The 144,179-nt window shown below is 43.7% G+C and overlaps 1 protein-coding gene across 1 annotated transcript; it reads left to right on the top strand.

Annotated features, from left to right (window-relative positions):
- Nucleotides 1–26,316: 26,316 nt before the first annotated feature.
- LOC124615512 (cytochrome P450 6k1-like) lies at nt 26,317–129,707 on the top strand. Its single transcript, XM_047143471.1, has 8 exons — nt 26,317–26,425; nt 57,253–57,482; nt 72,778–73,016; nt 81,642–81,904; nt 101,991–102,181; nt 117,955–118,176; nt 126,141–126,392; nt 129,392–129,707. The coding sequence occupies exons 2-8, from the start codon at nt 57,263–57,265 to the stop codon at nt 129,562–129,564; spliced, it is 1,560 nt and encodes a 519-aa protein (XP_046999427.1). The 5' UTR covers nt 26,317–26,425; nt 57,253–57,262; the 3' UTR covers nt 129,565–129,707.
- Nucleotides 129,708–144,179: the final 14,472 nt, after the last annotated feature.

Raw genomic sequence — 144,179 nt, 5'->3', positions numbered from 1 at the left:
TCACTAACGCCGTGTATGACACACCACACTTGATTGCCGGTGGAGGATTCGATTGACTAGTCGCCTTGTCATCAAACGTTTGCATTTCCCATTCGAAAACCACCTCCTTTCTGCTGCTAATAGAATAGTTGTGCAAAGTTAACTTTCGTTATAGGTCCCTTGCTTACACCTCTTTGTTGCAAACGAACGTTACACCATGACACAGATACAAATTTGAATACAGTGAAAAAAAAAAGTTTGGCGTAAGGGAGGTTCGAACATGTTTCGCCTTCTTAGCACTCCAACACCGTGCCCCTTAACCAAATAGCCGCTGCTCTTATATACTCCTCGGTATTGTATTACACTTCTTCTTCTGGGATCTTTCACTGTTTTTTTTATCCACAGTTCAGTACAACTTCTTCCTGTTTTGTGCTTGATCTGTGTTCAGCTTTTGATTGGCTCTCCACTGGGCCATTGCACAAATAAAGCTGAAGGGAGTGCGGTGGGGAATTTCCCTTCTCGGAAAAAAATCTGAGGAGATGCCGGGCATTGAACCCATGTCCTTCCGCACCGAAGGCTGTAATAATAATCAAAATTTTCTTCTTTCATTCTGTCTATTTCTTCGTCGATTTTCTTCAGCAATTTTGAGGCGAGTGACAGACGGCATTTTTCGAATTCCATCGATTAAAACTTCACTCCGTATTTTTTATTCCAGATGGTGACTAGTTTCTGAATGTCCGCCCCTGGTAGCTGAATGGTCAGCGTGACGGATTGTCAACCCTCTGGGTCCGAGTTCGATTCCCAGCTGGCTGAGGGAATTTTCTACTCCCAGGGACTGGCTGTTGTGCTGTCCTCATCATCATCCTATCATCCTCATCGACTGCAGGTCGCCGAAATGGCGTCAGATTGAAAGACCGTCACCCGGCGAACAGTCTGCCCGACGGGGGGCATTAGCCATACTATTATTTTTTTTTAAAGTTTCTGAATTAACACGCCAAGCTACCGTATTATTCGACTATGGACTTGATCTGTATGCAAAATGTGGTTTAGTAAAATATAATTACGCTGAATGTATGCTTCAAGCGTTCCAAAATACACACAATTTTATGTCAATCTCCTATTATTTCCAGTATTTCAGAAATACTGCGCAATCATGCACATATAATCCTAAACAGTGCTATTCTCTTCAATTAAAAGCTGCTAACACTTAATTTTTCTCCCCAAATAAATTGGGATGTGGCTTGGGGCCTACAGCAACAGCGCGCCGTACCATGTGCTACACGAGCGGTGTAAATATACCACGTCTACTAAGCGTGAAGACACAGTACCGATTAACCTCATTTGGTTACTAACATTCACACTCGCTACTGGCACACTTAGACTAGATTTAAAAAACACGTACTGCTTAATAAAGTCTGGTGACGGGTGAACTTCGTATTTAGTGCACAACTGCTGTCTGTACCATTTCGCTTGATGGATTGTTTGTTTACAATTTCATTGTTTCATCAACAGTTGTTGCACTGAAAGCGGTGTACAAATAACACTTCAACATTTTTTCAGTTCTATTGTAACAATACTCTTTTGAAAGAGGAAGGTGGTAAACGTTTGTTGCGACAAACCGGGCAAGCAAAGTGGAACCCATTAGGCCAGGGGCGGCCAAGGTTTCACCTCACGAGCCATCCCCTGGCTCACATCCCGTAGCACTTCGTCTGGTTGCACAGTTCCCCCATCTTGACGCCGTGGAGGGGGGTGAGAGGGGAACCGCGAATTTTCCGCATTTAGATGGCAGTGAAGTCGCTTTGCTTGTGACTTGGTTTCATATTTAATATTTCTCAACAACATAGATCACAAATGTAACAAATTTTCAGTATTATTTCATTATTTCTTACGCAATGAAGATACGAGGGTTGTCCAGAAAGTAAGTTCCGATCGGTATCGAAATGGACACCACAGTGAAAACCGGATGAAGCTTTGCACAGATGTGTTGGGTGGTGTCTCTAGTATGACTGCCGAACGCATCAAGACACTCTTTTCTATTGTGAGCGCACTGTGAGCGAGTAAAGGTGCCTAGAACAACGATGTCTCCCAGCAAGTAGCAGGGCCCGCTAAGAGGCTTCGCCTTAATGAATGCAGCACACCTAACACAACTGCCACACACTTCCTTCTTCATGGGAATTCTCAGCCGCGCTCTACAGGGGCAATCAAGACGCTCCTGCAGCCTTTTCGAGGGGGAGTGTTTGATTACCCACAACACAGCCCTAATTGACTCGTCCTGAGTATCATCTGTGTTCACATGAAACGCTTGATATGATGACTACACTTGGGCGCCGGCTACGCGCTATAGACCAGCTTAGAGAATTATCGGAAAGCACAGGCGGCTGCCTTCTATGACGACAGTGTTGGAAATTTGGTACAACGCTCCTGCAAATGTTTAATTCGGAGTGGCGATTATGTAGAGCAGTATCTAGATAGTGTAGCTAACTCTTGCAAATAAAATGTTTCTGATTTTCCCTGTGGTTTCCATTTAGCAACCGACTGGGACTTACTTTATGGACAACCCACGTATAACACACTTTTTATTTGGTGCAAACCGTCGTCTTACAAATAAACAGACACAATTTCATAGATTTTCGCACTTAGGTAGCCATGTAAATTTGACTTATTTAGTTGCATATTTGAGAAAAGAAGGTTCACATACTTTGATCGAAATATTGTAGTACTCTAGAAACCTCATTATGGAGACATGGAAGCTCTACCTGAGGAAAAAGTGGAGATATCCTGGACAATTTTAACTTAAAGGGATTTGTCTTCAAAATGGGATTTAGATTGCAGATCAATGAGTTAACATCTGCGTATGCATAGAGGAACATTCAACTGAAAAGGTAAACAATCTCGAAAACTGCTCAACAACAAATGTAAAATTGGCAGTACTTACGTGCTTTGAGCTAATACAAGAAATTTTCGTACTCCTAGTTTATTTCTGTCGAAACCTGTTGCAGCTGACAGTGGAACAATACGTGCGACTCCATAAATTTAACTGTTTGTATCACCAATTACTTCAAGTGCTCCACGCCTACAAATCCTACACAAAGTGCTTCTCGATGTGCAGAACTATGAACCAAGTCTGCCGAGTATTGTAATTTTTGCTCTTTCATTGTCAACTAAATCTTTAAATTCTTTCTGCATGGCACTGTAATGTCATTTCACAGCAGAAGGCCAGAGTCCATGCAGAGTGATGTGACCGGTGGATGTGCAGTTGGCAGAGCATGCATGGGGAGAGCGGTAGTGGTGGGGGTCATGGGCAGGTGCTGCAGGGAAAATGCCAAGCACTGGAAGGGAAGTGACATTCTAAACTGAAAGCTGGGCTCAATTTTTTTGTTTTTGTTTTCGTAAATATTTAGTGGAGAGCTCCACGCCAACACTTGAACAGTGACCATTCAAAATGATCTGTCACCATCCCTTTGGTTAGTATCTAAAAACAATTCCACTGAAAACACAACAAACACACCAATTTATATTCGCTTGGTTTTTTGACTATTAGTAACTTTCAGAGAAGGATCATGAGTGGCGAACCTACAAAAAAAGGGGACACCACAGATGTCAATAACTACTGGCCAGTATCCTTGCTAACAGCAATTTCAAAAATCGTCGAGAAAGTAATGTACTTAAGAGTGGCTAGCCATCTCAACAGTAATGGGATACTTAGTAAATCACAGTTTGGATTTCAGAAATGCTGTCCTACTGAAACATCAATATACAATTTCACTCCTCACATAATAGAGCTTTTAAGTAGTCTTTCACCAATAGGAATTTTCTGTGACTTATCCAAAGCATTTGATTATTTGAACCATGGCATTATGTTACAGAAATTACAATTCTACAGTATAAATGGAACAGCGTATGAGTGGTCTAAGTCATATCTACAGTACAGAAAGTAGAAATTTTATTTATATGGTTTAAGTGATTTAAGGAAGTTTCCCACTTCATCTAACAGGGGTGAAATTAAGTGTTCCACAGGGTTCAATCATGGGTCCCCTTCTGTTCTTGGTATATGTGAATGACCTCCCTTCTTATCTGAAACAAGAAGCTAAACTGACACTGTTTGCTGATGATACAAGCATCCTTATTAATCTAGAAAACGAAACTCCAGTAGAAAATTATAAAAATAATGTCCTTGGAAAAGTTATTGATTGGTTTTCTGCGAATGGGCTTGCTCCGAACTTCGAAAAAACAAAGTACATCCAATTTTCTACTGCAAGGAATAGAGTTCTTTCAATAAATATAACACATTAACAGAAGTCAGTAGCCAGGGTAGAGCATATTAAGTTTTTGGTTGTACATATAGATGAGAATCTTAATTGCAAAATTCATATTTTGAATTTTCTAAAGTGATTAGGTTCAGGAATTTTTGCAATCATAATAATCAATAATTTTGAGGATATAGAAATTAGCAAGATAACATACTTCGCATACTTCCACTCTCTGATGCCAAAAGGAATAATATTTCGGGGTAACTCAAAACTTAGGCAAAAAATATTCAATGCTCAAAAGAAAGTGGTTAGAAAATGTGTGTTGCTTGTAGTCGCACATCTTGTAAGCACCTGTTTAAAAGTTACGAATTCTTACAACAGCCTCACAGTACATTTAATCAGTAATGACATTTGTTCTTGACAACATGGACCACATTAAAAACAACAGTGACGTTCGTGATTATATTACCAGAAGAAAAAGAGACTTACACTATCCTCTTCTTAACCAATCTTTGGCACAGAAAGGGGTAAAATATGCTGCTGTAAAACTTTTCATTAAATTATCAGACGAAATAAAGTGTCTGACTGACAGCAGTAATAATTTCAAAAGTATAGTGAAATCATATCTCCTTGACAACTCCTTCTCTAACATAGATGAATTCTTGAACAGGAATAAATTTATCTATAGTTATAATAAATGCATTTTGCGTCATTTATGGGAATGGGGTAGGTAACAGAAATGTTGAGCTTAAAAAAAAAGAACCTCCATTCATGTGTGCATTTCTTATGCAGTTGACACATTCCATATCGCAACGGTTACTGTGTGACTGATCAATGGAACACATAAGTAAGTAACTTTCTCTTGTTGCCATGTTAAAATTTGCCAAAACACAACCGTTTTTACACACTTGCACCTCAATAACATGTTGTGCAGATACAACTGCAAGAGAATTCTGAAACAGTGGTTTATGAAGTTTATTGAGTGAGGAACTAAGGAAAAGTAAAGTAGTAGCTTATAAGAGAAGCACACCCGTAGTACAAAAATAAACGTATAATATCTTCACTTCTGTTGTTCCAAAAGTCATAATATTTCTCTTTTCATCAGCTATCGGTGGTTCTTAACAATTACATTCTTTCATCGAAAAACTCTGTAGTTAGTGGAATAACACGGTAGATAATGAAGCACTGCATACTAACCATATGGAAAAATACTCTCCTCCTTTTGTGTTATCAGTCGCGAAAACCTCATTTGGATATCTCGAACCGGTATGAACTATTAGGAATGTTGTGGATATTTCACTTTCGCCTTAGCGCTGGCACGCGCGACCGCAAATGAGTGTGGTACAGGGCGACAATTTTACTGAAATATATGAAAAAAAGGTAAATTAGTTAAAAACTACAGCGTGCACACATTTTATTCAACATGTACACATCACTACAGATATTCGGATTTACGTTATGACATGTTCAATATGCGATGATGTGAGCAGACGAATAGCGAAATTCTGCATGACTCGCTGAAGTGTCAGAACATCGATGTTGTCGATGACCTCCTGAATGGCTATTTTCAGCTCGTCAGTGGTTTTATGGTTATTGCTTTTACATCTTGTCTCTAATAGGGCCCGCCAAAAAGGAGTCGCATGTGTTCAGATCCAGAGAATATGGTGACCAATCAAGGGCCATGCCAGAGCCCTCTGGGTACCCCAGAGCCAGAATACGCTCCCCAAAGTACCCCTCCAGGACATCATTCTTCTGCTTCGATGGGGTCGAGCTCCGTCTTGTATGAACCACATTTTGTCGAAATCAGGTTCACTTTGGAACAAGGTGATGAAATCATATTCTAAAGCCTTCACATACCGTTCAGGAGTCACCGTGCCATCAAGGAATGTCGCACCAATTATTCCGTGATTGGACACTGCAGACCACACAATCACCCGTTGAGGGTCCAGAGACTATTCGATCGCGAAATGCGGATTCTCAGTCCCTCAAATGCGCCAATTTTGCTCATTGACGAACCCATCCAAATGAACGTGGGCTTCGTCGCTAAACCAAACCATACAGCGCATACTAACTCCCATCGTGCCCCGCAGCCAACCGTGCAGTTGGAACGCCCTAACGGAAACCGTTTGAAGTTATGACGATTTTAGTTCATACAGTTCAATAACTGTCGCCCTGTACATTAGGGCAATATTCTGGGGACTGATGACAGACAGCTCCAACCAAGTCTGAAGAAAAATTCAATACGTTAGCTAAATTTCATTTGCAGCAACATATTATGTACCATATGTTGTGGATCGGCAAGAGGGCCAACCCATTAATGTAAGAGGAAGCCGAAAGGCACGCGTTTTAGCTCACGCAGGCTGGCGTGAGGTCTGGAACAGGACAAGGAAGTTAGACTAGGAAAAAAGGATGTAGCTGATGGAATACTTAACTTTAATCCATTAATGTTGAACGTAGCTCTTGTCTGTACATTATTTACAATATCAATAGCAACTGATAATGGCGCCTTGCTAGGTCGTAGCAAATGACGTAGCTGAAGGCTATGCTAACTATGGTCTCGGCAAATGAGAACGTATTTTGTCAGTGAACCATCGCTAGCAAAGTCGGTTGTACAACTGGGCGAGTGCTAGGAAATCTGCCGGTGACACCACACCATACACAAAACGCAAAATCACAGTGACCCCTATTTTACATTCGAAACATTTTCGAATTTCGCGCAGTGTCTTACTTCCATGCAAATGTTACAATAACTATGAGCATTAACGAAATGACGGGCACATTATCATGAAGTTGATATAAAAAGCCATAAGTATCATAATAATGAAATTTTTTACCGAACAGCTTCTGTAAAATCGTTTGAAAAAGGTTGCAAAGTGTGCACCGAGATTCTGTCATCGCCACCCGGCCGAAAGAGGGCAAACACTGTCGGTTTCCCCTTGCGAAGAAACGAATGAACTGGCCCAGCGCGTCGGACGATAACTGGTCACTGCATATGCCACCATATCTTGTGCGGACGCTCAACAGCGCTGAGATCACGATTCTTCTGGAGTGATGAGAGTTGTTCAGACCGAAAGATGCCACACTGCAATAGTAAATGAAATGTCACGCTGTTCAGAATACTTCCGAAAAGAGCAAGGACGAGACTGGTTGATCATCGGCCTGCACATCTGGTATGCGTGCAGTTCGACGCACCCTGGCTGGCTCTGCATCACTTAATTTACTAGGTGTGTCATTATGGCTTGAATATTTTAGATTGTCAGATGTTTTGCTTACGCCTTTGGGCAGTACTGACGTTCTGTTGCAGTTAGCTTCTGTTAGTTGAGTGAAGGTGTTTCCCACAGATGACCAGATGCTTGTTTCATAAATAATTCTTACTGTAGACGTTCCACAGCTCAGTAGCTGACGTCACTACCGAACGTCGGTAGAGCGGTACTCGACACTGAATTAACCGACTCGGATGTCGGTGGAGAAGAAGCTTTCCCATCTTTAACATTTGGCTGACAAGATGGCCTACAGCAACTGATCACCAGACTTTTGAGAATATTCCAACTCTAAATGTGTCCGCAGTAGCTCATTGAAAGGGGCATGTGGCACTGTCGTGATTATTCTTCCATAGGATGTAAACTTTTCTCCTAATTATTGAAGAGTAGCAGCCTTTCTTTCGGCGCAGGGCTCATTCTCTGCGTCTTTCCTCATTAGCAACACATCCACTTGGCTACACTCCACCTGATCTTATTGGTCACCGATGTCCAACATGTGCACATACAATACAAGACCCACACATTGCAAGGAAATAGAGAGAAAACCTTTCCAGTTAGGCGTCCAAAACTACCCACAAAGCCTCCCAGCCAACATGCCACATGACTAGCGAGAGCTGTTCAATGTAAAATTTGTCAGTGAGGTAAATGTATCATTGACTTCTTACTCACACACACACACACACACACACACACACACACACACACACACATACATACACATACACACACACACAAACACACACACACACACACACACACACACACACTGTTGTCCACATGTATCGGTTTCTTTCTGTCTCTCTATCCCCTCTCCCTCCCCCCCCCCCCTCTCTCTCTCTCTCTCTCTTTCACTGAGGGTGGTCCTGTGTCGTTGGCACCACGCACTTGTTTCTTGTTGCTAGTGTTACGTAATAACTACCTCTGTTACATAGTATAGTCCATAGACTAAGCTAGGGTAATGTATGTAGTGTGGTAACAGCAGGATTGTGCTGTGTTGTAGCTAGAGGGAGAGAGGCTATACTATTTGAGTGTTTGCGGCAAATGTTGAGTTATTAACTACAGAAGAACGTTAAAGAGCACTGTTGTACTCCTCTGTATAAAGCCTCTACAAAAGAATGAATGAAGACGAGTTGAACCAAAGGAAAACAATCAAGACGACAAGTGGCTAAAAATGTGAGAAGCAACAATAAAACACATTTCTGTCAATAAAGAGTTTCATCCATTGTACCAGCAGCTCTTTCAGCTTCACATCCTGGTAGGTAACTGACAAAGTTTAACCGTTTTCTGAGCTCTTCTCACCACTTTGGAAATAAAAGTTTCTAATGTGCTTCTACAGCTATACATGTTTTACCAAACTCATTGTACTGATATTGCATTCTGTTTCCCGATCACGTGAAGTTGTTCTCAAGAGCTCCAAGAACGCAACATCCTAACCGTAGTTAACCCATGCAGTAGCTCACTAATGTTCTATGGTTCGCTCTACCAGCGTTCGAGAAACTTCGGACGCACCATTGGTTATCACGATTATGTCAGTTGATTCGACAGCCACGGAGAACAAAATAAATTTGTCGGACAGAAATAAAATACACCTGTGAACATTTAAACACTAACAAGGTTACACGTGACTGTATGCTACTTATTAGGCACGCGGCAGTATACAAATAAACAAAATTACACAACTCTACATGGGGTATAACTTTGAGAACTTAGCCTACACATAATACAATCATATTCTTCAAGGCTCAAAGCACAGAGTCAAAAAAGGCCTGGATTTGTTTTTGGGGAATGTCCGCCAACACGGTTTACGTGTGAGTCTACGGAGCATCGCGCAGGATGTGACGTGAAACTTGTGAACAAGCCATATTCCAATTATGTACGATGGGCAGACCGGAGGGCAGTGGTACTCGTAGGTAGCGTGACAATTCTCAGTATTCAGCGGCGTGCACATCGGAAACCTTGACCCCAGTTCAAGTTAATTTGAGTCACATGGAAATGGAGGCCCTGGTCATTGTTTCCACCGTCATTAATCTCAGATGTAGCTTCATGTACGTCATTCCAGAAGAATGCATGCATTCACGGAGATGAGCTTCTTTTTCTCAGCAATATACAGGGGACAAACTTCAGGAGGCAATTCCTTACAGGAAAATGTACAACGAAGGTCATATTCACTTATGTCCCGAAGTGGAAGGTGAGTCTGCAGTAAACCAGTTCGTACTGGCGGATTACATTAGACACATGTTATAAGATGGTGAAAATTTTAGAATGATGATAATGATGATGATAATGTATGTTTCGCCGTACTGTCTTCGACAATATCTTTATAAATCTCTGTTCATTGTTGCACTGCTTCGATTCTATTGTACTGAGAGGGTTTTCAAGTAATCCTTGCTACTGATCTCAACATTCATACAGCGTCGCTACCACCACAAGTTCATCAGTCGATACCATTAACCACAGGTAAACAAAACAATTTTGTTATTGCACTGTCTCGGGCCCTTCTCATTGACAATTCCAGTATGGACATACACACTCAAAGCTCATACCACACAACAAAACATGAATGTACATAGAATAATGAATTACAATAATAATAACAAATTGAGTAACTGGTGGAGTATACATTAAATTGATGATCAATGTCTGTATCTACGTCAAAATTAAATTAAGGAACATTAAAGACTTCTGTCTCACACTCAGTGTGTGTGTGTGTGTGACCTATATGTCATCGAAGAATAATGATCAGTTCCACGAATTTAAATGAATGCTATATTGTCTGAAGTCCGACTGCAAAAGACCTTACATTGGCTGTGTGTAAACCAACAGTTAGGCTGCCTACCGCAACCTTGAACCTATTTTCAAAAGTATTTGTAGATGAACTGCACTTTGCTAAGACTCTCCCACTAACACGAAGTCGAGCATTCACTTTCCTGTTACAGTCTTTACGATGACGAAGATTGTGTAATTCTATGTCAATGCGAATATTTTTGTTATTGTTTTGGGTGGCTTCAGAGATGTTGTGAGGGGTCCACTTACACGTGGAGCCCGATTTTGTAATATAATTCAAGAAAAAATGACCTGAAACGATTGTCAGATGTAACAGAGATTATATTTTTGACACCACTGTACCAAAGATATTGCCTGAGTGGCAGAATCGATTCTAAATAGGGCCGCACGGAGCGCAGCAGCAGTTGCCATTGCACTCTGATGTAGGTAGTACGAGGTGCATTCAAGTTCTAAGGCCTCTGATTTTTTTTCTCCAGACTGGAAAGAGATAGAAACATGTGCATTGTTTTAAAATGAGGCCGCGTTCATTGTCAATACGTCCCAGAGATGGCAGCACCGCACGGCAGATGGAATTTTACCGCCAGCGGCGAGAATGAGAACTGTTTTAAATACTTAAAATGGCGACGTTTTCCTTACTTGAACAGCGTGCAATCATTCGTTTTCTGAATTTGCGTGGTGTGAAACCAATTGAAATTAATCGACAGTTGAAGGCGACATGTGGTGATGGAGTTATGGATGTGTCGAAAGTGCGTTCGTGGGTGCGACAGTTTAATGAAGGCAGAACATCGTGTGACAACAAACCGAAACAACCTCGGGCTTGCACAAGCCGGTCTGACGACATGATCGAGAAAGTGGAGAGAATTGCTTTGGGGGATTGCCGAATGACAGTTGAACAGATCGCCTCCAGAGTTGGCATTTCTGTGGGTTCTGTGCACACAATCCTGCATGACGACCTGAAAATGCGAAAAGTGTCATTCAGGTGGGTGCGACGAATGCTGACGGATGACCACATGGCTGCCCGTGTGGCATGTTGCCAAGCAATGTTGACGCGCAACGACAGCATGAATGGGACTTTCTTTTCGTCGGTTGTGACAATGGATGAGACATGGATGCCATTTTTCAATCCAGAAACAAAGCACCAGTCAGCTCAATGGAAGCACACAGATTCACAGCCACCAAAAATATTTCGGGTAACCGCCAGTGCTGAAAAAATGATAGTGTCCATGTTCTGGGACAGCGAGGGCGTAATCCTTACCCATTGCGTTCCAAAGGGCACTATGGTAACAGGTGCATCCTACGAAAATGTTTTGAGGAACAAATTCCTTCCTGCACTGCAACAAAAACGTCCGGGAAGGGTTGTGCGTGTGCTGTTTCACCAAGACAATGCACCCGCACATCGAGCTAACGTTACGCAACAGTTTCTTCGTGATAACAACTTTGAAGTGATTCCTCATGCTCCCTACTCACCTGACCTGGCTCCTAGTGAATTTTGGCTTTTTCCAACAATGAAAGACACTCTCCGTGGCCGCACATTCACCAGCCGTGCTGCTATTGCCTCAGCGATTTTCCAGTGGTCAAAACAGACTCCTAAAGAAGCCTTCGCCGCTGCCATGGAATCATGGCGTCAGCGTTGTGAAAAATGTGTACGTCTGCAGGGCGATTACGTCGAGAAGTAACGCCAGTTTCATCGATTTTGGGTGAGTAGTTATTTAGAAAAAAAAATCGGAGGCCTTAGAACTTGAATGCACCTCGTATGCAAAGCTTAAAGCTAGTGGCTAGCTGTGAGAATTTAGTTGTTGGTCTATGGACGCAGCATAATACAGTTTTTATAAAATGAAGTGATGAATGGTATTGTTTGTGCTCACACAGAGCCCGTAAATGTTAGGTCGCGGTTATTTTTATAAAAGTGTAAAGTGTGTATCATAATTTGTAAGGCTACAAGATTATCAAGAATTGAAGTGATACTGATCGTTAACAATATTGACTATTGTCCGTGGCAATTAGAGAAGACTAATGAATTGATACTGTAACTCGAAAGGAAAGCAACTGGAACAAATTTGTAGGGTAATGAAATTGTGGATATTTAGTTTTAAGTATGCAGCAACGCAATGTGGATTTCGCTAATTTTTACAGTGCTGACCCCTGAATGTAGGAACCAAGTATTTTCCATCAGATTTAATAGGTTGATTAGGTATAACCGATTTGTAATATTTTGTGTGTTTTGTAATTCTGATACATAGAAGTTAAATTATAGAATCTATTTTGTCAAACGATGTCAGATCTTTTGTCACGTAACAATCCAAGTGTTTTTAATTACGATGGTAAGTGAGAATTGTACAACAGTTAAGAAGTTCACTGATTTTGAAGTTAATGTAAAAAGTTTCACATCAGATTTTGTGAAGGAAAAACTTTATTTTGAATACAATTTTCAAGCTGAAGCATTTGGTCTTTGGATATCCCCTTATCAGTAACTCATCCTCTTCCATGTCGTGTTTACTTAAATACAATGAATATTTTTTAAAAGAAATGATTTTCCTATCAGAATAATATTAATGTGCTAGAATCGGAAAAGTATAAATGTTTGTAACAGCTTCAATGCGAACACTACTGCACAGGGCTGAGCCAATATCCAGTTTTTTCACTGAACATTTGCAAGGTTATTCATTTATCAAACAATCTACGGATATTTTTTTTATTAAGCTATTTTACGGCCGTCATTGCACTTCGCTGTGCCAAAACTGAATATTTTCTATGCCTACTGTGGAGAGAACAGAATACCAAAATTATATCATTTGCGACTGTAGAGCGAAGGAAAATTTATTTCATTGTTTATTTGCACAGGGAATTTTGTCAGTTAATAATACAGGGCCGTAGAAGTCAGTGCTCACGAGACTGGGTAAATTTCAGAGGGACTGAATTCATTATGAAAATTGCGTATTGGTTTTCCAGATTAAGATGTTTAATTTTTTTGGAATACAGTACAACTGACTAAGCACACCATTGGCTCAACAACACGTCACACAGTAAATTTTCGTAAGACAAACATTGTTGTTGTTTATGCAGCTCCTCATGCCACTCTATCCTGTGCAAGCTTCTTCATCTCCAAGTCACTACTGCAACATACATCCTTCTGAATCTGCTTAGTGTATTCACCTCTTGGTCTCCCTCTACGATTATTACCCTTCACGCTGCCCTCCAATACTAAATTGGTGATCCCTTGATGCCTCAGAAGATGTCCTACCAACCGATCCCTTCTTCTAGTCAAGTTGTGCCTCAAATTTCTCTTCTCCCTAATTCTATTCAATACCTCCTCATTAGTTATGTAATCCACCCATCTAATCTTCAGCATTTTTCTGTAGCACCACATTTCGAAAGCTTCCATTCTCTTCTGGTCCAAACTATTTATCGCGCATGTTTCACTTCCATACATGGCTACACTCCATACAAATACTTTCAGAAACGACTTCCTGACACTTAAATCTATACCCGATGTTAACAAATTTCTCTTCTTCAGAAACGCTTTCCTTGCCATTGCCAATCTACATTTTATATCTATTTCGACCATCATCAGCTATTTTGCTCCTCAAATAACAAAATTTTTTTACTACTTTAAGTGTCTCATTTCCTAATCTAATCCCCTCAGCATCTCCCGACTTATTTCGACTACATTCCATTATCCTTATTTTGCTTTTGTTGATGTTGATCTTATACCCTCCTTTCAAGACACTGTCCATTCCGTTCAACTGCTCTTCCAGTTCCTTTGCTGTCTCTGAAAGAATTACAATGTTATCCGCGAACCTCAAAGTTTTTATTTCTTCTCCATGGATTTTAATTCCTACTCCAAATTTTTCTTCTTTTCCTTTACTGCTTGCTCAATATACAGATTGAATAACATCGGGGATAGGCTACAACCCTGTCTCACTCCCTTCCGTACCACCGCTTCCCTTTTATGCCCTTCGAATCTTATAACTGCCATCTGGTTTCTGTACAAATTGTAAATAGCCTTTCGCTCCCTGTATTTTACCCTGCCACCTTCAGAATTTGAAAGGGAGTATTCTAGTCAACATTGTCAAAAGCTTTCTCTAAGTCTACAAATGCTAGAGACGTAGGTTTGCCTTTCCTTAATCTATCTTCTAAGGTATTGCCTCACGTGCTCCAACATTTCTACGGAATCCAAACTGATCTTTCCCGAGGTCGGCTTCTACCAGTTTTTCCATTTATGTGTAAAGAATTCGCGTTAGTATTTTGCAGCCGAGACTTATTATACTGATAGTTCGGTAATTTTCACATCTGTCAACGCTTGCTTTCTTACGCATTGCATATTCTTTGACAAAAAAAGAAATCCTTTTAAAAGAACGTTACAATGTGTTCGTTGCAATCCTGCCTGTGATTGCATACAGCTACCTAGGCACTATAATATACGGCTGGATTGCTCCGTCGGTGATTACCTAAGGCAGTGGCAACAGAGCTGCGGTTTCGCTTGTAGCTTAAATAAATCGACTAAAAATTAAAGTAATGAAGAATCAACTTCAAAACATAATTCACAGTATTTTAAGCTTATTGAATAACCCAGGGAAAAACTTCAGGGTGGATGTAGATGCAGTACCTTGTTGAAGCACGAAAAATATTGGCCACAATGAGCAGCCGCACTATTGTGTGTATTTAACTGGTAGCTATACGTTTATTTAAAACTGCCACAAGCACATACTATGCCCTCACAGGTGATTAAACAGTCCTAAATTGTCCCTCTACCACTGAACTCTAGTAATAGCCACAATTCTGACAAACAGTTAGTTCTTATGCCACAGTCTATTTGCACGACACAGTTCACGTCCACTATCCACTTTGCGGTTAAATAAAGTTTTACTTGTGAGCGCACTCGACAGTGTGTCGCTTCTTCGAACAACACACTTTCAATACGAGTTCAAAGGCGCGCGGAGTGGCTGCGCGATTTGAGGTCCATGTCACAGATTTCGCGCTCCCTCCCGCTGGAGGTTTGAGTCCTCTCTCGTGTGTATGTTGTTATTATCATAAGTTAAAGTAGTGTGTAAGTCTAGGGACCGATGATCTCAGAAGTTTGGTCGGTTAGGAATTCACACACATTTGAACACATTTGGACGAGTTCAAAGAGTTAATACCAGTCTTCAAACATATTGTATCACTCCAGTCCCACTTCTAATTGAGCCCCAATAACCAGCGAAGAAGTGTTCAAATGGTTCAGATGGCTCTGAGCACTATGGGACTCAACATCCGAGGTCATCAGTCCCATAGAACTTAGAAATACTTAAACCTAACTAACCTAAGGACATCACACACATCCATGTCCGGGGCAGGATTCTAACCTACGACCGTAGCGGTCGCGCGGTTCCGGACTGAAACGCCTAGAACCACTCGGCCACAGCGGCCGGTGAAGACGTGTCTGGAGACGCTGTGGACAGTGGGGGGGATACCAACCTAACTGTCGTCCTCCATACGGTCCGACATCCATTTGTGCCCATACTCTGCAAATCACGTTTAAGTACCTGGCAGAGGGTTCATCGAACCACCTTTACAATAATTATTATTACAACCTCGTAAAGGACGCTCAGAAAACAAACACCTATATCTTTCCTAGCGAGCTTTGATTTCCCTTATTTTATTATGATGACAGTTTTTTCCTATATAGGTCGGCGTCTAGAAAATGTTTTCGCATTCCGAGGAGAATGTTGTTGATTGAAATTTCGTGAGAAGATTCCGCCGCAACGAAAAACGCCTTTGTCTTAATGACGTCGATTCCAAATCCTGTATCATTTCGGTGACACTCTCTCCCATATTTCGCGCCATATTTCGCGATAATACAAAACGTGCTGCTCTCCATTGAACTTTCTCGCTGCGCTCCGTCATTTCCACTGGTAAGGATCCGACAAAGCGCAGGAGTATTCTGAAAAAGGACGGACTAGCATAGTGAAGGCAGTCTCTTTAGTAGATCTGTTACATTTTCTAAGTATCCTGCCAATAAAACGCAGTCTTTGGTTAACCTTCCCCACAACATTTTCTGTGTGTTCCTTCCAATTTAAGTTGTTCGTAATTGTAAAACCTTGGTATTTTATTGAATTTACGGCCTTTAGATTTGACTGATTTATCGTGTAATCGAAGTTTAACGGATTGCTTTTAGCACCAATGTGGATGCCCTCACATTTTTCATTATTTATGGTCAACTGCCAATTTTTGCACCATACAGATACATTTTCTAAATCGTTTTGCAATTTGTTTTGATCTTCTGAAGAATTTACTAGTCGATAAACGAGAGCGTCATCTGCAAACAACCTGAGACGGCTGCCCAGATAGTCTCCTAAATCGTTTATGTAGATAAGGAACAACGGAGGGCCTAGGTGATGGTACGGGGCACTATGTCAGTTCATAGTAGGACCCCTTTGGTTGTGATCCACCGCATCCTTACAGCACAGCCGTACGTCGACGATATTCTACGCCCCATTTTGTTGCTCTTTATGGCAGGTCATCCTAGGCTTACATTTCCTCAAGTTAATACCTGCCCACACAGGCAGAGAGTTTTTACTGATTGTCGTTGTTTTAGTACCTTGGTCAGCAAGGTAGCCGGACATCTCACCAACTGAGAAAATTTGGAGCATTATATGCGAAGCCGTCGAACCACCTCGGAATTTTGACGATCTAACGGGCCAATTTGAAAGAATCTGGCACGATATCCATCAGGAGGACACCCAAAAAATCTGGCAATCAACGCACAGCCCAGTAACTGCTGAAGAGGTGGACGAAACCGTCACTGACGTGCTCATTTTGTGAAGCTCGTTCGCTTGAATAAATCTTCAACATTTCTGAAATTGTAATCATTTGTTCGCCTGTACGTATACAACACAGCTTCCGATTTCCGCCCCACTCGAATAATTCCTTCGTGGTGTGTCATACGTTTTTTGTCTTAGAGTGTATAATTGGATTTTTGTAGCATATCTGATTGATTTATTACACTTACACAAGAGTAGAACAAAGGACGTTTTCATGATCTACAACTTCAACCCAGTTGTCACAAAAACTACAATTTCTAGCTTGATAATACCATGCTTCCAAGAGTTAAAAACTTTAAATAAGTGCTCATAAAACGCTAAGGTACAATCTGTAAACCGGCTGTAAGACCAGCGCTGTTTTATGGCAGTGAAGTCAGAGTATCGAAAAAGACTCTCTAGCGGAAGTAGTATAAAAGGAAATGGGCATGTTACAATGGACTGGTGGAGTAACATTGAAGGACAAAGGTGTAATGAATTCGTAAGAGGTAGTTTTAAAGTTGTTTCTGTAAACGAAGGACTCTCAGAATCCAGCCTGAGGTGGCGTAGTCAGATAACATGAAGACCTGAAGACTATATCAGGAAAACGTGCCTCTCCAGGGAGAGGAAGACCTCCAGCCAGCCATTAGACAAATACCAAAAAAATGTTCAAATGTGTGTGAAATCTTATGGGACTTAACTGCTGAGGTCATCAGTCCCTAAGCTGACACACTACTTAACCTAAATTATCCTAAGGACAAACACACACACCCATGACCGAGGGAGAACTCGAACCTCCGCCGGGACCAGCCGCACAGTCCGCGACTGCAGCACCAGAGACCGCTCGGCTGATCCTGCGCGGCTAGACAAATACCCATAGCGATAAGAAGAAGCTAAACTTTAGCGAAGATGATGCCTACCAGAGGGACTGAGGGCACCGCATGATTGGAAAAAACGACCCCAAGCAATAGGAAAAGATGAGGACAAAGGTGTGGTAGTGAAGTATGTTTCTGATTAGCTGTAGCTCTGGAACTACTAGTCGTATTAGAAAGCTCTCACTACCAATAATCCTGTCTCAACTTCATCTTTATTCTGCAATTTTTATCTAATGAATACCATTATTCCTTCGGGTAACATCATAACTATTGTGAGAAACATAAAATGCCACTATTTTTACTGTCTGTCCAAGCGCCGCCATATCTCGATGGTTGACAATCATTCGTCTTTTAGTGGCAATGATTAATAAAGCCAATAAATCAGTCAAGATGTCTAGGAGAGTAATTTCGCTGGAAAGAGCAGGTAAGCAGTTGTTAGCATCTCAGTTGTACAATGGAATGATATCATTTAGTTTTAGTACGATGGACGTAGAGTAATTACGGGAAAAGTTTCAACAGACTTTATATCGTTCTCCGAAGAAGTACGTTCCGAGTAAGTGGATTAAGGACGGAAAAGACACACCGTGGCTTAACAACAAAATTCGAAAAATGCTGCCAGAAACATCTACATCCACATCTACATATATACATGTATACTCCGCTAGGCGGAGGGCATAATTCGCGCCGAAGTCATATTTCCTCACCTCCCCCGCCTGTTCCACTAGCGGATCACGCGAGGGAAAAACGACTGTCTGAAAGCCTCAGTACGAGCTCTAATTTCCCTTATCTTTGAATGGTGATCATTGCGCGATTTGAAAGTTGATGGTAATAATACGTGCTCTACATCCTCGTCAAAGATCGGATTTCGGAATTTAGTGAGCAGCCCCTTCCGCTTAGCGCGCCGTTTATCTGCAAGTGTGTCCCACTTCAAACTTTCTATGAGATTTGTAACGCTCTCGCGGTGGCTAAATGTACCAGTCACGAATCTTTCCGCTCTTCTTTGGACCTTCTCAATCTCTTGAATCAGACCCAGCCGGTAAGGGTCCCATACAGACGAACATTACTCTAAGACTGGACGAACTAACGTATTGTAAGCTATTTCCTTTGGTGAAGGACTGCATCGCTTCAGGATCCTACCAATAAACCGCAATCTAGAGTTCGCCTTGCCCGTTACTTGTTAATCTGATCATTCCATTTGAGATCATTTCGAATAGCCACACTCAGATACTTGACGAATGTTACCGCTTCCAAAGACTGTCGAAAGTCGAGAAATACGGCATCAACCTCGGAGCCGGTATCTAGAGCCTGTTGTACATCATGTACAAAGAGGGCCAGCTGCGTCTCGCATGACCGCTGTTTCCTAAACTCGTGCTGGTTTCTGCAGATGAGCTTCTCAGAGTCTTGAAAGGTCATTATCTCTGAACACAAAATATGTTCCATGATTCTACAACAAATCGATCTCAGTGAAATTGGCCGGTAATTATGTGCATCCGATTTTCTACCCTTTTTATAGATTGCTATGACCTGGGCCTTCTTCCAGTCCCGTGGAACTTTCCGCTGTTCCAATGATCTCTGATAGAAGATGGATAAGAATGGTGCTATATTTGTAACATAGTCAACATAAAATCTTACGGGGATACCGTCTGGGCCAGATGCCTTCCTGGATCTCAACAACGGCTGTTTCAATCTAAGTTCAAAAGAGAACACTCAAATAAGACAGGCGAAACTTGATACAGTTTCGTGAGTCTGTAAAAAGGTCGATGAGCGAAGCGTAGGAGTACTAGTGCCATAGCTGAGCAAAAGGTTTTGCCAAGAACACCGGACAATTCTGGTCCTGCACGCAATCGTCAACCAGGTCGCAGGCTTCTATCCAGTCAGTCGTGGACTAGTCTGGTGTGGCAGCTGAACATAGCAAGAGGAAAGCCGAAGTTTTAAATACCACATTTAATAAATCGTTCACGCAGGAGAATCGTACAAACATATCGTCGTTTGACCATCGCACAGACTTCCGCGTGCAGGACATAGGTATACAATTAAAATCGCTCAAAAGAGGAAAGGCCGTTGGACCTCATGGGATACCATTTCGATTTTACACAGAGTACGCGAAGGAACTTGCCCCCGTTCTTGCAGCGGTGTACGGTAGGTCTGTAGAAGAGCGTAGCGTTCCAAAAGATTGGAAAAGGGCACAAGTCATCTCCGTTTCCAAGAAGGGACGTCGAACAGATGTGCAGAACTATAGACCTATATCTCTAACGTCAATCAGTTGTAGAATTTTGGAACACGTATTATGTTCGAGTATAATGACTTTTCTGGAGACTATAAATCTACTCTGTAGGAATCAGCACGGGTTTCGAAAAAGACGACCACGTGAAACCCAGCTCGCGCTATTCGTCCACGAGACTCAGAGGGCCATAGACACAGGTTCCCAGGTAGATGCCGCAAGGCGTTTGATACAGTCCCCACAGTCGTTGAATGAACAAAGTAAGAGCATGTGGACTATCAGACCAATTGTGCGATTGGGTTGAAGAGTTCCTAGATAACAGAATGCAGCATGTCATTCTCAATGGAGAGAAGTTTTCCGAAGTAAGAGTTATTTCAGGTGTGCCGCAGTATTGCTATTCACAATATAAATAAATGACCTTGTGGATAACAGCGGAAGTTCCCTGAGGCTTTTTGTGGATGATGCTGTAGTATATCGAGAGGTTGTAACAGTGGAAAATTGTACTGCAATGCAGGAGGATTTGCAATGAATTGACGCATGGTGCAGGGAATGGCAATTGAATCTCAGTGTAGACAAAAGTAATGTGCTGCGAATACATAGAAAGAAATATTCTTTATAATTTAGCTACAATATAGCAGGTCAGCAACTGGAAGCAGTTAATTCCATAAATTATCTGGGAGTAGGCATTAGGAGTGATTTAAAATGGAATGACCATATAAAATTAATCGTCGGTAAAGCAGATGCCAGACTGAGATTCATTGGAAGATTCCTAAGGATATGCAGTCCGAAAACAAAGGAAGTAGTTTACAGTACGCTTGTTCTCCCACTGCTTGAATACTGCTCACCGGTGTGCGATCCGTACCAGACAGGGTTGATAGAAGTGATAGAGAAGACCCAACGGAGAGCAGCGCGCTTCGTTACAGGATCATTTAGTAATCGCGAAAGCGTTACGGAGATGATAAACTCCAGTGGAAGACTCTGCAAGAGAGACGCTCAGTAGCTCGGTACGGGCTTTTGTTAAAGTTTCGAGAACATACCTTCACCGAGGAGTCAAGCAGTATATTGCTCACTCCTACGTATATCTCGCGAAGAGACCATGAGGATAAAATCAGAGAGATTAGAGCCCACACAGAGGCATACTGACAATCTTTCTTTCCACGAACAATACGTGACTGGAATAGAAGGGAGAACCGATAGAGGTACTCAAGGTACCCTCCGCCATACACGGTGAAGTGGCTTGCGCAGTATGGATGTAGATGTAGATAGCCAGAAACAACTTAAAGAGTTGAAAACAAATATTTCGCCAGGTCCACGTGGAATCCAAATTCGGTTTTACAGAGAGTACGGACCCATAAAACTGTTGACTAGTATCCTTAACATCGGTTTGCTGCAGAATTCTTGAACATATTCTAATTTCGAATATAATAAATTTCTTTGAGGTGGAACAGCTTCTGTCCACAAATCAGCATCGCTCGTGCGAAACACTGCTTTCCGTTTTGTTACATGATATTCTGCGAACTATGGATGAAGGGAAACAGGTATAAAACATATTCCCAGTTTTCCGGAAAACGTTTGACGAGGTGCCCCACTGCAGGCTGTTAACGAAGTTACGATCATACAGAATAGGTTCTCAGATATGTGAGGGGCTCGAAGACTTCTTGAGCAATAGAACCAGTATGTTGTCCTCGACGGCGACTGTTCATGAGAGGTAAGAGTATCGTCAGGAGTGCCCCATGGAAGTGTAATAGGACCGTTATTATTCGTGTGTATACATAAATGATCTGACGGACAGGGAGTGCAGCAATCTGCTGCTGTTTGTTGATGAGACTGTGGTGTACGAGAAGGTGTGGTCATAAGTGACTGAAGGAGGATACAAGATGACTCAAACAGAATGTTTAGCTGGCGTGATGAACGGTAGCTATCTCTAATTGTATAAAAATGTAACCTTAATGCGAAAGAGTAAGAAAAAAAAAACCATAATGTTGAATACAGCGTTAGTAGTGCGTTGCTTGACACAGTCAGATCCATTAAATATCTAATCGTAACGTTGCAGACAGGTATGAAATGGAACGACCTCTTAAGGATTGTAGTAGGGAAGGTGAATAACGACTCCGGTTTATTGGAAGAATTTTAGGGAAGTGTGATTCATCTGTAAAGGAGACCTCCTGTGGAACACTAGTCTCACCCATTCCTGAGTTCTGCTCGACTGTTGGGGAACCCCGCCAGGTTGGATTAATGGCAGACGTCGAAGCAGCTGAGAGGTGGGTTTCTAGATTTGTTACCAGTATTACAGAGATGCTACGGGAACTCAAATGGGAATCCCTGGAGAGAATGGGACATTCTTTTCAAGGAAAGATTTTGAGATAGATTAGAGAACCGGGATTTGAAGCTGACGGCAGAACAGTTCTACACCCACAGATGTACATTTTACGTAAGGACCATGATGATTAGGTAAGAAGGATTAGAACTCGAAAAGGAAAGGAAGGAATGTTGCGTTTAACGTCCCGCCGACATCGAAGTCATTAGAGACGGAGCACAAGCTTGGATTGTGTCAAGGATGGGGAAGCGAATCGGCCGTGCCCTTTCAAAGGAACCATCCTGGCGTATCAAATGTTCAAACGTGGGTAAAATCTTATGAGAATTAACTGCTGAGGTCATCAGTCCCTAAGCTTACGCACTACTTAACCTAAAGTATCCTAAGGACAAACAGACACATTCATGCCCGAGGGAGAACTCCAACCTCCGCCGGGACCAGCCGCACAGTCCATGACTCCAGCGCCCGAGACCGCTCGGCTAATCCCGCGCGGCCCTGGCATATCCCTGGAACGATTTAGGGAAAGCTCAGAAAAACTAAATCTGGATGGCTGATTACGGCTTGTACCGAGGCATATAGACATTAATTTTTTCCTCGCTCTATTTGCGAGTGAAACAGGGAAGAAAATGTCTAGTAGTGGTACAAGGTACCCTCCGTCACGCACCATACGGTGGATTACGCAGTAGGTATGTGGGTGTAGATGTAGGTTTTCCATTTCCCAGTCAATTTCAACACATCTACTGGGGGTGAGGTGAGACCCGTCTTCTCACCGCTCGTAAGCAAACGACCACGTGGCCGCTAACTGTCATTCTTCTGTCATTCTGCTCGTACATATCAACGCGTCGCGTCGTCTGACGAAGGTTTCACCTCGCTACATCACAACCACTGGTAACTACAACGACACGGCAGGAAGTCACAGGCATTCTGAGCCCCATGTTACCTTTCATAAGATAATAAAATGGTACAGTCTATTAACAGGACAAAGCTCATCTTCACGAAGTTTCTCTATGAACTGCACCGAGAGAGGTTTTCACACTGGGCTCGCATTCGAGAGGAAGACGGTTCATATCCCTGTCCGACCATCGAGATTTAGGTTTTCCGTGATTTCCTTAAATCGCTCCATGCAAATGCCGAGATGGTTCCTTTGAAGAGGGCACGGTCGATTTCCATTCCCATCCCGTCGTAATCCGAGCTTAGGCTCCGTCTCTAATTACCTCACTGTCGACGAGATGTTCAACTCTAATCTTACTTCCTTTTATGAACTGCCTCAATAATGTTACGGTACTGCCTTGGTCAGTAATATCCTCCGTTCAACCCCCACACATTAGGCAAGAAAGCAACTGTAACGTATGTACACCCCAATGTCAATACAGACGGCCAGTTACAAAAGTTGTGAGAAAACTTAACCGCAGGAGGGGAAAAATGGCTATGTGGCACTCTCCCCAACTGAAAATGGCTCTGAGCACTATGGGACTTAACTTCTGAGGTCATCAGTCCCCTAGAACTTAGAACTACTTAAACCGAACTAACCTAAGGACATCACACATATCCATGCCCGAGGCAGGATTCGAACCTGCGACTATAGCTGTCGCGCGGCTCCAGACTGCAGCGCCTAGAACCGCTCGGCCACCCCGGCCGGTTCTCCCCAAATGAATCATTGCATTCATCCAAGACCAAGAATATGTAACATCTCATCGACAAGTGACGAGCAGTGTTCTCTTACTGCCAAATTCATTGTTCATTTAAAGCGACTTCCTAATTTCTGAAATAAAACCATATAACCTCTCAACACATTACGTTTCATTTCATTCTTTCCTCTCTTTCCAGGCGCTCAACTTTTCTTTTCCCAGGGAGTATATAGCCAGCCTGAGCTTTTAAACGTGCAGTATACCATCCAGCTTCTGTATCTACATTCTCAATTCCGGAATTTATATGACTTCAGTAGTAAAATCGAAGAGAAGACCAAAGCGTTTTAGATATAGTTTTACATAAGAGTACTGAAAATAAAGTTGACTGATAAGAAATGAGCGACTTTCCACAGAATCAGTAAGAACAGTAACATATGGAAAGTGCTAACTACAATATGGCATATGATGACAGAATATGCGTTAAGACATGGTACTAGATGCATGTGTAGAGTGTAATAATTACAGGGGAAGATGGTAGTAGAATATATAGAACAAATAAACGAGCATTACATGTGCTGTTGTGAGACGGCATGCTTCATCAAACATTTCGGAAGACTGATGAACTTCCCTTCTCCAACCATCCCTGCCCCCAAAACACACACACACACACACACACTCACAAATGCACCATATTACTTGAAGAACAATATACTAAACTACTCAGACATGCTGTTCGTGTTGTTTAAATTTTTCTTCCGATGCATGTGTGTTAACTTCTCATTTTCTGGTATGAAATATACCAAGTCTGACCAACTTTTTGGTTTAGCAGTTTTTAACTTGCATACACAGGGTGACAATTATTGAACTATATGAAAAAAAACGTAAATTAGTTACACACTATGGCGTGTACACACTTTATTAAACATGTGAAAGTCACTACAGATATTAGGATTTAGGTTATGACATGTTCGATATGCGTGCCATCATTGGCAATGATGTAGCGCAGACGAATAGCGAAATTTTGCATGACCCGCGGCCCGCCGCTGTGGCCGAGCGGTTCTAGGCGCTTCAGTCCAGAACCACGCGGCTGCTACTGTCACAGGTTCGAATCCTGCCTCGGGCATGGATGTGTGTGTGATGTCCTTTGGTTAGTTAGGTTTAAGTAGTTCTAAGTCCAGGGGACTGATGACCTCAGATGTTAAGTCGCATAGTGCTTGGAGGCATTTGAACCATTTGAAGCATGACCCGTTGAAGTGTCGAAAGATCGAAGCTGCCGATGACTTCCTGAATGGCTTTTTGGGCTCAGTAATGGTTTTGGGATTATTGCTGTACACCTTCTCTTTAATACAGTCCCACAAAATGAGTCGCATGTGTTCCGCTCCGGAGAATACGGCGGCCAATCAAGGCCCTTGCCAGTGGCATATGGGTACCCCAGTGCCAGAATGCGGCGCTCAAAGTACTCCTCCAGGACATCCTCCTGCTTCGACTGGGTCGAACTCCGTCTTGCACGTACCACATCTTGTCGAAATCAGGGTCACTTCGAATAATTGGGAAGAAATCATCTTCCAGAACCTTCACATACCATTCGATAGTCACCGTACCATCAGACCAATTATTTCGTCACCCGTTGAGGGTGAAGAGACTTCTCGACAGCGAAATCCGAATTCTCAATCCCTAAAATGCGCCAGTTTTCCTTGTTGACGAACCAATCCAAATGAAAGTTGACTTCGTCACTAAACCAAATCATGCATGCGCCTACTAATTCTCATCTTGCTCGGCGGCCAACTGTGCAGTTTGAACGTCCTAATGCAAACCGTGCAGAAGTTATGACAGTTTTATTTCATATAGTTCAGTACTTGTTATCATGTATCAGAAACATTTTTTCTAGTTATTTCACATATTGAAAAGTCAAAATGCGTGTAAACTTGCGAACAGATCAGTTCAGAACGCCAGTAAAATGTCATTAATGAGTCAGCTTATTCAGTTAACAAAGTTGCTGCAGTCGCCGAATAATAAAATCTGAAAATAAATCGTGGTATTAAAAGTGGGCTGTCGCTTTCACCTGCTAGAAATCCTGCCAGTCAGCTGCAGAGACGTCTCCTGCAGTTACCCGCTAACCGCAACCTTCAGTCGTCTCATCAGCACACGCCCTCCGAGCAGCGAAGTGGTGGGGGGAGCTGGCCAGAAGCAAATGCGCTTCTGCGCCAAGGGCACCATGTTGCCCCAGGCCTAACTACACTCAGTTTCGTGGCAGCAGCGGCGGCGTTACATGTTACGTGTCCGCTACTGCGCTGTCCGACTATATCGCGTCCGTGGGCGTCGTCAGTTTGCCGGAACTGTAAGTAGATGCCTACATCATAAGCCACGAACGAGCAGAAGAGAAAGTTCATCTGAGATGTGGGTGTCTGGTTCGGTTCTGTGGATCCGAAAGTGTACGAAACAGAGCAGTTACAGCAGAGTTTGTGTTTTACGGTTCGGCTCCTTAGCAGACACGATATTGTCAGAATAAGAGCCGACGAAATAAGTACTAGAAGTGCCTCGCACCGTAGGGTAGCTTGTGAAATATAGATGTAAATGTTTAACATGCCAAGTTAAATCAAAACCATGCGCACTCATCGACCCCTTACACAACTCATGGAGGCAAGTGACCTGCCAACAAAAATTCTACGATCAACAGCGGTATAGTGAAACTCATAATCTCTCGTATATTACAATTCAAGACACTAGCACCATCATTGAACCACTGCATGTACCTCCATCTGACAAATATTCTTCAAAATTTTAAGATACACATTGAACTTTTAGCTCTCAATAGGCACCTCATTTTTTGCACATGATTTCGATCGTCATTCCATGGCAAATTAAATATTTCTCTAATCTCACTGATTTCTCACTTTTAGGTAAATCATTCCATCTTAAATTTGACAGTTTCTGTCACATTCTTTTATTTTCATCTTTGGTTCAGAAAGCATGAAACACAATATATCTAAAAATCGACCTATGTTCCACTATTATTAATATATATAGATCAAGAGAAGGTAAAGAAATTTTATTTTACATTGTGGTTTGACATTTATTGCCACTCCCTTTATGTAGCTAGCAGCAGCTGTTTATGAAATATTTCAGTTTTCCCGCAAATGTCAAATTAATTTTTTCTTACTATAATTAATTTATTAATCCTTTCTTGCGAAAACAGACCTCACGGTGGTCGATTTAACCTCCCACTAGTCCATTTCCCACTCTTCGTTTGTCTACTAAAATTTTGATAAAAACCCATTGTGTAACTTTCCCTCATATCTATCATTAAGTTTAATTACCCCGAGAACTTTCAAGCAATTAAATATTTTTTTTACAAATCTAGACCTCACAGAGGTCAGTTTGATGCCCCATTTGTAGATTTCCCTTTCTAAAAATGCCTATGGAAATTGGAACAAAATTCATTGTGTGATATCTAAGGAGCGTTCTTTTCGCTTCTCTTAAGCGTTTGATCAAAATGGATAACTGCTCGTAAACATGTCGATTTATATTAGGTTGTTGATGCGTGTGTGTGTCATCAATACGTTTAGCTGATCGTCATTAATAAAGGGATTTGAGATGTGAACCATGGATTCTTCATTGAAACGCAGGTCGGTGATTGATGCTGTTCCAACTCTAATTCTCCCATCCTCCAGAGTTGATTTAGGACGTAGAAATGAAACCAGTAACGAGAATAATCAGGGCATAATAACGATGTTCCATAAAAATGGGAAGAGATTTTACAGGTAAATAGTTATCGAATAATGAAGGACTACAAGTAGAGAAAATACTAACAACGAAAACAATGCTTCAAATGCGATAATACTCGTTAGTGACAACAAATATGACTAATGGAAAAAGAACTAAAAGAACTTAGGCAGAAGACTACAGATTTATAAGCTCGACCCTGTCGGTGTAACGTTGTATTAATTAAAGTAGAACATTTCCAAAAAGTAGTTGACGGTTCTTTGGTGACCGTCAACAAGTGGTTACGAAAGGCTAAATGGTTATCTGAAGATTTTGCAACTTTGCATTGTGTCTATTCATATTATAGAAATGAATGTACATATGTACACTACTGGCCATTAAAATGGCTACACCACGAAGATGACGTTCTACAGACGCGAAATTTATCTTACAGGAAGAAGATGCTGTGATATGCAAATGATTAGCTTTTCAGAGCATTCACACAAGGTTGGCGCCGGTGGCGACACCTACAACGTGCTGATATGAGGAAAGTTTCCAACAGATTTCTCATACACAAACAGCAGTTGACCGGCGTTGCCTGGTCAAACGTTGTTGTGGTGCCTTGTGTAACGAGGAGAAATGCGTACCATCACGTTTCCGACTTTGATAAAGGTCGGATTGTAGCCTATCGCGATTACGGTTTATCGTATCGCGACGTTGCTGCTCGCGTTGGTCGAGATCCAATAACGGTTAGCAGAATATGGAATCGGTGGACTCTAATACGGAACGCCGTACTGGATGCCAACGGGCTCGTATCACTAGCAGTCGAGATGGCAGCCATCTTATACGCCTGGCTGTAGGGTCGTGCAGCCACGTCTCGATCCCTGAGTCAGCAGATGGGGACGTTTGCAAGATAACAACCATCTGCACGAACAGTTCGACGATGTGTGCAGCAGCATGGACTATCAGCTCGGAGACCATGGCTGCGGTTACCCTTGACGCTGCATCACAGACAGGAGCGCCTGCGATGGTGTACTGAACGACGAACCTGGGTGCACGAATGGCAAAACGTCATTTTTTCGGATTAATCCAGGTTCTGTTTACTGCATCATGATGGTCGCATCCGTGTTTGGCGACATCGCGGTGAGCACACATTGGAAGTGTGTATTCGTCATCGCCATACTGGCGTATCACCCGGTGATGGTGTGGGGTGCCATTGGTTACACGTCTCGGTCACCTCTTGTTCGCACTTACGGCACTTGGAACAGTGGACGTTACATTTCAGATGTGTTACGACCCGTGGCTCTACTCTTCATTCTATCCCTGTGAAACCCTACATTTCAGCAGGATAATGCACGACCGCATGTTGCAGGTCCTGTACGGGCCTTTCTGGACACAGAAAATATTCGACTGCTTCCCTGGCCAACACATTCTCCAGATCTCTCACCGATTGAAAACGTCTGGTCAATGGTGGCCGAGCAGCTGGCTCGTCACAATACGGCAGTCACTACTCTTGATGAACTGTGGTATCGTGTTGAAGCTGCATGGGCAGCTGTAGCTGTACACGCCATCCAAGCTCTGTTTGAGTCAATGCCCAGGCGTATCAAGGCCGTTATTACGGCCAGAGGTGGTTGTTCAGGGTGCTGATTTCTCAGGACCTATGCACCCAAATTGCGTGAAAATGTAATCACATGTCAGTTTTAGTATAATATATTTGTCCAATGAATACCCGTTTATGATCTGCATTTCTTCTTGGTGTAGCAATTTTAATGGCCAGTAGTGTATATTCCCAGGCAATGCTGCACACTGAGATAGTATCTTATAAAGCGTTATGTTTTGTCAGGGATGCACTCTTCCTAGTAGAGCACTACTGCAAGAACACACGAGCAGTTTACGGTTCCACCTAGTGTTAGCTATTTAAGCCTTCATTTCATGAAAACACTATCAAAGTTACAAATAAAATTTGAAAAGACATAATTTTTAGCTTTGATGAAAGGAAAGTTAAAGGCGACGTGTGTTGTGACCACGCAGAAGACGTTGTCAGCCGACCTCCACAATAATGTTCCAGTTATGGTCATCACAAGTTTAGTAGGAAAATGTATGCAGACTATTTGTTATATCTTCGAGACGCCCGTTTCTAGGGACTTGTTGACTAGGGCAGTTCAAGTCACAAAATATATTGAGTTTAACGTGATATGAGCCTTTCATACCGAAAACATATACATAGTCTATAGGTTACCTTTCACAACTCAGGATTCGAAAATCAATCAGATAATTCCTTTGTAATGTCCCTCACACCTTATTATAACTGTTAAGGAATCATCTGTCTGACGATGGATACCGGCTTAAGTCTGGAATTTTCGATGCAAAAGAAGTGCTCATTAAGTTAGTTGAACTTCAAAGCACCTGTCTAGCTTTACAATACGCCCATCAACTGATTACCAACCATTTTCTTGTCTGGTCGCGTGGACAGGCAAAATTTAAGGAGGGCAGCAGAGCTCTTTTCTCTCATTGTAACACAACTAAAGAAAAAAGAAAAACTTAACTCTTCCCGAACAGGCCATGAAGGCCCAACGGTATCAACCGGCTGCCGTGTCATCCTCGGCCCACTGGCGTCACTTGATGCGGATATGGAGGGGCATGTGGTCAGCACACCACTCTCCCGGCCGTATGTCAGTTTCCGAGACCGGAGCCGCTACTTCTCAATCAAGTAGCTCCTCAGTTTGCCTCACAAGGGCTCACTGGACCACGCTTGCCAACAGCAAACTTCGGTGATCTGACGGAAACCAGTGTTATCACTGCGGCAAGGCCGTTGGCTCATTGTAAGACAACGCATGTGTCATAACCTTCCAGAGTTGAGTTCTGTTGGTGACGCTGTAACAAGCAAACAGCAAATTGTGCAGAATTTTTAAATAAAGTTTTTATGCAGAGATTTTTTTAAATAAGGGCAAATTTATTTGTTCGTGTTACTAATAAAAGAGTTAATCACAGTAGTAATATACTACAACCGAAAAATGCTTTCTGTGATTTACACATGTGAGCACAGTGTGCCTGCAAGTGTCTAGGCGGTGCCGAAAGCGCGACGGTCAGCAGTGACGTCATCACTGACAGCTTACATGCACGTGACACCTACCGCCTATTCTAGAAACCGTGTTTTGAGCCTAATGTTTCGGACATCCTGTATGGTTGCTGTACAACTCCCTGATACCCATGCAAGAGATAATTTATTTTCTGCTTGCCACCGATTCAGGAATATTTTCTTCCTTTCCATCATGTGTATTGGTTTGTTGCCTGCCCTTCCACGTCTGCTTATTGATTCGCTCTGCAATCCAATACTATAATTCCTTTTCAGGTACTAATTTACTGCCGGCCGGTGGCCGACCGGTTCTTGGCGCTTCAGTCTGGAACTGCACGACCGCTACGGTCGCAGGTTCGAATCCTGCCTCGGGCATGGATCTGTGTGATGTCCTTAGGTTAGTTAGGTTTAAGTAGTTCTACGTTCTAGGGGACTGGTGACCTCAGATGTTAAGTCTCATAGTGCTCAGAGCCATTTGAACTAATTTACTGTTAATGAAGCTCTAGATCCACGCAGAGCTTGGTGATCCATGTTTTAAGACATTGGATTCTTGTGAGGTTTAGTGCTTCCGTGCCGTATCAGATGGCCAATGAAATTCTGGGAATTCGGCGGTAGCCAAACTTGTTGTTTGTTAATATTTCGACTGTTAACCATTCAGCCGCCTTAAGAGTGAGCACTAAAAACTGACAAAAAAGCGCTCTAACCTTTCTTAGGAAATGTGTGTTCCAAAATAGATCGCATCAAATGGTTCAAATAGCTCTGAGCACTATGGGACTTGGAACTACTTAAACCTAACTAACCTAAGGACATAAGACACATCCATGCCCGAGGCAAGATTCGAACCTACGACCGTAGCGGTCGCGCGGTTCCAGACTGAAGCGCATCGAACCGCTCGGTCACAGCGACCTGCTACATCGCATCCTCTTCAAACATAAGGTCAGGGATATTTCTCTCTCAGCACCAAGGATAACTTGTTGGCTTTGTGAAGAGTAGCCTTATTCTATGGAAGACAAGCGTTGGCTCTGTGAAGTATAACTTAATTCTATGGGAAGACAGACTTGTAAACGATTCCCTGTCAGTGTGGTTTGTCATTTGAGGGACATACTTTACACACAGTTCAAGAATTCTGCGTGGAATATAAACGCTACAGCTGCCAGATACAGCTTCATAAAGCTGCCGTGATCGAGCACCGTATTCAGACACGCCACCCTATGGACTACGAAAACGCACAAACGTCCAAATGTGTGTGAATTCCTAAGGGACCAAACGGCTTAGGTCATCGCTCCCTAAACTTACCCACTACTTAAACTAACTTTAACTTATGCTAAGAACAACACACACACCCATGTCCGGGGGAGGACTAGAACCTCCCGCGGTAGGGGCCGCGCAGTCCGTGACATGACGCCTCAAACCACGCGGCAGGAAATCGCACAAATTTCGTCCTTTTGGAACTGGATTTTCAGGAAAGTAGATGAAGTACTTTTGACGAGTGACTTAAGTAATCTTCATGGTGGTTTTAACCCTGAAAAAATGTTGCATTGCTGCTGGCAATAGTTAGCGCTAATACATAAAGGCACTGTTCCCCTATGGACCAGAATTTTTGACGGAACTTCCTTCATAGAGGGACCTCCGCCCGTGTAGTGTTTCTTCCATCGTGATTGTCCGTGTACGCATGCGGGTTGGCTCCCCCTACCGGTACACAAGGCGGACTGGAACACTTTACTGAATAGTACTCAAATGGCCTCGTGCTGTTAAATTCTGGAGACATGTAAGAACGTCTGCAGAAAATTGCTCTGACGAAAATGTCGTCCTACCCTCCTTAACTACTGACCCAAGAAAATTTTATTATAGGTTATCTGACGTTATTTTAGGAACAAATTAACAAGTGCAATACTTAGCTTTGTACAACGGTTAATCTATGGGCATAAATGAATATTTAAATGTACCTTAATGATCAGGTTTCTTGTCACTGAGTTCAGCTTTTGGCTTAAATGGTTCAAACGGCTTTGAGCATCATGGAACTCAACATCTGAGGCCATCAGTCACCTAGAAATTAGAACTACTTAAACCTAACTAACCTAAGGACTTCACACACATCCATGCCCGAGGCAGGATTCGAACCTGCGACCGTAGTGGTCCTTTTGGCTTAAAAATGGGCCACTCAGGCAAAGCATGTGCAGTTAGCTTACCTGGCTCGCAGTTGTGAACTAAATACTTTTCCACACAAAAATGGAAATTATTAAATAATATAATAATCAGTAAAGAATGGCTCCTGAGACACCGATGCCTGCTACGACGATCTCGATGCAGTTTACCATCAAAACTTGAAAGATTCATGCAAAGACTAATAATAATGTTGTTACTGAATGAGTGAGTGACTATTGTACGAGCAGCTCGCAGCGTGTAAACACATTTACTGCGAGCAAATGACAACAGCACAATCTCTGCTGCAGTTTAATTTGTAAGTGGCGTACTAAACAGAATGCTTAAATTTCAGACATAAATTTAATAGCAGCAAGGAACATAAATTAATACAGAGAGCTCGTGTTCAGATTACTGATTATCTCGACTCATAATACAGCATGGAAGAACCACGTGGAATTCTATACCAGCACACAACAAATAATTTACCCACAAAGTATTCAATAAATCTGCGAAAATATCCAGGATCATCACGTCTGAGAGGCATTGATTTATTCAGTTCACCTATGGTTCGGGTATGGTGCAGAGAAACCCATTTCTGGCCCTTCTGAAATGGCTTGGTTCAAATGGCTTTGAGCACTATGGGACTTAACATCTGAGGTCATCAGTCCCTAGAACTTAGAACTACTTAAACCTAACTAACCTAAGGACATCACACACATCCATGCCCAAGGCAGGATTCGAACCTGCGACCGTAGCAGCCGCGCGGTTCCAGACTGAAGCGCCTAGAACCGCTCTTCCACTCTGGCCGGCTGGCCCTTCTGACTCTAAACTCAATACCTTACAGTAGAAAATGTATTGAATCCCACCACTCGTAATGGCTCAGTACAAACGTGAATTCGTTGCACTGTGCAACATGTTACCACACGTAACTCGTAGCCCTTGACGAGAGAACGCATGAAGAAAATCTCATTGGAAGTATGCACACCAGTCTGTTCTACAAGGGAAGCGGCAGTAGAAATCTTACGCATACATACCGCCAGCCGGCCTCTTTCATCCGACTTCCGCACTATGAGTCTCCTGTTCCGACCACATTAGGAAAGACTACTCTGTCCACATTCGAACGCAGAACACACCGTACCGGCCGAGGACATGCTGATCTCCCATTGCGCAAGACAACGCTGGCTGGAGAACGTCGTTCAAACTACCCATCCCGACTGTAAAAAGACCATCTTCACCTCAAACATCGAGAACTGGGCGCAGAATATGTTAGTAACACTGCTCTCTAATTAGCAAACGCAGAAAATGATAAAAGCTGAAAGTTGATATGCGTGGCAAGCTTTCAAGTTTACAACCGTAGGGGAGATAGTGGCACGTTTACACAAGGATCAAGTTTACGCAGAACTCTTTTGTCGGAGCCATTCTTGCTAGAGCGCTACCGACAGTGGAAGATTAGTACTGACATCTGCTGAGTTTCTCACAAACTTCATGGCACCAGCTAAGTGAACATCCTAGCGCAGACAACTTATTTGTGTTTCTGTGCAAGATGAGTAAATTTGTTATCAAATATTGAAGCTCTTAGGAAGCATAGCTTTTAGAATTTTGAATAGATAAACATATGTTTGTTGACAAGAGCTTATTCTACTCTACAAGGCATTTTTGTATAGTTAGAAATCCTGAAAGTACTACTGTAATTTCAAAACTACACTACTGGCCATTAAAATTGCTACATCACGAAGATGACGTGCTACAGATGCGAAATTTAACCGATAGGAAGAAGATGCTGTGATATGCAACTGATTAGCTTTTCAGAGCATTCACACAAGGTTGGCGCCTTGGCGACACCTACAACGTGCTGACATGAGAAATGTTTACAACCGATTTCTCATACACAAACAGCAGTTTACCGGCGTTGCCTGGTGAAACGTTGTTGTGATGCCTCGTGTAAGGAGGAGAAATGCATATCATCAGGTTTTCGAATTTGATGAAGGTCGGATTGTAGCCTATCGCGATTGCGGTTTATCGTATCGCGACATTGCTGCTCGCGTTGGTCGAGATCCATTGGCTGTTAGCAGACTATGGAATCGGTGGGTTCAGGAAGGTAATACGGAACGCCGTGCTTGATCCCAACGGCCTCGTATCACTAGCAGTCGAGATGACAGGCATCTTATCCGCATGGCTGTAACGGATCGTGCAGCCACGTTTCGATCCCTGAGTCAACAGATGGGGATATTTGCAAGACAACAACCATCTGCACGAACAGTTTGACGACGTTTGCAGCAGCATGGACAGTCAGCTCGGAGACAAAGGCTGCGGTTATCCTTGACGCTGCATCACAGACAGTAGCGCCTGCAATGGTGTACTCAACGACAAACCTGGGTGCACGAATGGCAAAACGTCATTTTTTCGGATGAATCCGGGTTCTGTTTACAGCATCATGATGGTCGTATCCGTGTTTTGCGACATCGCGGTGAACGCACATTGGAAGCATGTATTCCTCATCGCCATACTGGCGTATCACCCGGCGTGATGGTATGGGATGCCATTGGTTACACGTCTCGGTCACCTCTTGTTCGTACTTACGGCACTTTGAACAGTGGACGTTACATTTCAGATGTGTTACGACCCGTGGTACTACCCTTCATTCGATCCCTGCGAAACCCTACATTTCAGCAGGATAATGCACGACCGCATGTTGCAGGTCCTGTACGGGCCTTTCTGGGTACAGAAAGTGTTCGACTGCTGCCCTGGCCAGCACATTCCCCAGATCTCTTACCAAATGAAAACTTCTGATCAATGGTGGCCGAGCAACTGGCTCGTCACAATACGCCAGTCACTTCTCTTGATGAACTGTGGTATCGTGTTGAAGCTGCATGGGCAGCTGTACCTGTACACCCCATCCAAGCTCTGTTTGACTCAATGCCCAGGCGTATCAAGGCCGTTATTACGGCCAGAGGTGGTTGTTCTGGGTGCTGATTTCGCAGGATCTATGCGCCCAAATCGCGTGAAAATGTAATCACATGTCAGTTTTAGTATAATACATTTGTTCAATATATACCCGTTTATCATCTGCATTTCTTGGTGGTGTAGCAATTTTAATGGCCAGTAGTGTAATTCAAACGTGGCGATGGAGCACGTTTACCCAGTTCCGTTGGGTCATGTTTACGCTCTATTTCGCATTACCATCCTAACTGATTCTCCAGTCAAGGAAATTTTAAGAGAACAGCAGTTGGAAACGCAGTCCAAAAAAGCGAAGAAACAGGAGAAGAAAAGGCAGAAATTGCTAATGAAGCTATCTGAATCTAGCGAGCAAGCAGAAGCAAAAGCAGAAAGAATAAATTATATGCGAGCAAGGACTTATAAGGGCAAGAAATTCCTAAAAGGAAGAATAAGGAAAAATGTAAATAGGTCCACTTCTGATGTCATCCTTGATGTTCTGCCGACAGTCAAATTTTCACAAGGTTACTCTGCATGCTCTCCTGTCTTCTATCATCCTCTTCAGATTCTTGTTATTTCCGCTTCTTTTATGCCATTTGTCATCCTTCCTCTCAATCTCCTCTCATAAACCAGTCCTTCCTCTTGCATCCCGCCTGGAAGGCGGAGCGTGGACTTGCTCCTGTAAACTGAAAGGTAGGCCGAATGTAGCTGGCGAGTAGGAGCAGGTGAGGTAAAAATCTCGGTACTGCTTTTAAAGTAAAAGTGGTTTTACTATATCTCAGCACACTAAAATATGAGAATACATAACTTTGTACTGAGGAGCACGTAGGTGCGAAGCCAGATGTATCAAAGCTAACACAGGCAAAATCTGTAGGATGAAACAATGTTGGTTGGTCATCTGCTCGGAATCAAATGGGCTGAATCCGGAGCGGCGATCGTAGAGCTGCACAGTGCCGGGCTAGAGGGCGCTGTGATCGGCGTTGATCGTTCGCTCTCGTGGTGCCAACCTACGAGAGCGCACCTACCGTTGTCGCATCGTAGCTACCGATACCTCACCTCCAAAGCGTCTTTTATCCAGAGCTCACGTTCCAATCAATGTCTCATCCAGTTCTTCTTCCTTTGTCTCATAACCTGCACCAATCTGACGAAGAGTGTGAAATTTTCATTCGTATTTACAGCTTCACACGATTCGGTCAATCGAAAAGAAATGAAGAATGAATCCAGTGCATTAGATGTAAAAGATGGGCTCTCGACGATTGTGCCAAAAGACGGTATTTTTTGCATGCATAAATTGCAACTCGGACAGTTATGACGAATAGGCCTTTAATTGGCATTCAAACTTCTAGGTGGGCCATATTATGCTAACAGGTGGAAATTCGACTAAACATTTTTTTATTTTCAGCAAATTTTTTGTTTTTCTTACAATGTTAACTGGTGTAAGTACATCTGCAATATGGTAGCGCCAATAAAATATGCTGTGTTCTGCAAATTTTAGTAGTGTGTTTTATTTAATCGTTATTGTGTTCTATGATATGCAAAAACGTGCCCCATAGAAGTATAAACCTGTCCCATACCCGTCGCACGTTAACTTGAGCCTAGATAAAATTATTTTACACTCTAAAATGTAATGTTGAGTTAGAAAAATATGTACCCACTGTTACTGTAATAAACATGTTATAAGACTAGACTATTTGAAACACGATAAATTTAACCAAACAATTTGAAAAATTCCGAAAAGAAATTCGCGTAAATGTGCCCCGATCACCCCTAATATTAACAGATGTCTGGATATAGCTGGATTCTGTCGGTTTTATGGTCTATATGATTCTCATTCGGGAGAAGCTTAATTCCGATTCTGCCGTTCGACATTCAAATTTTCTGTTGTTCCCTTGTATCGTTTAACGAAAAATGGCGGGATGGTTCATTCAGAAAGGACACGTCCGATTTCATGTTCTATCCCTGTATAAGCCCTGTCTGTATTCCGGCGTAAATGTGCCCCGATCTCCCCTAATATTAACAGATGTCTGGATACAGCTGGATTCTCTCGCTTTTATGGACTATATATGTTTCTCCCCCCCCCCCCTCCCCCCCCCCCCATGAACCATGGACCTTGCCGTTGGTGGGGAGGCTTGCGTGCCTCAGCGATACAGATAGCCGTACCGTAGGTACAACCACAACGGAGGGGTATCTGTTGAGAGGCCAGACAAACGTGTGGTTCCTGAAGAGGGGCAGCAGCCTTTTCAGTAGTTGCAAGGGCAACAGTCTGGATGATTGACTGATCTGGCCTTGTAACAATAACCAAAACGGCCTTGCTGTGCTGGTACTGCGAACGGCTGAAAGCAAGGGGAAACTACGGCCGTAATTTTTCCCGAGGGCATGCAGCTTTACTGTATGATTAAATGATGATGGCGTCCTCTTGGGTAAAATATTCCGGAGATAAAATAGTCCCCCATTCGGATCTCCAGGCGGGGACTACTCAAGAGGATGTCGTTATCAGGAGAAAGAAAACTGGCGTTCTACGGATCGGAGCGTGGAATGTCAGATCCCTTAATCGGGCAGGTAGGTTAGAAAATTTAAAAAGGGAAATGGATAGGTTAAAGTTAGATATAGTGGGAATTAGTGAAGTTCGGTGGCAGGAGGAACAAGACTTCTGGTCAGGTGACTACAGGGTTATAAACACAAAATCAAATAGGGGTAATGCAGGAGTAGGTTTAATAATGAATAGGAAAATAGGAATGCGGGTAAGCTACTACAAACAGCATAGTGAACGCATTATTGTGGCCAAGATAGATACAAAGCCCACACCTACTACAGTAGTACAAGTTTATATGCCAACTAGCTCTGCAGATGACGAAGAAATTGAAGAAATGTATGATGAAATAAAAGAAATTATTTAGATAGTGAAGGGAGACGAAAATTTAATAGTCATGGGTGACTGGAATTCGAGTGTAGGAAAAGGGAGCGAAGGAAACGTAGTAGGTGAATATGGATTGGGGCTAAGAAATGAAAGAGGAAGCCGCCTGATAGAATTTTGCACAGAGCACAACTTAATCATAGCTAACACTTGGTTTAAGAATCATGATAGAAGGTTGTATACATGGAAGAACCCTGGAGATACTAAAAGGTATCAGATAGATTATATAATGGTAAGACAGATATTTAGGAACCAGGTTTTAAATTGTAAGACATTTCCAGAGACGGATGTGGACTCTGACCACAATCTGTTGGTTATGACCTGTAGATTAAAACTGAAGAAACTGCAAAAAGGTGGGAATTTAAGGAGATGGGACCTGGATAAACTGAAAGAACCAGAGGTTGTAGAGAGTTTCAGGGAGAGCATAAGGGAACAATTGAAAGGAATGGGGGAAAGAAATACAGTAGAAGAAGAATGGGTAGCTCTGAGGGATGAAGTAGTGAAGGCAGCAGACGATCAAGTAGGTAAAAAGAAGAGGGTTAGTAGAAATCCTTGGGTAACAGAAGAAATATTGAATTTAATTGATGAAAGGAGAAAATATAAAAATGCAGTAAATGAAGCAGGCAAAAAGGAATACAAACGTCTCAAAAATGAGATCGACAGGAAGTGCAAAATGGCTAAGCAGGGATGGCTAGAGGACAAATGTAAGGATGTAGAGGCTTATCTCACTAGGGGTAAGATAGATACTGCCTACAGGAAAATTAAAGAGACCTTTGGAGATAAGAGAACCACATGTATGAACATCAAGAGCTCAGATGGAAACGCAGTTCTAAGCAAAGAAGGGAAAGCAGAAAGGTGGAAGGAGTATATAGAGGGTCTATACAAGGGCGATGCACTTGAGGACAATATTATGGAAATGGAAGAGGATGTAGATGAAGATGAAATGGGAGATACGATACTGCGTGAAGAATTTGACAGAGCACTGAAGGACCTGAGTCGAAACAAGGCCCCCGGAGTAGACAAAATTCCATTGGAACTACTGACGGCCTTGGGAGAGCCAGTCCTGACAAAACTCTACCATCTGGTGAGCAAGATGTACGAAACAGGCGAAATACCCTCAGACTTCAAGAAGAATATAATAATTCCAATCCCAAAGAAAGCAGGTGTTGACAGATGTGAAAATTACCGAACCATCAGTTTAATAAGCCACAGCTGCAAAGTACTAACACGAATTCTTTACAGACGAATGGAAAAACTAGTAGAAGCCGACCTCGGGGAAGATGAGTTTGGATTCCGTAGAAATACTGGAACACGTGAGGCAATACTGACCTTACGACTTATCTTAGAAGAAAGATTAAGGAAAGGCAAACCTACGTTTGTAGCATTTGTAGACTTAGGGAAAGCTTTTGACAATGTTGACTGGAATACTCTCTTTCAAATTATAAAGGTGACAGGGGTAAAATACAGGGAGCGAAAGGCTATTTACAACTTGTACAGAAACCAGATGGCAGTTATAAGAGTTGAGGGACATGAAAGGGAAGCAGTGGTTGGGAAGGGAGTAAGACAGGGTTGTAGCCGCTCCACGATGTTATTCAATCTCTATATTGAGCAAGTAGTAAAGGAAACAAAAGAAAAATTTGGAGTAGGTATTAAAATCCATGGAGAAGAAATAAAAACTTTGAGGTTCGCTGATGACATTGTAATTCTGTCAGAGACAGCAAAGGACTTGAAAGAGCAGTTGAACGGAATGGATGGTGTCTTGAAGGGAGGATATAAGATGAACATCAACAAAAGCAAAACGAGGATAATGGAATGTAGTCGAGTTAAGTCGGGTGATGCTGAGGGTATTAGATTAGGAAATGAGACACTTAAAGTAGTAAAGGAGTTTTGCTATTTGGGGAGCAAAATGACTGATGATGGACGAAGTAGAGAGGATATAAAATGTAGACTGGCAATGGCAAGGAAAGCGTTTCTGAAGAAGAGAAATTTGTTAACATCGAGTATAGATTTAAGTGTTAGGAAGTTATTTCTGAAAGTATTTGTATGGAGTGTAGCCATGTATGGAAGTGAAACATGGACGGTAAATAGTTTGGACAAGAAGAGAATAGAAGCTTTTGAAATGTGGTGCTACAGAAGAATGCTGAAGATTAGATGGGTAGATCACATAACTAATGATGAAGTATTGAATAGGATTGGGGAGAAGAGAAGTTTGTGGCACAACTTGACCAGAAGAAGGGATCGGTTGGTAGGACATGTTCTGAGGCATCAAGGGATCACCAATTTAGTATTGGAGGGCAGCGTGGAGGGTAAAAATCATAGGGGGAGACCAAGAGATGAATACACTAAGCAGATTCAGAAGGATGTAGGTTGCAGTAGGTACTGGGAGATGAAGATGCTTGCACAGGATAGAGTAGCATGGAGAGCTGCATCAAACCAGTCTCAGGACTGAAGACCACAACAACAACAACAACAATATGTTTCGGGAGAAGCGTAATTCGATTCTGCTTCGGCCATCCAGATTCAAATTTTCTGTTGTTCCCTTGTATCGTTTAACGAGAAATGGCCGGATGGTTCACTCAGAAAGGATACGTCCTGTTTCCTGTCCTATCCCTGTATAAGCCCTGTCTGTATTCCGTCCCTAATGACATCATCGTTGGCCAGAAGCTTAATAGTAACTTTCCTTCCATTTTGCCCACTTAACTTCCGTTTTCTCTTATTTGCACCGCCATGATAGCTTTAGTTCCAGCAATTACGCTTTATTTAAAATGTAAGAGCAACATTTCACTGGTTCCACAAAGCAAGCTTGATCGCGGGCCTTTAGTTCCATGAATTTCGGGTTTTTCAAGCCCCTCTCGGAGTGGTATGTAAGATTCCGAAAGTGTTATTTATACCAGACAGGTGGTTAGCAGCTCGCCAAACACAACGTTAAGGTCCTCGATGAATCAAGCTTGCTGAGATGGAGCTTAGCTTTACTAACGCAAACCTACTAACTCAAACCATTGTGTCTGAGATTCCCAGATGAGTTTCACTTCCTGTGAATCATACCGTGGGCATCTGAAACGGTGTTTTGATGGAGAACATCTTGTAGATAAGATTTCGCAGACTCACGGTGATGAACGGCCTGCAGGTACTTTTATCTAGACGCAAATGCGAGACGCAACCAGTGAGCGGATCGGCACAGAACTGGTGAGTGTAGCAGCAGTAGCAGCAATAGCAGTAGTAGTAGTAGTAGCAGCAGTAGTAGTTTCATTTATGTGCGGATCTATTTTACACGGATGTCGGACTTACCGTGGTATTACAGTTCAAGAACAAATGCAGTCGACAATCGTTAATTTGAAACTCAAGGGACCAGGGATAGTTTCAACTTACGAAGTGTTGAAAGTAACAGGCGTTCAAGTAATCGAGAGGGACAGCGGAAAATTCGAATAAGCGAGAGTCTGGCTTTGTTTTAATAGTATGAGACATAATGCATACATATAAACATATGGTAAATGCATTGATCAGCCACAACATTATGACCTCCTACCTAATAGCCGGTATGTCCAACTCTGCGGATAACAGCGACGACGCGGCGTGACATGGAAGGGGTGAGGCCTTGGTAGGCCGCTGGAGGGAGATTGCGCCTCATCTGCACACACACACACACACACACACACACACACACACACACAAGTCACCTAATTCCCGTAAATTCCGGTGAGTGGGGCGATGAGCTCTGACGCCCCATTCAATCACATCCCACATATTTTCGATCGGTTTCAGATCTGGCGAGGTGGGCGGCCAGCACACCGATTGGAACTCGTCACTGCGTTTCTTGAACAACTCCATCACAGTCTTAGTCTCGCGACGGGGCGCATTATCTTGTTGAAAAGTAGAACTGCCGTCGGGAAACATAGTCGCCACGAAGTGTTGTACGTGATCTGGAACCAATGTGTGATACTCCATGGCCGTCATGGTGCCTTACACGACCTCCACTGGATCTATGGATGCCCAAGTGACTCTTCCCCAGAACGTAACAGGGCCACCGCCAGCTTGTCTCCATCCCGCTGTAGAGGTGTCAAGGAGCTATTCTCCTGGAGGACGACGGATTTGCGCCTTCCCATCGCCACGATAAAGAAGGTATCGGGATTCGTCAGACCATGCAATGCTCTGCGACTGACAACGTCCAGTGCCGAAGATCACGTGCCCATTTCAGTCGTAGTTGCCGATTTCGCAGTCTTAACATTGGCACATGTAAGGGTTGTCAGCAGCGGACGCCCATTGTTAGGAGTGTTCGGTGCACTGTGTGTGTCAGGCACATTTGTTCTCTGCTCAACAGTAAAGTGTGACGTTAGTTCCGTCACAGTTCGCTGCCTGCCCTGTTTTACCAGTCTGTCCAGCCTACGACGTCCCATATCTGTGGCCGGAGCGGTTCTAGGCGCTTCAGTCTGGATCCGCGCGTTCGCTACGGCCGCAGGTTGTGTGTGATATCCTTAGGTTGGTAGGGTTTAAGTGGTTCTAAGTTCTAGGGGACTGATGACCTCAGATGTTAAGTCCCAAAGTGCTCAGAGCCATTTGAACCATTTGAACCCACTTCTGTAATGAGGGGTGGTCGCCCAGTCCCACGACGTCTGGGCGTGGGTTCACTTTGATGTCACCATGTGCTGAAGACACTCACCACAGCACTCTTAGAACAGCCGACAAGTCGTGCAGTTTCTGAAATGCGAGTGCGGAGCCTCCGGACCATCACAGTCTGCTCTCGTTCAAATTCAGATAGATCGCGCTTTCGCATGCACTGTGCGTGTTTCTAACTATCAGTCATTCCTCGCCAGATGACGCTGCTATTTCCAGGGCGGGTTTATATCGATAGTAGGTCGGTGGTCATGATATTCTGGTTGATCACTTTGCATACATGAAAAACACACCAATTAAAATATTACACACCATTTTGAAAAGTAGTTGGTGATTTTCATTTGAGAGAGAGGCTTAAATCTAGCACCGTCCAGCGAATTCTATGGTGATGAGATCTGAGAAGAAATATTCACTTGTTTCCGCTCTGAAGGCGTAGAAGCATAGGATATGGACAGATCACCTTGGCTCGCTCGATGTGACTGGAGTTGGCGGGTGATGTTGGTTACCTTCTTCGTCCGCGTCCTGACAGGCCAAAGGTTCAGCATCGGTAAGAACACGGTGGACACCGATGTCATCATCAACACGAACGAAATCCTCAAAGGTTAATTCATTACAGTTTGCTGGGAGTTCCCAATCTGACTCTGGCAGGACTGAATTCGTTAATTATCGCGACTCTGTTGACTCTTTGCGTTACAAACCCGCTCTTTCTGAAGCAGTTATAAACAGTGGTAGGGCTTACATTCTTCCAGGCCTTGCAGTCAATGGCTATAGCGGCCAAAACCATTATGTTCCTCTTCTAATCTTTTTCGTTGTTATCCAGCATAAGTAAAGCAATTCCTTTACCTAAAGAGTTTTAAAATTTTGTGTTATGCCCTTGTCCAATGGTTGCAATCTTGATTTGTTGTCTGGCGAAAAAATCAATTTCACTTGATCTAATGACGGTGGGTTGTTACGGTCGGTGCAGTTGTCCAAAAACGTCGCTATTATCCGAGGTCAGCCATTCGTTAAACAGTTCTGTCGTCATGTACGATTTTTTGTTTGAGCGGGGAAATGATTTTATTCCCTTGAAACAGCTTGGTTTATCACATATCGCTACTATGAATGGTTTCAGGTAGTGAAATATGTCCCTGTTACAGGCAAGGAGAATAGTTAATCCGTCCTTGCTCAGTTATGACACTTTTCGTCTTCGAATGCTAGGGTGCGCTAAAGATGACATTTATTAAAAAAAGAGCGGTTCGTCTCTGTTGAATAGCTGACGAGACGTTCTGATTCATCAGTCCATTCAGTACAAAGAAAACTCTCCACAATGGCACTCTCTCAGTGGATCTTTTTATCTTGATGCCGTGACGTTTTTCAAAATTTGAGAGCCACCCCTTACTTGAAGGAGATCTATCAATCCCGAGAGGCTGAGTAAAAAATTTGGCTTTTTCTTTCAACATTAAACCACCAACGAGAACATTTTGTCCTCTACACTGTTTTATCCACTTGAGCAAGCAGTCCTCAAGGCAGGGAAAATCACCCTGACATATTCTTTTCCTTTCTGTGCCTGAGACACTTCCGGTGACACGACCTTTGTTTTTTAAAATCGTCGACAATGTACGTGGTAAAATAGCGAACTGTTTTGCAACTTTTTTTTCCCGAAATTCCACTCTCCACAGCTACAGTAACAAGTGGTTTCCATTACCTGAATGACACGTCTTCCTTCTAACATGGCATTTCACAGTTTCTAGAAACACGGATTGAAAATAACACAGTGTGAAAGCTGATTGCAGACTGAATGGCATGTGGGCTGGAGACACAAACGTCGGGTGGTCTGAGGCTGTACTGGGAATCACAAAAGTAATGAGACTTCAGTGGGTGTCACAGAAGTTGGGGGCCTCAAATTGAAGAGATTATGGGAAACCTGACTTCAAATTATAAACTGTTTGCCAGGTTCCCTCAACACCACAACTTCAGATTACCCTGAGGACATAAACACGTATTTTTTTTTTTCAATTTATCGAATGTTTTTCAAGAGACCGGACAAAATTTTTAATCATCGTGTTTCAGATTATCGAGTGACAAATTACAGACTGTCAACCGCAAAACAGAGTTCACATAAGTGTTAACATAAAAACAAAGCTTCGGATGTTTTCTTAGCATTTTCGTATAAGGCCCCATGCAATCCAGTGGTTTGTTGCAGAGTACTAATGTAATGAAAGGAAAAGAAAGCTACTACTGTACAGTTACACTATTGATGAAAAAATAGCACATACACAAATATTGTTAATATTGTTTAGCAAGTGCTGCTGTAACAATAAATAACATTGTGCTACTGTTTTCTGATGAAGGTATATATGTGGATCGTCAGTACTACTTTGTTATACGAAGACGTCTTTCAGAATTCGAATCAAGTACAGATGCCAACATGGGTAACGTAGAGGTAGATATCCTTGGAGTAGTGAAGCAACATAAATCACTTAACAAAAACAAGTCTTCCTGTCCAGATTGTATACCAGTTATGTTCCTTTCAGAGTATGTTGATGCATTAGCTCCATACTTAACAATCATATACAACCGATCGCTCGACGAAAGATTCGCACCCAAAGACTGGAAAGTTGCACAGGTCATACCAACATTAAAGAAAAACAGCAGAAGTAATCCACTAAATTAAGGCCATTTCATTAACGTTGATATGCAGTAAGATTTAGGAATATATATTGTGTTCGAACATTACGAAAACGGTCTATTGACACACAGCCAACAGGCATTCAGAAAACATCGTTCTTGTGAAACACAACACACTTCACTCGCACGAAGTGTTGGATGGTATTCACAAGAGATTTCAAATTGATTTCATTTCCAGACTTCCGGGAGGCTTTTTACACTGTACCACACAAGCGGCTTTTAGTGAAATTGCGTGCTTATGGAATATCACCTCAATTATGTGACTGTCAGAGAGGTCAAAGTTCATAGAAATAGACGGAAAATCATCGAGGAAAACAAGTGATTTCTAGCGTTCCGAAAGGCAGTTTTAAAGGCCCTTTGCTGTTCCGTATGTATATAAACGATTTGGGAGACAATCTGAGCAGCCGTCTTACGTTGTTTGCAGATGACGCTGTCGTTTATCGACTAACAAAGTTATCAGAAGATCAAAACAAATTGTAAGACGGTTTAGAAAATATATCTGTATAGTGAGAAAATTGACAATTGACCCTAAATAACGAAAAGTGCGAAGTTATCCACATGAATGCTGAAAGGAATCTGTTAAACTTCGGATGCATAATAAATCAGTAAAATCAAAGGCCGTAAATTCAACTGATTACCTAGGAATTACAGTTACGAACAACTTACATTGCAAGGTACACATAGAAAATGTTGTGGGGAAGGCTAACCAAAGAATGCGTTTTGATGGCAGGACATTTAGAAAATGTAACAGACGTACTAAAAAGATTACCTACACTGCGCTTGTCCGCCCTCTTTTAGAATACTGCTGCGCGGTGTGGGATGCTTGCCAGATAGGAATGAGTAGATCGAAAAAGTTCAAAGAAGTGCAGCTTGTTTTGTATTATAACGAAATATGGGAGAGTGTGCCACGGATATGATAGGCGTGTTGGGATGGCAATCGTTAAAGCAAAGGCGATTTTCGCAGCGAAAGGATCTTCTCATGAAATTTCAATCACCAACTTAGTCCTCAGAGTTAGCTTGAAAAATTTGAGGGTACCTTATTGCAAGTATCGCGTAAACGTTCACTAAAACACACCGTAAACAGTTGTGATTAAAGCGCCACAAATAGTTGTGATTAAATCGCCACACACCTGTCCGTTTAATCCACCCCCTAATCAAGCAGCATCTATCCTGAGCTTAATTATATGTCTCTGATATTATCTGGCAGATAGCGTCTATCTCTAAGAACGAGTGACTGACATTGCTGATACGGAACAGACACAAGCTTCAATCAGACAGAAAATAAATATATATAAGTGAGACACAAAAACAGATAACATACACTAGCAAGTGCTGCTGTAACAATAAATAACTTCGTGTTACTTTTTTCTACTCTGCAACAGTCAACAAACAAGTAAGTTATGAATAACATTAATGTCACAACTAAAGAATGAGTGATGAACTGGCTTGAAATGACGCAACTGTAAGCAGTTTCGACTTAAAGCCATTGTTAACTGATTATAAACGTCTCTATTCCTCACGAACATCAGTTTTGATAATGTATGGTCACAGTATCACTAAAGCAAAATTGTTCGATTGTTATCCTCAATGTCTTCAAAGTTACTTTAGTTAAACTACGGCTTTGGCCACTATTTAACAAAGTAATAGGAAACTAGTGTACTCAGCATAAACTATTATGTCAACACTCTTTGTTATGAGAAAACTACGTAAAGTTGTAGCATCCGAAACAGCCTTTTACAGCACAGAATGCCATTTTAATTTCAAGTCTTACTGGAGCAGAATTGTTAGAAAGTATATCGAAAACTGACTTGAACCTACGCAATACACTTCATTAAAATTTATCGACGGCTTTCGTATTGACACCCTGCAGCTATGAAACGTCAATTGACAGTCGACAGTATGATTGCAGAGATGTGCGTGCTGCAGCTTCCTACCTGATACGTCTGCTGTAGGATCTCTGATGCCGACGCTCCTTTGTCTTGTTGACAGCTGCTCTGACAAAATACATCTAATAGACTTTTCCTGTTTCTGTAAACGAAATTTTCAGAAGCAATAGCGAACGGCTGGTCGAAAATCGACCCTGACGTGGAGCTCACTGTTTATTTGCACATGACCATAATTTAACTCTTCAGAAACCCGACCCTGACATAGATTCCGATATAATTGTGAATATACCCAACCAGACAATACACAGTTTATTGCGCTAATGACAACAGACCGTTTTATGGGTCGTATTCAACTCCACTTACAGTAGCCCCTCGACATTGCACACCATAGCTTCTCAACTGTCTCTTTCTAATATTATTCAGTAATATTGATTTTATTAATGCACCAAAGCATCTACAATTAGAACGAAATAACATACATAAATATAAATAACATTACATGATAAATAACAAATTGATTTTACATAACAGATTACATTACGTTTGTACACACAAATCCATTATAATCCAAGATAAGCAACGTTAAAAGACAGGGGAAAAAAATCAGGAAATATACATACATACCTTACTAATCTCTTGTAGAACTCTAAACGTAGTAGCAGATATGCTATGCAGTAACGTAAGTCAAATGAGCCTATTACTCATTGTTTTCTGGTTTTCATTGTTCTTTTTCCTTGCTAAAGCACAAAGTACTAAGTTTGCAAATTATAAAGGCGGGTATTCAAGAAAGCTCATCAGATATGTTTCCTCACACAAATGAATACTGATTCTCCACTTCTGGGTTCATCTGCTTTCTGCCCGATTGTGTACCGTACTTCTATAATCACAATGTCGGCCATTAACTAAATAGCCACCGCCTTTGGACTTATCGTCCGTGACCGTCTGTGACTTTTCACCGGGTCGTCTACGATCACGTTGGCATCAAAAATGGTTCAAATGGCTCTGAGCACTATGGGACTCAACTGCTGAGGTCATTAGTCCCCTAGAACTTAGAACTAGTTAAACCTAACTAACCTAAGGACAGCACAAACATCCATGCCCGAGGCAGGATTCGAACCTGCGACCGTAGCGGTCTTGCGGTTCCAGACTGCAGCGCCTTTAACCGCACGGCCACTTCGGCCGGCGACACGTTGGCATCGATCTGACCGCCACATACACAAGTTACATTCGTCACCGAACACCACACAGCGCCACTGTCTTAGCTGACTCTGTATTTACTATTTTCAAGTTTCTGTAGTTTGTAATATGATAGCGGTAACGACACGTGGCAATTCGAGATCTATCTGTTCCCGACGGTTCGTGATGAAACTCTGCCCGTGAACCTCTGCACGGATTTTAACTGTTGTCATTCGCCTATTTGTCAGAGCCAGGCGAACAATCCTACATTCTTCTCGTGGTGTAGTCTTTCTTGAAAACCCATGCCTGCACTTCCTGCCCCGCTTTCGTCCTGAAGCCGTGATGTCAACACACCACATTCTGTAGTTATTGCACTACAACCAACTGTCCGTGCGATCTGTCGGTGTTGATATTCGCATGCCCCTCATTCCAGGAACTTGTTTCTGGAAGTCAGAAAGATCGCGATAAGCGTAAGTGCACGTTCTCTGTACAAGCTGCCTTGCGATCTCCACCTAAAAAGTCTACTAGCTTTAGACACACCTTAAAGCCATCGAAATAAACGTAAGGAAAATCTCAGTCACTTTGTAAGACAAACGTACTCAGTAATGCACAATGCTGTCTAGGTTGTTACATCCCTCGTCAGCTATATTTGAGAACAAAGAGGCGAACTTTGTGTTTATATGACTTGGTGCACGTCTTGTAGGGGCGGTTCCAGAAGTTGGTGATTTAGTTTGAGAATAGTTCCTACTACACTATGTTGAGGCATGGATTAGTATCTATGTGATATTCCAACGCTCATCTTTTCTAAAGTATGCTATTTAATCATCGTCAACTTTCACCATGTGTCAGATGTTTGAGAATAATCCCATGTAGCGTAGGATCTAGGTGGGGTGGGGTTATAGCTGGAGGGTGCGCAGACGTTGCGCACAATTTAACAATTAATTTTGTTGTGACGTTGCTAAGTGTCCAGTAGGACGTCACCTCAGTACGACTGAGGAAAAAAACTACACAAATAAATGATCCAAGTTAATAACTGTATTTATTAGAACACTCAATAAGGAAGTAGAACTCTGGTATGACTGAACACAAAAAGCACTTCCTGGAACAGGTAACTTTCAATAACTAAGCCGGTAACTTTATATGCAGTACAAATCTGCTAGTTCCTCTTACAAAAGTTGTAAGTAGTCTGTTTAGGTTTTTATGTTGGTAACGCCACATAGTGCTGTGTATGGAAATCGCTGACTGCGCTGTGTGAAGGCTGTGGCTGGTTGGACTCATAGTTGGAATATTCGCTATTGTAGTGTTGGGCAGTTGGATGTGAACAGCTCGTAGCGTTGCGCGGTTGGAGGTGAGCCGCCAGCAGTGGTGGATGTGGAGAGAGAGATGCCAGAGTTTTGGGAGGTTACTATAAGCGGACGATCTGGACGTGTGTCCGCCAGAAAAAGGGAGTTTGTAAAGATGGATGTCATATATATATATATATATATATATATATATATATATATATATATATATATATATATATATATATATGATGACTTTTGAACGCTATTAAGGTAAATACATTGTTTCCAGAATGAGATTTTCACTCTGCAGCGGAGTGTGCGCTGATATGAAACTTCCTGGCAGATTAAAACTGTGTGCCGGGCCGAAACTCGAACTCGGGACCTTTGCCTTTCGCGGGCAACCGCTCTACCAACTGAGCTACCCAAGCACGACTCACGCCCCGTCCTCACAGCTTTACTTCTGGCAGTACCTCGTCTCCTACCTTCCAAACTTTACAGCTCTCCTGCGAACCTTGCAGAACTAGCACTCCTGAAAGAAATGATATGCGGAGACATGGCTTAGCCACAGCTTGGGTAGCTCAGTTGGTAGAGCGCTTGCCCGCGAAAGGCAAAGGTCCCGAGTTGAAGTCTCGTTCCGGCACACAGTTTTAATCTGCCAGGAAGTTTTAAATACATTGTTTGTTCTCTATCAAAGTCTTTCATTTGCTAACTATGCCTACCAGTAGTTAGTGCCTTCAGTAGTTAGAATCTTTTATTTAGGTGGCAGTATTGGCGCTCGCTGTATTGCAGTAGTTCGAGTAACGAAGATCTTTGTTAGGTAAGTGATTCATGAAAGGTATAGGTTATTGTTAGTCAGGGCCATTCTTTTGTAGGGATTATTGAAAGTCAGACTGCGTTGCGCTAAAATATTGTGTGTCAGTTTAGTGATGATCAGAATAAGTAAAGAGAGAACTGTCTGAGTACGTTCAGTTTTGCTCAGCTGTTTGAAACTCAAATAACGCAGAAGTTTATCACACAGTCATTCTTAATTTTTCTAAGGGGGCGTTTCAAAGTTCATATCTGCAAAGTTATATTCCAGGATGACTCGCTGGAGGTCTACTGCAGTGGTATTAGTACTGATCTCCAGTGACTGCCACAGACAGCAGCTCGCTGCCTTCTTACCGTAGACTCCAACCGTGGACTTGTCCACCGTGAATTCGCTGTGCACTCGCTGTGGACTGAGTGTAGACTCACTGTACAGGCCACGTGGCATGGAGGCTCACACAGCCCACTCAGTCCACACGCTTGGCTGCTGCTAGCTGCCGTGCGGTTCTAGGCGCTTCAGTCAGGAACCGCGGGACTGCTACGGTCGCACGTTCGAATCCTGCCTCGGGCATGGATGTGTGTGATGTCCTTAGGATAGTTAGGTTTAAGTAGTTCTAAGTTCTAGGGGACTGATGACCTAAGATGTTAATTCCCATAGTGCTCAGAGCCATTTGAACCATTTTTTTTTTTTTTGCTGCTAGCTGGAAGGATAAGTTTCTTGCTCATTGACCCTCCGCATAACATGATGTATCTGATGGGTCAATGGCGTCTACAGAAGGTGCGGCAATGTAGTTCTATCGACTGTGGTGCCGTCTAGGGGCGGCCGTTGCTAAAAGCCTTTCCAAAGGACTGCACCTGCAGATTATGCAACTGGTGACACTGTGCTGTACAGAGGGGTGTCGTATGGCAGACACCAGAGGATGTAACAATTTTATTCAACATCAAAAATTTCAGTTAACTGGACAGAAACCAACCACATTAATGTGGCCACCGCCAATGTTCGACGCTACCGTGTAATAACCACTCACAGTCGGCATGTGACAGCACAAGCATGGACAGTACATATGCGTGTCGGGGATTTGGGTGGGGGAGGGGGGGGGGGGGACTCGGAAGACAGTGCAGTTGTTGTCCTAATGCAGAAACGGAGAGATGTATCTCAAGTCTAAAAGGGCATGATTGTTAACTTTTGGACCAAATGTTAGCATTTCCGAAATTGCTAAGTTTGTAAACTGCTCGCGTAATGCCTTGATAAAAGTACATCGTGCAAGGCGAAATGGCACCATACAAAACCACACCGAGGCAACTGTGGTGCGGGACAGGCCATAAGGCCATAGATGACAGGTGTGAATGACGGTTGCAGAGATGTGTACAGGCGAACAGACATGCAGCTGTTGAGCAACTGACTGCCGAGATGAAACAAGAGGCTAACAGTACTGTCCCCTCGAGGATCGTTCCACAGGCGCCTAGTTCCTGCACCCACTCTGACTGCTCTTCGTCGACGACGAAGGCTAAGAGTTGCACGCCAATGCCGCAACTGCAAGTCCACTAAGTGTGCCACAGTTGGCCTCTTCAGATGAATCATTTTTTATGCCCCATCAGCGTGCAACGTCTGAAAGCAAACGTTCTCTAAAAATCGTCAGAAGGGTCCACGCCGAAGAAGGGGCTTTATTTTTTGGGTAATGTTTTCGGGGTATACACTGGGTATCTCGTTATTGTGGAAGGCACAATGGATCAACACAAGTATGCATCTATCCTTACCGACCATGTCCACCTCTATATCCAGTTTGTTTTTCTTCGGCACAATGGCATCTACCAGCAGGACAATGTAACGTTTCACACAGCTCGCAGTGTAGGTATGTGATTCGGAGAACACCAAGATGAGTTTACCGTGCCACCAGGCCACCAAACTCCTCGGATTTAAACCTCCTCTATAGGGCTGTTCACACCATGGATCCTCAACCGAGAAACCTAGGACAGCTCGCCACGGTACTGGAGTAGTCATAACTCCACATTCCTCTCGGTTGCATCCAGAATCACATTAACTCTCTTCCCAGACGTCTCGCAGGGTCCGTGCTGCGAAAGGCGGTTCTTCAGGCTTTAGACAGGTGGTCACATTAATGTGGCTGGACAGTGTATGTCTGCTCTGAATCACAAAACACAATGCTGCGCGCCCAGTGTGCCATAAATACAACAAGCCATCACTCAGCCCTCGCCGGCCTCTGTGGCCGAGCGGTTCTAGGCGCTTCAGTCCGGGACCGCGTGACCGCTACGGTCACAGGTTGGAGTCCTGCCTCGGGCATGGGTGTTGTGTGATGTCCTTAGGTTAGTTAGGTTTAAGTAGTTGTAAGTTCTAGGGGACTGATGACCTCAGATGTTAAGTCCCATAGTGCTCAGAGCCATTTTGAACTCAGCCCTCGCAAACTTCCGTCCAGGAAGTTGTTTTCACATGGGTACTCCCGACGCGGGTTCTCACATAACACGGTTCAGTGCTACAGTCACAAAGCCACCGGGCTAACATCGTCAATGTTGCGGAAGCACAGTACACAGCGTTTCTTATGACCAGCAGGAACAGTTCTATCGCTTCGCCTGGAATTGCTGTGTGTCGTATGTGCACCAGATAGCGCCAACGCAAATGCTGACAACTTCTTTAAAAAATATAAGTAATTCCATCCATCATCACTGACCGTGTGAACCCAGATGTGTAAGACATCCGCGATGAAATGGGATCATTGGTTAGATGAAAACAGTCATCGTATTTGATAGCACGTCTCTTTATTAATGCTCTGAATTAAAGATTCTGAAAATAAAGGAGCTACCTCTGCGAAAAGACGAAAAGAATGACGCCCATGAGGTAAAACACCGTCGTCATCCAGAATATTGGATGAACTGTATAAGGCATAGTTGTACTGGCGGTTGGCTGAGGTCCCCTTGTCTTCTTCCAGCCTACGAATCCTTCCAGCCTACGAATCCGCCTACTCAGCCAATATTATGAAAGGCGTCTACAGTTCAATCGCTGTATAGCTTGTTATTTTTTTATGAAAATAAAAATTGTTCTCTTGCAGAGGTGCCTTTAACACCGTAACCGTAAAGGTTTTTCTTTCTCTGTGCACAATGGTTCCTTCACACATAGTGTGTAAGTAAGAGTCCCTGCTGCGTGTGGGTGACCGTAATGGGTGTGTGTGTATTGCGTCGTCATTTTTGTATTAAATGATGTTGAGAGAAGGGAAAGAATGAAACCCAACACCGGAACATAGCCTACCCCTTTAGAATATCACCAAGGGACCGCCAAGCTTAAAGACCCCGCCCGACGGAAAGACCACATCAACAGTGTCACATGCTCTAGTTCCATAGAACACAGCAGAGAGATTGGAATGTAATCTAGAACACTGGGCCAAGCTTAAACACCCCATCCTACACGAGGATCACATCGGTCGTGTCACATGCTCTAGTTCCGCAGGACACAGTACAGAGTTCGGAATGTAATCCAGATTACTCGGCCAAATGTTTTTTATTCCAGTCTTTGATCACAATATCAGTTCTTCTGACGTTGACCGGTTTCAGTTCGTGATGACCATCCTCAGATCTACAGTATACAAATATACACACCTAGTGACCAGTGTGTCTTTCAACACAATACAGCAACACGTATTACAAGATACTATCATACATCAGGGAAATGTACTGATAAAATACAGTAAAACGTTCCTTTTCTACACCATGTCCTAAAGTGGTAAGGCCATAATGGCATCGTCAAAATATATAAATACAGCCAGAACAGCGCTGTTTTTTGCGTAAATGATGACTACATCTAAGCCCACAGTAGCTCCGTCTATGTAAGATGTGGTAAACAGATTTCTGGTAGCTACTGTACTTCAGTAGCCAGTAGCAGTAATGACTGTGTGGACGATGTGGCCTATTCTACACCTTATTTTAGATCTATGTGACGATGCTGTGCTGACTATATTTATATGTTTTGACGATACCATTATGGCCTTACTAGTTTAGGACATGGTTTACAAAAGGTACGTTTTACTGTATTTTATCTGTACATTTCCCTGGTTGTATGATAGTATATTGTGATACGTGTTGCTGCATTGTGTTGAAAGAACACGTCTCATTAGGTGTATATATTTGTATATAGTAGATCTGAGGATGGTCATCACGGACTGAAACCGGTCATCGTCAAAAGAATTTATATTGTGATCGAAGACTGGAATAAAAAACATTTGACAGTGTTGGATCACTGTTCGTACACGCGACTATGTCACAGCTGGTGACACTCGGCCAAGCTTAAAGACCCCGTCCGATGGGAGGACCACTTCAATCGTGTGACATGCTCTAGTTCCACAGGACACAGTACAGAAATTGGAATGTAATCAAGAACACTGAGCCGAACTTAAAGACCCTGTCTGATGGCAGGACCACATCAATCGTGTCACATGCTGTAGTTCCATGGAATACAGTACAGAGATTGGAATTTAATCCACAACACTGGCTCAAAGTATGGTGACCGTAAATTCTTTATGCACACGCATGTTGACGGTTGTCACCTACTGTAACATTAAGATGCAACACCTCCAGTCACCGGAAGATGTTACAGTATATCACCCCACTGTATACGATACATTGGCACTGCTAACACTATCCCACAACCGCTCGATGAGGTGTGCCTCAACATGTTAAGGAAGACGACATTTTTATAAGTTTCGGCTAAGGAAGCGATTCTAGAATCTCAACAGCAGATTTCCTGAAAAGACTCAGAGCTTTAGCCATGGAAGTGTGTAACAAAGAATGGCAGTAGTTCTCCAGAAGTAGGGAACCAACCTGCACCAAAACATGCCTCATTTTACCAGTGTACCACTGGTATGACAAAAGCGTAATGTTCAGTGAGGTTCGGTACCACTACTCTAGGAATTACCCTCACTGCCGTCAGTCACGGATGCTACTAGAACCAACCATACTGCACTGATCTTACAACATCTCGTTCTGTGCATGTAGTGAAGAGGACACCATGTCTCTTTCGATTGCACAAACTGGCATGATTGCACAGGTTTGCTAAAACTGAATTGTCCCCTGCCGCTGTTGTCATCAGAGAATATCTGGAACCTACACAGACTCTTGTACTTAAGGCAGTTTGGGTCCGAATGTAATAATAAAACGTATACAGTGTTGAGTGCAATAGTTAACAAGCTGTAAACTGTTTATTTGACTGCATTGAATTGCCTGCTCTCGAAAACCTCGGTGAACCGTTTACATAAGCAAAATTTCTCATGTTCTCACACACTGTGAAAGTAAATACAGCACTGGTTTCTTTCTGTCCATCAAAAAATTGAGAATCAGCATCGAAATATTAGTGCTGTATGTTGCAGCACAAAGTAATTGTCTGAAGGCTGAAGAGCTGAGTTGTAAAGTGAATTTCTGTCACATTCTCAGCCAAAACCTTTAACAATATCCCTCATTTGAACTGAAGTCTGATAAGCAGAAAATAGCACATAGGACGAGGTTTCAGATTCGAGGGTCTTGTATTTCAGTGAGATAGTGTCTTATCGGTGTGGGGACTCCTGTCTCTTTCTGAGTCTTCATTTACTCTCGAGCAACTAATTGCTCTCACTGGAGTGCTACTATTACGTCTGGTCGTTTTCAAAGATTTATCGTTAAGTCTCAAAGAAGGTCAGTAAGAGAGGATCGACAAGAAGATCGGTGTTTAGACTCCTATCACATTTTGAATCTTCATTTACACTCGGGCAACTAATTGTTCTCACTGGAATGCTACTAATACGTCTGGTCGTTTTCAAAGATTTATCGTTAACTCTCAACGAACGTCAGTAAGAGAGGATCGACAAGAAGTGAGAGAAGCAGGCGATTAGAAAGAGATGAATGTGTTCATATCTTACACACAGCACTTGATAAATGTTTGCCAATACTTCGCAGGGCTGACAACAGTGTCCTTTTCTCATGTTACAGACTTGGTAAAATGGGCTTGTATGCGGAGTCGTGGCTCACGGAGCTGTTGGTAGCCCTGTCACTGGTGACAGTGGCGGTGTACATGTGGTTCTCCCAGTCGTACAAGTACTGGCAGAAGAAAGGAGTGCCCTACTTGGAGCCACAGTTTCCGTTTGGCAATATCTACAAGAGTTTTGTGGGCAAGCAGTCCATGCCCATGGACGTCACTGACGCATACCGGCAGCTCAAAGGTAAGACAACTCACACATACGCTATATAACGGAAAAATCGGGTATCTGGTGCAACAAGTCAACTGTTCTAAATGTTCAACAGCTTTGTCTGTAAAATAAAATTTTTGTGAAACTAGTCATAACCCTAACAATAGCAACGCATTTTCAATAACACGTACTACAAAATTTAAAAAAAAATTGTTAACTGTTGATGACTTTATACTTTTTAAACGGGTCCTGATGTGTAAGAATAGTCGAGACCCCGAAAATATCTTTTAGAACACCCTTATCAATTCCAATACACTTTCAATAATGTGCTACCAAAAAGTAAGGGGGGTACTTTATGACCACCAAAAAATATTTTTCAATGTAGATATTGCTAATTGTTGTTAACTTTTACCCACAACATACATGTTGATGTGTAAACAGGGCCCAGAATCTAAAAATATTGAATGTTATATTCATTGTGAAAAGACACATCTGGTTGTTGTTGTTGTGGTCTTCAGTCCTGAGACTGGTTTGATGCAGCTCTCCATGCTACTCTATCCTGTGCAAGCTTCTTCATCTCCCAGTACCTACTGCAACCTACATCCTTCTGAATCTGCTTAGTGTATTGATGTCTTGGTCTCCCTCTACGATTTTTACCCTCCACGCTGCCCTCCAATGCTAAATTTGTGATCCCTTGATGCCTTAAAACATGCCCTACCAACCGATCCCTTCTTCTAGTCAAGTTGTGCCACAAACTTCTCTTCTCCCCAATCCTATTCAATACCTCCTCATTAGTTACGTGATCTACCCACCTTATCTTCAGCATTCTTCTGTAGCACCACATTTCGAAAGCTTCTATTCTCTTCTTGTCCAAACTGGTTATCGTCCATGTTTCACTTCCATACATGGCTACACTCCATACAAATACTTTCAGAAACGACTTCCTGACACTTAAATCTGTACTCGATATTAACAAATTTCTCTTCTTCAGAAACGTTTTCCTTGCCATTGCCAGTCTACATTTTATATTCTCTCTACTTGGACCATCATCAGTTATTTTGTTCCCTAAATAGCAAAACTCCTTTACTACTTGAAGTGTCTCATTTCCTAATCTAATTCCCTCAGCATCACCCGACTTAATTCGACTACATTCCATTATCCTCGTTTTGTTTTTGTTGATGTTCATCTTATATCCTCCTTTCAAGACACTGTCCATTCCGTTCAACTGCTCTTCCAAGTCCTTTGCTGTCTCTGACAGAATTACAATGTCATCGGCGAACCTCAACGTTTTTATTTCTTCTCCGTGGACTTTAATACCTACTCAGAATTTTTCTTTTGTTTCCTTTACAGCTTGCTCAATATACAGATTGAACACATCTGGCACTAAAACTTAAATTTTTCGTTAAGTTCAGATGAAAACTTTAAAATATCTACGGAATCCGGTAGAAGACTTCATTGGGAACGATAAACCTTTTCTTTCTAAATTAAAAAATATAATGTACCTGACTAGATTACCATATTTTCAAATGTAGGGCATATAGTACGCCCACCCCCACCCCGCACCCCTCGATATTGCGAGTTTTAATACTCTGTAATTTGAGTGTAAAGTTTATTTACATGACCCAGAATTGTTTCACGGGTATAATTTCAACACAACTTACTAGAAGTGGGTTGATTATCTGATGCTTGCGTTACAGGTTTTCCCAGTCGTTTCGTAGAGGACGATTGGAATTTCTTGCTGTGAGTCGAACTTCTACTTTTCCAATCGCTTATCCTTACTCTTGCTAGAGAAAAATATAATCGACAGTTTCTGTGAATTCGAGGACATGAATGTTCCTCTTCCCATGAAGATAAATTTGACTCCGTTAACGACGATTGGAGAGGAAGGGAACTGCACTTGACTTATGTCGCCTGACAATAGAACATTTGCGTTACGAAACCGCAGGCAGATCTCTGAAGGTGATCCCATGAAACTATCAAAACGTTTTGATCAATCGTTATAGAAACAAGAGCAAAGAAGCTGCCTCATATTTTGATACCAATAAATTTATAGGCCTCCCCTGAACCATGGACCTTGTCGTTGGTGGTTAGACTTGCGTGTCTCAGCGATACAAATAGCCGTACCGTAGGTGCAACTACAACGGAGGGGTATCTGTTGAGAGGCCAGACAAACGTGTGGTTCCTGAGGAGGGGCGGCATCCATTTCAGTAGTTGCATGGGCAACAGTCGGGATGATTGACTGATCTGGCCTTGTAACATTAACCAAAACTTCCTTGCTGTGCTAGTACTGCGAATGGCTGAAAGCAAGGGGAAACCACAGCCGTAACTTTTCCCGAGGGCATGCAGCTGTACTGTATGGTTAAATGATGATGGCGTCCCCTTGGGTAAAATATTCCGGAGGTAAAATAGCCCCACATTTGGATCTCCGGGCGGGGACTACTCAGGAGGACGTCGTCATCAGGAGAAACAAAACTGGCGTTCTACGGATCGGAGCCTGTAATGTCAGGTCCCTTAATTGGATAGGTACGAGTAGGTTAGAAAATTCAAAAAGGGAAATGGGCAGGTTAAAGCTAGATATAGTGGGAATTAGTGACGTTCGGTGGCAGGATGAACAAGAATTCTGGTGAGGTGAATACAGGGTTATAAATATAAAATCAAATAGGGGTAATGCAGGAGTGGATTTAATAATCAATAAAAAATAGGAACGCGGGTAAGCTACTACGAACAGCATAGTGAACGAATTATAATAGCCAAGATAGACACGAATCCCACGCCTACAACAGTAGTACAAGTTTATTAGCCCATTAGCTCTGCCAATGACGAAGAGATTGAAGAAATGTATCATGAGATAAAAGAGATTATTCAGATAGTGAAGGGAGACGAAAATTTACTAGTCGTGGGGGACTGGAATTCGATAGCAGGAAAAGGAAGAAAAGGAAAAGTGGTAGGTGAATATGGAATAGGGGCAAGGAATGAAAGAGGAAGCTGCCTGGTGGAATTCTGCACAGAGCATAACTTAATCGTAGCTAACACTTGATTTAAGAATCATGAAAGAAGGCTGTACACGTGGATGAGGCCTGGAGACACTGGAAGGTTTCAAACTGATTATATAATGGTAAGACAGAGGTTTAGGAACCAGATTTAAATTGTAAGACATTTCCAGGGACAGATGTGGACTCTGACCACAAACTATTGGTTATGAGATTATGAACTGTCAATTAAAACTGAAGAAATTGCAAAAAGGTGGGAATTTAAGGAGATGGGATGAACTGAAAGACCCAGAGATTGTAGAGAGCTTGAGAAAGGGCATTAGGGAACGATTGACAAGAACGGGGGGAAGAAATACAGTAGAAGAAGAGTGGGTGGCTTTGAGAGATGAAATACCGAAGGCAGCAGGGGATCAAGAAGGTAAAAAGACGAGGGCTAGTAGAAATCGTTGGGTAACAGAAGAGATATTGAATTTAAATATAAAAATGCAGTAAATGAAGCAGGCAAAAAGGAATACAAACGTCTCAAAAATGAGATCGACACGAAGTGCAAAATTGGCTAAGCATGGATGGCTAGAGGACAAATGTAAAGATGTAGAGGCATATATCACTAGGGGTAAGATATACTGCCTACAGGAAAATTAAAGATACCTTTGGATGAAAGAAAACCACGTGTATGAATATCAAGAACTCAGATGGGAAACCAGTTCTAAGCAAAGAAGGGAAAGTAGAAAGGTGGAAGGAGTATATAGGTCTATACAAGGGAGATGTGCTGGAGGGCAATATTATGGAAATGGAAGAGGATGTAGATGAAGATGAAATGGGAGATATGATACTGCCTGAAGAATTTGACACAGCACTAAAGGACCTAAGTCGAAACAAGGCCCCAGGAGTAGACAACATTCCATTAGAACTACTGATAGCCTTGGGAGAGCCAGGCCTAACAAAACTCTGCCATTTGGTGAGCAAGATGTATGAGAAGGGCGAAATACCCTCAGACTTCAAGAAGAATATAATAATTCCAATTCCAAAGAAAGCAGGTGTTGACAGGTGTGAAAATTACCGAACTATCAGTTTAATACGTCACGGCTGCAAAATACTAATACGAATTCTTTACAGACGAATGGAAAAACTAGTAGAAGCCGACCTCGGGGACGATCAGTTTGGATTCCGTAAAATTTTGGAACGCGTGAGGCAATACTTTCCCTACGACTTATATTAGAAGATAGATTAAGGAAAGGCAAACCTATATTTCTAGTATTTGTAGACTTAGAGAAAGCTTTTGACAATGTTGACTGGAATACTCTCTTTCAAATTCTGAAGGTGGCAGGGATCAATTACAGGGAGCGAAAGACTAATTACAATTTGTGCAAAAACCAGATGGCACTTATAAGAGTCGAGGGGCATGAAAGGGAAGCAGTGGTTGGGAAGAGAGTAAGACAGGGTTGTAGCCTATCCCCGATGTTATTCAATCTGTATATTGAGCAAACAGTAAAGGAAACAAAAGAAAAATTCGGAGTACGTACTAAAATCCATGGAGAAGAAATAAAAACTTTGAGGTTCGCCGATGACATTGTAATTCTGTCAGAGACAGCAAAGGACTTGGAAGAGCAGTTGAACGGAATGGAAAGCGTCTTGATAGGAGGATACAATATGAACATCAACAAAAGCAAAACCACGATAATGGAATGTAGTCGAATGAAGTCACGTGATGCTGAAGGAATTAGATTAGGAAATGAGACACTTAAAATAGTAGAGGAGTTTTGGTATTTGGGGAGCAAAATAACTGATTATGGTCGAAATAGAGAGGATATAAAATGTATACTGGCTATGGGAAGGAAAGCGTTTCTGAAGAAGAGAAATTTGTTAACATCGAGTATAGATTTAAGTGTTAAGAAGTCTTTTCTGAAAGTATTTTTGTGGAGTGTAGCCGTATATGGGAGTGAAACATGGACGATAACTAGTTTAGAGAATAGAAGATTTCGATATGTGGTGTTACAGAAGAATTCTGAAGATTAGATGGGTAGATCATGCAACGAATGAGGAAGTACTGAATAGAATTTGGGAGAAGAGGACTTTGTGGCACAACTTGATTAGAAGAAGGGATCAGATTGTAGGACACGTTCTGAGGCATTAAGGGATGACCAATTTAGTATTCGAGGACAGCGTGGAGGGTAAAAATCGTAGAGGGAGACCAATAGATGAATACACTAAGCAGATTTAGAAGGATATAGGTTGCAGTAGGTACTGGGAGATGAAGAAGCTTGCACAGGATAGAGTAGAATGGAGCGATGCATCAAACCAGTCTCTGGACTGAAGACCAGAACAACAAATTTATAGAAATGGAGACTGTGTAATTGTTCTCCAAAAAGTGATAACAACGTAAGATAACAGGCAAGAAGAATATAGTTGATACAAGTGAAAAAGCAGAGCCTTTGCTGTTTGCAGACTTTTCATTTGACTCTCAGGAACTCTCGTATAAAAACACGTTTGTTAATGAAAATGACAATCAAGAATTTTTTATAGCTTTTTGGGATAGCTACGTTGGCGTGACGATTTAATACACTACTAATTCCAGGAATGTTTCCACTTACATTAATGAGTTTCTTTTGATTACGTAATTATTATCGTTATTAGTAGTGACGAAAATTCAAATTAGTTCACGTCCCCCTTCACTATCCGCGCCTGAGTTTTAAGATTGTTAATTGTTCTATCACATACCTATTTTGACATGGACAACATTAACTATTCCCTTACTAATTTTCTTTGTCTCAGATGGCGTTAATCGCTCTAATTTATTTGCAATCGACTACGAAACAAATAGGTTCCATTATCAGGCTCTGTTATCGATGTCGTGTACTACTGCAAGTATATCCCAGCATTTCGTAATATACTTGCGGTGGTATATCGCATCGATAACCGTACTAAAATATCGGAAAATAGAGCTGCAATAGTTTCGAAATTGAGAGCAAATAAGTTAAAACATTCTACATAGATGAGTGGTAGAAAACTAATAATGGAAGACAATTCTTCGAATTACGTAGAGCGGTCGGAGGTACACAAGACCTGCTCTCTGGACTGAAAACAACTTGCAGTTACGACAAAGACCCACGAGCTTTTTTATGAAAAATTTGAGATATTCCCTGCGGGTATCAACGAGGATGAGAACATTGGCGTTCTCTGATACTGCAAGTACGCTATGGAATAGCAAAAGCGCTGTTTATCTCGCATTTCATGCATTATCTGGCCACATGAAAAAATCCGTATGTCACAGACTGATGACAGTGTTGAGATGCCTAATCATAGCATCGATCCTGGTCTACATGAATTTGTAATTAAACATGGGTGAACGGTTCTTATAAATGCATATCAACTACCTTCTTGTGTGAAGAACGAAAAGAGCACCAAACGATAAACCAGGGCTTTGATTAAGGACCCTTTGATCAATGAGGACAACCATCTGTTGGTGGACACGGACCAAAGGAAAGTTGCTCCTAGTATGAGGTCCTTTTGACGGTGTACATCGATAGGTTGTATCACAGCCAAGGCTACCAAGAACTTCATGAAACACATTTTCTTCTTCAGTGTTAGAGATTCGACATTGAATAATTTGGTGAAGGAAATGTGCTTCGTAGATCAAATCCATCCATGACCGAGACTTCACAGTTATTTATCTCACAGTCAATTACGACAACGGTCTTGTTGCGTATTTTAATAGCAAGCACGCAAAAAGCCCAAAAACCGCCAGAAAGTCTGCTGGTGACGTACTTCGTGCCGTAAAGATTAGTTCTCCAAAAACTGATGTACGAAGAAGTTACTCATTACATCATGCAGGCCGCCAGAAAATAAAAGAATTAAACGCCATATTTAGGGACTCCAGTCGATGGCGACTGATGCTTGAAGTGCTTTGACGCTTAGAGTCGCGCTTGTGTGGTGCAACGGAACAGCTTTTATTAATACTGTCTCCCTTCTAGTTCCCCGGTCTTACTTCGTTCCAACACTTGAGGGCTGTTGTCTCAAAAGACTGCTCGAGAATGCCAAAATGGGAAATCACATGATTCACTCGGATCCTTCCTACAGGATCCGCTTGCAGGTTTGATAAGCACTTACCTGTTGTTCAGCTTCATGGCAGTTTCAGACTCATTCAAAGGTGATCTGACCGAAGATTTGTTACAGCACCGTAGAATGGAGATATCTGACCACAACTTGAAATAAACCATTTACAATGACGCTCTACGAACTGTTCAAAACGTGGTTAAGTCAAACTGTGAAACTTACTCAAGTTCGTTTGGTCTACCTGCTCCTTAACTAGCTGCTGCCATAAACTCTATGGTACTGGAAAAAATTCTAACAGCGTACCGTATGTATTTATCAACTTAATCACCAAGTTCAGCAGATCCTGCCTCAACTTCACGACATAATAATCATTCAAAGATTTGATGAAGGAGAATCAACAATTCTTTTCTTAAGCTTCCCATTCTACGTTAGAAAGTCTTTGTTATTCAGTCCTTTGCTTTCCCAGCTGTGAAAAGGTTTTGTTGCTCCAGTAAATCACATTATCACCAGATGGCAAGGTACCCCTTTCACCGTGAAATCTCTCATTGGACTTCGCAAAAACTGACGGTCCCCACTGCAAAATCTCGAAAAACTAAGAATGAACTTTTATCTTCAGATGCTGCCAATTTTTGTCATGAATGAGTTTATCATGCATAACAAATGTGCGATTGAAAATTTGAACCTGACTCTACAAGATATTATAAATAATTTGTTTATACGGGGGATCCAGTTGTTGTGTTATCAGCAGACACTACTGGGATATTCACACAAATGAGATGTTTGATGTGATAGAGCTAATGGATTCACTTTGATAAGTTATCCCGGACACAAAAAAAAAAATGGCTCTGAGTACTATGGGACTCAACGGCTGTGGTCATAAGTCCCCTAGAACTTAGAACTACTTAAACCTAACTAACCTAAGGACATCACACACATCCATGCCCTAGGCAGGATTCGAACCTGCGACCGTAGCGGTCATGCGGTTCCAGACTGTAGCGCCTTTAACCGGACACACTAATTGCATTTTTACGTTCATGATGGTTGCATTATTGAAGACTGGCGGGGAATTCATCGTTGCGGACAAACTGCGAAGAATTTGTTGGTCGAAGTTTTCAGGCAAATCGAATAATCCACCATGTTCAGAAACTCAACCGGCATATTCAGAAATATTTAAAAGAAGAGCAAGAAGAAAGAGAAGTAAGATCTCGGCCTTTCTACCGTATATGGGATATACTTCTTTAAAAACTGCTTGAATAGTGAAGGAGAATTAAGTGGATGTGGTCTTCCTACCGCCGCAGCTCTTCTGGGATTTGTGAAGGATAATTTGCTTTCACGAAAGGCGCGTATACACGAAATTCCTTGAGAGTGTAGTAAAAAGCATGTGGGACAAACAGTACGAACTGTAAAAGAACGTTGCATTGAACACCAGCGAAATTCTCGCCTACTACCGCCTAACAAATATGCAGTGGATGAACTGAGTATTTCCACTGGTAATTACGTACACCCTGACCACAGCCTCATCCCATTGGGATTCAGTGATCAAGAAAGCTGTCGGAGTATTATTAGCAGACAACCAGCCTAACCGAGACGAGGGTTTCAAGCTCTACAGGTGATGGAAACCCATCATTTCAAGTCTGCGCTCTTAAAGGGAATTTCGTTCTAGGTCTTCAGTGCGTGGCACTGCAACATATGCCATCCATAATAATCAACCAAATACTTGTTAAGCATCTGTGCATTCACAGACTGAGCGCTTGCTTGTTTTCCTCTTCGAGGTGTTAAGTTTTAGCTATGAGGGACGCTCGCGTTATCAACAGTATTATCTTTGGCCTGTGTATTCCACAGTGTAAAGTGCGTTAAACTCTTTTAAGCGACTCACCTTGAGAATAGCTGCAACGTTGTCAGCCGAAATATCAGACACGAGTCAATAATATTCCATATTCACTCCCGACAAAGATGGACTATAACGGATAATTTTTTTCCGCTTGGTTTTTTTAAGTTCTGACTGTACCAAGAGAGCTACCACGCTGTCACGATGTAATCAAAAATGACAAAAAGCATCCATAACAATAAATTGCTGGCTTCATAACATAAAATCTGTCCACTGATGTCGCTCTCGAATAGCAACAATAACTGCGCTACCCAGTCGAATTATTACGACTTGTAACTGCAAGGAATTCCCTACTATGAACTTAATCTGAAGCTGGTGGTTCCAACAACACTACCGCATAACGTGAGGGACCGAGAGTGTTAGATGTAGTGAGCATGGTGACAAAGTCATGAAAAAGGATGTAAATGAAGACACAATTTCAAGTGGGTCCACTAAAGGAGAACTTTTTTTTCCCCCTTGCAGGACTTCTGTCACATTATACTTGCCGTTCACATTCATGCTTCTTCAGCTTCCATAAAAAATTGCTCTTGGTATGACCATAAACTGAAGTAAAATCCTTTCAATGTTTGGTCCCCATTTGGAGAGACAGTATTCCAGTTACGCGCAAATTTACGAGGCTTACTCCCAAGTACAAAGTAGAAGCAACATCCAAACACGGTGTAAACTATTACTGTTTACAGAGCATCCCAGTGGTATATATGACGTCGAATATGAGACACTTGTGGTCTATCAAACCGGACAACCTCCTCAAATTGGCATACAAACGCCACCTAAACTACAACGCTTGCGCGCCGCTCTACATTTTGCAATATGCGATCGCTCTCTTAGGTCACCGACTTAGTTGGATGTTTCGTTAACATTATTAATTTGAAACAAAACGATTTAATTTTCATTTCATGGTGTTAATATCCACAATATTTTAGACAAAATTTTCACAAACGTCATTTTGTAAATGCAAGAACAAAGGGTTTTGAATACTGAAAGACGATCTTAACCAAAATATCGCTCTTATGTGGCTTACGTAGACCAATTTTGGGCTGTTTTCAGGCTTCATATATCACAAATGTCCTCTATCGATTCGTTCGTCTTGATTTCACCTGCAACACTGTAGTATGTTGTAAACATTTGTCGTTTACGTGCTCTGTATACAGTCTAAAACAAAAAAGGAAAAAAGACACACCACGAAGGAATTACCTTAATGGGACGCAAACCGGTAGATCTGATATATATATTCGGACATGCAGATGGTTACAATTTCAAAAAAACCGGATGATTTATTTAAGAGAAATACCTTAACAATTTGAGAGATCAATAAAGCGTTAGTCCACCTCTGGCCCTCATGCAGGTTATTATTCGATTTGTCATCGGTTAACAGAGTTGATGGATGTTCTCGTGAGGGATATAGTGCCAAATGCTGACCAACTGACGCGCTAGATCGTCAAAATCCCGAGCTGGTTGGAGGGCACTGCCCCTATTTCTCCTAAGGCTCTCAATTGGGAAGAGATCCGGAGACCATGCTGGCCCAGATACGGTTTGGCAAGTACGAATACAGGAAGTAAAAGTCTCGCCGTGTGCGGGCAGGCATTATCATGCTGAAACGCAAGCCCAGGATGACGTACCGTGAAGGGCAACAAAACGAGGCGTAGAATATCGTCAACCTTCCGCTGTGCTGTGAGGGTGCCGCGGATGACAAACAAAGGGGTCGTGCTATGAAAAGAAGTGGCACCCCACACCATCATCCCTGGCTGTCGGGCCGTATGGCGGGCGACAGGCAGGTCAGTATCCGACTGCTGTCAAGGGCATCTTCAGACATGTCTTCGCTGATCGTCGCGGCTCAGTACGAAGCGGGACTCATCACTGAAGACAATTAAACTCCACTGAATGAGGTTATAGGCCCTAGACGTTTATGGAAATGTCCCAGACAGCGGTGAAACACCAGTCTGACCGTCGCTCGCCATGCGGCTCGACAGCCAGGAGTGATGGTATGGGGTGCCATTATTTTTCCTGTCATAGCAGGATCCCTTTCGTTGACATCCGCTGCCCTCTTACAGCAGGGCTTGTTTGCCAAACCCTACCATGCCCATCAAAGTAGCAGCATTTCCTCCCTATTGACAACGTATGTAGCATTGTGGGCAGAGCTCTCCAACCAGCTGGAGATTTTGACGGTCTAACGGACCAGTTGGACAGAATATTCCATGATATCCCTCAGCAGGACATGCAACAACTCTCTCGAACAATGCCAAGCCGAAAAACTGCCTGCATAAGGGTCAGAGGTAGACCAACGCGTTATTGATTTTCTCAATTTGTTAAACCCTTTCTCTTGAATAAATCATACAATGTTTCTGTACATCTACATCACGTCCTCCGATTTCCGTCCCATTCGGATAATCCCTGGTGCGTCGCCTTTTTTTCTTTTTTTTTATCTTGGTGTGCTTATGTGTTGTCTAAAGCGGAGGGCTGACGGCTGTAAATATTTTGAAAACATTTAATTTGTAAATTTTTGTGAGTGTACACTAACTTAAGCATCACAGTATAATATGAGAAATAAATATGAAATACAAGATAGTGATTCACCAGTAAACACTGAATATACACTGAAGCGCCGAAGAAACTGGTATAGGCACGTAGCCATGCGTACTCCAGTACAGAGATGTATAAACAGGCATAATACGGCGCTGCGGTCGGCAACGCCTATCTAAGACAACAAGTGTCTGGTGCAGTTGTTAGATCGGTTACTGTTGCTACGATAGCAGATTATCAAAATTTAAGTGAGTTTGAACGTGGTGCTATAATCGGCGCATGAATGATGGGACAAAGCTTCTCCGAGGTACCAATGAAGTGGGGATTTTCCCGTACGACCATTTCACGAGTGTATCGTGAATATCAGAAATCCGGTAAAATCTCCGACATCGCTGCGGCAGGAAAAAGATCCTGCAAGAACGGGACCAACGACGAATGAAGACAATCATTCAAAGTGACAGAAGTGCATCCCTTCCGCAAATTGCTGCAGAATTCAATGCTGGAGCATCAACAAGTGTCGGCGTGTGAACCATTCAACGAAACATTGTCGATATGGGCTTTCGGAGCCGAAGGTCCACTCGTGTACCCTTGATGACTGCATGGTACAAAGCTTTACGCCTCGCCTGGGCCCGTCAACATCGACATTGGACTGCTGATGACTGAAAACAAGTTGCCTGGTCGAAAGAGTTTCGTTTCGAATTGTATAGTGCTGGACACGTACGAGTACGGAGACAACCTCTCGAATCCAAGGAACCTTCATGTCAGTAGGGAACTGTTCAAGCTGGTGGAGACTCCGTAATGGTGTGGGGCATGTGCGGTTGAAGTGATATATGGGATCCCTGATGTGTCTAGGTACGAGTCTAACAGGTGACACGTAGGTAAGCATCCTGTCTGATCACCTGAATCCGTTCATGTCCATTGTGCATTCCGACGGACTTTGGCAATTACAGGAGGGCAATGCGACACCCCACACGTCTAGAAATGCTACATAGTGGCTCCAGGAGCACTCTTATGAGTTTAAACACTTCCGCTGGCCATAAAAGTCGTCATACGTGAACATTATTGAGTATACCTGGGATGCCTTGGAACGTGCTGTTCAGAAGAGGTTTCCGTCCCCTCGTACTCTTACGGATTTATGGGCAACCCTGCAGGATTCATGGTGGCAGTTCCCTCCAGCACTACTTCTGACATTAGTCGAGTCGATACCACGTCGTGTTGCGGCACTTCTGCATGCTCGCGGGAGCCCTATACGATGTACATAAATGACCTTGTGGATAATATCGGAAGTTCACTGAGGCTTTTTGCGGATGATGCTGTAGTATATCGAGACGTTGTAACAATGGAAAATTGTACAGAAATGCAGGAGGATCTGCATCGAATTGACGCATGGTGCAGGGAATGGCAATTGAATCTCAATGTAGACAAGTGTAATGTGCTGCGAATACACAGAAAGAAAGATCCTTTATCATTTAGCTACAATATAGCAGGTCAGCAACTGGAAACAGTTAATTCCATAAATTATCTGGGAGTAGGCATTAGGAGTGATTTAAAATGGAATGATCATATAAAGTTGATCGTCGGTAAAGCAAATGACAGCCTGAGATTCATTGGAAGAATCCTAAGGAAATGCAATCCAAAAACGAAGGAAGTAGGTTACAGTACACTTGTTCGCCCACTGCTTGAATACTGCTCACCAGTGTGGGTTCCATACTAGATAGGGTTGATAGAGGAGATAGAGAAGATTCAACGGAGAGCAGGGCGCTTCGTTACAGGATCATTTAGTAATCCCGAAAGCGTTACGGAGATGATAGATAAACTCCAGTGGAAGACTCTGCAGGAGAGACGCTCAGTAGCTCGGTACGGACTTGTGTTGAAGTTTCGAGAACATACCTTCACCGAGGAGTCCAGCAGTATATTGCTCCCACCTAAGTATATCTCGCGAAGAGACCATGAGGATAAAATCAGAGAGATTAGAGCCCACACAGAGGCATACCGACAATCTTTCTTTCCACGAACAATACGAGACTGGAATAGAAGGGAGAACCGATAGAGGTACTCAAAGTACCCTCCGCCACACACCGTCAGGTGGCTTGCGGAGTATGGATGTAGATGTAGATGCAGATTAGGCAGGTGTACCATTTTCTTTGGCTCGTCAGTGTAAAACAGTTAACATACCAACCCGTACGAACGACAGGTAACTAGCAAGTTTAATTTATCAAACAGCGCAAATACACTTTCTCTCCACAAGTCTTTTACATGTTTCTATTCCCTGGGAAATAAGTTAAGTTTAGTCTACAAGAAGTCCCAGACGACTTAGTTATTGGCGTTCCTTTTAGGACTAGCATGTTTCGAATAAATGTTGTCCTTTGTGCTCCTGGAATGCTTTCTTCGTGGTGGGCATGGAGGTCCAAAAGGAAGATCGCTGGTGATGTAAACTCAGATTAGTCAAATGACACTTCATTAAGTAGTCTAAAACAACCTCTAGATCATTGCAACTTTCTGAGAGCTGTTTCCGGAGATCACTTTTAATGTAGGTAACCTCATCTCAAAAGTGTTGAGAGTACGGAAGAATTAAAAAATAAAAAAAAAAAAAAACCGCGTATAGTTTGCTTATTTTGATGACATTAGACATGCAAAAATAATTAAAGGGAAGTTTCCACTTGCTGGCAATTACTGTAGAGTAAACATTCGTCGCTGTCATAGGGCCGTAAATAAATCTAAAATTTATATAAATCTGAAGTGCCGTGAATGATATTACTCTCCTTTTAACCGATAAAATCTACAGAGAGGTGTGTTTGGCTGCCACAACCACAGTACTGACAGAAAATATGTATTTTGTGAAAGTATCAAGAGTTGAGATGCTTTTCATCTAATGAATTCCTAAAAGATATATGTTTTGTACTTACAGTTTCTAACTGGTGATATTCTCGTACCACAATTTCAAGGATGTTTTAAAATGTGGAACCTATGTTACACGTGACTAATAAGCAATCAAGTCCCGCTGCGGCTAAGATACACACTCCTGATGGCTCTAAATGATGACACGAGGAACGTTTAATTTCACTAAGTTTTTGGAGTTATCACTGCATGCAGCCTTCAAAAAATTCTAATTACTGTTTACGGCTGAAGAGAGCTATTTTACAGGGTGTTCCAAAATGATATTTACAACTTTGATCAGATATGTTTCAGAAATGGGGATGGGTACAAAGGTGTGGTTTGCGGCGTAGTATTCACCACACGCCTAAAATTTTAGTAACCGCTAAACAGAGATCAATGTGTTCGCTGAATGCCGATTGCAGCCGTTCCACATCTGCATCATTTCGCGCACGGACACCCATAACTCGCCCTCTTCATGGCACTTCCGGATTCCCTGAACCTCGTGTGCCACTGTCCGATGGTCGGACGTGATCGTGTTTGGCGCCGGCCGGAGTGGCCGAGCGGTTCTAGGCGCTTCAGTCTGGAACGGCGGGACTGCTACGGTCGCGGGTTAGAATCCTTCCTCGGGCATGGATGTGTGTGATGTCCTTAGGTTAGTTAGGTTTAAGTAGTTCTAAGTTCTAGGGGACTGATGACCTCACATGTTAAGTCCCATAGTGCTCAGAGCCATTTTTGATCGTGTTTGAACCTGTCACTTGTCCGAAAGAGCTGAATGTCAAATTTGGTCCTGCAAAATCAAAACATTTGGTATGTTTGAACCTATCTTTCTACCTATAAAAATGTTGTAAAGACACTTTGGAACACATGTATTTTTCTGTTCATCCTAATTTCTTCCCGTGTTATATTTTAAATATCTTATAAAGTACGTATATCCTAAAGAAATATACCTAATCATTTTTGTTTGTTACCTGAAAGTAACTAAAGCTCTTATTTGTCATAGGCAAGCGTTTCGGCGGGGTGTACTTCTTCAATCGGCCTAGTCTGCTGATATTGGATCCAGATCTGATCCGCAATATCCTCGTAAAGGATTTCTGGTCCTTCCAGGACAGAGGGTTCAAAGTGGATGAAAGCGATCCTCTGAACAAACACCTTTTCCTGTTGGGTGGAAATAAGTGGCGGAGGCTGCGTGTGAAGCTGTCGCCCACATTCACGTCGGGAAAAATGAAGATGATGTTCCAGGTGAGGAAGCTGACATAACAGTCTATTACCACCACTAGCCCGCTGTTCGTTTACGTTAGGTTTATCTCGATATATATTTCATGACCATACGAAGCCCACTTTATTTCGATTTTAGTCATATTATTTCTGATGTCTCACGATTTTCTTTCTACCTTCGGGTACCATTTCTGAATTATAGTTAGCTTAAAGAACATCCCAATAATCAAACTCCGACGCAAGCTTCTGAGGTCCAGAAAGCTTTGAAGCCCCACACCAGTTCCAGTAATTTCCGATCGAGTGGTGGCGAATCTATCGATAACAGTTTAATAGTTTCGTCATTAGCCACCTTGGTCACGGTTTTTGCCTGCTCCGCCAACGGAGGCAGACAGGTCGCTTGTTGAAAATTTACAACGGAACTTCTTAGCATTAATTATATAGCGGGGGGGGGGGGGGGGGGGTAGCCCAACTCTAGTTGCCAGATAATCCAAACGTGAGACCGAGCGCAGTATCTGGTGAGGAAACTCAACTGTAGAGAGGAGACGTCAGACAGCATTGTTAAGAACTGCTTAGTAGGACAGCCGCACACAGTTGCCGCACTTCCTGATCCCTAAGATGAAAGGGCGGACGTCCTCACTGACCTTACGAGATTTTGGCTTCGCTGTTCACAGGCAAAGTTCCCAATTCGGATTGACCAACTCCAAGAACATTATAGAAAGAATTACATGCAATTTCCAATGGCATATACAGAGTGTAATGGGTATTAGTGCAGATATTTACAGTATACTGGTGACTGAGAAATCTATACTGAACAACGTTATAACAGTATTTCCATCATTTGCAGACAAGTAATTATAGCTGTTACCAGTCTGATGCGTTTTGGTTGGGTAGTACATTGAAGCGCCAAAGAAACTAATATAGGCATGCGTATTCAAATACAGAAATATGTACACTCCTGGAAATTGAAATAAGAACACAGTGAATTCATTGTCCCAGGAAGGGGAAACTTTATTGACACATTCCTGGGGTCAGATACATCTCATGATCACACTGACAGAACCACAGGCACATAGACACAGGCAACAAAGCATGCACAATGTCGGCACTAGTACAGTGTATATCCACCTTTCGCAGCAATGCAGGCTGCTATTCTCCCATGGAGACGATCGTAGAGATGCTGGATGTTGTCCTGTTGAACGGCTTGCCATGCCATTTCCACCTGGCGCCTCAGTTGGACCAGCGTTCGTGCTGGACGTGCAGGCCGCGTGAGATGACGCTTCATCCAGTCCCAAACATGCTCAATGGGGGACAGATCCGGAGATCTTGCTGGCCAGGGTAGTTGACTTACACCTTCTAGAGCACGTTGGGTGGCACGGGATACATGCGGACGTGCATTGTCCTGTTGGAACAGCAAGTTCCCTTGCTGGTCTAGGAATGGTAGAACGATGGGTTCGATGACGGTTTGGATGTACCGTGCACTATTCAGTGTCCCCTCGACGATCACCAGTGGTGTACGGCCAGTGTAGGAGATCGCTCCCCACACCATGATGCCGGGTGTTGGCCCTGTGTGCCTCGGTCGTATGCAGTCCTGATTGTGGCGCTCGCCTGCACGGCGCCAAACACGCATACGACCATCATTGGCACCAAGGCAGAAGCGACTCTCATCGCTGAAGACGACACGTCTCCATTCGTCCCTCCATTCACGCCTGTCGCGACACCACTGGAGGCGGGCTGCACGATGTTGGGGCGTGAGCGGAAGACGGCCTAACGGTGTGCGGGACCGTAGCCCAGCTTCATGGAGACGGTTGCGAATGGTCCTCGCCGATACCCCAGGAGCAACAGTGTCCCTAATTTGCTGGGAAGTGGCGGTGCGGTCCCCTACGGCACTGCGTAGGATCCTACGGTCTTGGCGTGCATCCGTGCATCGCTGCGGTCCGGTCCCAGGTCGACGGGCACGTGCACCTTCCGCCGACCACTGGCGACAACATCGATGTACTGTGGAGACCTCACGCCCCACGTGTTGAGCAATTCGGCGGTACGTCCACCCGGCCTCCCGCATGCCCACTATACGCCCTCGCTCAAAGTCCGTCAACTGCACATACGGTTCACGTCCACGCTGTCGCGGCATGCTACCAGTGTTAAAGACTGCGATGGAGCTCCGTATGCCACGGCAAACTGGCTGACACTGACGGCGGCGGTGCACAAATGCTGCGCAGCTAGCGCCATTCGACGGCCAACACCGCGGTTCCTGGTGTGTCTGCTGTGCCGTGCGTGTGATCATTGCTTGTACAGCCCTCTCGCAGTGTCCGGAGCAAGTATGGTGGGTCTGACACACCGGTGTCAATGCGTTCTTTTTTCCATTTCCAGGAGTGTAAACAGGCAGAATACGGCGCTGCAGTCGGAAACGCCTGTATAAGACAACAGATGCCTGGCGCCGTTGTTAGATTGGCTACTGCTGCTACAATGCCAGGTTATCAAGATTTCAGTGAGTTTGGAGGTGGTGTTATAGTCAGCTCACGGTTGATGATGCGACACAGCACCTCCGAGGTAGCGATGAAATGGGGACTTTCCCGTACGACCATTTCACGAGTGTACCGTGAATATCAGTAAACAGGCAAAACATCAGATCTCCGACATCGATGCGGCCGGAAAAAGATCCTGCAAGAACGGGACCATCGACGACTGAAGACAATCGTTCAACGTGACAGAAGTGCAACCCTTTCGCAAATTGCTGCAGATTTCAATGCGGGGCCATCAACAAGTGTCAGCGTGCGAACCACTCAACGAAACATCATCGGTGTGGGCTTTCCGAGTCGAAGGCCCACTCGTGATGAGTGCAGACACGAAGCTTTACACCTCGTCTGGGCCCGTCAATACCGACATTGGACCGTTGATGACTAGAAACATGCTGCCTGGTCGAACGAGTCTCGTTTCAATTATATCGAGCGGATGGACGTGTACGGGTGTGAAGTCAACTTCATGAATCCATGTCAACAGGGGACTGTTCAAGCTAGTGGAGGCTATGTAATGGTGTGGGACGTGTGCAGTTGGAGTGATATGGGACCCCTGGTACGTCTAGGTACGATTCTGACAGGTGGCACGTACGTAAGCATCCTGTCTGATCGGCTTGATCTATTCATGCCCATTGTGCATTCCGATGGACTTGGGAAGTTCCAGCAGGACAATGGGACATCCCACACGACCAGAATTGCTACAGAGTTGTTCGAGGAACACTCTGTTGAGTTTAAATACTTCCGCTGACCACCAAACTCTCCAGACATAAACATTGATGATCATATGTGGGATGTCTTGCAACATGCTATTCAGAACAAATCTCCACCCCTCGTACTCTTAGGAATTTATGGACAGCCTGCAGGATTCATGGTGTCAGTACCCTCCAGCACTATTTCAGACATAGTTGAGACCACGTCACGTCGTGTTGCGGTACTTCTGCGTGCTCGCGGGGGCCCTACCAATGTTAGGCAGGTGTAACAATTTCTTTGGCTCTTCAGTGTATCTGCACTTATTACACTCTGTATATAGAGAGAAGTAAGATATTGATTGATGTACTCATCTCCACAATCATGATGTTCTCTGCTATAAAAGTACTGACATAAATGAAATATGAAAATGATACATGAGACTATCAGTCCAGCAATAGACTGTCACGTATCAGTAGATACTGATAGAGGACAGGTTTGAATGTCTAGATAGCTCAGTTGATAAGGGGCTCTCGCACGAAATGGTATCCTAAGCCTAGTGTGGCAACATGTTGTAATCTGTTTCACTTTTTCATTACGATGTACTCTTAACTCTGGAGTAAAATGCTGCCTCCTCACATCCTTCAATGTAGTCTGGCAGGAAACTCTCAATGCAAGAACACCAGGCAAGAAAATGGGCATCGTGTAAGTATCGTATAACACTGCTTCCCCTCTTGATACTCGTGCCACTGCGGCTAGGAAGAGAGTCCACAAGTTGGTTCAGGTAGAACTCCCATTTTCTGTGCGCTTAATGTCGAGTGATTTACTGGGTCAGTCGAACTGCGAAAGGGTGAATGTATAAGTAGCTACATATGATGCAGTCCTGACAGCGGCTGTCATCTTGGAAAACGGGAGTGTCCACAGCATACTTGATCATGGAGAATGTTGATATATACATACTGGTTCATGTTCACGGTAAAGTGAATTAGTGGGCCCATGTTATAGTACGAAAAACACATGAAAAACATGACAGAAACGATTCCGGTGAGAACTGACTGTTAAGAGCCTCACTGGACCGTTGGTGCACTCGAGGCCTCGCATCATTTGAAAAGAGGCAGAATCGCGACTCGTTTGACCTCAGTAAGCGCTTCCAATCAGCTAGTGTCCAGCTTCTGTGTTGTTCATCACACTGAAGACGTGCAGCGTTACCTGTCTTCCGTGGGGTACTCGACTCCACATGGCCCTTTCATGCAGTTCCCAATGCACGCTGGTCGAGAAGAAATTGTATCCACTGACAGCAGCAATTTATTGAAATCGATTGTAATTGACAAGACGTGATTATCCGGCTGCGGTCCCATTCGGTTGGGATCCGTTTTACGACCATTGTTCTTACGTCGCGTTACGTAGTTGCGAGAGATACACTACTCCTTGTAGACCCATTGGACAGTCCTGCTTGACAGACTAACAGATCGGACAGCTTCATTCACGGTGTTCTTGTGGCCACGTTGAAACGCGATAACTCCTATCTGTCATTCTTTCACATCTGTACGACGACTCACCTTACTGCGTTGTTTCCATACAACCGACCGACACACGCACATACGCACAAACACAAACACGCACACACACACACATACACACACACACACACACACACACACACACACACACACACACACACACACCACTTCACTGTCATGGATTACATGAACGGCGGAGTGTCACATGACTGCCTGTTACCAAATTTACTTCATCTACAGCAATGCAGCGCGACCAGTTTGCGCCTTGAACGTAGTGACTATTTCACAGATTGACTACTCCGTCAGTTCTTGGTAGAAGATTTTATACATTATGAATGAAAACATACACAACAATGGTGTAATATTCCACAGTATTTATTATTTATTTTACAAATCGGTAATCGCCTGTTGCGCCAGCATTAGATACAGCGAAATTTCTTTCGATCAAAAACGTTAAATTAGTACATCTACAGCGTGTCTCCATTTCCAGAGACGCAAGATGTTAATGCTATGTATGGGAATAAAACAACAACGATTATTCCTGTGTAAATGGGATATAAGATTATTTAACTAAGATAAAATGAAATAAAGACCTATACAGGGTGGTCCATTGATAGTCAACGGGCCAAACATCTCACAAAATAAGCATCAAACAAAAAAACTACAAAGAAAGAAACTCGTATAACTTGAAGGACGAAGCCAGATGGCGCTATGGTTGGCCCGCTAGATGGCGCTGCCATAGGTCAAACGGATATCAACAGCGTTTTTTTTGTTTTTTGTTTTGGTTTAAATAGGCACCCCCATTTTCTATTACATATTCATGTAGTACGTAAAGAAATATGAATGTTGTAGTTGGACCACTTTTTTCGCTTTGTGATTTATGGCGCTGTAATAGTTCCAAACATATGGCTCACAATTTTAAACGAACAGTTGGTAACAGGTAGGTTTTTTAAATTAAAATACAGAACGTAGGTACGTTTGAACGTTTCATTTCGATTGTTCCAATGTGATACATGTACCTTTGTGAACTAATCATTTCTGAGAACGCATGCTGTTACAGCGCGATCACCTGGAACTACCACATTAATACAATAAATGCTCAAAATGATGTCCGTCAACCTCAATGCATTTGGCAATACGTGTAACGACATTTCTCTCAACAGCGTGTAGTTCGCCTTCCGTAATGTTCGCACATGCATTGACAATGCGCTGACGCTTGTTGTCAGGCGTTGTCGATGGATCACGATACCCTTCAACTTTCCGCACAGAAAGAAATCCGGGGATGTCAGATCCGGTGAGCGTGCGGGCCATGGTTCGACGACCAATCCATCTGTCATGAAATATGCTATTCAATACCGCTTCAACCGCACACGAGCTATGTGCCGGACATCCATCATGTTGGAAGTACATCGCCATTCTGTCATGCAGTGAAACATCTTGTAGTAGCATCGGTAGAACATTACGTAGGAAGTCAGCATACATTGCACCATTTAGATTGCCATCGATAAAATGGGGGCCAATTATCCTTCCTCCCATAATGCTGCACCATACATTAACCCGCCAAGGTCGCTGGTGTTCCACTTGTCGCAGCCATCGTGGATTTTCCGTTATCCAATAGTGCATATTATGCCGGTTTACGTTACCTCTGTTGGTGAATGACGCTTCGTCGCTAAATAGAACGCGTGCAAAAAATCTGTCATCGTCCCGTAATTTCTCTTGTGGCCAGTGGCAGAACTGTACACGACGTTCAAAGTCGTCGCCACGCAATTCCTGGTGCATAGAAATATGGTACGGGTGCAGTCGATGTCGATGTAGCATTTTCAACACCGACGTTTTAGAGATTCCCGATTCTCGCGCAATTTGCCTGTTACTGATGTGCGGATTAGCCGCGACAGCAGCTACAACACCTACTTGGGCATCATCATTTGTTGCAGGTCGTGGTTGACATTTCACATGTGGCTGAACACTTCCTGTTTCCTTAAATAACGTAACTATCCGGCGAACGGTCCGGACACTTGGATGATGTCCAGGGTACCGAGCAGCATACATAGCACACGCTCGTTGGGGATTTTGATCACAATAGCCTTACATCAACACGTTATCGACCTTTTACGCAATTGGTCCATTTTAACACGGGTAATGTATCACGAAGCAAATACCGTCCGCACTGGCGTAATGTTACGTGATACCACGTACTTATACGTTTGTGACTATTACAGCGCCATCTATCATAAAGCGAAAAAAGTGGTCCAACTAAAACATATTTCTTTACCTACTACACGAATATGTAATAGAAAATGGAGGTTCCTATTTTTAAAAAAGCAGTTGATATCCGTTTGACCTATGGCAGCGCCATCTAGCGGTCCAACCATAGCGCCATCTGGTTTCTCCCTTCAAGCTAGACGAGTTTAGTTCTTTGTAGTTTTTTCGTTTGATGCTTATTTCGTGAGATATTTGCCCCGGTCACTATCAATGGACCACCCTGTATACAATTTACAGCAGTTGTTTATGTTGTTGTTGTTGTGGTCTTCAGTCCTGAGACTGGTTTGATGCAGCTCTCCATGCTACTCTATCCTGTGCAAGCTTCTTCATCTCCCAGTACTGACGGCAACCTACATCCTGCTGAATCTGCTTAGTGTATTCATCTATTGGTCTCCCTCTACGATTTTTACCCTCCACGCTGCCCTCCAACGCTAAATTTGCGATCCCTTGATGCCTCAGAACATGTCCTACCAACCGGTCCCTTCTTCTTGTCAAGTTGTGCCACAAACTTCTTTTCTCCCCAATTCTATTCAATACCTCCTCATTAGTTATGTGATCTACCCACTAATCTTCAGCGTTCTTCTGTAGCACCACATTTCAAAAGCTTCTATTCTCTTCTTGTCCAAACTATTTATCGTCCATGTTTCACTTCCATACATGGCTACACTCCATACAAATACTTTCAGAAACGACTTCCTGACACTTAAATCTGTACTCGATATTAACAAATTTCTCTTCTTCAGAAACGCTTTCCTTGCCATTGGCAGTCTACATTTTATATCCTCTCTACTTCGACCATCATCAGTTATTTTGTTCCCTAAATAGCAAAACTCCTTTACTACTTTAAGTGTCTCATTTCCTAATCTAATTCCCTCAGCGTCACCCGACTTAATTCGACTACATTCCATTATCCTCGTTTTACTTTTGTTGATGTTCATCTTATATCCTCCTTTCAAGACACTATCCATTCCGTTCAACTGCTCTTCCAAGTCCTTTGCTGTCTCTGACAGAATTACAATGTCATCGGCGAACCTCAAAGTTTTTATTTCTTTTCCATGGATTTTAGTACGTACTCCGAATTTTTCTTTTGTTTCCTTTACTGCTTGCTCAATATACAGATTGAATAACATCGGGGAGAGGCTACAACCCTGTCTTACTCTCTTCCTAACCACTGTTTCCCTTTCATGTCCCTCGACTCTTATAACTGCCATCTGGTTTCTGTACAAATTCTAAATAGCCTTTGGCTCTCTGTATTTTACCCCTGCCACCTTCAGAATTTGAAAGAGAGTATTCCAGTCAACATTGTCAAAAGCTTTCTCTAAGTCTACAAATGCTAGAAACGTAGGTTTGCCCTTCCTTAATCTAGTTTCTAAGATAAGTCGTAGGATCAGTATTGCCTCACGTGTTCCAACATTTCTACGGAATCCAAACTGATCTTCCCCGAGGTTGGCTTCTACTAGTTTTTCCATTCGTCTGTAAAGAATTCGCGTTAGTATTTTCCAGCTGTGACTTATTTTTTACAGTAGAAAGTAAGGTGAGTAATAAACTTAGTGACGTGTTCCAAAGGTGTGGCTGAACAAAATAAGCCGCCGTGTGCATACAGCTATCGTGCGACTTCTTGTCATCTCAGTGTACCGCAATCGATTTAAGCTCCTCTGTTGCTGCAGACGATGGTGGACTGCGGTCGAGAACTGGCGAACGTGTTGGAGGAGCCGGCCTCCCGAGGGGAGGTGATGGAGATGCGCGAGGTGGGCGCCCGCTACGCCACGGACATCATCGCGTCCGTCGCCTTCGGCATCGAGGTCAACTGCCAGCGCAACCCGGACGAGGCGTTCCGCCAGTGGGGGCGCAAGATCTTCCAGAACAGCCTCACGAGGACGATACAGTCAATCTTAAACGCTGTTAATCCCAGAATGACTAAGTTGATACGGTAGGTACGCAAACTTTACCGTTGCACCGCTGTTTCCTATCGTTGTGTACAATGTGCGGGTATACAGTTTCGAACTTAGGATTGTTAGTTGCTGCTGCCGGTGCTCCGTGTCACGTACAACCTCATAGCCGCCTCATTTTGTTCCGCCCTCCGTAACGCAACGGAATGCACCAGAAGCAATATGCTGAACAAGTAACGCGTTAATATCTCACAAAAGAATGACGCGTCGGATATCAGTGTCACTTTTTACACGTTCACATCATCTGCGGATGTGTAAACAGTTATAGATACACTGAAGCGACAAATTTACAGATAGAGGCATGCGTATTCAAATACATCTACGTACATACTCCGCAATCCACCATGCGTGGCGGAGGGTACCTCGTACCACAACTAGCATCTTCTCTCCCTGTTCCACTCCCGAACAGAACGAGGGAAAAATGACTGCCTATATGCCTCTGTACGAGCCCTAATCTCTCTTATCTTATCCTTGTGATCTTTCCGCGAAATATAAGTTGGCGGCAGTAAAATTGTACTACAGTCAGCCTCAAATGCTGGTTCTCTAAATTTCCTCATTAGCGATTCACGAAAAGAACTCCTCCTTTCCTCCAGAGACCCCCACCCGAGTTCTTGAAACATTTGCGTACACTCGCGTGATGATCAAACCTACCAGTAACAAATCTAGCAGCCGGCCTCTGAATTGCTTCTATGTCCTCCCTCAATCCGATCTGATAGGGATCCCAAACGCTCGAGCAGTACTCAAGAATAGGTCGTGTTAGCGTTTTATAAGCGGTCTCCTTTACAGATGAACCACATCTTCCCAAAATGCTACGAATGAAGTGAAGACGACTATCCGCCGTCTCCACAACTGCCGTTACACGCTTGTCCCAGTTCATGTCGCTCTGCAATGTTACGCCCAAATATTTAATCGACGTGACTGTGTCAAGCGCTACACTACTAATGGAGTATTCAAACATTACTGGATTCTTTTTCCTATTGATCTGCATTAATTTACATTTATTTATATTTAGAGTTAGCTGCCATATGTACACACGCAGAATACGGCGCTGCAACGCCTATATAAGACAACAAGTGTCTGGCGCAGTTGTTAGATCGGTTACTGGTGCTACAATGTCAGGTTATCAAGATTTAAGTGAGTTTGAACGTGGTGCTACTGTCGGCGCACGAGCAATGGGACACAGCATCGTCGAGGTAGCGATGAAGTGCGGATTTTCCTATACGACCATTTCACGAATGCACCGTGAATACCACGAATCCGGTAAAACATCAAATCTCCGACATCACTGCGGACGGGAAAAAATCCTGTAAGAACGGGACCAACGATGACTGAAGAAAATGGGCTTTCGGAGCCGAAGGCCTACTCGTGTTCCATTGATGACTGCACAATACAAAGCTTTACGCCTCGCCTGGGCCCGTCAACAGCCTCGACAATGCAGCAGCGGCGACGCTGTTGGGTGGAATTACACGGGACGACATCGAGGACGCGCTTAACAAGGGAGCACTCAACAAATCTCCTGGGCCAGACGGACTACCGCTCGAGTTTTACCGGACTTTCCGCGATCTAATGATGCGTTTTACTTTTGTTGATGTTCATCTTATATCGTCCTTTCAAGACACTATCCATTCCGTTCAACTGCTCTTCCAAGTCCTTTGCTGTCTCTGACAGAATTACAATGTCATCGGCGAACCTCAAAGTTTTTATTTCTTTTCCATGGATTTTAGTACGTACTCCGATTGGATTGTCGATGACTGGAAATATGTTGCCTGCTCGGACGAGTCTCGTTTAAAATTGTATCGGGTGGATGGACGTGTACGGGTATGGAGACAACCTCATGAATCCAAGGATCCTGCATGTCAGCAGGGGACTGTTTAAGCTGGTGAGGGGTCTGCTATGGTGTGAGGCGTATGCAGTTGGTGTGATATGGGACCCCTGATACATCTAGATACGACTCTGGCACGTGACACGTACGTAAGCATCCTGCCTGATCAGCTGGATCCATTCATATTCATTGTCCATTGCGACGGACCTGGTCAATTCCAGCAGGACAATGCGACACCCCACGCCTCCCTAATTGCTACAGAATGGCTCTAGGAACATTATTCTGAGTTTAAACGCTTCCGCTGCTCACCAAACTCCCGAGACATGAACATTATTGAGCATATCTGGAATGCCTTGCAACGTGCTGTTCAGTAGATCTCCCCCTCGTACTCTTTCGCGTTTATGGACAGCTCTGGATGTTTCATGGTTGTCAGTTCCCTCCAGAAGTACTTTAGATGAGTCCATTCCTCGTCGTGTTGTGGCACTTCTGCGTGCTCGCGGGGGCCCTACACGATATTAGGCGGGTATACCTGTTTCTTTGGCTCCTCAGTGTATGCTTCTCTGGGATAGATAGAACGGCCGCTAAGGTGTAATTGTATTATTCCTATTTAGTGTTTTTACCAGGTTATATAAGGGTCATGAAGAGTTCCAGATTTTGAGTGATCACTCTGAACGACACAGAGATTCCGTGTAGTCGTGTGAAACAGTGTTGTCAGCAACGATAGCGACCTCTATGAGGGTATCCATTTAGACGGCTGGTCGAGTTAAGCATTACGAAGTTTTGTGGGGCGTTCGTATATGACATTGGCTTAACGTTGGCTTGCGTGATGCAGGCATGATGAGATTAATTTCCAGACGACCACATCTGACCACCATAAGAAAGCATCGCCACGTTACTCACCAAGCCCACATCTGTGTCTGCCATTAGAGAACGCGCCAGTAAGTCCCTGTAACATTCTGGGTCGTCCTGTACCAATGGTCAGATGGCAGCCCACCTGGGATTTACTGTCCCAAGCGTAGACTGCCTTTTACAACACAACACAAACGGCTGTGATTGGAGTGGTATCATGACCGGGAAGCATGACGGCTAATGAATGGAATCGCAGTGTATTCAGCAAAGAATTGCCAGTCGAAAGTATTCTATATGGCTCTCGTCGGTGACTGCGGTGGTGAGTTGGGAATAGGTTCAATTCTTCCAAAGTTTAGGTGAGATACTCCTGGCGTCATAATGTGGGGAGCCATTGTGCGTTACTTCATGTCAGTGCTAGTAGAAACTGGATAAAATCTGACAGCACAACACTATGTCATGGATGTCTTGTGCTGTCACGTGATAGATGTCACGCGATAATATCGTGGTGGTGGCATTTTATCAGTGGGGCAGTTCTCGTCCACATATGACATGTGTCTCTATGAATGGCCTGTGTGATGTTGAGCTCCTGTGGTTAGCAAGATCCCAAGATCCGTCCCCAACTGAACATGTGTGAGACCATCTCGGACGTTATCTTTGTCCCATTGGCAGTATTCAGGATATCAAGCACCACTCCTAACCGAATCAGTGCATGCATCCAGTCCAGACGGCGTACAGCGTGATGCCGATAAGTGGGCTCATTCTCGGTACATTTGACATAATTTTTTAATCACTATAATAGCATCACCTACGCTCTCAACCCTCAAAGTATCGTTTCCTCTTCTTCTTCTGGACGCTTCACTTTTTTTGTGAGTCAAACTTATCTTAATGAGGTACTTGGACTGATAAAAGAAACAAACCGCAAATGATTTACGGTAACTAAGGATTATTCCGTCGGCCTAATGGGTTTGATCTGCAGTACTCAAGCGCAATACACATGACAATAAACCACGTTTCATTAGCTTAAGTAGGGTGTAGGCCTTCTCTTCCTGTAATGTTGACATACCTGATCTGCTTCCACACACTCAGCTACGGTGCTCTGCTCCAACATCACCATGTGATCCTATAACTAGCCAGTATCTGTAGAGCTGCGGAAAGGCCACACAGTCAAATCACTAACACGAGACTGGTAAAATTGTTCGTCTCCTGAGACCAGAAAAAACGTACATATAATGTGGGCTGTACTATGCATGATTTAGCTGTAACGTTGATAAACGATTATTTACAATAAACACGTTTATCTTACGAATGTGCACAGATCACAGTACTTACGTAACACACAGCCGCTGTTCACGAAAGAAGTACGGGGATACCAGTCTCGAGACACTCTGCATTGTTGCCAGTTTTTGCCCAGATGGCGAATCGAAGATGGCTGCACTTGGTGCACTCTACATTGTCGTTAAATGTCCGTCAATCTCAAGGTCAGCCACACCTTCCTTCCCCCCTCCCTGCCCTCTTATCAGACAATCGGCTTGACCAGTCTCACACTACCACTTGTGTTCTCTTCAACATACAAGAATATCCAGACAGAATAATAGCAAAAAAAAAACGGAGTTTGGGCACTATACTACTGATCATTACCCAATTACTGTGGCTAATAATTGTGGCTGACTTCAAGTGACCTATCAAATTGATTATACTAACTCCATATTTAACAGTTACCTCAAAATTACGCTGTGGCGGTTTATGGGTAAAAAGTTTACCCAGTAAGTTCTACAAATATACTAATTCTGAAGGGAAAACTGAGCTACACTGGTTCAATTGACCTATCAGGGTGGTTAGATTTATTGGACAGGATGCAACTACTTTTATTGTACAACCTGCCACACACCTTCTATGATTTGTTGCCCAGAAATGATGGGAAAACACGATTATTCGAGGATTGGAACTTTAATAGTGGCAACTAATTATTTACAGCTCGTAGAAATTAGATACGTTTTTCAAAGTTTTACGGACCTTTAAAATAGTCACCAGCATTGGGTATAATCCGTTGCCAGCGATGTGGAAGTCGTAAGATACTCTTAGCAGTGCCAGTTGTGTTGACAGTTGGAGCTGCGCGGTCTGTTGCCCGACGAATTCGTAGCAGTCCTGAAGCGAATGTCATGAAGTGTTTCCTTCATTTTAGAAACCGAGTTGAACTTACGGGGGCTTAAGTCAGTGGAGTGCAGTAGGTGGTATAGCACTTAGCAGCCTCATCAGTCAAACAAATCAGTAACAGCTTGCACTGTACGTGCTTGAACATTGTCCTGCAAAATGATGGTTAGGTCCTACAGGAAGTGTCATCACTTCTGTCTCTAACTAGTCGTAGGTTCTGTTCCATAAATAAACAGCATAGAGACAGAAGTGATGACACTTCCAGTAGGACCTGACCATCATTTTGCAGGACAGTGCTCAAGCACGTACAGTGCAAGCAAGCTGTTACTGATTTGTTTGACTGATGGGGTGATAAGTGCACTGCACTCCCCTGACTTAAGCCCTCGTGAGTTCAACTCGATTTATAAACTGAAGGAAAGACGTCACGGCATTCGCTTCAGAACTGCTATAAATTCGTCGGGCAATAGACCGCGCCGCTCGAACTGTCAACACAACTGGCACTGCTAACAGTAGTCTCCAACTTCCACATCGCTGGCAACGGGTTAAACACAATGGCCGGCCGCTGTGACCGAGCGGTTCTAGGCGCTTCAGTCCGGAACCGCGATGCTGCTACGGTCGCAGGTTCGAATCCTGCGTCGGGCATGGCTGTGAGTGAGTCCTTAGGTTATTTAGGTCTAAGTAGTTCTAAGTCTAGGGGGCTGATGACCTCCCATAGTGCTTAGAGCCATTTGAACCATTTGAACACAATGCTGGTGACTATTTTGAAGGTCAGTAAAACTTTGAAACACGTATCTATTTTGTACGAGGTGTAAATAAATAGTTGCAACTATTAAAGTTCCAATCCTCGTATGTTTCAAAACAATTCTCAGAGTCAAACACATAAACAGAAATAGTTTATCCAAGTTTAAAAATGCAAGCTAGTCCATATTTTTAAAACAGAAGCCTGCACGCTCACTACTCTCGCCATGGATCACACTTACACTGAGTACCAAAAGCGTGACGTCACAAATAGTAGCCAGTTAGGTGTTACTGGTGTTCCTTATCCAATGCCACTACACCATCCATCGTAGAAGGAATAGGAAGGAATGAGTAGGAATACATCTTTATTTGTCTTAAGCATTTTAACTCGCAGAACAGACAGCGCACAGTGTCCCACACTGCTGTATTGATTTGTAGCAGCACGCATGCGCCGTGTGCCGAGCAAGAGAGCAGTGCAGCTACACAACAGCTAAATATCAGAAGTGCAAGGCCCATACAGAAACAGAGATTGACAACAGCGCTCTGAGTGACATAGCAATGAATTTCGAATTCAGAAAAATAAGGCGCTATAAACCGATTTCTTCTCCTATGAAATACGAGTACTAGATGGTAATATTTTTCATTTATAGTTTGTGGGTGGATTTTGTGGTAAAGTACATTTACTTGTAAAACTCAATATTGCAATTTCGAATGTGTGGCTGCTATCTAGTGGAAATTATGTTCCTGATTACGATCTCTTTGAGTGTACTGCACTCTTTGTATTATATTCTAAATATGTTGTTTGTATTCTGCTTAATGTTTGCTCTCATCTGTAATATTGCGTGGGGTATATGATTCCATTTTGCTTTTGTTTCATACGAAACAGAAGCTGGTTTCGTCGCATGGTATTCTGTGGATTCATCTCTATTTGTTACTGTTTATGAATCCGTGGGTGAACTTCACGACTTAAATGCATCGTAAGTATATTCCTCGTATTCTACGTTATTTTGTTCCCATCCGTTTTTCATAATATAGGATTTAATGAAGGCCACCGAGAGTTTCATCGACTTCTGCTAAAATGTCCTGTCTGTAATATCTGCATGTGAAAACATTTGCGAAGATACTGTCGGATTTTAAGCATTTGCAAGGAAGAATCGTTTAGTCACCAAAGCTACAGAACATAATGCCTTCTCATCTACGTCTACATCCATACTCGGCAAGCCACTGTGAAAGGCATGCCAGTCAGTGATAGGAAGCAAAATCATTCAAAACAGAATTACATACTCATTCCATGACAACCTGTAATATATCTGAATACCAATACTGTCAAAACCTGCTAACATGGAGTTCACCATTAAATGTGGATGCAACTAAAAGTAAAGTGGAATAAAAGCAATATACTTACGGTTCACTTAAATCGAGCAGTTTACAGACAGATTCGTAAGCAACAACAAATATACTTAATCCACGGAACGCCATGCAATGAAAGTAGCTTCTGTTCTATATCAAACACAAACAATTATGAGATAATTTACCCCACATAATATTATGGATGCGAGCAGAAAGCAATCAGAATGCGAGCAGCACCCTTACAATGCATTACATACATGTGATAAGTCGTAACCCGAAGTACTATGTGATGAAATCAGATTCTGTTAACTACGAAAAGGAAGCAAACACGGAAGACTAAAAATCAGTCAATAAGAAAGCGAGATAATGGAGTGATAAGCTTGCAGCGCCCCAAGTGGCCTGGTAATGAATCAATGTTGGGTTACTGGAAGTCCCTCTACGAGCTCCACTTCCGTGACCGCAGCGACCCGCACCCAAATCAACAGCGAGAGGTCGAATGTGGACTCCCCTTCTGCTAGGGGAGCGCGCACTACCTTCACTCCCTCACCCGACGCTATCCCACTACCGCCCTAAGAGCACAACCCTCACACAGGCTGTGGTCCACGCGCCAAGAGTCGGCAGGTGAAACCCTTGAGCGCCTTCCAGGTGACGAAAACGCTGTCACTCACATTCTTGTTTGTCACCCTCGCGTAAAAAAATGTTCAAATGTGCGTCAATTTCTAAGGGACCAAACTGCTGAGGTCATTGGTCCCTAGACTTAGACACTGCTTAAACTAACTTAAGCTGAGAACAACAGACACTGGTGCCTGAGAGAGACTTCGAACCTCCGCCAGGACGGCTGGCTCTAAGCACTATGGGATTAAACATCTGAGGTCATCAGTCCACTACCGAGCGAGGTGGCGCAGTAGTAGCACACTGGACTCGCATTCGGGAGGACGACGGTTCAATTCCGCGTCCGGCCATCCTGATTTAGGTTTTCCGTATTTCCCTAAATCGCTCCAGGCAAATGCTGGGATGGTTCCTTTGAAAGGCCACGGCCGGCTTCCTTCCCCATCCTTCCCTAATCCGATGAGACGGATGACCTCGCTGTTTGGTCTCTTCCCCCAAACAATCCAATCCAATCAGTCCACTAGACTTAGAACTACTTAAACCTAACTAACCTAAGGACATCACACACATCCATGCCCGAAGCAGGATTCATACCTACGAACGTAGCAGCCGCGTGATTCCCGACTGAAGCGCCTAGAACCGCTCGGCCACCGCGGCAGGCTCCTCCGCTCGTGTAAAATATCTGTCGTTAGAATACCTTCTACCCACCGCATGTCTGAGACGCCTGTTATGCCAACATAGATTACTGAAGTTATAATATACTAAAGAGCTAAAGAAACTCGTACACCTCTCTAATATCGTGTACGGTCCCCGCGAGTCCCAGCTCGAACAGCTCCTGATGACATGCAGGCTCCATGGATTCATTAGGTTGTCTCCATACCCATACAAGTCCATCCGCTCCATACAATTTGAAACGAGACTCGACCGACCAGGCTACATGTTTCCAGTCATCAACAGTCCAATGGAGAGATTGACGGGCGCAGGTGAAGCGTAAAGCTTTGTGTCGTGCAGTCATCAAGGGTACAAGAGTGGGCCTTCGGCTCCGAAAGCCCATATCGATGATATTTGGTTGAATGGATCGCACGCTGACACTTGTTGATGGTCCAGCATTGAAATGTACAGTAATTTGCGGAAGGGTTGCACTTCTGTCCCGTTGAACGATTCTCTACAGCCGTCATTGGTCTCGTACTTGCATGATCTTTTCCGGCCGCAGCGATGTCGGAGATTTGATTTTTTACCGGTTTCCTGATACTCACGGTACGCCTGCGAAATGGTCGTATGGGAAAATCCCCACTTCATCGCTACCTCGTAGATTCTGTATCCCATCGTTCGTGCGTCGAGTATAACACTACGTTCAAACTATTGACAACCTGCGATTGTAGCAGCAGTAATCAATCTAACAACTGCACCAGACACTTGTTTTATACAGGAGTTGACGACCGCAGCGCCATGTTCTACCTGTTTACATATCTCTGTATTTGCATACAAATGCCTATTCCAGTTTCTTTGCCACTTCAATGCATATCACTCAAGTGGTTTAATGTAATGATTTTCTCAGAGGAAAGATCTAAGTTTCCACCACAATGTTTCGAAGCCTCCTGTGACTGCTACTGTAATACATCAGTCCTCTCCTAAAGTCATCAAGCATGCTCACTTGTTAGACGCTGGCCGGTGTGGCCGAGCGGTTCTAGGTGCAACAGTCTGGAACCGCGCTACCGCTACGGTCTCAGGTTTGAATCCTGCCGCGGGCATGGATGTGTGTGATGTCCTTAGGTTAGTTAGGTTTAAGTAGTTCTAAGTTCAAGGGGACTGATGACCTCAGAAGTTAAGTCCCATAGTGCTCAGAGTCATTTGAACCATTTGAACTTGTTAGACCCATCTACCGTCCCAGTCAACCAGGTCGTCTCGTCACAGATGAACGCAACCTCACACCTGCGATGTGATGTCGTTCCAAGCTGCCGTGACGACTACCTAGCCTCTCGCTAATCTAAGACTGATGCCACACCGCACTTGGGTGGTGGTAGTAAGTTCAAATGGCGCCAAACTGCTGATGTCATCTGCCCCTAGGCTTACATACTACTAAATCTAAATTAAACTAACTTACACTTTTGACAACACACACACCCGTGCCAGAGGGAGGACTCGAACTTGCGACAGGGGGAGTCGCGCGAACTGTGGCAAGGCGGCCTAGACCGATCGGCTACCTCGTGCGGCGCGCATCCGGTCGTTGTGCAGTATCTCGTGTCAATGGCCCCTATCCCATGTCCTCAAATTCCCTCCTGCACACGCCCAACAGTCCCTGAACCTCTTCGTCCAAGACCGACATTCCTTGTGTCGCCTCCTAACAGCAAGGCGCTGACACAATTCATGTCCTTGCATCAAATGGTTCAAATGGCTCTGAGCACTATGGGACTTAACTACTGAGATCATCAGTCGCCTAGAACTTAGAACTACTTAAACCTAACTAATCTATGGACATCACACACATCCATGCCCGAGGCAGGATTCGAACCTGCGACCGTAGCGGTCGCGCGGTTCCAGACTGTGCCACCTAGAACCGTTCGGCCACACATGCCGGCTGTCCTTGCATCGCCTCCCTGCAGCAGCGTGCAGGCACAATTCAGGCAGCTGTACTACTGACAGCTGATTTTCAGATATTCATTGTGTACCATAGCCAAGGGGCTAAATGAAACCTGCCACCACGCACTAAGACAGCAAACACCGCTTCATCGGATCGCTAGGATTGTCTATAGTTCTGTGGCCATCTCGTGTCATTCAGAGGGCGAGAGCCATGGGCAGGGCTCCGAGATATGTTAACACACCACATGCAGTCAGCCTAACTGGACAGCCTAAAATAAACTGTGAACATCTGCAAACAAAACAGAGGGAAGTTAATGCAGATGTGTGCGAAAAATGAAATTCTGTAATATTTAGATGTTGGAAGGATTTGTACTTTGAATCTCGTATTTATGTGTAATAAACGATCGGTTGCCTTCCGGTATGTGTGTTATTAAACATCTAGTGATGAGCTCTGCCTCATCTGTTTAATTAATGTGTATAGCATGACAAGGCAACTCACAGAATGCTGCTGAGAGAAGCAAGTGTGATGAGTCGCAGCTAGCTCAAAGTGTGCGAAAATGCAGGTTAATGTGGATGAGTAGGTAAAACAAACCTGTAATGCTCGGATGCATTAGTAATGTACTGCTTGACACAGTCACTTCGTCTAAATATCTGGGCGCAACGCTGCAAAGTGATATGAAGTGGAACGAGCATGTAAGGATTACAGAAAAGAAGGCGAATGATCGACTTATGTTTATTGGGTCACCTGTAAAGGACGTTGGTGCGACCTATTCTTGGATACTGCTGGAGTGTTTGGTATCCGTACCGTCGGACTGAAGGAGGACATCGAAGCAATTCAGAGGCGAGCTGCTAGATTCCTTACCGGTAGGTTCAAACAACATGTAAGTATTATGGAAACGCTTCAGGATCTCAAATGCGAATGCTTGGGAGGAAGGCGACACTCTTTCCGAAGAACACTATTGATAAAGAAGTTGCAGCATTAGAAAATTGCAGCGATATGCAGGAAGATCTGCAGCGGATAGGCACTTGGTGCAGGGAGTGGCAACTGTCCCTTAACATAGACAAATGTAATGTATTGCGAATACATAGAAAGAAGGATCTTTTATTGTATGATTACACGAAAGCAGAACAAACACTGGTAGCAGTTACTTCTGTAAAATATCTGGGAGTATGCGTGCGGAACGATTTGAAGTGGAATGATCATATAAAATTAATTGTTGGTAAGGCGGGTGCCAGGTTGAGATTCATTGGGAGAGTCCTTAAAAAATGTAGCCCATCAACAAATGAAGTGTCTTACAAAACACTTGTTCGACCTATACTTGAGTATTGCTCATCAGTGTGGTATCTGTACCTGGTTGGGTTGACAGAGGAGATAGAGAAGATCCAAAGAAGAGCGGCGCGTATCGTCACAGGGTTATCTGGTAAGCGTGATAGCGTTACGGAGATGTTTAGCAAACTCAAGTGGCAGACTCTGCAAGAGAGGCGCTCTGCATCGCGGTGTAGCTTGCTGTCCAGGTTTCGAGAGTGTGCGTTTCTGGATGAGGTATCGAATATATTGCCTCCCCCTACTTGTATCTGCCGAGGAGATCACGAATGTAAAATTAGAGAGATCCGAGCGCGCACGGAGGCTTTCCGGCAGTCGTTCGACCCGCGAATCATACGCGAGTGGAACAGGAAAGGGAGGTAATGACAGTGGCACGTAAAGTGCCCTCCGCCACACACCATTGGGTGGCTTGCGGAGTATAAATGTAGAAGTAGATGTAGATAAAATTTAGAGAATCGACACTTGAAGCTAACTGTCGAGTGATTATATTGCCGCTAACATACACTGCGCGTACAGGCCACGAAGATAAGAGAAATTAAGGTTCATGCGGAGTCATATATATAGTCGTTTTTCCGTCTATTTGCGGGTGAAACAGGAAAGGAAATAACTAGTAGTGGTGTATGATACCCTCCACCACGCACCTCAAGGTGAGTTGTGGAGTATCAATGTAGATATACAAATAAATGTAATTCTCTGTGCAACTCTGACACACTGCCGTGATGTCAGGGAGGGTCGTCTGGGTAGTTAGGCTGACTGCATGCAGTATGTCAACATACCTCGATGCCCACCCATGGCTCTCGTCCTCTGAGTAACACAGGGTGGCCACATAGCGATGCACCTCTGTCAGTATAGTGTTTGCGACCTGACGAACCAGTTTTTGCCTCCTTAACAGGTGGCGGCAGCCTATCATTTAGCGTCTTGGCTATGCTGCACAATAAATCAGAAATATACAGGGTGATTCAAAAAGAATACCACAACTTTAGGAATTTAAAACTCTGCAACGACAAAAGGCAGAGCTAAGCACTATCTGTCGGCGAATTAAGGGAGCTATAAAGTTTCATTTAGTTGTACATTTGTTCGCTTGAGGCGCTGTTGACTAGGCGTCAGCGTCAGTTGATGCAAAGATTGTGTTTAGTGATGAAGCAACTTTCCACACCAACGGGAAAGTCAGCCGTCACAATGTCTGTATATGGGGCACTGAGAATCCGCGGGAAACAACTCAGTATGAACGTGACTCGCCTAAGGTGAAAGTTTTCTGTGCCATTTCAGCCAATAAAGTTTTTGGTCCCTTTTTCTTCGAAGGTGCTACTGTAACTGGACTACAGTATCTGGAGATGTTAGAGAATTGGCTGTTCCCTCAGCTCGAACAAGAAGCACAACAATTCATATTTCAGCAGGATGGAGCGCCACCACATTGGCACTTATCTGTCCGTAACTACCTGAACGTCAACTACCCGAGGCGATGGATCGGCCGCCAGGCAGCCCGTGACAGAGCACTTCATCACTGGCCTCCAAGAAGCCCTGATCTTACCCCCTGCGATTTTTTCTTATGGGGGTATGTTAAGAATATAGTGTTTCGGCCACCTCTCCCAGCCGCCATTGATGATTTGAAACGAGAAATAACAGCAGCTATCCAAACTGTGACGCCTGATATGCTACAGAGAGTGTGGAACGGAGTATCGGGTTGATATTGCTCGAGTGTCTGGAGGGGGCCATATTGAACATCTCTGAACTTGTTTTTGAGTGAAAAAAACCTTTTTAAATACTCTTTGTAATGACGTATAACTGAAGGTTATATTATGTTTCTTTCATTAAATACACATTTTTAAATTTGTGGTATTCTTTTTGAATCACCCTGTATTTACGTGAACTGACTCTGGGTCCGCACCCTGCCGTGAGGAGGTGACACAAGGAACGTTGACCTTGGACAAGGAGGAGTTGGGGCAGCTTGCTGTGCGGAGGAAGGAATTTGCGGGGAGTGGGAGGAGAGCGTTTGACATGAGATATCGTACAGCTCAGGCTCAGTGAGGTATCTACACTACTTGCCATTTACATTGCTACACCACGAAGATGACGTGCTACAGACGCGAAATTTAACCGACAGGAAGAAGATGCTGTGATATTCAAATGATTAGCTTTTTAGAGCATTCACGCAAGGTTGGCGCCGGTGGCGACACCTACAACGTGCTGACATGAGGAAACTTTCCAACCGTTTTCTCATACACAAACAGCAGTTGACCGGCTTTGCCTGGTGAAACGTTGTTGTGATACCTCGTGTAAGGAGGAGAAATGCGTACCATCACGTTTCCGACTCTGATAAAGGTCGGATTGTAGCCTATCCCGATTGCGGTTTATCGTATCACGACATTTCTGCTCGCCTTGGTCGAGATCCAATGACTGTTAGCAGAATATGGAATCGGTGGGTTCAGGAGGATAATACGGAACGCCGTGCTGCATCCCAACGGCCTCATATCACTATCAGTCGAGATGACAGGCATCTTATCCGCATGGTTGTAACGGATCGTGCAGCCACGTCTCGATCCCTGAGTCAACAGATGGGGACGTTTGCAAGACAACAACCATCTGCACGAACAGTTCGACGACGTTTGCAGCAGCATGGACTATCAGCTTGGGGACCATGGCTGTGGTTACCCTTGACGCTGCATCACAGACAGGAGCGCGTTCTGTGGTGTACTCAACGACGAACCTGGGTGCACGAATGGCAAACGTCATTTTTTCGGATGAATCCAGGTTCTGTTCACAGCATCATGATGGTTGCATCCGTGTTTGGCGACATCGCGGTGAACGCACGTTGAAAACGTGTATTCGTCACCGCCATACTGACTTATCACCCGGCGTGATGGTAGGGGGTGCCATTGCTTACACGTCTCGGTCACCTGTTGTTCGCATTGACAGGACTTTGAACAGTGGACGCTACATTTCAGACGTGTTACGACCCGTGGCTCTACCCTTCTTTCGATCCCTGCAAAACCCTACATTTCAGCAGGATAATGCACGACCGCATGTTGCAGGTCCTGTACGGGCCTTTCTGGTTCAAATCGCTCTGAGCACTATGGGACTTAACTTCTGAGGTCATCAGTCCCCTAGAACTTAGAACTACTTATACCTAACTAACCTAAGGACATCACACACACCCGTTCCCGATGCAGGATTCGAACCTGCATCCGTAGCGGTCGCTCGGTTCCAGACTGTAGTGCCTAGAACCGCTCGGCCACCCCGGTCGGCAGGCCTTTCTGGATACAGAAAATGTTCGACTACTGCCCTGTTTAGCACATTCTCCAGATCTCTCACCAATGGAGAACGTCTGGTGAATGTCACAATACGCCAGTCACTACTCTTGATGAACTGTGGTATCGTGTTGACGCTGCATGGGCTTCCGTACCTGTACACGCCGTCCAAGCTCTGTTTGACTCAATGCCCAGGCGTATTAAGGCCGTTGTTGCGGCCAGAGGTGGCTGTCCTGGGTACTGATTACGCAGGACCTATGCACCCAAGTTGCATGTCAGTTGTAGTATAATATATTTGTCCAATGAATACCCATTTATCATCTGCATTTCTTCTTGGTGTAGCAGTTTTAATGGCCAGTAGTGTATGTTTGACCAGCAGCAGAGCTAGGTGGCCGCCATGGCCTTTTTGTGGGACCTCCCATCGCAGATGTGATGTGTTGGCTGTCTGCAAGTTGGTCTGACTTGGCTGGTTGTGCTGGTATGCAGGTCTGAGCCTTCTTGACATCGTTATGGGAAGGGTCGTGAATTATGATGTTGCTCGTAATAAATTAGAAAGGTGAAAATTATGTTGAAAGCTTACTGGCTTCCTCTCAGAAAATCATTACGTGAAACCATGTGTGGGATATGCTGTAAGTTCAGAAATCAGTACAACCATAGTTGGGTGATGAGTTATTGTGTCAGTAGATGGTATTCCAAGGACAGACATTTTAGTTGATACCGGCAAATGAGAGTGCGAAAGATCTTTTTTTTTCTCACGGATGCTACAGGAAGGTTATATTTGATAGCTCTCGGCATGAGAACCCCAGTCGATACAAGGTTTGCGGGATGTAGGCAGAAGGCAGCATCTTACATGTATGATGATTCATTTGGTAGTTTATCTTACCATTACTCTTTATCACGGCTTTTACTATATACTCTCCTCTTCACTTAGTGTTTCATTCATTTTGCCTCTGTACCATTGCCTTGTTGCCTAAAAAGTCACATATTGTCACAAGCTTGAGAGTTCAAATGGTTCAAATGACTCTAAGCACTATGAGACTTAACAGCTGAGGTCATCAGTCCCCTAGACTTAGAACTACTTAAACCTAACTAACCTAAGGACATCACACACATCCATGCACGAGGCACGATTCGAACCTGCGACCGTAGCGGTCGCGCGGTTCCAGACTGTAGCGCCTAGAACCGCTAGGCAACCTCGACCGGCTTTAATAAATATTAGTACAACTCAAGCCGATCTCTCTAAATTAATTATCTTTCTATTTATTGATCTATGATAACTTATCGCTTCAGCAACGCGAGAGGTTGTCAGTGCTCCTAAAGTAAAGAAGTTCTGTGAAGAAAATTACACTGATATCGTGTGGAGCCCCCGCGAGCACGCAGAAGTCCCGCAACATGAAGTGGCATGGACTCCACTAACGTCTGAACTAGTGCTGGACGGAACTGACACCATGAATCCTGCAGGGCTGTCCATAAATCCGTAAGAGTACGAGGGGGTGGAGATCTCTTCTGAACAGCTCGTTGCAAGGTACCCCAGATTTGCTCAATAATGTTCATGTCTGGGGAGTCTGGTGGCCAATGGAACTGCTTAAGCTCAGAAGAGTGTTCTTGGAGCTACTCTGCAGCAATTCTGGACGTGTGGGAGTGTCGCATTGTCCTGCTCGAATTACCCAAGTGTGTCAGAACGCACAATGGACATGAACGGATTGCTGGTGATCAGACAGGATGCTTACGTACGTGTCACGTGCCAGAGTCGTATCTAGATGTATCTGGGGTCCCATATCACTCCAACTGCACACGCCCCACACCATTGCAGAGCCCCTACCAGCTTAAACAGTCCCCTGCTGACATGCAGGGTCCTTGGGTTAATGAGGCAGTCTCCATACCCGTACACGTCCATCCGCTCGATACAATTTGAAAGGAGACTCGACCGGCATTTGGCTGAGGTGAAGTCGATATCTTCATCCTCAGCGCCGCCCGTGGCGCTGGTGGAACTCGCGCAAGTGGCGAGTCTCTACGGCAATGGCGCCAGCTCGCATCTTTGCGCTTGTGGTGCTTTTGCCCTGGTTGTGTCTTGTTCGGACGACACAGCAAGAACTATGCCACCTCCGAAGACTCTCCCGGGAAAATGTCTGCAATAATAACTTGGTATTACATGCTGTTTCTGGAGAGGCGCACAGGAAAAATACCACTGTGGCCTTTCTGGGGCACAGAGTCGGGTATAATTAGCCGCCTCCCGAAGAGACACAACATTTCATCAGGGTTCAGGCCCCTAGCAAAAACACGACAGCTGACTAGGCCTACGAAATATGTAACCTCCCAAGTAAAAAAAGTAATTATGTATAGCATCCTACCAATATTAAAAATGTGACTAATCTCTCAATAAAATTGTGACTCACTTATAACATTTCAATAATTGTCTGTGACTTTCAACTAGTAAATTTTGGATGTCCGCAGTGCTGCGTCATGGCCCTGAAAATTCATTCTGAGTAAATTGAAAATTCTTACCTCAATAAGGTCGCCGGATAACGCGTATATATCTGCTCCTATAAGAAATTTTTCTGGCACAGCCCAGTGCAATTCTGGCCGATAGATTTGTCATGTATAAAAAGAAACAACTGATTGTTCTTTACAATTGAGATGAATGATTGTCAAAAGTTAATTTTTGTAAGAAAGATTCAAAAATGGTTCAAATAGCTCTGAGCACTATGGGACTTAACATCTGAGGTCATCAGTCGCCTAGAACTTAGAACTACTTAAACCTAACTAACCTAAGGACATCACATACAGCCATGCCCGAGGCAGCATTCGAACCTGCGAAGGTAGCGGTCACGCGGTTCCAGACTGAAGTGCCTAGAACCGCACGGCCACACCGGCCGGCTAAGAAAGATTATTATTAAGAGATTTTTTTAAAAACATTTACATGGACTTGTTATAACAATAGTACATATGCGCGAGGCTGTTTTTACCTTATACTACAACGCTCAGGCACCGCCATCGCTCCCCACGACCGGCCCAGCCAACACGATACACCAGACTGCTAGCAACTACTTGCTCCTACTGCCACACAGTTCCTACTGCAGCCAACACCGCTCTCTGGTCTGAGATTCTCTTGTAGCTTACATATCGCAAGCAGCGCGTGAGCAACCCATCGGAATTACATCTGCTCGAGTGCGCTAGCAAAAAATTTCTTAGTCATGGACCTCTTACAAGTACTATCTAGAGATCAGAACCCCTAGAGTGTCGAAGATACCGTGTTAGTGTGGTTGCTGCTACGTCGGGTAAACAGTACATACTGAGGAGCAACACTGGTTGGCCGGCCGGGGTGGCCGAGCGGTTGTAGGCGCTACAGTCTGGAACCGCGCTACCGCTACGGTCGCAGGTTCGAATCCTCCCTCGGGCATGGATGTGTGTGATGTCCTTAGGTTAGTTAGGTTTAAGTAGTTCTAAGTTCTAGGGGACTGATGACCTCAGAAGTTAAGTCCCATAGTGCTCAGAGCCATTTGAACCATTTGAACACTGGATGGAACACGAGAGGTGTTTATGTCTATGCTATCCTGAACAGTCAACCGCAGCAGGGCACGGTTAAGAAAATCGTCACTGGATTGAGTCTGATGAAACATCTATCATTATAAAGAGGAAGATATTTTGATGTAGCGTTATAAAAGAGGCTATAGAAGTAAAAATATCAGAAAACACCATCGATAAGAACGGCGGTCTGCAGCTCAGCGCAAGCTGGGACGTGGCCATCGCGAGGTTCAAGCCGGCGCAACAGACGCGGGACGAAAACATTACAATATTTGGTGACGAAGAGAGTTCCAGTGACGTCACAGCCAGCAGCGCTTCTGTGTTACGTCGAAGCCACGTTGGCACTGCAGTTGTTCACCACTTGACAACGGAAGAGGGAAGCTCGGTAGGAAGTTCGTGGAATTTTGACAATCTCACGCGGCCAGAAGCCAAGAAATTTTTAATAATTCACATCGTCGGAAAACCACGCACTCATACAAAGCAGATTAAAAATTTAAACATCGTCAGTCTCTTGTCTTTTATTCTTTCAGTACGACTTACAAACTGTAGAATGCTAAAGCAATTTCTTATTACAACGGCTAGACATTTCTTATTCGTTGTATATGTTTCCGTATTTCATAAATGAAAAGCACCAGTTTGCTTTTGGTCTACAATATTACTTTTATTGTTAACCGGTTTTCGGCTTACAAGGCCATCTTCAGACATTTATTGAGTATTATCACCAAAGAAGTTAAATGTTAGCAGACAACATTGGAAGAGAAGTAACACATCTAGACTGAAGTAGAAACATACAGTAAGTAACATCTTTGCAATGAAAAAGTAAAAACTGAACAGTACATAAATAACAATGGAGTAGACAGGAAAACCTTTAGCACAAAATAGGAATAGCATGCCTACATAACAGTTTCTATTAATAAACAAAACTAATAGAATAAAATAAAATTAGTACTAGACAAGGCTGCCTCAGGAGGTATGAAACATGGAGAGTGATACACAACCAATTAAAAGAAGAGACAGTTGTCAATGTAAATACAGAATACATAAGGAACTTAAGCAATATCAATAAGATAAACAGAAATTAATAAATGCAGGAAAATGGTGGTGTTTGAGGGAACCTGCAGTTCGAGAGTGTAGTGGTACTGCATTTTAACATTAACATTATAATCAAAGCAGTGGCTGTGTACCAGTTTTCATTAAATACATGCGCAAAGTAAAATATGAACGGTATTTAATGAGACAACTACAAGGGGTGTTAAACATGTACAGTAATACAAGTACCAGTTAAAAGAAAGCCTTAACTATTGAAACTACAGTCTATGTGGAATACAAAGACAACTTCAACAATAAAACAGCTTAATGAATACAGTAAAATGGGAATATGTAGGAAGAGAGAGTGTGGGAAGTAATTAACAACAAAGATGATTATATGAAGTTTAGGAGAGGGGAAGTGTTGAGTTGTGTCTAGTCATTTAGGATGAGATCTGGACTGTGGGCAAGATGTTTGTTAATTTCCAGGGCTTCCAGCAGGTTGAGTTTATGGCCTTTGTTTGGTAAGTGAAGCACATGGGACACTGGCTGGTAGCAAATGCTCAGCAAATGCAGAGTCAGTATTCTGCAACCTCCAGCTGCGTTCATGTTCTGCCAGCCTAGTTGATATGTCTCTGCCTGACTGACCAATGCAAAATTTTGTCACAATCAGAACAGGTGATTTTGTATACCCCACTGTTGGCTAATAACTGGATCTTGTCTTTGCTATTAAAAACATACTTGGCTGTCGTGTTCCTTATTTCTTGTTTTATAGCCTTTCTGATACTTGCTATTAAGAGTTAGGAAAATGCAACAAGTGTTCGTTTATTTTTTTTTTCGTACAGATTAGTGAGAGGCGAGAGTGAAGTCTCAAAGTATTTCCGCAAGATGGTGAGCGACACAGTTGCGTACAGGGAGGAGAACAACGTGGCGAGGAACGACTTCATGCACCTGCTGATCCAGCTCAAGAACAAGGGTTGCGTGGACAGCGACAAACCGGGGCAGCAGAAGGAAGCGGACGAGGACGACACGTGGAGTGAGTTTTCCAGGCTGCTCCCTTTAATGTCAGTACTCAACTGTTGGTCTGTATGAATGTAATAAGGGGTGTAGCAAAAAGAATCATCCGATTTGGCACATCTACATTTCTGAAACTAATAAACATATACAATCTATTTTGTTTTTTGATGAATGGGAAACTCAAAAAGTTTTTTCATACCTTTTCATAGGTGTTCAATATGTCCCCTTGAGATGCACGGCATATGTCAATGCCGTATTCATATTATTCCCACATTGCATCGAGCATCTCTTGTGTTACAGCTTCCAGAGCTGCTGTTATGCGATGTTTCAGTTCTTACATTGTTTTTGGTAACGGAGGTACATGAACAGAACCGTTTATAAACACCCCACACAAGAAATAATGCGATGTTTCAGTTCTTACATTGTTTTTGGTAACGGAGGTACATGAACAGAACCGTTTATAAACACCCCACTCAAGAAATAATGCGATGTTTCAGTTCTTACATTGTTTTTGGTAACGGAGGTACATGAACAGAACAGTTTATAAACACCCCACACAAGAAATAATCACATAGTCATGTCCGGTGACCTTGGAGGCCAGTAACGTGAGGTGAATCATTTGGTCTATTGCGACCGATCCGTCGTTCAGTACTCCAACTGTGGGAAAGGAAAGTCCTCAAGCATATCAAGATGTGTGCTTACTGTAACAGTCTTCTCGGCGAAGAAAAATGGACTATGCACCATTTCCCGTGAAACTGCACAAAACATATTACATTTTGCAGAGCTCCTCGTATGTTGTACAACTTTTTGTGGTTGTTCCATACCAATATTCTCGTATTATAACGGATCACCCCGCCATTTAAATGGAAGAAAACTGTCATCTTCCATCTTGCCAAGAAATAAATTACGGAACTCCACACGTTGTTGTTTGGCACCTTCACGAAGATCTTAAAGTAGCTGAATTTTGTATGGTTTCATGTGTAAACGTCGACGCAACACACGCCAGTAGGACACCGGGGGCATGATGAGCTATCTAGCTGTACGGCCAACGGGTTCCTGCGGACTCGAACTATGGCGGATGCGTTCGATTTCTGTGTCAGACACTCGGGGACGACCGGGCGATTTCCTTTACAAAAACAATCTCTTTCTCGGAATTCTTCATGCCGTGCTGTGGGAGGAACCGCACCATACCTAGTACGAAAGTCACGCTGAACTGCTATTACTGCGCAGAACGTAGCAGACAACGCTTTCTTCTGTCCTGACACCATTTTTACTAGAAGTGAAGTGGGTGCACACTGCTGCTACCTAGCGGGAACCATGTAAAACTCGAGAGTTTGCTCTTTCCAACAGTACGTTGTTCACGCACATATCCCAAATAGCATAACAATTAGGATTTTTTAAAAATCGGATGATTCTTTTTGATACACCCTGTATAAAAAAAGAAAGGTTGGGTTGAACATTCCCACGACGACTTGATTATTAGAGTTGGTCGACGTGACGTAAACGTATTTATGAGAATGGGAGTAACATAGAGAGTGTTCTCGGTTACACAATTTTCACTCCAAATATGTCATATCTAGAGCAGTTAGATACTATAATGTGAATACCCGACTGATACGGTGAACAGTACATACGAAAAAGCCTGGATTTGCTGAGCTTCAACTTTTATAGATGGTAAACGTTGGTGACTGTGATTTTTTTTCTTTTCGTTATTCCTTGCATAGAAATTACTTTTTGTTCGATGTTAGAGCACAGTGAAAGGTCTTAAAAATTTTTTCGAAAATAGACAAAGATAGTTAGATAGTATTAAAATGCTGTGGCTACTGAGGCCAAGTGAGCTGAATTATGTCATCCTCGTCCGTATCAAATGTGTAAATCGGGGCATTATCACTTTGGTGGAGGCAATTCCCTGTCGCGTATAAAGCTTGCTCAGCTGAATCGACAAAGTCATCCTTTGGTTTTTAATGCTCTGAAGTCAATAAATATCTTGTATGCAGTTTTCGTGTTCCCTTTGTAACACACGATGAAAAAGCACGTGAGGAGAATAAAATCGAGAAAAATTGTAAATACATTCCGAAATTTTTCCGTAAAATGAACACTACTGACTTTCATTATTGTTCAACCATCATCCAAAGAACAATCATGTTGGAGATAACAACTTATTTAATGTAGCATAACTGGAAATATACAAACACAGACGCAGAGTGTTAATGTGAAATATTGTCGTTGCTCTTATACGAGTAAAAAAATGGTTCAAATGGCTCTGAGCACTATGAGACTTAGCTGCTGAGGTCATCAGTCCCCTAGAACTTAGAACTACTTAAACCTAACTAACCTAAGGACATCACACACATCCATGTCCGAGGCAGGATTCGAACCTGCGACCGTAGCGGTCGCGCGATTCCAAACTGTAGCGCCTAGAACCGCTCGACCACCACGGCCGGCTATACGAGTAAAGGTGGTTTAAAAACTGGCAGCGTAAGCCAAGTTTGAAGAGAGTATTTGTTCATTTCATTGCAACTGGGAAAATGCGGTCAGTCTCGAACCAAGTCACTTGGGAATGTTATTCAGTTATCAAAGCCTGTAGTGCGTTAAAAAAATTCTTAAAATCAGGAATGATGTGATAGTTGATGACAGCTTTCGATTGCCTGACGCAACATTCATTGTGTGAGTTAGCTGAGAGTCAACCTGCACACACGTTGAGAAACTTTTTTCTTCAGGAAGACTGACAGCAGACGGACACAGCATAGGACTGTCTCAGGTTGATTCAGAAATTTTGCACATTACTTGCTGAGATGGTGTGATTCCACACTGCTGCTCTTGTTGTCTTGGTATCCTAAACTTCTGAATAATTCGTGGCTTAGAAGGTCCCCAACTAATTGTTACTATTGGGTTGGTGCATAAGTTCGTAGCGTTTTTCAAAACACAACACATACACATAACAAAAAAAATGGCTCTGAGCACTATGGGACTTAACAGCTGAGGTCATCAGTCCCCTAGAACTTAGAACTAGTTAAACCTAACTAACCTAAGGACATCACACACATCCATGCCCGAGGCAGGATTCGAACCTGCGACCGGAGCGGTCGCGCGGTTCCAGACTGAAGCGCCTAGAACCGCTCGGCCACACCGGCCGGACATGCACATAACAGAAACTTCAGTCATCAAAAATATATTCTCCTTCAATATTGACAACAGTCTGCCAACGCTGGGGTAGCTTTTGGTATCCACGTCTGTAGAAATCATGTTGTTTTGACTCGAAGAACTCGCCGAGCCATGTTCCAGAAAGAACGTTCCTTGAAAGCAAAAGTGGTGAAAATCTGAGGACTCAAATTGGATGAATAAGATGGTTGCAGTATGACTTCCCAACTCAACTCTTGTATGAAGATGGCATCTGTCAGACATGTCCGAAAGAACAGATGCCATTGGTAACCGTGCACCTCTCTAGAATGAAATTACAATTAAATCAATACCATTAGCTGCTGACGGGCGTTGGCGTACATGAACGGGGACAGCTGAAAATTTGTGCCGTGACCGGGACTCGATCCCTGGATCTACTGCTTACATTGCAGACGCTCTATCCATCATTTCTTTTCTTCTTTTCTTTTTTTTTAAAAAATCTCATTTTGTTCGCTTTTGTGTTCGTTGCATCTGTTCGGGGCCGACGTCGTCAGACATCCGTTTAAGCTCGCTGTTGATCGATTAACTAACCCTCTGATCGAACACGGTGAGCTACCGTGTCGGCAATACATCTGAGCCACCGTGGGCACAGAGCATAGAGTGACTGCAGGGTTTTATCGCCGGCACGCTCCTCGTGAGACCCACATTCTCAACTTACAGTCCACACACTATATTCATAGTGCCCCTGCCATTATACCCATTACTCGCGGCAGACAATCCACCGAGTCCCGTAAGAGTTGAGGCAAACCGTGTGCATTCGCACTGAAGAAGGTCATCAGCCGGTTAGCTTTAAACGATATGAAGATGGCATCTGTTCTTTCGGAAATGTCCGAAAGAACAGATGCCACCTTCATGGCACTGTCCACATATCAACGCCCGTCAGCAGGTAATGGTATTTATTTAATTGTAATTTCATTCTAGAGAGCTGCACGGTCACCAATGGCATCTGTTCTTTCGGACGTGGCTATAGAGCAAGTTAATTAAATTACAAATATAATAAAGAATCTCAACCGTCACTCTCGACGTTGTGCACTCCCTATTGTAGGTTAAGCTCCTGTTGAGAAGCGACAAACCATTTTGGCTTGTCCTGGCTCATTTATGTTATGTAATTGCACTCTCGGGGGATGTCAATAGGAGGGTGATCGGGTATCATGGGCTTTGATTAATCTCTGCTCAAATTAAACCAAGTGATGGCTCTTACAGCATTTGCTACATATTCCAAGATATGTTGGTGAATATTCTGTGTCGGAGATGTGCACCGGATAGGGGAGTGGTTTGCAGCCGCATCCATCAGATTCCAGAAAGGTCGGGCCTAAGTGTCAGTAGTGGTGGTCGGGGGAGCTTTCTACCAAAGACGCCGTAGACTTGCTCTGGGTCGGAGGGAAGACAACGAGGATTGCGTGGAATCTGCCAGTGTGACGCCATGGTGCCTATGTCAGGATGATTGCGCTTTGCGTTGCATTCTTAGATTCGCGGCTCAGTGTCAGCGGGGTCTCCACCAAGCTGTCGCCTCATGTAGGCGCCGTATTTTGCTTTGTCGCTTACTCTTCTCACTCCGGAGTCTTTCACGTGCACTTCAAAAGAGCAAACTGGTTGGCAGACAGTTGGTGATGCTTGCTGGCGAAACAAGACGCCACTAGTTTTTCGCAGCAAGCATCTCAATTGTGGTAGGAGTTTTCGTGGCGTTTTGGAGTAGTTGTGTGAAGCAATTTGTACACATGTGATTGGCGATAAGATCCCCGACCGGCCACTATTAGTAGCCTTGCAGCTTGGTGGGTCTGACACATCTTAATTTCTTCAGAGTTGATGTAGATGGCGGAATTTCTCCAGGAAGTCCATTCTGGACTACCTAAGAGAGAAGAGGTGAAGTAGCGACCAGAGATCGGTTAGATAAGAGTTTTCACTGTCTCAGTAGTTCGGGTAGAATTTTTGCATGAGCTGACTTATCGGAACATCGCCCACAGCTGTAGCCCGTGAGGATGGTCAACGGTCCTAAATGATCCTGCAGTGCAGCCCCGTCACTTATAACAGACACCACACGAATCAAGCATGGTGGTTGGTAAAATATTCTGCAGCTCCGGCAAAGAAGGATCTCAGACAATTATTTTATCGCCACCGACATCGTGCCTGCACGGACAATGCCCACAGCTGATCTAATTTAAATGTGGGATTCTACAGATGACTTCTGTTACTCGATCACTGTACCACGAGTTAGTGAATCAGCAATTTTTTGGAGTACTCAGCTCACTCACAGTAGACGAAAGGGAATTACAATCATTTGACAGGCCTCCACTTCAATTTTGTCACCTAACTGGTCATGGAAACTTGTACTGTCATGTATTCGAATAACCATCTATTGCCATAATTGTTAAAAACCACTCAAAGTCCAAGATCACACAAATATTTTTTATTCAAGACAATCTGTATCAACAGTCTTAGCTGACATCTTCAAGTCTCAAACTTTTTTTTTTTTTTTTTTTTTTTGCAGTAAGCCATGTTCATTTTACACTGACCTCATGAACAAGATGCCAAGCGGATAAAACTCAGCACATTATAAACGTTTGTCATGGCTAAAATATTTGAAACCACACAGAATCTTGTCCAGAAGGTCATGTCCATATAAATATTGCTTATAGATTCTTGTTATGATGATATGTATATGGACATTACCTTTTGGACAAGATTATGTATGATTTTTAAATATTTTAGCGATGACAAAGGTTTATAACGTGCTGAGTTATATCCACTTGACATCTTGTGCATGAGGTCAGCGTAAAGTGAACATGGTTTACTGCAAAAAAAAGTTTAAGACCTGAAAATGACGGCTAAGAATGTTGAAACCTGCTGTCTTGATTAAAAACTATTTGTGCGATCTTGGCATTTGAGTGGGTTTTAACAATTAAAACAGATCGCCCTTCAGTATTCTCATAATGAGAAAATTCAATAATATTGCCACACTATGTGAAGATTGGATTCATTTGTGCTTTAAATCAATAACTCTCATTGTGTTACTGTATCCCATTAACACTTCAGTAATTATAGAGAATTCCCTGCACTTAATCACATTTTTAGAAGAGATTATTCAATAAATTGTAAATTACGTAAAGGTAATTACCTATGAAGTGTCATTACAGACAGGGTCTAATAGACTCTTTTGCATTCAGACATACTTGCACTTAATAGGGAGACAGGCAGTTCCTGGGGCTGGTGTGTATCTTCACAACATTGAGATACAGGTGTTACTCAAATCAGGGGACTAGTTTCGCATCGCCACCACGTACCCTTTTACTGTTTAATGACTTCATAGCTCAAACAGTATCGTAAGTGTCTCTTCCAAAATCGTATGTAATACATATACTACGGCTTAACGCACTATTTATAACAAATAAAATGTGGGTAAACGTGACCACTTGGTAGTTCACAGTCCCAGTCCGCACTTGGCCATAGTAACTTGTAGAGCGCACTGGAGAATCATCCAGATAGACCAGGGTCAAGAAAATCTATGAACATCCGTATGACAGCAGTCGAAACGTAGTCCAGATGAAAATCCAGTAAACAAACAGTCAGGTGACAAATGTAAGCGAGATAGAGACTCAAGCACAGGACGCTCCAAAGTGTCTCACAGTCGCCCAGCGGACGGCTGTTATCTTCGGCTTGGCGTCAGCAGCTTGGTGCTTCCATCCGGTCGAAAGAGGAATCGTTGACGACTTTGCACGGTGTCGACCTTGCTGTCAGATGACAGAGATGTAGTAATACACTGCTGGACACGAGAAGCAACATCCTCAAGGACAAGGTCACTTTGTTCACAAGTGAGGTTACATGATAAAAAATTCAGATTAAACGAAACACACATGTCACAGTAAAGAGTGCCCGAACAGTCAGATCATTACACAGATGCCCCTCGTCTGGGGGCAACGCAGGCATGTTTTGTTGCATCCAAATGATCACAAAGGTACCGAATGGCGTTCTGCAATAGATGGCCCCAAGCATCTTGCGCATTTTGTTGCAACTGGGCAGTGGTTCTAGCAGTCCCTGGAGAACGAGTAAGTTCCCGCTCGATCATGTCCCGTACGTGTGCAGTTGGCGAGAGATCTCGTGATATCACTGGCCACGGTAGTAGTTGTATACTATGAATTGTGCGTTGCGTCGCAGCAGCCGTATGTGGACGTGCATTGTCCTGCTGGAAAAGCACATAATCTTCCTGTCAAAGAAATGGCAGTAGCACGGGGTTAACAACTTTTGCAATGCAGTGGGCACCGGTTACTTTACCCTGCAGAACCACCATATGGAACCGAGAGTTGTAAATGATGCCCCCTCCCCGAACTGTGTGTCACGAACTCCAGAAAAGGTCACTCACCAGGTCTTTGCTGTACACTTGTACGTTCATCACTAACGTACAGATACAACATACTCTCATCACTGAAGACAACAGAGCGATATTCCATTCTCCAGTCAACTCTTTCACGACGACAGAGTGGTCATGATTGGCGGTGTCGTGACGTCAGTGGCAGCCTGATTCACATTCGTTCACAGTCCTGCTGCAAGCAGACAGTTCCCAATGGCCTCTGATGACACAGCTGATGCAACGTTTGCCCAGATTTCAAACCAGGATAAATGGTGGGTCGGCCACCGCTGCTCGTACAATGGGTCGATCTTGACGTGTCTCTGTATTATGCGGACGTCCAGAATCTGATCTAAGGTGTGGAAATGTTCCACAGACCGCTATTGAAAACAGTGACACATCAACGATACATTGTGCCCAACATAGGCAGTAATTCGTCGACACATCCATCTACCATCTAGCTTCCTCCAAGCCCACAGTGTAAGCCCGCCAGATGCCTAAAGCTATTCTACAGGAGTCGTCGGCGGTGCATGGTTGTAGCCTAGAATGAATGTTGCAAACGGTGTTCACTCCCAAACTCAGCACAGTTACAGCGTGCAGAGTCAAAAGAGAGAGTACACACCCAGGCCTCCTGAGAGCCATCTCATCGCCTGCGACTGTGGCAAATAAATCACTAACATTACAATTCCTCAATGTGCACATATTACACCCTGGTGCCACTGAGCGGAGTCTTCGTGGGTGTTGCATTTTCTTTCGGCAGTGTGTTTGTTGGTAGAAGAAGTTTTCCTGTGTACTCTAAATGTTATATGGGACTAGATACAATTTTTCTGCAAACTTATAGTAGATTCGTGTGTTGCCCCCGATGCATCAATTAAGCAGGAGATTGCTTTTTGCTTTTTCAATGCTGGAAGTCACTCAGCTTTAACGTGACGATGTAGTAGCACAAAACGAGAACTATCAAGCGTAGTGTCAGCTCAAACGCTACGGCTGGATAGGACAGTACTTCGAGGAAACAAAGCCTTCAGAGTGTTGCATATAAAGAAGGAAACAAAGTCCAGGAAAGACGTGTTTTTTTTTTCATTGTGTTCACATCATTTGATTGTTGTGCGTTACTTCACCACTACAGTGACCATACTGAAAATTTCTTACCGACATTAAATTTCGAAATAAGACTATTCACTGATGAACCAAAACTTAATGGTCACCCACTTAAAACCGTCTAGGTCCACTTCTGGGACGTAATTCAGCAGTGATTCTGCGTGCCATGGATTCGACAAGTGCTTGATAAGTTCCCAAAAGTCTGTGGCACCAGATGGGTACGCACACGCCCACACTTCCCGTTATTTAGGGGCGGTTGGTTGGTGGGCGCAGACCTGGCTCCCAATAGCGTCCCAGCTGGGTTTCATCGGATTCAGATAAGCCGAATTTGACGGCCATGACATCAAAGTGAGTTCATTATCACACTCCGCAAACCACTGCAGCACGATTCTGGCCTTGTGACATGGGCAGTCAACTTGCAGGAAGATGCCATCGCTGTTCAGGAAGACATCAAGCATAAGGGGTTACAGGTGGTCCATAATAATGTTCAGGTAGTCCACGGCTGTCATGGACGTTCGACTACTACCACAGATTCCATAGAAGCCGAGGTGAATGTCCCCCATAACATAAAACTGTTTCCACCGGCCTGTGCCCAAGGCGCATTACATGTTCCGAACAACCGTTCACCTGGATGACAGTGTACCTGGACACGACCGCTGACCTGGTTTAACAATAAACTGGGTTCATCCGACAAGGCGACAGGATTCCAGTGATCTGAGGCCCAATCTCGATGATCCCATGCCCACTCAATACACGGGATTCATCCAACCAGGCGACAGGATTCCAGTGATCCGAGGTCCAATCTTGATGATCCTGTGCCCACTCAATAAACGGGATTCATCCAACCAGGCGACAGGATTCCAGTGATCCGAGGTCCAATCTCGATGATCCTGTGGCCACTCAACGGGATTCATCCGACCAGGCGACAGGATTCCAGTGATCCGAGGTCCAATCTCAATGATCCTGTGAACACTCAACGGGATTCATCCAACCAGGCGATAGAATTCCAGTGATCTGAGGTCCCATCTCGATTATCCCATGCCCACTCAACGGGATTCATCCAACCAGGCGACAGGATGCCAGTGATCCGAGGTCTAATCTCGATGATCCTGTGCCAACTCAATACATGGGATTCATCCGACCAGGCGACAGGATTCCAGTGATCCGAGGTCCAATCTCGATGATCCCGTGCCCACTCAATAAATGGGATTCATCCGACCAGGCGACAGGATCCCAGTGATCCGAGGTCCAATCTCGATGATACTGTGACCACTCAATGGGATTCATTCGACCAGGCGACAGGATTCCGGTGATCCGAGGTCCAATCTCGATGATTCTGTGCCCACTCAACGGGATTCATCCGACCAGGCGACAGGAATCCAGTGATCCGAGGTCCAATCTCGATGATCCCATGCCCACTCAATAAACAGGATTCATCCGACAAGGCGACAGGATTCCAGTGATCTGAGGTCCAATCTCTATGATCCCATGTCCACTCAATTCACAGGATTCATCCGACCAGGCGACAGGATTCTAGTGATCCGAGGTCCAATCTCGATTATCCCGTGCCCACTCAATAAACGGGATTCATCCGACCAGGCGACAGGATCTCAGTGATACGAGGTCAAATCTCGATGATACTGTGACCACTCAATGGGATTCATTCGACCAGGTTACAGGATTCCAGTGATCCGAGGTCCAATCTCGATGATCCCGTACCCACTCAACGGGATTCATTCGACCAGGCGACAGGATTCCAGTGATCCGAGGTCCAATCTCGATGATCCCATGTCCACTCATTACACGGGATTCATCTGACCAGCCGACAGGATTCCAGTGATCCGTGGTCCAATTTCGATGATCCTGTGCCCACTCAATAAACGGGATTCATCCGACCAAGCGACAGGATTCCAGTGATCCAAGGTACCATCTCGACGATCCTGTGCCCACTCAACGGGATTCATGCGACCAGGTGACAGGATTCCAGTGATCCGTGCTCCAATATTGATGATCCTGTGCCTACTGTAATCACAACTGACGATCTTGTTGGGTCAACATGGGAACACTTAGGGGTGTTATGTTGTGGAACACCGTGTTCAATATTATTTGCTGAACACTGTGCTCCAAAACCCTTGTGCCAGCGCCAGCACAGTATTGTCAGATCTGTCACAGATAGCCTCCTGTATTACTTTAGAGAGCGGGCAAGTCTCCGATCCCTATGTTTTGTGATGTATGGAAGTCCAGTTTCCTGTCGCCTACTCGTGATTTCAGCATTCTTCAACAACTCTCCACGGATCCTCACGACAGTACCACGTGAACAGTCGACCGCTCCGCCGATTCCTAGATACTCCCTCACAGGCACTGGTTTCTCTGTCTCGTGATGACTGGGTGTTGTGTGATGTCCTTAGGTTAGTTAGGTTTAAGTAGTTCTAAGTTCTAGGGGACTGATGACCATAGATGTTAAGTCCCATTGTGCTCAGAGCCATTTGAACCAATTTTGAACAGGCGTTGGATTACAACAATCTGGCTTTTATCAAAGTCGCTTAAGTCGGCGTATTTCCATGTTTGTGCCACTTATCGAAGCTAAAATTATTCCCCAATCGTCTCTGCTCCGCTTATATACTTTTCTCTTGCCGCGTCACGTGCCCTCAGCGCCAGAAGGCAGCATAAAACAATGCGGTGGAGGGTGGTCATAACGTTTTGGCTTAGTAATGTAATTGTTAAGGTTTCGGACACTACATTCGATAAAAATTTGGTACCTCACTTTTGCAAACATGGTGGCAGGAACTAGAGAGGTAGACTACTTAGTTCGTGCTTACGAAGACTACCCATAAAATAACTTCCGCTTTTACACGGCATGGGAAATAGTGGTCGGAACGATATAGTCGCTACACTGTCTCAAGCGGTAGGTCAGTGTGCTTAGAGCTGCACTTGCGAGAAATCCACACTGCTTCTAGTTAGCCTACAGTAATCGTTCAAAGTGAGCACTGCGGCTGAAAATTCCAGTAAACTTGAAATTCTTTGACATTCATATCGAATTTTTTTCTTTTCACGAACCGAGAGTAATGATTGTCGTGCATCAGTGACGTCGTTTCTTTAAGAGTGGAAGGACGAATCTTCCTGATGGTCACAGAAATGGCCTTCTGTTTGCAGACAGCAGTGAACTGATTCAGAAAACTGACAAAAATTTTTATAAAATCGAGCGTTTTACGAAATCTCGATTGTCGGACAACTCTCCGCAGAATTCTCGGAGATCGTGATTACACAATTGAATACCAGAGGTTCTGCATTTTAGGTTCCCAAAACTCTCAGGATGCGGAGTAGTGTGTAGAAAGATTTTGTTGACCCCTTATATGAAGGGCTTATTTCAATAGTGGTACAAGTTCATATTTGTTCATTGTGAGATACAGGGTCCTAAAGTTAACTGAGCGCTGAAAAATCTACAGTTGAGATACTAGAAATATTCAAGCATATGGCTTCTTGCTAGAGATGAACCTTTCTTAATTTCAGAAGCATCACAGACTGAAAAATGGAGGTAATGGTCTAGTACCACTATTGAAATAAGCCCTTCATATATACGATTAAGCTTGATCTGAATGGTGATTATGTCGACAAGTAATACAAAGGTATAATCTGTATCTTGTTCTAATGAATTTGGTTTGAATACTCCTGAATTTTCCTTATAACCTGGCAGAGGTTACTTCTCGAATTGCCTTTGTACGTGGGTGGCCTACCGGATTAGCTGTCAATAGCAGATTTTCACCATTCCTCTCTTAACCCTCTCAGTCCCAACAATATAAAAACGAATGTAACATTAAAATATTTAGCAAAAGTAATCTTTATTATCATAATAAGCAAAGATTGCAATAAGAAATTGGCTAAAAGTAAACCCTCAGTTCTTTTACGGAAACGGTTTCACATTGGAATACAATGTTAAAATTGTTCTCAAAATTAACCAAGGAGTAAAATAAGAAATTGGCAAAAATAAACAATTAGTTCTCTTAAGCAGGTGGTTTCATTTTGAAACCACTAGAAGATACAGTTTTGAAACTTTTTAAGTTTAATATCGAAACCACATACTGCCCTAGTGATTTCATATCGAAACCAATCGCAAAAGCAGTAGTGTAAACCCAAATTTACATTGCAATAACTTTAGATGCACTCTCTTTCACTGTCAATTATGTCCTCAAAATAGCCACTATAAAAATCGCGTTTCACAAGCTCCTACAATCACGTAGCCCAATCTCCGCGCCGACTCTTGCTTTGACTCTGTAGGTGATTACTGCAATGTACTACATTCGTAGAAGCACCTCAGTGTACCATCAGACGTCCTTGTCTTGCAACAGCATCGGTGGTTTCCTGCTAGGGCACTGGTACTTTAAAAACATAATAATAACATGGTGGTCTCAGTGAGAAATCACTGGTATTCAAAGAGTTGAGGCACTCGAAGCAGCCGCGCGGGATTATCCGAGCGGTCCGAGGCGCTGCAGCCATGGACTGTGCGACTGTTCCCGGCAGAGGTTCGAGTTTTCCCTCGGGCATGGGTGTGTGTGTTTATAGTTAAGATAATTTAAGTTAAGTAGTGTGTAAGCTTAGGGACTGATGACCTTAGTAGTTAAGTCCCATAAGATTTCAAACACATTAGAACATTTCACTTGAAGCTGTCATAGATCGACCAAGTGGGCGAAGAAAACACTTGGTCAAAACGCGAGAGCTTATCAGAAGCCCCAGTTTGGGAAGTACCTTTAATACATTTCCGGCAACAGGCATCCGCAAACCGAAAGGATTCCTTCAGTACTGATACCGAACGCTACGGCAACGCCTTTGTTCTCCACACAGTTTCTTCTGTGCTAACATTGCTCGCAAGATATTTGCAGATTCGTTTCCTTTTAGACTGTCTTTTATACTTGAGCTACTAATCTAGTTATTACTAGGTTAAATCAGGTTGCTGTTTGCACCATGAAAGTCGTCAACTAAATAAGTGAGTGCCACCATCGTCTCAAAACGTTAATGGGACGGCCACATTGAAAAAAAAATACATATTATAAAACATTATTGTACCTTGTACGATGAAAAGTAATGTATCAGAATTTTTTATTCTATCGGTTGAGATATTACATATCATGCATAATCTCGTTCGACTTCCCCGCTTCGCTGACGCAAATTCCAACATTCAGCCTCTAGAGGGCTCCGAATAGTAACGTAACATGGCGGCGTGTAACGTAACTATGTCGCTGTGTGAGAAACAGTGTGCTGTAACCGAAGAGTTCGTTCAAACGAGGAGCACCGTCCCCTTCAGCATGACAACGCTGAGCGCTGCAACATCAGCAGCAACCCGACGCCTTCGGTTCACTGTCATCGATCATCCCCCATACGGTTCTGACTTGGCCCCATCCGATCCTCATCTGTTTCCAAAACTTGAAGAACACCTTCGAGTACTTAATTTTGACAGTGTTGAAGCGGTGCAAGCAGAGGTGAGGTTGTGCCTCCGTCAGCGAATTCGAACGTTCTTCAGTGGCGGTGTCAACAACTGGTCAGACGTTGGGAGAAATGTGTTTGGTGCCAGAAATAGTAAGTTGAGAAATAAACGTATAGGCTTGAAAAATAAACATCTAGAATGTTAATTAAGAACGTTTTATTGAAAAAGCTCCAAGAATTTTAACATACAAAAATCGGAGGCATTAGTTTTTAACATGCCGTCGTACACTACTGGCCATTAAAATTGCTACGCCAAGCAGAAATGCAGATGATAAACGGGTATTCATTGGACAAATATATTATACCACACCTGACATTTGATAACATTTTCACACAATTTGGGAGCATAGATCCTGAGAAATCAGTACCCAGAACAACCACCTCTGGCCGTAATAACGGCCTTGATACGCGTGGGCATTGAGTCAAACAGAGCTTGGATGGCGTCTACAGGTATAGCTGCCCATGCAGCTTCAACACAATACCACAGTTCATCAAGAGTAGTGACTGGCATATTGTGACAAGCGAGTTGGTCGGCCACCATTGACCAGACGCTTTCGATTGGTGAGAGATCTGGAGAATGTTCTGGCCAGGGCAGCAGTCGAACATTTTCTGTATCCAGAAAGGCTGGTACAGGACCTGCAACATGCGGTCGTGCATTATCCTGCTGAAATGTAGGGTTTCGTAGGGGTCGAATGAAGGGTAGAGCCACGGGTCGTAACACATCTGAAATGTGACGTTCACTGTTCACAGTGCCGTCAATGCGAACAAGAGGTGACCGAGACGTGTAACCAATTGCACCCCATACCATCACGCCGGGTGATACGCGAGTATGGTGATGACGAATACACGCTTCCAAAGTGCGTTCACCACGATGTCCCCAAACACGGATGCGACCATCATGGTGCTGTAAACAGAACATGGATTCAACCGAAAAAATTACGTTTAGCCATTCGTGCACCCAGGTTCGTCGTTGAGTACACCATCGCAGGCGCTCCTGTCTGTGATGCAGCGTCAAGGGTAGCCGCAGCCATGGTCTCCGAGCTGATAGTCCATGCTGCAAACGTCGTCCAACTGTTCGTGCAGATGGTTGTTTACTTGCAAACGTCTCCATCTGTTGACTCAGGGATCGAGACGTGGCTGCATGATCCGTTACAGCCATGCGAATAAGATGCCTGTCATCTCGACTGCTAGAGATACGAGGCCGTTGGGATCCAGCATTGCGTTCAGTATTACTCTCCTGAACCCACCGATTCCATATTCTGGTAACAGTCATTGGATCTCGACCAACGCGAGCAGCAATGTCGCGATACGATAAGTCGCAATCGCGATAGACTACAATCCGATGTTTATCTAAGTCGGAAACGTGGTGGTACGCATTTCTCCTCCTTACACGAGGCATCACAACAACGTTTCACCAGGCAACGCCGGTCAACTGCTGTTTCTGTATGAGAAATAGGTTGGAAACTTTCCTCATTTCAGCCCGTTGTAGGTGTCACCACCGGCGCCAACCTTGTGTGAAAGCTGTGAGAAGCTAATCATTAGCATATCACAGCATCTTCTTCCTGTCGGTTAAATTTCGCGTCTGTAGCACGTCATCGTCGTGGTGTAGCAATTTCAATGGCCAGTAGTGTATTTCAATACGGAATACTCAAATTAGTGATGAGAGATGTCTAAACCTTGTCAACATTTTCCAGAGCTGTCGATCGACGATGTTGCTGCGCAGGCGTTCGTCTTCTTCCTCGCGGGCTTCGAGACGTCATCAACCACTATGAGCTTCGCCCTGCACGAACTGGCCCACAACCCGGACATCCAGACACGTCTTCAGGAGGAAATTGATACTGTTCTCAAACAACACAATGGACAAATAACATACGATGCGATCAACAGTATGCAGTACCTTGAAAAAGTGGTTGCAGGTATGTACGAATATAAAACTTTCTACCTTGAAAATGAATAATTTAAAAATTAACGTCAAAAATTAACCATTTATTTCGTGACTTGCTCTAATAACGTTACGATGCTAGATAGTGAGACGGGATGGGTAGTCACGTTTAGGTCGAATTTCTGCGTCCGATTAACGATCTTTGATCTGGTACATCTACCAACCGGACTGCCGTTTTTAGGCAGTCTTCCACGTACGTTTAGTATCCCAATCTCCACCTCAAACAATGCAAAAATCAAAGTTAATATGAGTTACAGACAGATATTACACACATGTTCCCTCTATTAGGATAATGTAAAAGAGCTGTGAGAGATTTGAGATTTAACAAGGCAGGAGGGATTAATTCCATTCCATAGGAACTTCTAAAAAAATTGGGCGAAGTGGCAACCATACGTCTATTCTTCATGGTAGGTAGAGTCTATGAGACAGACGACATATCATCAGATTCTCGTGAAAATATCGTTCACGCATTTCGGAATATAGCAAGCGCAGATAGGTGCGAAAATCATCCCATATTCAAATTGACAACTCATGCTTCCAAGTTAGTGACAAGGATAATATACAGAAAAATCGAAAAAAATCTAGGAACTATTATGTGACGGTTATGTTCGCTTTAGGAAAGAGAAAGGGACCAGAGAGGCTTTGCTGACGTTGCGCTTGAAAATGAAAATAATAGTGAAGACAGATCAGGCGTACATGAACTGACATGCAATACTTATCAGTCAGTATGCATAGCACAAATATACAGGCACTTTGAAATAAAATATTCTGAACACCTCAGAGCTCTAAATAATAACAGCTCAAAAAATACTAAAATATAGCCCCAGCCTATACCAAAAACTAACAACGGAAGAGTTGGGGTTGGGTTGGGTTGTTTGGAGGAAGAGACCAAACTGCGATGTCATCGGACGGGAAGGACGGGGTGGGAAGTCAGCCGTGCCCTTTCAGAGGAACTGTTGTGTCGGTAGCTGGGCCGACACCGTGATGTTGATGGCTGAAAAGGAATGCTAGACTAACGCTGTGGCCGATAGTGCACGCACGGCTAAAGCAGACGGGCGTGAAGTCTGGAACATGAGAACTTATAAATGAATAAGAAGAAAAGTATGTAGATGCTTATTACTTATCTTTTAATGGTTCTTTGGAATACATCTCTCTTGAATACTCGTAAGCTATAGGCACTGATACAACTGGCGCCTTGCTAGTTCGTTGCCATTAACTTAGCTGATGGCTATTCTGTCTCTCGGCTAATGAGAGAGAAAGGCTTCGTACAACTGGGCGGTAGCTAGGTTCGCGTACAACTGGGCGGTAGCTAGGTTCGCGTACAACTGGGGCGAGTCCACTCTCGTATCACGAGACCTGCCTTGGTGGTGGCGCTAGGTCTGCGATCACAGTGGCGACACGCGGGTCCGATATGTACTACATGGACCGCGGCCGATTTAAGCTACCACCTAGCAAGTGTGGTGTCTGGCGGTGACACCACATTCCTCCCCCGCAAATCGGCGAACGGTCGTGAGATAAGGCTTCCGCCCGCCGTGGGGAGGACTACATGTTGACGTATGCGATGAGGTGGGGAGCCTAACAACAGGCGAGGCTGTGCCACCCGCACCCGGCCATCCGGTCCGAGGGGAGCTAGGAAACGCCTGCAAAACTAGTCCAGGGTGCACGTCAACATGCGGTGTATGCGCCCGTAATAAGACAGGAGGGACCGAAGGGTCGATTTCCATGGCGTCGGGGTAGCCGACGCGCGATGACGTCATGTGGTCCGGAGCGGGCGGGAGTTCCATGGCGGAGGACAGCTGGTCACGGGAAGCGATCGGCGGCGCGTGACCCTGGGAGGCGCTTGGCGGCTGCAACGAAGCGTCGAACGCGGGCGGCGCCGGCGGGAGAACAAGCGGCGGCGGCGGCGGCGGCTGCTGCTGCGGCGGCGGCGGCGGCGGCGCGTCGCCATGGGGCAAAATGGAAGGCATCGTCGGTAACACCTGGGGATGAGGCGAGCCAGTAGATGGGGCCCCAGGGCGCTGACCGGACGGCACCGTCGCTGAAAGCAGACGGGGAGCGGCAGAACCCGAGCGACGACAGAGGCGCAGCTGATTGAGATGCCGACGCACCTCACCAGAGGCCCCCAAAACCAAATACATCGCGCGGCCGAGGCAGCGAAGAATGCGCCCTGCGAGCCAACGCCGTGAACCTCGATAGTGGCGATAAAATACAACGTCGCCTGGAGCAAAAGCAGGAGTCTGCCGCTGCACAGGAACCTGATGCGGCGGATGCAGCAAAGACATCAAGGTGCGATGAGGACGACCGTGGAGCAACTCAGCCGGCGAGCGCCCATCTCGGGGCTGAGAGCGATACGAAGACAAAAAGAGCAACAATGCGTCCTCCCGAGAATGCGACTCTTTCAATTTCAACATCTGTGACTTGAAAGTCCGGACCAATCGTTCAGCGGCACCGTTGGACTGAGGCGAAAACGGCGCGGACGTCAGATGTTGAATACCATTGGCCTGGCAGAATGACTGAAATTCTGCGGACATGAATTGTGGGCCATTGTCGGAAACAATAGTCTGCGGAAGACCTTCAATGCAAAAGATAGCAGACAACGCTTGGATGGTGGCGGAGGACGTCGTGGAAGACATCCGGACAACAAAAGGAAAATTACTGAAGGCGTCGACCAGAACCAACCATCGAGCATTCCAGAATGGACCAGCAAAATCAATGTGCAAGCGTTGCCAAGGGGAAGTGGCTTTCGGCCACGCAAAGACTTTCCGCGGCGGTGCGGACTGTTGTTCGGCACACGCCGGGCACGAAGAACACATATTCGTAATCGCAGCATCGATTCCGAACCAAGTACAGTGCTGACGAGCAAGTTGTTTCGTAGCAAAATCAATGTGCAAGCGTTGCCAAGGGGAAGTGGCTTTTGGCCACGCAAAGACTTTCCGCGGCGGTGCGGACTGTTGTTCGGCACACGCCGGGCACGAAGAACACATATTCGTAATCGCAGCATCGATTCCGAACCAAGTACAGTGCTGACGAGCAAGTTCTTTCGTTCGCACTATACCCCAATGTCCTTGGTGAAGAAGCCGTAAAACAGAGGACTGTAACGAACGTGGGACCACGACTCTGGACTGATCATTATCAGAACGCAACAACAAAACACCACGTCGAACAAAAAGTCTCTCCTTGTGAGCAAAAAATCGGCGAACCAACGGATCCTCGATCCGAGACTTTGACAAAGGCCATTGCGTAGCAACAAAACGTAAAACAGTAGCAAGGACAGGGTCAGCAGCTGTGGCTGTAGCGACACGACGAAAATCAATCGGAAACGATTCGACCACTTCATCGGTTTCCGAATCAATGAACATGCAAGCAAGTTCGGAAGAATCGAATGCTTTATCCTCAGCAACAGGCAAACGGGACAACGCATCGGCGTTTCCGTGCTTAGCAGTGGATCGATACAAGATATCGTAGCGGTACTGCGAGAGGAAAATAGACCAGCGAATGAATTTCTGCGCTGTACGTGGAGGTACAGGCGTGGTCGGATGAAAAAGCGATGTCAAAGGTTTGTGGTCTGTGATGATGGTAAAGTGACGACCATACAAGAAATCATGGAACTTAGTAACACCAAACACGAGAGCCAAAGCTTCTTTCTCTATCTGTGAATAATTTCTTTGCGCAGACGAGAGCAATTTGGACGCAAAGGCAATAGGGCGATCATGGGAGCCAACTTTGTGCGCAAGCACAGCACCGATCCCGAAATCCGATGCATCTACCATCAACAAAAGGGGTTTCTGGGGATCGAATGGCGTAAGGCAAGTATTAGAAAGCAACGCCGATTTCAACTGGCGAAAGGCGCGTTCACATTCCGTCGTCCAGACGAACGGAACACCTTTACGGCGTAAGCGATGAAGCGGAGCTGAAATGGAAGAGGCATTGCGCACATATTTATGATAATAGTTAATTTTACCCAACACACTCTGTAGCTGTTTCCGATTTTGAGGGGAAGGCAAATCGTGTATGGCACGGAGGTGCTCTGGACTTGGATGTATGCCTTGGGCATTAATGACATGTCCCAGGTATGGTAAGTCACGAGCAAAAAACACACATTTGTCCTTCCTCAAGCGAAGACCATTTTGCCGCAAGACCTGAAATAATGTTCGTAAATTCGCAAGATGATCTTCTTCTGTCTGTCCGGAGATCACTATATCGTCCAGATAGTTTGCTGCAGTAGGGACCGACGCACAAATAGTTTGTAAATATTGCTGAAACAAGGCAGGGGCGGACGCACACCCGAAAGGCAGTCTTTTGAAGCGGTACAATCCAAGATGCGTGTTAACCACCAATACGCGCTGGGATTCGTCGTCCACCGGTATTTGCAAGTACGCATCGGCTAGGTCCAACTTTGAAAAATATTTTCCCGGGCACAGTTTAGCAAAAAGATCTTCCGGGCGGGGCAAAGGAAAAGTAGCAGTCACTAGCTGTGGATTCACTGTGGCCTTGAAGTCCACGCAAAGTCTCAATTTTCCGGAAGGTTTTGGCAAAATGACTAAGGGTGAGGCCCAGAGAGAAGCTTGCACACGTTCAATTACACCCTGTGATTCGAGATCGTGTAACGTTCTTGCGACCTCATCACGCAATGCGTGGGGAACATTGCGCGCCCTGAAAAATTTCGGTTGCGCGTTTACCTTCAGTTCTAAATGTGCTTCATAGTGTTTAGCGCAACCTAAGCCCGGCGCAAAAATGTCTGCAAATTCGTCACACAGCCGAGAAACACTGTCTGTAGGCACAGTCTGATTCACTGATAGGACCTGATTTACAATAGACATGTTAAACAACTTAAATAAATCGAGACCAAACAAGTTCACTGCAGAAGAAGAACGAAGAACGTAAAATGACACAAGTTTTGTTTGTCCCTTGTATGTGGCAAGAAGGCTGCACTGTCCTAACACAGGAATTTTCTGTCCGGAATATGTAGTTAGCTTAACATTTGCGGAACGCAACGGAGGTTTGCCCAGTTGTTTGTACGTGTCGTGATTGAGCAATGAAACTGCAGCTCCGGTATCGAGCTGGAATGGTATCACTTGGCCTTCAAAGTCTAAGTCCACAAAAAGTTTATTGTCCTGCTGACGACAAGAGCGACTGTTTTGTGCAATTGGAACAGACACTGGTACAGAATCACTGGCTAATTGACGTGATTTCCGGCGACTTCGACGCACAGTTTTTGTGGGACGATCACTGTTACTGTTAGAGAAAGTGTCACTGGACGAAGCGGAATTAACGACATGAATGTCCATAGGCGAAGGTCCACGAGCCTGAGTGTCCTTGGTTCGATTCCGGCGCGAAGCAAAGGGCCTGGAATGATTGTGATTGTCTGATCTGAGCTTTTTCTGGCAAACACTTTGAACATGTCCTTTCTTATTGCAGAAAAAGCAAATAGCTTGGCGCGACGGGCAATGTTCACGCGAATGTCTAGTAGCACACCGCGGGCATGATTTCACGGCATTTGTGGGCTGGCGCGGCACACCTGGCTTAGCACGCGGCGGTCGCTGTGTCGACGTGCGCAAGGCCCGGTTACCGGGCCGCGCAGCGCGTCCAGCGGGCCGGTTAATGTTACACACGGCTGGCGAAGTTTCAAAAGATTCCTGAGCACAGTCAAGTGTGTCCTGTCTATCCAATATGTCTATCACTTGTTGAAGGGAGGGATTAACGAGTTTCAAAATTTGCTCCCGTATGCGAACATCAGAAACGTTCTGTGCAAGTGCATCACGCACCATTGTATCTGAATAAGAAAGACCACAGTCACATTCAAAGGCACAGTCCCTAGTAAGTCCTTGCAATGTTGCTACCCACTCCCTATTAGTTTGACCGGCCGTACGTTTTGTACGAAAGAACGTATACCGTTTTGCAACCACATTAACTGTTTCTTTGAAATAGGCATCTAATGCAGACAAAATTTCCTCGTATGACAGAGGTGCTACGTCTCGTCGGGGAAACAATTTCACTATCACACGGTATGTGGACACACCGACACAAGAAAGCAAAAACGGCTGCCGCTCATTACCTTGAATTCTGTAGGCAGCAAGGTGGAAGGTGAACTGGCGAGACCACTCGTGCCACGTCTCATCGGCTGCCACGTATGGTCGAAAGGGAGGTGCAACAGCGTTTAGTGGCAGCGGTAGCGAAGAAGCGGCGGCGGCCGCATCGGTTTGCATGGTACGCTGACCCTGGACGAGCTGTCCAAGGGCATCCAGTAACGCCTGCGTCTGCTGATTCTGCAAGCGATAAAATTCGGACAGTACATCTGGAGAATGTGGCGAAGCCATGACACAATTAAATGTAAGCAATCAGAACACTTGAAATCGTCGCCAATGAAGCAAACAATTAATACAAACTCTTTTGCTCGTCGCCAATAAATGTTGTGTCGGTAGCTGGGCCGACACCGTGATGTTGATGGCTGAAAAGGAATGCTAGACTAACGCTGTGGCCGATAGTGCACGCACGGCTAAAGCAGACGGGCGTGAAGTCTGGAACATGAGAACTTATAAATGAATAAGAAGAAAAGTATGTAGATGCTTATTACTTATCTTTTAATGGTTCTTTGGAATACATCTCTCTTGAATACTCGTAAGCTATAGGCACTGATACAACTGGCGCCTTGCTAGTTCGTTGCCATTAACTTAGCTGATGGCTATTCTGTCTCTCGGCTAATGAGAGAGAAAGGCTTCGTACAACTGGGCGGTAGCTAGGTTCGCGTACAACTGGGCGGTAGCTAGGTTCGCGTACAACTGGGGCGAGTCCACTCTCGTATCACGAGACCTGCCTTGGTGGTGGCGCTAGGTCTGCGATCACAGTGGCGACACGCGGGTCCGATATGTACTACATGGACCGCGGCCGATTTAAGCTACCACCTAGCAAGTGTGGTGTCTGGCGGTGACACCACAGGAACCATCCCGGCATTTGCCTGGAGCGATTTAGGGAAATCACGGAAAACCTAAATCAGGATGGCCTGACGCGGGATTGAACCGTCGTCTTCCCGAATGCGAGTCATGTGTGCTAACCACTGCGCCATCTCGCTCGGCAACAACAGAAGAAAACGTCCACATATAGAAGACAATAGCGTAAGGAAATCAGATTATAACTAAATAGTCTACACTACGCAAAGGCGCACTATTTAGAATATTAAAGGACCTCTCCAGAAAAGATGACACAAACAGCTAAAAAGCACAAACACACGAAGAAAGAGAGAGAGAGAGAGAGACGGAGAGACAGTAAACAATATCCAAATTTGGCGCCCAACTTACTTGAGAGCAAGCGAACAGCAACCTGTGATTGGACACACAATAACACGATGTTTTGGCAAAGTTAACTGTTGTTTACAAACGAATTTTTTGCAAAATATGGGTATTATTTGTATGTGATTTTTAATAACTCGCGAAATATCTTCACACGACGAAATAACGTTTAGGTATAAACGGTTGTGTTTATTCGCCGACGAAATTCACATTAAATTCATTTAGTTGCCGATGATAATCTGCCAGCAGATGATAATGTTCAGAGGGTTCTGCATGAACGTATAATGAGAAATTAAGATAATGACAACAACAAATAAAAACTGCCTTTAGGTCTAATTTTCGTAGATTGTTTATCACTAACAATGTATTCACTTTTCACAAATTTGAGTAAGGATAACCCACTGACTGTGCTAGAAATGTGGTGAAGCATATTTGGGTCATTTGAAAAATCAGTTCTTGCATAATGGGTTGACCTCATATCCAAAAATCATTTCATAATAGTAAACCAATGGGAATGTCAGCAGTACACTTCAGAGCAACCCGCCAGACCACGGGGTCAAAGAACTCCATTTGGTAACGATATCACGAAATAAAATAATAACTGTAACTAGTCAGTGAGAGAGGATACTTTAATCCACTGTTTATGTTACAGAGACGCTGAGGAAATATCCACCAGTTGTGATACTTAACAGGGAGAATAACGTTGAGTACAAGATTCCTGACAGTGATGTCGTCCTGGACAAATTGACTCCAATACTGATCCCCGTCTACGGCCTGCAACACGACCCAGACTACTTCCCGGACCCGGAGCGCTTCGACCCCGAGAGGTTCTCTGAGGAGCAAAAGGCGCAGAGGCACCCCTACGTCTACCTGCCGTTCGGAGAGGGGCCTCGCATCTGCATAGGTGAGTCACGGAACTGGCAGCAACGTCGCTGTTGCAAGATGCTTCTTAACATTAAACATACAACAAAACTACGTCGGTGTTCCATCTCGGTGAAAAGAGTGTCAAATGCCTCTATCCATACAAGAGACCGTGTCAAATGCCTCTATCCATACAGGAGACCGTGTCAAATGCCTCTATCCATACAAGAGGCCGTGTCAAATGCCTCTATCCATACAAGAGGCCGTGTCAAATGCCTCTATCCATACAAGAGGCCATGTGAAATGCCTCAATCTATACAAGAGGCTATGTGAAATGCCTCAATCCATACAAGAGGCCGTGTCAAATGCCTCTATCCATACAAGAGGCTGTGTCAAATGCCTCTGTCCATACAAGAGGCCGTGTCAAATGCCTCTATCCATAAAAGAGGCCATGTGAAATGCCTCAATCCATACTAGAGGCCGTGTCAAATGCCTCTACCCATACAAGAGGCCGTGTCAAATGCCTCCATCCATACAAGATGCCATGTCAAATTCCTCTATCAATACAAGAGGCCATGATATTTCCGTCTATCTCATTGTATTCATTATCTGTATCTCTAGTTCATAGTATATTATAAGAATACAGTTCTGCTTCTCTCTTCTTCTTTCAAATTCAATATCTGCCCTAAGCAGGGTCTAATGCTCAAGAATTCATCTTAATACTCTTTAAATCGTCCATCTAAAGTTCATCTTCGTTTATTAGGGTCTCCGAATGTGTTTCTAGATACTAGGATGCAAATCAAGTTGCTTTAAATACACGCTGTAACGGTCGTGAGCGTTAGTCACCTTTGAGATTCGATTTGGTGAGTTGATGTTAGTCAAGCATGACTTTAGGGCGAAAAGACGCCATTACCAACACCTCACTGAGTTTCAGCGAAACTGCGTATTAGGGCTACCAGAAGTTAGATGTTCCTTCTGCCATACTGCAGAACGACTTGACTGGAATGTGGCCACTGTACATGATTGCTGGCGGCGATGGTCACGTGAACGTACCGTCGCAAGAAGACCTGGCTACACACTGCCACGTGGCACTACCGAGAGGGAAGATCATCGTGTTCGACATATGGCTCTTGCACATCGTACACTATCTTCAGCAGCAATGTGAGGGGCAGTTGGCACTACAGTGACACGATGAACTGTTTGAAATCCATTACTTTAAGGACAGCTTCGAGGCAGACGCTCTGTAGCATGCATTCCACCACCGCCATTTGCGACTTCAGTGGTGTAATGCAAGAGATCGTCAGAAGGAATGGAAGAGGTCTGTTGTGTCGTGTGATGAAAGATGGTTCCGCCTCGATGCCAGTGATGGCCGTGTGTTGGTTAGGAGGCAAGTTGAGGACCTGCAACCAACCTATCTGTGTGCTCGACACTCTGGACATACTCCGGGAGTTATAGTATGGGGTGCCATTTCGTTTGAGTGTAGGATCACTTTTGTGGGTATCCCAAACACGCTGACTGCAAATTGCACGTCAGTCTGGTGATTCGACCAATTGTGGTGCCATTCTTGAACAGCGTTCCAGGGGGTGTTTTCTAACAGAAAAACTCTCGCCCACATACCGCTGCTGTAGCCCAATATGCTCTACGGAGTGCCAACATGTAGCCTTGGTCTTGCTCGATCACCAGATCTGTCTCCAATGGAGCACGTGTGGGACCTCATCGGACGATAATTCCAGCGTCATCCCCAAACAGCATTAACCCGTCCATGTATTGACTGACCAAGTACGTACAACAGGCATGGAACACCACCCGGCGCCTGTACAACACAATGTATGCATATTTGCATGCTTGAATTCAGCATTCCGGCGATTAACCATTTATTAATGTTTATTAATACAGGTAGTGAGAGGCTATTTACAATTTGTACAGAAAGCAGATGGCAGTTATAAAAGTCGAGGGGTATGAAAGGGAAGCAGTGGTTGGGAAGGGAGTGAGACAGGGTTGTAGCCTATCCCCGATGATATTCTATCTGTATATTGAGCAAGCAGTGAAGGAAACAAAAGAAAAGTTTGGAGTAGGTATTAAAATCTATGGAGAAGAAAAAACTTTGAGGTTCGCCCATGACATTGTAATTCTGTCAGAGACAGCAAAGGACTTGGAAGAGCAGTTGAACGGAATGGACAGTGTCTTGAAAGGAGGGTATAAGATGAACATCAACAAAAGCAAAACAAGGATAATGGAATGTAGTCGAATTAAGTCGGGAGATGCTGAGGGAATTAGATTAGGAAATGAGACGCTTAAAGTAGTAAAGGAGTTTTGCTATTTGCGGAGCAAAATAAATGATAATGGTCGAAATAGAGAGGATATAAAATATAGACTGGCATTGGCAAGGAAAACGTTCCTGAAGAAGAGAAATTTGTTAACATCGAGTATTGACTGAAGTGTCAGGAAGTCGTTTCTGAAAGTATTTGTATGGAGTGTAGCCATGTATGGAAGTGAAACACGGACGATATATAGTTTAGACAAGAAGAGAATAGAAGCTTTTGAAATGTGGTGCTACAGAAGAATTCTGAAGATTAGATGGGTAGATCACATAAGTAATGAGGAGGTATTGAATAGAATTAGGGAGAAGAGGAGCTTGCGGCACAATGTGACTAGAAGAAGGGATCGATTGGTAGGACATGTTCTGAGGCACAAGGGATCACCAATTTAGCATTGGAGGGCAGCGTGGAGGGTAAAAATCGTAGAGGGCGACCAAGAGATGAATACATCAAGCAGATTCAGAAGGATGTAGGTTGCAGTAGGTACTAGGAGATGAAGAAGCTTGCACAGGTTAGAGTAGCATGGAGAGCTGCATCAAACCAGTCTCAGGACTGAAGACCACAACAACAACAACAACAACAACAACAATGCTGCTATGAAGACATATACGTAAATCTTCAAACTTATACAGCATAGCTAGTCGTCAGTTCATGATTGACAACTTCTACGATTACAGAATGTGGTAAACTATTATTAGCAAGTAACAGATTTTTCTTGTTTCAGGCATGAGGTTTGGGCTGCTGCAGACGAAAGTCGGTCTTACACATATACTCTCAAAATACAACATAGAACCGTGCGAGAAGACCGTCCGCAATCTGTCGTTCGTACCAAGGGCATTTGTCCTCACACCAGAGGGAGGTATCCAGTTGAGACTGAGCAAGAGAAACAAAGTGTAGCAATTATTACGTACCATTATGTAGTTTATATAAGTTATCTCATGTTTTTCATAACTGTACATATTATAATATAGATATTTGTCTTATTCAATGTTTCACGTAAAATCTTTTGTAATAAATAAGATACTGTGAGGTTCAACCAATTTCTGAGAACGCCTTACATAACATGCACAAGGAGTGTTCAACAAGCAATGCAACACCAGTGTTGTGTGTGTTTCATTCACAAAGTAATGCATCGAAAGCAGGTTCGTTTTCCTCAGGAATCTAATAAACCATATTATTCCCCACTCTTTTGGCTACGAAACCCTATTTTTCAACATATTCGCTGTACGATGTGATGGCCTTAAGGCACCTTACTAGAGGGCCTGTGTACACACGTGGTACCACTCTACTGATCAACGTCGGAGCCAACGTCTTGTTGCATCAATAAAATTGTCACAATCAGCCCCGTAACGCGCAGGGACGGTACTTCGTTGTTTCTTACGGCATTCTATTGTGTGGCGAGGAACCCAGCCTGCACACACCTTTGAGTACCCAACTGGTGGACGAGTGTGTCTGCAGTACCAAGAGAAACGTCCAGTAAGGGTGTCCGCACGTTCCAACACTGCAGGAGCCACAGCTGTGTGCGGCCAGCCGGCACACAGGAAATTAGACATGTTGGTGCGACCTTGTTGCGGTGGTGACAGACGACTCTCCCAACGGCTCAGCGTTCACTGCCAGGTCTCCGTAGGCATTCTGAAAGCGACGATGATTATCTGTGATGCTGCGGTTTTCCTCCAAAGGAAACACAATGGCCGGCCGCTCTGGTCGAGCGGTTCTAGGCGCTTCAGTCCGGAACCGCGCTGCTGCTACGGTCGCAAGTTCGAATCCTGTCTTGGGCATGGATGTGTGTGATGTCCTTAGGTTAGTTAGGCTTAAGAGGTTCTAAGTCTAGGGGACTGATGACCACAGGTGTTAAATCCCATAGTGCGTAGAGCCATTTGAACCATTTGAAACACTATGACAACTCTCTGCTTGGAACGCAACTCCGTGGCAGACGCCATTTTGAAGGCAACGTATATAATTCCTGTCACAATTCGAACTTCATGACATTACAGAAACTGTAACGAGAATATTCCACCATGTCCAGAAACAAATTCCGCATTTTTCAATTGAAATTGACCGAGAAAAAAAAGTTGCATTACTTATTGAATGCCACTCGTAGATCAGTACAACAAGAGAATTCACAGCAGCATCGTTTACATGTATCAGTTTGGAAAGTCACATACAGCATTCATCTGCAATATAAGATTTAATACACTGATAGAATATGAAAACTTTCTGAGGTTGTAACCTCCCCACAAAATTATTCACCGCAACCTCTCAACAGAAAATATATTAAGATAAATAATATTCACGTTTAGTGTAACCTCAAAACAGAAAAATTCCTAAACCTCTCAACAGTAAAAAATTATAATTATATCGTTCACATTCAGTGTAACGTCCCAAAAAAAAAAAAAAATTTCAGTAACCTGCTGATAATACAATGTAACTAACCTCTCAATTAAATTGTCACTCACTTATAACTTTTCAATAATTGACTGCGAATTTAATCTGGTAAATTTTGGACGTCAGCAGTGCTGCGTCATGACCCTGAAAGATCATTCTGAATTAAAAAAAAGAGAAAATTGTTGCCTCAATGAAGTCGCCGGATAACGCATATATATCTGCTCTTAAAATAATGTTTTCTGGCACAGCCCTGTGCAATGCTGGCCGATAGATTTGTCAGTTATGAAAGGAAGCAACTGATTTTTCTTTTGCAACAATCCAGATGATTATGGATGGGAGAAATTAGTAAATTCTTTAAATTGAAATGAATGGTTGTTAAAAGTTACTTTTTATGAGAAAGATTATTATTACGAGATTTTTAAAACATTTACATGGGACTTGAGATGACATTACTACATGTGCGCGAGGCTGGTTTTTACCTTATACAGTAATACTCAGGCTCCGGTATCGCTGCACCGCGACCGGCCAGCCAACACGATACACCATACCAGACCAGAGCAGACTGCAGACTAGCAACAACTTACTGCTACAGCTACACAGTTCGTACTGCAGTCAACACTGCTCTCTGGTCAGAGATTCTCTTATACCTTGCATGTCGCAGGCAGCGCATGAGCAATACATCGAAATTACATCTGTTCGGACCTCTTACAAAGTTCATTATCCACATAAAAGTGTAGTTCCTCCAATAGCTGAATCGCTACGTGTCTTCAAAGGTCGGAGAAAAACAAACGTATACCATGTCCAATGGACTATGCTTTGTAAAGCACTGAAGTGTTTAAAACAACCTTCAGGTGAGGGCAGCTTCACTTTTTTATGACAGCTATCACCATGGGCAGATATCTCTATATTTAATTACAATAAAACATTGCCATCAATCAGTCTCGTTTAAGACTACGTACTTCAGACGGTCTTTTTGTTTAGTCCCATTTTTCTGTCTCTCTGGTGCAGCCATAAGCTTTTAAAGACGTAAAATAATTGTCAAGGAAATGAAGAATTGTCCACGAAAAATCCGTGGTACAAATTAAACAAGACAAAACATCTGAAAGTAATAGCATGCAACAGGTATCACCTACACGACAACTTTCAATATGGTTATTCATATTAAAATTATGTCGATGTGAAAATTGATGTCAAACCGTAAATGCCTTTCCTATCTTTAAGGTTCTCACTTGTTTGTTTACTGAATAACACACCATTCATTCGCTTTAGCTACCCAGCAAGGTTGCAATGAATATTTTAAATTCCTTTCTCTGCTGGGTTTATTTTGCTGTATCGTCTGTAGGTATTGATTAAATGAAAGATATATAAGGAACTCATCCACCAGAATATCCGAGCGCCTGAGAGCGCCGCTTCCTTAATATGGGGAGATGAGTCTGCCCCAGATCGAACCCGCCTCATGGATAACGACGAGGGCTGGTAAGCCTGCAGGCTGGTTTTCAGGCGGTTTCACCACACCCGGCGACGTAAATATCAGGCTGGTATCCACTTAACACCTCAGACAGACGCTAAGCAAACATTTGGAGAACATTCGCACTCTTGAATATGAGATTTACTCTAAAGCAGGATCAGCCACAGTGTGCCAAACTTCACACGTACCGCGTGTGCGGGCCATGTGCTGGCCAAGATCCGGTCAGCCACTCGGCTTTGTTCAGTCCTTCTCGGAAGTGCGTCGAACAGCGAGACATTCTCTAGCATTGCGGTGCGGCACTTCGCGGTCGACGGAATCGTGGTGTTATTGCTGTGTAACCCTCGATATTTGTTTATGGTATGTAGTACCTTCCCAGGTCCAGTGGGTATTTACAAAAGAAGAGTCAGTCTAATGACCTATCTTCACAATTTTTAAAATGAATGGGAATGACAAAGCAGAGCGATGCGATTTATCAGCTCACATCAGCGACGGGTACTGTATACATGCCATGAAACGATACTGCAATCCCATGCAGAAAGAATTTAAAGATTTAGTCGACAATGAAAGACCAAAAAGGTTACATCGATAGACAAACGGCAATCATTGTTCTGCACATCGAGCACCATGTGCTCAATTTTCAGGCATGTAGCACGTGAAGAAACTAGTGGTACGAAAAGTAAAGTTTCTGATGTCGAGCGCATTATTCCATTGTCATTTGCAACAGTTGTCGACTGAACTTAACAAATAGTATTGATATTTCATATATAGCTGCAAAGTACGTTGGTTAAGTCAAGGGGCATGCCTGGAACGATTTTCCGATTTAAAACACACTATTGCTGAATTTATAAAGGAGAAATGACTGCAGAAACTAAAATTAGCAGAACTGATGGCAGAGTTCGCATTTAAGTGGACTTGACTGGACACTGCCCGCACTAAGTTTTTTGTTAGCATAAGAGCCAACACAGTGTTACGAGTGGAGGCCGAAATGCACGCGTTTTAGCTCACGCAGGCTGGCGTGAGGAGGGAAGAACTATACTGAAGTGAGGTCTGGTTCATGACAAGGAATGAGAATTCAGAAAGCGGACGTAATTAGTTTGATACTTAACTTTAATCCATTAATGACGAACGTCGCTCTTGACAGTACGTGAATCACAATATCATCTGTTCAGAAGACATTCTTGAAGATAGTACTTATAGTAACTGAATATGGCGCCTTGCTAGGTCGTAGCAAATGACGTAGCTGAAGGTTTTGCTAAACTGTCGTCTCTCCAAATGAGAGCGTATGTAGACAGTGAACCATCGCTAGCAAAGTCGGCTGTACAACTGGGGCGAGTGCTAGGGAGTCTCTCTTGACTAGACCTGCAGTGTGGCGGCGCTCGGTCTGCAATCACTGATAGTGACGTCACGCGGGTCCGACGTATACTAACGGACCGCGGCCGATTTAAAAGCTACCACCTAGCAAGTGAGGTGTCTGGTGGTGACACCACACTAAGACATTGCAAGGTAACTTCTTTCTGATTCATTAGGAATCCATTTATAAAGAAAGTAGTGTTTTACAAGGGAAACAGTCTGACAAAGCCATGTCCAGTTCCCTAACGCCACTGGCGTCAAAGAAAACATGTGTGAAGGATTCATTTTGGTCTTGAAAGATTAGTTTTACACAGGTTTTGAGGAGACGGTCAATCTTGCATCTGTTTTCAAGACCGTTTGCCGTTTCAGTTGAAAGCACCCCTGTGTACGTGACCTGCAAGGTAATTCCAGTTTCAACGACAAATCTTTTGTAAGTAGGCTGTTTATGTTTTCTCTATGTAAGTAGGCTGTTTATGTTTTCTTATTGGCAACGTTACGTAGCGCTCAATATGAAAATCACTGGCTGTGCTGTGTGCAGTCTGTGGCTGCTTTGCATTGTTGTAATACTCGCCATTTTAGTGTTAGGCAGCTGGCTGTGAACAGCGCGTAGCGTTGCGCAGTTGGAGGTGAGCCGCTAGCAGTGGTGGATGTGGGGAGAGAGATGGCGGGGGTTTGAAATTTGTCATGAACTGCTATATTTATATATGATGATATCAAGGTAAATACATTGTTTGTTCTCTATTAATATCTTTCATTTGCTAACTATCCCTATCAGTAGTTAGTGCCTTCAGTAGTTTGAATCTTTTATTTAGCTGGCAGTAGTGGCGCTCGCTGTATTGCAGTAGCTTGAGTAGCGAAGATTTTTGTAAGGTAAGTGATTTGTGAAAGGTATAGTTTACTGTTAGTCAGGGCCCATTCTTTTGTAGGGATTATTGAAAGTCAGATTCCGTTGCGCTAACAAAATATTGTGTGTCAGTTTAAGCACAGTCTTGTATAAATGGTTCAAAGGGGACGTTTCACTTTTTGCATTAAAATTGTACACGACGGCTAAATTGCTTTCCTCAGGTAGAGTATTCATAAAGAGGTTGCAAAGGTGCTACAATATTTTCGTCGACATGTATGTTTGAAAGATCTTACTTTGACTATGAAACTAAATAAGTCACAATTACGTGGAAATTTGAGTGCGAAGCTCTGTGAAATGTTCTGCGTCTGTCCGTATGCCGACAGTTTGTACCAAATAAAAATTATATTATGTCTTCAGCGCGTCAAAAATAAGTAAATAATACTGAAAATTCGTTCTGCTTGTGATCTATGTTGTTGAGAAATACGAAATATAGAACAAAGTCATATGCAGTGCGACTGCACTGCCATTTGAATGCGGCGCGTTCTCAATTTCCCCTCCTCGCGCTCTGACAGCGTGGCGTGGTGGTGGGGGAAACGTGTCAGCCAGGCTGAGCACTTGGCACTCCCGGGCCCAGGTATGGCCTATTAGCCGAAATCTTGGCTGCCTCTACTCTAAGGCCAACAGATGGGATCCACACATTCGGACATCCATGAAATTAAAAGCCAACGGTTAGAGATGGGTTATTAAACACACAGCTGGGCAGTAAATATGGTTTACTCCATTAATATAAATTTGTGTCTATTTCTCCACATAATTCCTGTTGGGTCTAGACGAAACTACTTCCGTCCAGCAGTAACTGTAGGTTCTTTGATTGAGAGAAGGCTCATCAAACTAGAACACATGAAATATTAGTTCACTTTATCCATTAATGAATAAAAGATGTACTTAACTTTGACATATCTATTTGCCACAGCGCTACTGGATAAATTACAATAGTTGTTGGCTATGAAAGCATCACTTGATGCACAGATTAACAAAATTTCTCTTGAGGTACAATTTTCTACATTTAACAAAGCAGAAGTTCATCAGAAACTTTAACAACTCCTTGATTCTACACTACGGTGTTGGCTCCTTCAGGCGAGGCCACGAACTGGGCTGAGGTCTTCCATGCTCGGCACTATACTCACCTCAGAGTGAGGGCGCTGCCACTCTGAGAGGGAGCCACCGTCTTCAGGAGTGTCTGCCATTGGTTGTTGCAGATTTCAGTGAGTCCTCGATTCGTGTTGCCGATTTTGGTGTGGCACCGCAATCTGTGGACGACGCAACAATCCCCATCAACGTTATGTACTTATCCTATCTTATTAAGAGTCTTTCTATCCTGTTACCAAAGAATTCGCCTTGATCTCGAAGGCAGGTTCGTGTTCTATTTTTCTTTGCCTCCTCGTTGCCGTTGAACTTGATACTTCCTTATAGTGGATCAAACAGATAAAAATCCGAAAGGGCAAGGTCACGGCTATAAAGACGATGAAGTAGAAGTTCCCAACTTACTTAACCAATAATTTCTAGAATAGGTTGTGCCGTGTGTGGTCGAGCGTTACCTTGGAGAAGATGCACTACTTTTCTCCGAACATTTTCTCTTCAGCGCCGGCTTGAGTTTCTTCTATGTAAATAGTGCCTGTCTAGTGTAGGCTGTTTCTGATTCGCTTCTCCTTCAAAAAATCGCAGAACATCGGGCCACGGGCAATCCAAACAGTGATTAACATGGCCTTACCAGCTGATGATTGCGTTATGAAGTTCTTACGGACAGCGAATTCAGTGATTTTCCAACGCTTGTTTCGATGCTTGGCTTCTGGCTCGAAATGATGTATCCATGTTCATTTACAGATTAAAATTTTGGACAAAAATTCATCTCCTTCGCTACTGAAATGATTTTTTCAGCTCGGTTCAAAAGGGAAATTTCTGTTATTTATGATGAACGGTAAACTCTATGGGAATTCACCTTCCACAGGTCTTGGGATAGTTCGTTTTGAATGGTGGAAAGAGTTGTGCCAACACTTCATCATCATCATCATTTAAGACTGATTATGCCTTTCAGCGTTCAGTCTGGAGCATAGTCCCCCTTATAAAATTCCTCCATGATCCGCTATTCAGTGCTAACAATGGTGCCTCCTCTGATGTTAAGCCTATTACTTCAAAATCATTCTTAACCGAATCCAGGTACCTTCTCCTTGGTCTGCCCCGACTCGTCCTACCCTCTACTGCTGAACCCATGAGTCCCTTGGGGCCGGCCGCAGTGGTCTAGCGGTCCTGGCGCTGCAGTCCGGAACCGCGGGACTGCTCCGGTCGCAGGTTCGAATCCTGCCTCGGGCATGGGTGTGTGTGATGTCCTTAGGTTAGTTAGGTTTAAGTAGTTCTAAGTTCTAGGGGACTTCTGACCTAAGATGTTAAGTCCCATAGTGCTCAGAGCCATTTGAACCATTTTTTTAGTCTCTTGGGTAAACTTGCTTCTCCCATGCGTGTAACATGACCCCACCATCTAAGCCTGTTCGCTCTGATGCTACATCTATAGAGTTCATTCCCAGTTTTTCTTTGATTTCCTCATTGTGGACACCCTCCTGCCATTATTCCCATCTACTAGTGCCTGCAATCATCCTAGCTACTTTCATATCCGTAACTTCAACCTTACTGATAAGGTAACCTGAATCCACCCAGCTTTCGCTCCCAAACAACAAAGTTGGTCGAAAGATTGAACAGTGCACAGATAACTTAGTCTTGGTACTGACTTCCTTCTTGCAGAAGAGAGTAGATAGTAGCTGAGCACTCACTGCATTAGCTTTGCTACACCTCGCTTCCAGTTCTTTCACTATGTTGCCATCCTGCGAGAATATGCATCCTAAGTACTTGAAACCGTCCACCTGTTCTAACTTTGTTCCTCCTATTTGGCACTCAATCCGTTTATATCTCTTTCCCACTGACATTACTTTCGTTTTGGAGATGCTAATCTTCATACCATAGTCCTTACATTTCTGATCTAGCTCTGAAATATTACTTTGCAAACTTTCAATCGAATCTGCCATCACAACTAAGTCACCCGCATATGCAAGACTTGACACTTATTTGACATTTTTGTCAGCAGTTTGTTCAACAGCAACTCGTCAGTCATGTTGCATAAGCGAATCAATACGAACTTACAACGTCGAGCTATAATGTACTACATTTACCAAAGTAGTTTACCCACAGCGGTCTGCGTCGCTAACTCTTTTGTGGCCACTTTTATATTTTTCACCCTAGCGCAAAACCAATGTACATGTTATATAAATAAAAATTTTTTGTTTCCCTCAAATTTGTAATTATGTTATAGACCACTTTAAATGTCTCAATTCTGATGAAGGCACTCTTAGAAGTGTTGAAACCTGGTTAATAAGACGAAAAAATTTTGATCGAGGGCTCATTTGTTTCAATTTTAATTTGTATTTTATAATGTTACTCGCTGCGCTCTTGTTCTGATACAGATTCAGATAACACAGGCTGCAGTTCACTCACAGCGTCAGTAGACGAGGAGACATCTGTAGCTTCCAACTAACATATTGCTCTTGTTGAGGACGATGAAAACGAAAACGACGAAGAAAATGTTTACGTTGAACTGATAAGAATGTTACTGCCCTAAAATAATGTACTAACTTCGCTGCGACGACGCAACATCGCGTATTTTGGACTAAAAATAACTTATAATTGCCTTAGATGAGCAATCACAAGCCAGGATTCCGTCATAGTATCAGAAACTCGTCCAAAAAACAAAAGAACACGAAATGTTGGCGATAAGATATGCCAGCTACACGAGAGAAGATTGTAATGCCTAGAGCGTGAACATAAAATCAATGAACAGTGCTTGCTTGCAGAGCATGAAATAAGAATAAAAACTTTCAAAATGGATAAGTAAATTAAATAATAGGAACTTAACGAAATGAAAAGTCAATAGGACTTTTAAACTGATACATTTTAAATTTCTTCCAATCTTGTAACTTCTTGTATAAATACCTTATTAAAAACTTTCGCATTCATTACATTGTGATGCCTGCTACCTTCATTTTCTGTTGCTATGTAGGTACTGGAACATCTTCGCAGGCATTTCATTCCAAAGTTGTATGCGGTGTTTTGTAAACAATTGAATACATTCTGATTAATGTTTTGAGAAGAATTTGTTTCGTAAAAGGTAGTTTATAATATTATTCGTGGTGTTTTTGTTCTGATACAGAATTCAGTTACCAGGAGATAGAGAAGTAACTAGAACTAAAACAAAAGAAAAGAAAATCTGGCTTTCAAACTGACGCTTTGTGCATCTATTCCAATTTTTTAACTTCTTACACACACACACACACACACACACACATATATATATATATATATATATATATGTATATATATATATATATATATATATGTTAATAAACGCCGCCCTCACTGCATTATGACCACTGTTGGTTCATGTTCTGTAGGTACTGGAATTTGTGCGTATACTCTTCTCTAGCAACTACATCGCCATCAGTTTCTCTGATGCATTAGAACCATATTGTGCAAGATAAATGCTGCAACTATTATAATTGCTGCACGATTTACTTTCACGTTGAGTTCTACACTCAAACAGGGAAGTCGGCTTTTTGCTACTCACACAATCTTTCAACTGCTGATCTGGTTTTCTTGTGGTCACGATTATAGACTCGCTCAGCCGCAGTTTCTTCGCGAAATATCGGTGTCAACAAATACCTGCAACATTGATAATCACTGTGTCACAGAAGTATGCCTTCCGGAATTTTTCCTGTTACCAACTCAGCATGTACGCGTCAGTTTCCGAAAATGTTGCTGTCATGCCCACATTCTGGCCATCAAGCCACGGTATTGAAACACCGCAGCTCAGCCTCTGCGATCGCTTGTACATATAACGAAAACCATCCATGACGATTTCTAAATATTTCAGCATGAAATCTGATGCGGATATCAGTCAATAGCGCGTAAAACACCAGGAAAAATGCCGGCCGGTGTGACCGAGCGGTTCTAGGCACTTCAGTCTGGAATCACGCTACCGCTATGGTCGCTGGTTCGAGTCCTGCCTCGGGCATGGAATTGTGTGATGTCTTTAGGTTACTTAGGTTTCAGTAGTTCTAAGTTGTAGGGGACTGATGACCTCAGATGTTAAGTCCCATAGTTCTCAGAGCCATTTGAACCATTTGCCAGGAAAATGCTCTGTTTGAGAAAAATCACGCTGAGTGTTCCTTGCCGCGCGGGATTAGCCGAGCGGTCTTAGGCGCTGCAGTCATGGATTGTGCGGCTGGTCCCGGCGGAGGTTCGAGTCCTCCCTCGGGCATGGTTGTGTGTGTTTGTCTTTAGTATAATTTAAGTAAAGTAGTGTGTAAGCTTAGGGACTGATGACCTTAGCAGTTAAGTCCCATAAGATTTCACAAAAACACATTTTTGAGTGTTCCTAACGTGTTTTTCCTGCATTGGTATTTTGATAAATTCATTTTTCAATGAGCCAATTCAGGCCGATACCTTATGGACAGCTCTGAAAGCCACCATTTGAAAGATTCCCGTGACGTAAACTCTTAAGGTTAACAAGAACATGCACATTGCAGTCAGTGGCTGGTTTCTTTCGGTTGCTTTCATCAAATGGCCTCTGAACCTTAGAGCCAACTGCTCTGCAGTACTTTTCTCTAATCATAACCTCAGCTTAAATGATATATGTTCACCCTTTCACGGAACGTGCACGGAGCTCGTTGCATCTAGTCATCAAATGGTTCAATTGGCTCTGAGCACTATGGGACTTAACTTCTGAGGTCATCGGTCCCCTAGAACTTAGAACTACTTAAACCAAACTAACCTAAGGACATCACACACATCCATGCCCGAGGCAGGATTTGAACCTGCGACCGTAGCGGTCGCGCGGTTCCGGACTGTAGCGCCTAGAACCGGTCGGCCACTTCGGCCGGCGCATCTAATCATCGTCATCCTCAGTGGACACATCTGAATACTCAAATATCGGTAAAGTAAATGAAAGGGAACAATGCAATTCACATCTCGTAGGATTGTTGCACACACACAATTTTGCCCAACAGTGATCCAGAACGCTAAAAACGTGAATATGGTACGGTTTCAACGGTGTGGAACGGAATGGCATGGTAGTGTTGTTATGTTTATGACCAGTACAGCAGAGAAAGCAGTAACAAATGGAAAAAAAAAATTATAAGAATTGACGTGGGACCGAACAAGAGATGTTGTGCACTGCAGCCCACGATGCTATCTCTGAGGCAAGGAAACGGGTGATAGGTAATTGCTTGGTTAGTTTGTATTTCGACATACTTGTTTATATTCTAATTATCAACGCATATGTCGTAGCAGTTTAAGGACGTGTTCGACAGTTAAAAATTTAATACGAATTGCGTAGTTACTGCTACTCGAGCCGAGAAAGAACTTGTACATGAGATGTTGAATCGTTATTATCTGCAGTCAGAATTCCGATATTTAATTGTTCACTGCAAATATTTCGAACTTTCCTTTCTTAGCCTGCTGTTAAGTGTCTATAAAATTCCTCTGGATTACCCATGTAAATTACGAGTCGTCTCCAAAAAACTGATATGAGATTAATCTTTAGGTACACGGGGTAGCGGGTTATTTCCTTAACCTAATCTTCTAGAGAGAAAAAAAAGGGGGTAGGTGTGGCGTTGTCACGCGTTTACTTACTATTTTTATGTTAATAGCAACCTTTTTTTATTATTTCAGTTTGTACACTGAAGAGTCAAATAAATTGGCACATCTGATTAACATGTTGTAGGCCCCCCGCGAGAAGGCAGAAGTGTCGCAACACGACGTGGCAAGGACTCCACTAATGCCTGAAGTAGTGCTAAGGGAAGTGACACCATCAATCCTGCAAGGCTGTCCATAAATCCGTAACAGTACGAGAGGTGGAGATCTCTTCTGAACAGCATGTTACAAGGCGTCCCACATATGCTCAATAATGTTCATGTCTGGGGAGTTTGCAGGCCAGCGGAAGTGTTTAAATTCAGAAGAATGTTCCTGTACCCACTGTGTAGCAATTCTGAACGTGTGGGGTGTCACATTGTCCTGCTGGAATTGCCCAGATCAGTCGGAATCCACAATTGACATGAATGGATGCAGGTCATCAGACAGGATGTTAGATGTATGAAGGGTCTCATATCACTCCAACTGGCCGGCCGGAGTGACCGAGCGGTTCTAGGCGCTACAGTCTGGAACCGCGCGACCGCTACGGTCGCAGGTTCGAATCCTGCCTCGGGCATGGATGTGTGTGATGTCCTTAGGTTAGTTAGGTTTAAGTAGTTCTAAGTTCTATGGGACTGATGATCTCAGAAGTTAAGTCCCATAGTGATCAGATCCATTTTTTTTCAGTCCAACTGCACACGCTCAACACCATTAAACCGCGCGACTGCTATGGTCGCAGATTCGAATACTGCCTCGGGCATGGATTGTGTGATGTGCTTAGTTAGGTTTAAGTAGTTCTAAGTTCTAGGGGACTGATGATCACAGATGTTAAGTCCCATAGTGCTCAGAGCCATTTGATCCTTTTTTTCAGCACCATTACAGAGCCTCCACCAGCTTGAACAGTCACCAACTGACATACAGGGTCCATGGATTCACGAGATGGTCTCCATATCCGTACATGTCCATCCCCTCGATACAAAATGAAACGAAACTCTTCCGACCAAGCAACTTAATTTCATTCATCACCAGTCCAATGTCGATGCTGACTGGCCCAAGCGAGGCGTAAAGCTTTGTGTCGCACAGTCATCAAGGGCACACGAGTGGGCCTTCGGCTCCAAAAGCCCATATTAATGATGTTTTGTTGAATGGTTCGCATGCTGACACTTGTTAATGGCCCAGCATTGAAATCTGCAGCAATTTGCGATACAGTTGCAGTTCTGTCACGCTGAACGATTAACTTCAGCCGTCGTTGGTACCTTTCTTGCAGGATATTTTTCCGGCTGCAGCGATGTCACAGACTTGATGTTTTACCGGATTCCTGATATTCACTGTGCACTCGCGAAATGGTCGTACGCGAAAATCCCCACTTCGTCGCTACCTCGGAGATGCTGTGTCTCATCGCTCGTGCGCAGACTGTAACACCAGACTCACTTAAATCTTGATAACCTGCCACTGCAGCAGCAGTAACCGATCAATAACTGCGCCAGACACTTGTTCTCTCATGTAGGCGTCGCCGACCGCAGCGCCAGATTCTACATTACATATCTCTGTATTTGAATACGCATGCCTATACCATTTATTTTTGTGCTTCAGTGTATTTGCTAAAAACAAAAGCGATATCTCATAGTGCCACTACACTTTAAACTTATCTTTACAGTTGTATCTGACTTTGAACCGCGAATTTCCGCCAGTCAAATATTATCCGACTTCATGGCGATATAATCTTGGATTGACGTTTATACAACGCAGATTTCCAGGTTAAGCCTGACCTGCAGTCATTTTCTGTACTAACCTAAGGTTATCTGTTCTATACAATCGACCCAAAGTTTTTGCCCACTATTTCCAGGAACAATTAGAGAACACTTTTTCATTCAACCGATTTATCATTAGCAGCTCTCCCCCCTTTCCCTCGTGCACTTTCACCCTTGTACGTTTTCGCCACTAATTGCGATGCACCCTGTGTAGAAATCCTTCAGTTGTAGCGCCTCTGGCGCCCTTCTGAGCTTGGTGCCCTAAACGGCTCCTTGTTTCGCTTGGACCTTAAACCTCCGTTACTCGCGCAAAAATTCGTGACATCGTCACTCGCGCGGATGATTGGTGTCATCTACAAAGCAAGCGGTCTATTTCTATATTTTGAACGGTCTTTATGACTGGTTTTATGATTTTTTATTAAATCTAAATATAATACATTTAATATTTGTATACAGTATAATATATTCTAACGTTTGAAGCAGTTTGACAATTCGAAGAACAATATCTTCAACTGAATTACTGGCATTACATGGTCCCTCTTGTTGCTTACCGACGTACGGTTCTAAATTCAGAGTGTAAGCTGTTTTGACATCAGCCAAAGCAAACACTTTTAGCCCGTACTTTGCTGGCTTGCTAGGAATATATTGCCTGAACGGGCAGTTTCCTGTTCATGCTAAAAGGTGTTCGTCAACAGTAAGATATTCACTAGGGGAAAAATATTTTTGGCAATTGTTCGTGAATAGTTCAAGTACCTCTATGATGCCCGCCCGGTTGGCAGTCCGGTCTAACGCATGGCTTTCCGGGGTGGAAGGAGCGCCTGGTCCCCGGCAAGAATCCCCCCGGCGGATTTGTGTCGAGATCCGGTGAACCGGCCAGTCTGTGGATGGTTTTTAGGCGGTTTTCCATCTGCCTCGGCGAATGCGGGCTGGTTCCCCCTATTCCGCCTCAGTTACACTATGTCGGCGATTGCTGCGCAAACAA

Source organism: Schistocerca americana, chromosome 5 (genome assembly GCF_021461395.2).
Source record: "Schistocerca americana isolate TAMUIC-IGC-003095 chromosome 5, iqSchAmer2.1, whole genome shotgun sequence".
Taxonomy (NCBI): Eukaryota; Metazoa; Arthropoda; class Insecta; order Orthoptera; family Acrididae; genus Schistocerca; species Schistocerca americana.
This window is presented reverse-complemented; position numbering and strand designations above follow the sequence as displayed.

Bases quoted from the DNA above. Each gene is read 5' to 3' on its own strand.
- LOC124615512 (XM_047143471.1), top strand. From the start codon at position 57,263: ATGGGCTTGTATGCGGAGTCGTGGCTCACGGAGCTGTTGGTAGCCCTG. The intron at 57,483-72,777 runs GTAAGACAACTC...TATTTGTCATAG, and splicing joins CGCATACCGGCAGCTCAAAG to GCAAGCGTTTCGGCGGGGTG. The intron at 73,017-81,641 runs GTGAGGAAGCTG...CTGTTGCTGCAG, and splicing joins AAATGAAGATGATGTTCCAG to ACGATGGTGGACTGCGGTCG.